General features: G+C 38.3%; 2 protein-coding genes across 2 annotated transcripts; one reads left to right on the top strand and one right to left on the bottom strand.

The window, feature by feature from the left end:
• The first annotated feature begins 16,562 nt into the window (after window positions 1–16,562).
• Window positions 16,563–91,435, top strand: LOC140239455 (potassium voltage-gated channel subfamily KQT member 1-like). Its single transcript, XM_072319291.1, has 11 exons — window positions 16,563–16,981; window positions 67,050–67,152; window positions 68,829–68,955; window positions 75,544–75,719; window positions 79,261–79,392; window positions 80,687–80,797; window positions 81,996–82,091; window positions 82,997–83,091; window positions 84,036–84,292; window positions 89,070–89,271; window positions 90,712–91,435. The coding sequence occupies exons 1-11, from the start codon at window positions 16,563–16,565 to the stop codon at window positions 91,433–91,435; spliced, it is 2,442 nt and encodes an 813-aa protein (XP_072175392.1).
• A 14,106-nt stretch (window positions 91,436–105,541) lies between these two features.
• On the bottom strand, window positions 105,542–119,727 carry LOC140239637 (G-protein coupled receptor GRL101-like). The gene is made up of 9 exons (XM_072319467.1): window positions 119,636–119,727; window positions 117,977–118,096; window positions 113,970–114,041; window positions 111,745–111,816; window positions 111,133–111,207; window positions 109,969–110,043; window positions 108,964–109,035; window positions 108,002–108,079; window positions 105,542–106,613 (listed from the first exon to the last, which is right to left on the bottom strand). The coding sequence occupies exons 1-9, from the start codon at window positions 119,725–119,727 to the stop codon at window positions 105,542–105,544; spliced, it is 1,728 nt and encodes a 575-aa protein (XP_072175568.1).
• Window positions 119,728–144,179: the final 24,452 nt, after the last annotated feature.

Here is a 144,179-nt window from a genome sequence, read left to right on the forward strand (position 1 = left end):
GAGCCGTTTCCACTTCCGGGTTTGTGCGATCGCGATCGCAATCAACAAGATATTTGATATCGATAGCAAAAAAAAAATAATAAAAAAACATGGGGTCGGCGGAATTTTTAGGGTCGGGCGGGTTACGCCAATGCAACAATTTTTTTTTTTTGGCCTTACCAAAACATCGTGCAGAGCTACTCCAAGATTTGTCCTGATAATGACAGAGATTTATATTTGACAGAAAACTTCAGGTTCCCACATAATTGTTTTGTAGCAGTGTGCTACAAACACGGTATCTTCTATAGTGTTTTTAGTCTTACCAATTTAGTGATTCACTTGATTTTCACAAAATTAAGGTCTCCTAAAAAAATTGATTCTTGTCACATACCAACACACACACACACACACACACACACACACACACACACATGCACACCAAAAGAAAAGTGTAGATTACTCCCAATGTGGAAAATCACTAACTTTTTTTTTTCCTGAAAAGGGAAAACACCTATTTCTCACTCTGTCATTGTCAGGTGGTTCCCAATCGCGAATTCCACCAATGGCAAAACTGTCTTACAAGTCTCAGTTCACAGAATGTGTTCGCTAAATATGTGTCATATACAGTGTATTTAGTCTTGACGGCACAGTCGCAAGATAACATTGCCGTATTTCTGAGTACTCTTAAATCAAGTCTTTTTATAAGTGCAGGTTCACTGTACATGTCTGAAATGCCCGTCAGCTGTTCCTGTGAAGAAATGTTCTTAGGAATACTTAACCCTTCCATATGAGGTACTGCATTCTCTATGCTAATCTCTATACATGTTACACAATACCAACCAGATTCTTTAGGTTGTAGGTTGATATATAGTCTGTTGTCTGAGAGTGACAGCTTTGTTGGTGAGCATGCAAGGGTAATTAGAAGGATGAATGCAGTGTCTGTGTAGTACCTCCCCAGCGCCTTGCCAATCACTTGAAATTCACTCCCCATGGTCCATTTAAACCGTACCCTCACTGCTTAATCACCCACATTTTTCTCTCTCTTTTTTTTTTGTCAGTTTGCATCATGCAAAGGGTCTGGTGTAACAAGACTAGGTAATCACCTGTTTCATTGAAGTACTTTACCTCAGGGCACCCTCCCACATACCCACGCCCACACATGCACACACACATACTCACTCACAGACACGCACAGACACACACACACAAACAATTTACACCACAGAAAGATAAGACAAAGTTATCGCGTTGCTCCCCTTGCGACTACCTTAATTAGCCGTACAATGCCATCGACGACGACAGCATCCAATCTCGGTGCGCTCCGTCTCCAAGACAGGTGGACTGCATCCTCTATCTCAATCCAGGCAGCCTCCTTGTCCCGTATTCATCAAATTTCGGTTTCATTAAGCGACTAAGCGCGACAAATTAGGTCATGCTCGCAACGTGATGGGACCCAATTTGTAACGGGAGTCTAATCACGCGGGAAAAGTGTTTGAAGAGATACGCGCAAAGTGATTGTGGAGATATGCACAACGTGATATCTACCAGCTAGGTACAGGGAAAAACGTGTACAAGATGCCAACTGCACTGCACTAGGCATTGAAAATTCTCTTTCGGGAGGCTCTCCAAATTAGAGATGAATAAATCCATGTCTTGAGTGAAGTCCATAGAATTGTAATCCCAGGAAAAACCCTTTCCCTTGACCTTTGAGAAGGAGTATTATCATTTAATCCAGTTCCATTCTTCATTCCGATATTGATTTGTTCTTTATCCAGTTGCATTCTTCATTCCGATATTGATTTGTTCTTTAAAGGGAGATTTAAAGGACAATTCCAAAATCCAAAGATTAATCTCAGTCTCCTTACCTTGTCAATAAGACAGGTGCAGTGCCCTTTTGATGTCTAAGAAGAGTTGAATTTCAAAGTTCTTTTGATATTTTCTTGATACAATTATTCTGTTGTGACATCATTAATTTTCACATCATGAGAGAGCAGTATGAGGAATCATTTAAGACTATTTAAATGAATTGCCCAATTCGACTTGGAATTTTCTTATTCCTATGCATTTTGCTTATTTTTCAGCATATATTTGTTTGGACAGTAGCATAGTTCTGTGTTTTTGTTGCTGTTTTGTGTACAAAAGTCCTGCCTTTACAATAATGTGTCTACAGGTCATTTTAAAAGAGAAGCAATCTTAGATTTGTCATACAATATACATCAAAGCAGTGCTTGGCATTTTCTCTTCAACTTTGCTCATTACATGTTCAGGGTATCCAAAATCTATAAAAGTTACATAGATTTGAAAAACAGAAAACATGACTATTTTGTTGTCTTATAATAAAGTGGCACAGAGGGGGTTTACAACATGGCACATAATGAGTTTAACCCTATTCCACTCTTCTGAGACGTTGCAGTGGAGGTGTTGCACAGACAGCTCTGGTGTATGAAAACAATTGCTTGGTTCCATCATTTTCCTCCCCCTTAACCCCCACCCCCCCCCCCCCACCCTCCTCCATGTTCCGGTCTGTTCGTTAGGCATCAGTTGACAGGCCCGTCTCCTTATTCAGATGGATCGGGGCCAGGCGTCAGGCGATGAAGAATTCACGCCAGAAGTCTTGTATCGAAAGACAGAGACAAAACGAAGACGGATTATCAACAACAACAACAAAAAAAAAAAAAAACAGAACTGAACACTACAGGCTAGACATGGGGGGGGGGGGAGGGCTCATGTAAAATGCATGGCACTCGAGGGCGCTAGCACAGCAGTGATGACGTTATCTCATCGCAGGCATCATTCTCTGTCTCTTGAATGGCCACAGCAGTCATTCACACCCCCAAAACCCTCCCTTAAGGGGATTTACATTCTCCGCCAACAGCCCCATTCTTTAAAGGTTAAGCAAAGTGTTTGTCTTTCGTCTTTGTTGGTTTTCTCCCCAATCTGTTGGGGGTTTTTTTCCCTGTAAGTGGTATTTTGCTTGGCTTGGCAGTTGTTACATTGCATAAAATGTCAGAACCTATAGCCGTGATTTCCTTTTGAACCTGGAATCCTCAAGTGGAGTTCAATCCGGTCATCTTAAAAGTAAATCAGGGCCACCATTCTGAGACTTTGCTACTCTCTTCTGCCACAAGTTGAATATCAAGGGTTGTTTTTTTTTTTCTTTTCTTTCTTTCTTTTTCATGAATATTGTTGTCAATGCTGTTTTTATTTTGTTGTTGTTGCAAATGCAAATGTCATTAGACCAATTGTCTATCTGCCGAAACCTCAAAGATTAGACAGTACCCCTTTGGGCACTGCCCACCTTGCTCTCTATCCAATCTATGTCCAACATATCGTCGCCGGTCACACGAACCGACGAATCACTCGATTTTGGGTCAAATTTTCGATTTTGAGATTTTCAATCATTTCGATAGTAGATATTCCATACTACATATTCTGAAATTCTCAGTGTGTAATTCGGTGTAATTTTTACGTAGTTATCACTTTTGTAGAAGTATGTAATTCCATTTGTGAAAATTATTTGTTTTCCCCATAGACGCGTGTGTTAAACAATCAGGCGATTCGACGGTTCGGTGACCGCGCGTACTAGTACGCGCGTACGCGTGGTCACCGCACCGACGAATCAGTGCGCATTGACCATGGAAAATGACAACGTTCTTTGCAGACCGAAAATACATGCATGCAGCTCTTTGATGATTTCCCGCTTATTTGTTAACAATACAATTCGATAAAAACTTCACAAGTTAGAGCAAGAGTTGAAGTCTGATGTACTACAAAAATAATTGGAAATTATAGACATGAAAGTGTAGCAACCATAAGTCAAAAATGGGTTAACTTCAAACGCGATTTTCTCGAATTGTCATTCTTACGCAAACCTGAGGGATACGTCGGTTCGTGTGACCGGCGACGATATGTTCAGGCTTCCCAAAGTCCACCGAACCGTAAAACAAACAAACAAACAAACAAAACAAAATATCTAGCCGATGCTGTTCTGTTTTCCCTTATTCCAGGTGGTTTTTTTATGCATAAAGTTACACTACCATACTGTTTATCAGCATATTTACTGTGTTCATCTCTACATATTCTATCATATTACATGAATTTATATGGATATGTATATTTTGATGACCCCCCCAAAAAAACAATATATATATATATATATATACATATATATATATATATATATATATATATATATATATATACATATATATATATATATATATATATATATATATATATATATATATATATATATATATATATATATATATATATATATATATATATATATATATATATATATATATATATATATATATATATATTCCAGTCCAAAACCTAGTGTGCAGCTGTTCAAAAAAATTTGTTGTGGCAACACATCTAGCATGAAATTTTGTTTACAGACACTGCATTGGTTTACTGACTATTCACATTGCCTCTGATGTGCTTAGTAGTAGAATTACACTCAAATTTTTATTTTCTTTTTTGTGGGGAAAAATAAGAGCAACAACAACAACAGCATCCATAATTTGGAAGTCTAATGGCAGACTCGGCAAAAATACAAATCCATCTCATATGGTGGAGGATATTGAATTAGTCGGATCCTAGAGATAAGATCTCGTGAAAGGTTGAGACATGTATGCACATTTTGGTATGCCTCTCTGGGGAGATTCCCTCCTATATATTGTTTCTTTATTTGTTTCTTTGCGTGTATATTTGGCTGTTTGTTTATGGCTGTAAAGCCATGAATACCTGGCTGCTCTGAGGTCTTTCACTGGCTGGCATAAAAAGGGATGATGAGGTGATATCTGTATCGGTGTCAAGTCTTTTCCCAGACTTGCTGTCGCTCTAAAGCCCTTTTCAGTACAGGTCACATGACCTTGGTAAGAATGCACTTCTCTTCTTGTATGTTTATAGATGTTCAATGCCATGTTGTTGTTTTTTTCTTTTTAACACATGCTTACCAGCATTTGCCATTTGTAGAGGTTGAATGACCTTGGTAAAGAACATTCTGCCCCTTTATATGTGTGTGTTGGTTGGTGGGTATATCTATATGTGTGTATGTTTGTTTGTAGATGGATGTTGAATTCCATAGGCCTATATTTCAGCAGATGAATGCTAACCCAATGTAACTTGATGTATCCAAGCCATCAGCATTGGAAAAAACAACAATCTTAAAACAAGCAGAGAAAGAGAGAAAGATGTATTCAAAAAAAAAATGAAGATGTTATTGCTCATTGTATAGAGCATTTACCAGTAGATGATACCTGTCAGCAATAATAAGGTATCTTGGAGACTCTCAAGAATGATAGAATAGTCCATTCAATGAGAAGATTCCCTCTTTGCCTCCAACAAATTCCTGTGGATGCACCCCATGTATAACTCTGCACCCCTCTAATGCCCCCACGTGTATATAAATCAGCACCGGTCAGATGTGATTCCACCTGCGCCACTGTTGATGGAGTAGATTTCAGGTTGTTTCAAGAACGGTGCACACGTATTACAGCCAGAGGGCACATGAGGAATCACCCTCCTGCTCTGTCATTCGCCGATGCATGCACTGGAGGTCAAGTAAGGTCATTTCCTGTGCTAGGACACCAATTCCAAAGACAGAAGTGCGAACGCTACATCATTTGGTGCATGCAAATATTGACCTCGTACAAACAAGTTGGTGATATCAGATAAAAGAGCATTTATACACAATCTGCCCACTTCACTTTTTTTTTCATCACTTTTTCACTGCTTTGACTGCTATTTTTCAAACATGTTCTTTTTCCATGCTTTGTTCCTTCTTGTCAGAAGGTTAAAGTAACCTACTAAAGTTAATAAAGCAAGAAAATCAGTGCACTGACCTCTCCCTTTCTACCCCTCCCATCCCCAGGAATTTTTAGGGAGGGAAGAGGTCTCTAATCTGTCGCATCATTTTTGTAATCTAGTATCGGAATGTGACTTTTGGATGAAAATGCTGTATGTTTTATCCAATCCTCAAGTGGATTAGTGCCATTAAAACATTGTGCAAGGATTTACAGTGCTTATGTACCTTTACTCAGTGGCATTCTGCAATTAATTAACTAAATTTAATCTTAAGCTTTGAGAAGCGTCGGATGTTCTGTTTAAAAAAAAGAAAAAGAAAACAAAAATACAGGTGATAGGGCGAGGGGACATAAACCCGTTGAAGGCATGTCCCGAGAATATTTGGGCAGGTGTCTATGGGAAATGCATGTTATAGCAAAATCAGTTCGTCCTCAACGGGTTAAGATGCCCTATCCAAAGACATATCTGTGCAAGGCAGGATTCTTTGAATATTGAAGATTCCAGATCCGTAGCCACAAGCAAAGTGTTTCTTTTTTTCTTTTGTTTGCATACCTGCAAAGGCTTGTGTTTGTCTCCCCGTATTAAAAGCACATCTTTCCGACTGGACAGACTCTCAAGCTTGTAATCAAAGATTGATTTGAATCTCAACTCCAGTCTGTTTGATCTCCTCCGTACCTTAAGGGATGGGATTACCGTAATGGCGGTTAACCAAAGGTCAAGTTCATCCGATTTGCTGCGACGTTCTCTCGTCTGCAGTGTGTGTCCACTCCCCTGGCGAGTATATAGTGAAAAAAAATGTGCGTCATCGCTCGTATCACGTAGGGGTGCTGAATGTGATATGAGCGGATTCATTAGGACCCCTCCCCACTTCAACAAAGTTCCTGAGCTTTCAATTTGCGAATCTTCCTCAATTTCTGTCCAGTTTCTTTCTTGGATTGCTTGTTGATGCAAGCCAAGCACTCGTCTGACGTCATGGCCAATAGGGCAATCATGGGCAATAGCATTTATGACATTTTCGCGGGAAAACTTTTTCCTGCATGATATCCTGTGAAATGGTAGAATACTTTGAAAACCATTTTTCTTGCTTTTATTTCTGACCAGAGAATATTTCTAAATCATAAGATCCTGTCTTCTTTTGTTATTTAAAGGGGATGGCTAGTAACTGATCAGTGGGAATGCTGGGAGATGATTGTTCCAATCCTTGTGGAATTCATTTAAGAGTACATTATATATATAATGTTGTAGGAAAATTATTTGCTTCAGAATAGTCTCATATTCAAATAATGTGCAGTTTGATGTTTCCAGGTTAGCATGCCTGTACAGTGATGGGGAATTAAACTGCACATTACTTGAATATGAGACCGTTCTGAAGCAAGTAATTTTCACACAACAATAGATATGTAATATACTCTTAAATGAATCCCACAAGAATGGAACAATTCATCCCCCAGCATTCCCACTGATTCCCACTGATCGGTTACTAGCCATCCCCTTTAAGGTCACAGCACCGATCTCAAGTGCTGGCATTAGAGTTGAAAGTATTAGTGAGTGTGCTGCATTTTGTTCCATATTTTTAGTTAACTCTAAAAATTAAGCTCACATTGCTTTGAGCTCAGAATGATTGTCTCTTTGCGGAATGTGAAATTAAGGTAATGATAATAAGTATGATAACAATAATGATGATGATGATGGTGGTGATGGTGATGGTGATGATGGTGGTGATGATGATGATGATGATGGTGATTGTGATGGTGATGATGATGATAATAATGCTGATAATTGCATTATGATAATTGCATTTCTATGGTCCTTGATATGAGTGTTTCTGAGCACACTGGTTCTATCTATACAAGAAAAATAGAAAACTCAATAACATATGGACAATGGAAAAGAATAACAGTAAAAAAGAAAAAAAATATGTATGTGATGCAATGATTATTAACTAACTGTATGTGCCTCAACAACAACAACAAAAAATACATCTGATAAAAAAGTGACTTTATTCTTTTTTGTAAAGATTGTTGATGTACATTTTGTGTATGCCTTTTTTTTTCAAATCAAAACCTATCATTTTTGCTGTGTGAAAATGGCATGATTCCTCGTTGATGAATGGTTTCTCCCAACACATTAATCAGCGGAAAGTCGATGTCAGTTCTGCACATTTTAGATGAATCTTTGGTTGGTGTGCGGGGGGAAAACATCTCATTTGAAAGTAGGTTGATATTCAATTTATCATCTGTGGACTATGAAAGCCGTTATCTCTGCCGTTGGCAGGCATCAAATTTGATTGAGACTGTGGGCAACCTAATTAATCTGCTTGGGAAGAGGAGCAGAAAGCTTTCCCCGCATGGATGTATTGAAAAGAGCAGAGAAAAATGCTGATTTTTCAGGACGTTTTATAGCAAATTGAATAAATTTGTCCAAGGTAGTTAATCCTAAAACATTGCTGCCTGTACATTGATATGCAGATATGGCCAAATTAAGAGGGTACAGTGTAAAAAGGGATTCAATCCACTCTTTTGACCTTTTTTTTTTCATAAGACACATGTGCTCTTTATACCAGCTCTATGCATTGGACTTTGCCCATAGATATGATGGTATTTCTTTCCCAAATACTGATGTGTTTTGGGGTTTTTTGAAGCAAATGGTCGTGTTTTACATCAAAAGACTGTCGTTTACCTTCTTGTGAGCTGCTGCAATTCATGTATGTCATAAGGTTCATTTGGTGCCAACGTTTTATGATAGGGTTGCTACATTTTCCTCCCCTTTTCTTATGGCTACCTTTGAAACTAAGTCTAAGTATGGTCACAACCGACTGGGCATGTTTTTGCATGTGCAGGTCCATAAGAGTTGTGGGGCTGTGAGAAATCTTCTGTGATACTTTGTGATTATAGCAGATGCACACCCATCTTATCCCCGACCTACATCCTTTGCACGGGCCCACATGGACCTTGTGCAACTTTCTCAATTGATATTTGATTTTTTTTTTGTCTGTCTTGTGCTCCTTGTAAACATGTTCAGAAATACTCTCCATGCTAATCAAATTATTTCTTTTTTATTCCTGCCTAATGCAAACTTGAATCATATGTGTCCCAGTTGTATAATTTACATTGTGATTGATTTGCCGGTCAGGGTTAGAGGTGTTTTCTATGCATTTTAGCTTTGCGGGATTTTGGGTGTGCATTAGATTAGTAGATTGAATGATTTGACTTTCAGCACAAGTTTGGGGAGGTATGAGGATAGATTAAAGGGATGGTATAGTTTCAGTTGAGAAAGTGATCTCAACTTTTATTAGGATTGCTTTGTTTTACTTTTTTTTTTTTGATATCTCAGCCATTTCAGAACCTATTTTTATCAAATAGATTTAAATTCTTCATAGAATTATATGCTCTTCAACATATAAAGTGGTTTCTAAATACCGGTATTGCGCAAAAAGTTAAAAGTTGAGTCCTCATCTCAACCCATACTATACCATCCCTTTAACCTTCAGTCACTTCCATACTGTTGCACTCTTCAAAATTATGTGTAACCTTGCATATAATCTCGTTTGTAACACAGCTATCATAAGGAATGTTGCTTGCACTTTACTGTAGGCGGGGGAGATGTCTTTGGGTGTCAGAATGAACATTCCGTAACTTTGAAATGAGATTAGAAGTGCCTGCCAGAAATATGAATACAGGTAAGGCTAATCACATCTGCAGTGAAGTAGGGCGGTGTTAGATGATATTTGCAAGGCATCTGTACCAAAAGCTATACTCTTAACCCATTTCTTGCGGGAACCTCATATATGGGAACCTGGTATACCAGTTCCCAAAATGTAGACATGAGTGTCTGTATTCATGGCCTAAATTCAAGTTTATTTGTGTTATAAAATGCTGACCAGGAAATGACCTTGATCCAAAGATGAGACTTTCTTCTATCAATATTTGTTCTTTTTCTGTATCAGAACTGCGTTTATTTTTGTCTACGTAACCTTTTCCAGTGTAGTAGTGTACTTGATTTGCTATAAAATTTGTAAGAAGACAGTACGAAACAATTGAGGCTGAGCTCACTAGATTTTAACTTTCGCTGACCCCAGTAGAGTGCCCTTGTAGCATATAACAAAAGACTTTGTGATCCTATCAGCGCACGCTCTATTCATAGTTTCTAATCAAATTGATATTTTGCATTGTTCGATGGCACATGCCGTTGACCGTGATAAGGGGATACACATAAAGCTTGACCGCTTTTGCACAGGTGGATTACCAAACCTTTCCGTTTTTTTGTTGACGGGCCAAAAAAAAAAAATCATTATGGAGCTTTAAAGGTTCTTGAAGAATTGCAGAAGGAATGGGTTAACATCACCAGAAAAAAAACAAAACACCCCAGAGTAAAGTTCTTTCCAACTTCATGTAACTTGTAAGGTTTGCTGCCATAATTTGCAGTGTGAACACCCCCCCCCCCCCCACACACACATAACAGAAAGCTCCTGATTTTTGTCATTTGACTTCCACTCACTATGCCTCACGTTCACATTGAACAAAAATGCAGATAGCTATAAAATGAGCTGTAATTCCTTCAACTTTGAACTGCAAGCAAATTGTGCGTGCACGTAATTGTTGGCAAAAACTCACATTTTTGCCTCCAGTGTCATGACATCATGATGATTTGTGTAGTGTGAAAGGAGGAGATAAAAACATCCCATTTTTCAATGCAGCTGTAAATTCCAGACAATGACAATAGGCGTTTTCACATCAGCCCAATGTTTCGAAATAACGCACTATTTTCTGACTTGGGAAATTAACCCGATCACGAAATAGCGCGCTATTTGATAATGTGAATACAAACTAGCGCGCTTATTGATTGAGAAAATTTCTCGAGTCCAACTCGGGAAATTTCCGAAATAGCAGAATAATTGATGTGAACTAGCGCGCTATTTGATAATGTTCAGGCTGATGTGAATAGAAAAAGAAATAGCGCGCTAATTTGCAATCGCAAAAAATATCTCGAGCTTGGACTTTTATCGGGCTGATGTGAAAATGCCTAGTGAGCCAAATGGGAATTAAATTTTGCAGTGTGAAAGGAGACCATGAGTTCTCTCCTTTTTTTTTTCTTCACATCATCTCTCCCTCTTTATCTCATTTTAGTTCAGTTCTACTTCATCTCTCTCATCTTTTTCTCTTCTCACTGTTTGTCCTGTATTCTGTGTAATCAAAATGATGAAAATCAATCAACACGGTGCGGGATCCTTTTGTCGTTTTGCAGATTCCACACCATCCGCAACTAGCCAAAGAGGTGATTACTTAAGATTGTTTGTAGGGAGGATTGAGTTTCAATGCATGCATGGTTGTCAATTCGGTACTTGAAGCTGTATGGGTGTCACAACAGCCGTATTTGTCCGGCTGAGAAGGCAAGAAAAGTTCAAGCATTTTTCGGGCCTCATTGCGAAATTACAGGTTGAAGTGACCGACACACCAGTTGATTTGGCTCGCTCTCTCTGACTATTTGCCTGAAGAATGTTCATGACATCTTTTTATAGTGCCTGGGGATTGTACTCTTCTCCAATATATTTATCATCCTCATTGTACACACATCATCAGCCCAAAGATTGCTTGTATTTTTTTTTTCCTTTCGTGATGTGTGCTCATTTTCTTGATATTTTCCCACTGAATACATCAGAAAAAAAATAAGAATGCCATTACTGTTAGAATGCAATAATATTGATAATATGAAAATATTTGTCATCTGCTGATAACAGTGTTTTATAATTCTTATTGTTTTGAGCAAATCAGCTTTGGGCAATTTGATGTTGGCATCCAGAAAAAATATCTGGCAGCTTAAAAAGAAATATCCGAAGTCAAAAACTGAAAAATAAAGAATCTGCAATTAAGCTCCTCCCCACCCACCACCCCAACAGGGGGTATGTTATTTGTAGAAGAATTTTGTTATGGCATAGGGTTAATAGAAGAGAGAGAGGGAGAGAGAGAGAGAAAGCTCTGATATGGGATAGTGGATGTTGCATAAAAAGACTTGCAAATAAAATTGTGAAATATAAGTATTCTGGCTTCAAAGTATTTCATTGCAATATTAGTCACTGCATTTGTCATTCTTTGTATCTTTTTACTTTATGTTGAATTTGTGAAACTTGCTTCAATGCAGAAATAAATCGAGCCAAACCAAACCAAACCAAACCATCCCAAACAAGGAACACATCAGAGTGCCATTGTCATGCATTATCACTTTTACACAGTCAGAGCTAAGCTTACTGTGGTCCCGATAGCAGTTCTGTAGTGGTAGAGATGTGGTTATGTGGTAGTGTACAAGGCACTCAATCTGACAGGTCATGGGTTCAAGGTCATGCATAGCTCATGATCTCTTAGTCAGCAGTCCGTCTTTTGTCTTCATGCTGCTGCAAAAGTGTCTTGAATAAAAGATATCAATTGAAAAAGGAATTGCATCGTATTGTGCTCTAATCTTGTAGCAAATGCATTAGAGGGTATTGCTTCAACTCATGTATGTAGGGTGAGTCTGTCAAACTCTTTAGCATGTAACTGCAGCTAAGGTCTTTCTTGCAAGGACAATCTGTATAATATACACTAAAGGAAAAAATGTAATCTTATACATAGTTGCATGGGTTAGGCAAATCATGTTCATATCGAGATCAATTTGTAGAGTTACTATTTATGCCTTTTATTCAGTGAGTCTAATTTTTCACGAATTGGGACTTCCCGACAATTTCATGAGTGGTTAAATTTGCATTTGTGAATTATTACAGTACTGAATGGAGAAACGTGTGTATGCATGTCGCATTCATATTGGGACCAGAGTTGATATTTTCGTGGTATTTTTTTTTTAATTCATGAATAGCACAGGACTCGCGAAATTTGCGAAAATAAAAACCTCACAGAATATTTGGCACATCAAAGTGCATGATACAGGGAACATGTGAAGCAGGCAAAGCAAGACACACAGTCAATCATATTTTTTTCTTTGCCGAAGCTGAAAAGCTTTTTGATTAACAGCTGTTTGTGCCAATAATAACTAAAGGTTCATACAACATATATTCATCTTGCTGTCTCTCTCTTATTCAAGTTGAATCCCAGTAAAGGCTTTCCCAATGATATGACATCTGGCCAAAATGGGTCAGGAATTTAGCAAATGACTCTATACCATGTGTGCTGCATTCTCATCTGCTATATATCATCTCACTAGGGGCCCCCATAATGTGACTGACATTGAATAACAGTGAAATTGGGTTATGAGGGAATTTATTCATTTTATCACCCCAGTCTGTGTTTTGAAAAGATTCTGTCTATAATTTTGATTACCCCAATATTATTTCCCCTGCCATTGCCTCGATCTCCTCTTTCTCTGTCTCTCCATCTCTCTCTCTCTTTCTTTTTCTCTCTCTCCCTCTCTCTTTCTTTCTCTAACTTTATACACTCTGCTCATTCTTTTATTTTATGTTTTCAGTTTCTCTATGATTCAATATCTCTCTTGTCTCTCAATATTTATCATGTGTATATACTGTATGTACAAATTTCCTTTCTTTTTTGTCTATTTATCTTTCTCTCTCTCTTTCTCTCTTAATGTACTCTGCTCACATTTTTCATTTCATATCTTCAATATATCTCTCCATCTCTTATTGATTGTCTCAATATCTATCATGTGTATATATTCCATGTAAATTCCCTTTCTTTTTTGTCTGTTTTTCTCTCTCTCTCTCTCTCTTTCTCTCTCTCTCTCTCTCTCTTTCTCTAACTTTATGTACTCTGCTAACTTTGATCATGAATCTCTATCTCACATATTGTCTCTCAATATTTATGTGTACATATGTATACTCACTTGCATTTTTTTCTCTCTCTTTCTTGTCTCTCTCTTTCTCTCTTTACTATCTGTACATAGAGTTTTCTCTTTATTTGATGTTGCTGTTATTTAGCATCATCTCTCCATTTTCCCTTTCTCTTTGCTACTTGGTTTCTGAATTTAGTATGCTCATATTTACTCTTTCTGTTTCTCTTTCTTTCTCTCTTGCCCTGGCCACCTTACCCTTGGTAGGCAGATATGATGTAGATGATGAAGATGAGACTGGTTGCCATGGCAACTTCCCCCTTCTAAGTCCTCCACACAGCCAGTGGAGGTTTTAGGAGCATCCTCAAGCACACTCCACACAAACTGCAAGCCTCTCAAAATGATTTGCTTGGGTGAAGATGGTTTAGGAGAGATTAGGTGAATTGCAGTAACTCACAAGGACTGGTCGCTGGCAAGAAAAGATTTTTTTTAAGAGGCATATTACAAATAGATGCACCTCCCACCAATAGCTGCAGCCCTAGTAGTACTCACTCTGTTTACATAAATGTGGATGTCTGTAGCAACTGATAGATGATGAGTTGATGCAAAACTCTCATAAGTCCCCGCATCATTTGCCACATTCTCGAGGGAGTGTTCCAGTGCATGTATTTAGCTTCAAATCGTTGTTGATAAAGCTCCGTAAAGAGTACTGTCATTTGTCTTTTTGTTTCAAAAAGCTGACAAAGTTTGAACTTTCTTACATTCTGGATCAATGTCTTCAAAGTCACATGGACTTTCTATTGCAGGTGTATTTTTTTTTCAGAGCTACAAACAAGAAGTAATTTTATAACTTTATCACTCAACCATCAACTAATTTTATGAAGTATCTAGATTTGCTGCAAATTTTCTGTCGCACTTGACCTAAAAGTTTGCTATGTTTTGCTTTTCAATGCAACACTTACAATTATATGTGTTTTATGTTCCTACATGAATGAAATTACCTTAGAGATCACTCAGGCCTATGTTTTAAAGTACCATGCTTTTGTGTAACGAAACTTAGTGCCATAACAAACAATGTTCCTTAGAGGGCCATCAGTACTAAAATTTCATAGAAAAAAATCATTTATTAGAGTTTTAAAGTTGCATTTAAAAATTCCAGGTTGAGCATCCGTCTGAAACTTGACATCAGGTATGCCGCTGGCTAGTCAAACCAAACGTGAGATCAGTTGATATCAATTTTTTTTTAAAGGGAGGGGGAAGGAAGGGGTAATCATTTACCCCATCTACCATCCTCCAGCTATTTGAGGTGCGCTGATGATCAAGGATTAGTTTTGTTGCCAACACTCCGGTGATACCTTCAAATTTTCTCACACTGCCCATAGCTCTCAAACAATGGCTAATTCAGGATATTCAACTTGAAAAAAAAAAGAGAGAGAAAAGATTACCCCCCCCCCCCCCACCCCTCAAGAAGTGAAAAGATGTATTTTACTGATATGTTGGCTCACCTTGGGGGTTAGACTGCTTTTTACTACAGGAGTGATACAATGAGTGTTTGGAGTGAGAGGGGTGCACAGAGGAGGTTGGTAGGAGTGGTATACTGTCATGCATCATTTTAGATCATGTGACATGCTTTTTCGTTTCTGTACATGAAAAAAATGCTTTAGAGGAGGCTCTGAAAATGCTCTGTTCCCTAATGAATTCTTGTCACTCACCACCATTGGATGTTTTGCAAGAATGCATCTTCGATTTGCAACTCTGAATGACAGTAGCATGATGCTGGTTGTAATTCATTTGTGTTTTGCCTTAGAGGTAAAAATCTGTCAATTCTATTATTAATCTGACAAGACTGCACATCAGTAGGTCATATCTGCATCATTTGTTTTGTCTAGTCTTTGATCTGTGCGCAACAGACAAAATATTTCATGAAATATGCTGTCCATTCCTCATGTGTTGTATTGTTTTGTTTCTTTTTCTCTCTCTGCAGAACCAAGATTGCTCGCAAATGGAGTTCATGCAAAGAGTGAGGTAATGCAATGAGCCATTGTACATAGCCAAGTCAGGAGATTATCACGTCATACCACACTCTTGCAGCACATCAGGTCGTAGAGACATACCAGATATATACTCTTCTTCCAAGAGGGGAATCAGATGAAATAAGCCCTGGAAATTGATGTAAACATTGGCACAGCGAGACAAAAGGATCCCCTGTACGTGGGAGGCAGAGCACTTGACGAGCAGTTGATGCGATTTCGGAGCCGACGGCAGGATAAGATATCAGCACCATTTTGGGGCGACGACGAGCGGGCCTCAAACGAGGAGGAGGATGATTTGATGTGCTGTCAAAACGGAGAGAGCGTCTGTGTGGTGCGCGAAGTCTTTAGCTGTGATGTGAAGGCTCCACCCTGCAGGAAATCACATCTGGGTAAAAAGCCATTGATCGTCAAGAGTGAATGATTGCAAGGCAGCATGTTTGTTAGACTATTTCATGCACGAGATATCACAAACTCGAAGCATATTTCCTTCTGTGACCATAGATAGAACAAGTATGTCCACACCATTTTTCTATCAGGGTGTTATCTAGAGCTACAATTTGTGGCAAAAAAGCCTCAAATCTTGAAGTAATGAATGAGATAAGAACAGAAAATTGAGATAACTATTGATTGATTTATAGTCAAAGTAATATCAAAGAAAGAAACAGAAACAGTACTTTCAAAAGTTTGTCAAACAGACAGAAAAAAGAAGATTTTTATGTCATGATTAGTGCAGAGAGGTATCTCAGTTGAAACAGAGCAAGACTAAAGTGAAGATTTTTTTGTGGGCCATAGATGGATTTTTCCATAGAGGAGCCAATCAAAAGACGAATAGCCTTCCTACCAGAGGTAACCAAGGAGTACATCAGTGTGTGGTAGGCGTCTCCTCTGGCTACTGCATGTTACTGATGTTGAGCGTTGTCAGCACCACCTGGCAACGGAGACCCCCCACCAGTGCAGCCGGCCACCATGTCCGCCGACAGCGGCGTCGATGAAACCGAGATGCAACCGCTCCATCCCGGCGGTGGCGGCAGCGATGCCCAACAGGACACCTACGACCCTCCGCCCAGCAGCAGGAAGCCCATCAAGAGCGCCCTCTCGAGCCGGTCCAACCGCACCCGGGTGGGCTTCCTCGGGGTGGAGGAGGACGATATCGACGAGGACGAGCACTCGGAGATGCGAAAAAAAGTGAAGCAGGAGTTTAACAAGATGAACGGACGCTCGGCCACCCATGCGCGGCTGGCACAGCAGCGAATGAGCCTGCTGGGCAAGCCGCTGAACTACAGGGTGTCAAAGCGGGATGCCAAGTTCCGGAAGGTTCAGACTCGAATTTACAACTTCCTCGAGAGACCCACGGGCTGGCTCGCTGTTTTGTATCATATTTCTGTGTGAGTATACCAACACCTTTAATACTTGCTTTTACATTCATAGAAGTCTGTTTGTATAATATATGTTCACTGTTTTGTATTGTATTTCTTTGGGGGTATGTACAATGTACCGACTGCAAACTTCCCTGTACACATTCTGAGCAGCCTTGTTTGAGTGATTGTGTTTCAGAGGGAGCTGATGTTTCTGTACCCCCATCTGCATATGTTTGAGAGAATTCGTAGAAAAAGGCTGGCTTGTCATTTATAACTGTTGCTCCTGCTTTAATAGCTAACATGGCAGTCCATTCAACCAGGGCCTTGATGCTTAAAGGTCAAGATCAAACATAAGTCTGAATACTCAATTCTGATTGGCTGATGCCCAACTTGTATTTGGTTTTCCGACTAATGCTTGATTGCATCTATTTATGCAACAAGGCCCTGATAGCTTTTGCAGTGAAAATAACTGTCGTGATCTCAGACATACGTTGTGATGAATATACACTGTACATCTAGAAGGTATGGATGGTACATCCAAGCGATACATTTAAAACACCAATTGGTGCTTGTGGGTGCTGCAATGCAGAGGTCGAAATGCAGTTTGCTGAGCAGAGATACTGCTCGTAGTGCACTGTCGTCTATTTAATCAAATATGCCTCTGATATGCAAAGGTTGTACACCATGGGCGATACTGAGCGATGTGTGCTACTATGTATCCTGCATATATATGTATCTGAACATTGATTTTAATCACCTTCAATAATAACCATGTGTGTGTCTGATCCCTGAGCAAGCTTACATGTGTTCTCACAAAGGTAATTGATATCCCATTGTTTCTGAGGAATGGTAAATATATACTAAATACTGGGAAAAGAGAGCTCTTAGAAAGGGAGTATGTTTAGATGGTAATTTCTATTTAAAGATACTTCTGCTGATGGCATGGTTTGAATCAGAAGAAAATGAGTCATTTACCAGGAGTTTCAATATGATAGGCTGAGATTACCTCATGAAATCTTGTATAGTGGTTTGGGATCTTATTTTCATGTGATAGGTTTAGTCAATGTTTATCAAAAGTAGCATTATTGTCTGTTTGCCCCATTTTAAAAACCTGATCCCCCCCCCCCCCCCCGACAAAAAATGCAACAACAAATGCTCAACATACTGCGCTGATCATCACAAATCCTCAACCTGATTTCAAGCTATCCCTCTTGGCAGAGACATCTGCTCCGATACAGAAATGCAGGTACATCAAAGATTCATAGACAGATAACACAAGCAAAACAACTGAGAGATGGCAGCAAGCCTGTGTATAAACTTAGCCTCTCCGTATTTTGAATTCAGGTGTGCCATCACCAACATTAAAATCAATAACAGCGATGGAAATGGATCCGATAGTCTAATTGTTGGCGGAAATGAGCCTCAATTTCAGGAGTAGGTGGGATGGGGAGAAAGATTGAAAAAAAAAAAGTCGGCGATCGGATCGATGAGGTGAGAGGAGAACCAGCCGGGAGGAACCGATTTCTTCTCTTAGCCTCATAACAGGAATTTTGCCGATTGAATTTTGAAAGCAATGGGATGTCAGTTGTTGGCAGATTTCTTTACCAAAAGGAGAACAAAAAGTGAGGGCTACAGCTTGCTCTGCACATTTTTTCATGCATCCTCATCAGTCAGCAGCAATTTTTAAATCTTTTTATATCAGATTTCATTTCATTTTCAAACTTGAGTAAGCAGCTGATCAATATCCGCTCAATTCTCCGTGAATGCTGCGAGATTAGATATTCCAGTCAGTTTCCCTCCATCCACTAATTGACAAAAAATGCTAATGGTTGCCATTCAAACAACATTGATTTGTTTCTCTTCTCTTTATGTACATGGATATCCACTTTGGAAATTAAGACGTTTGAGCAAAACATCAATGTAATTTCAATTCCCACTGTGTAGACAGGGGACAATATTTGCATGTAAGACTATTTTTCTGTTTGAGTCTAAAATCATCCGTAATGAGTATAATATTACTGTAATCTTAAGAGCTTACACACAAAGAAAGGCATCTTTGAGTATGTTCTTTTTAAAACTGTTCAGGCTACAAACACATGCCCCTTATCCAGCTAAACCAAACTGAAGAAAACCTTTGGACCATGATTGACCAGTCGAGATTCAAGAAGTGTGTTTAATAGAAATGTGTTTTCAGTCTTGTTGAAGACTAACGAAAATAACTCAGTGAGCCTGAAGCAAGTTGCTGGGAAAAAAAAATCACCAACATGATCTTTCATGACTGTGGAACACCCAATAGATGGATACAGAGAAATAGACAGCTGGTTTACATTTGTTTAAACCATCACGTTCCAGGGAAATCTTTGCTGGAATTCTCATCTTGTTATTAGATTGGCAACTGTGAATTTCACTGCATAGTTTATATAAGAGGATGTTTACACTGAAACAGATTCATTACATATATGCAAAAAAAAAAAAAAAAAAACAGAAAGAAACTTACATGTAGAGAGAGTAGTAGGACTTAAATTGTGTTGCCAACTTAAGGAGAAGTCATAGATTTAGCAATGAAGAGGCTTCTGGAGAGAATGCAATTGAAACAGAAAGTTATGTAATTTTATGAACAAAAATAGACTCTGATGTAAAATATTGTTTAACTCTACCTTATGCTACACTAACCAAGAATACTTTGAAATGAAGAAGATACAGCATCAAACCAAGCAAATGTTGTATCTGGGACTTGGTGGGTTGAGGAGTCGCTGGCATGGTTTTTTGTCCAGCCAGTATTCATGCCTGTGACCCAGATTGCATTAACATGGGTGGGGGGGGGGGGATTTAAAGTGAGACCTAAATGTCACACACACTTTTCAGCATTGAGAACAGACAACAACAACAGCATTTTTTTCTTTTAACTTGTTGAGGATGTGCTGATTTTGCTTCGACATGACCATTTCCCATAGACACCTGCCCGAGTTAACTGGTAACTTGTCTTCAACAGGTTAATGTCATCCACTTCAGCTTCCCAACAGATAGATGCACGTAAACATAACAAAAAGAGAGAAATATACAGAGAAATATAAAAGGAGATGAAAAAAAGAGATATATAATGGTGGGAAAGAAGAAGAAGGATAAAGTGGACACATATCATAACAGATATGTTAAAATCGAATAAAGAAAAAATTTAAAGAAGTGTCAGATGTAGGCAGGGTATGCTGGCAGTGAAAGTGGGGAAGAGGTGTGTTGCTACAAGAAAAAGAAAGTAGTGAGAAGTGTTCACATTATGTGCAAAGCTATTAGTGGGAGGGGCATGGCGGGCAGATGATAGTGACACTATGTCTAAGGTGAAAGCAAGAAACTCTAGGCTGTAGATGGCACGACAGTGGTGAGATGAGTTATGAGTGAAAGCGAGAAATTGAAAGGACTGGTATGATTAGGAGAGAAAAGTAAACTCCCTAGAAGATGGAGAGCTGTATTACTGTATACACCGAATATTTCGCGAGGTTGATATTTTCACGAATTTCACGAGTCCTGTGCTATTCGCAAAATTAAAGGTGAGCGAAAATAATGACTCTGATCCTATTAAGAATGTGATGCACACATGTACATTTCTCCGTTCAGTACAGTACTCCACGATTGCGAATTTAACTACTCGCAAAATCGTCAGGAATTCCTGATTCGCAAAAATTTAGACTCGCTAAATATATGGCGTATCGTCGCTGGGGCGACAAGACCTCGTATCTCAAAAATGTCAAATGTTCAGGAGAGCCAAAAAACATGGTGACCAAAGCACTATACTGAATGGGATAGCCATTCCTTTGACATGCCGTGGTGGCTTCATTTTTGGGGTAAGACAGCTGGGATTTGGACAGGACATCACTTAACCGATTATTTGACCACTAATGCAAAAAAGTCATTTTCATCAAAATTTGAGATACAAGGTCTTGTCACCCCAGCGACGGTGTACAGTATCGTGCATGTTATTACAGGACACTTTGTTTTTCACTACCACCAGATCTGTTTCAACTGAGTAATAAAATGTGCAGGTGATGCCAGGTCATGCAGGGTTGTGCAAGAAAACTTGCGAAATGTGGTGCAGGAAGGTCACAGATAAGGTCGTAGATGCACTGCCCTATGATCCATTAAATTTGAGACTTCCGCTGGCTCATGTTCATGTTGACATATATGTGTGATCATAACCAGTGGAGGATCCAGATGGGGGTAAACCTGGACACGCGTCCCTTCTTTATTTTTTGTTAAAACAAAAGAAATAAAAAGAAAAAAATTGGGGTGCATACAACCCACTTTAAATTTTGTAAAGGTGCCTCCCCTTTACAGAATTCCTGGATCTGCCTCTGATACCCCATTCATACTGAGAGTTCTCTTGCTTCAACTCTGGACCTGAGGCAAGATAGCCTGAGCTTAAGTTAGCGCACTCTTAGAGGTGGTTTGGGTCCACTTCATGTCTGAGCTATAGTTGGTACAAAAGGTATCTTGAATTCAGCATGATCTAAGTTCAGTAACCCAAACATGTGACAATGGGTTTTGCTTTCTAGTGCTTATGTTGATTGACCCTCGATGGACGCATTGTGTGGCACGCAATTCACATAGTCGAGAATGGCCATATAAAAACACCAAATAGCTAAAGTCATACTGCTACAGAAGTGGGCTAAAGTTGTGTGAAGTATAAAAGGAGTATTAGAGTGAAAAAGACGAGGGGTGGCTGGAGGTGGGTGAAAAAAATATCTACTTCCCAGCTTTCTCAGAGAGGAATGGTTGAGATGAATTGACACTTAAAGGCATAATTTACCATTTGCAGATGAAACAAAAACCCAGCATTAGAGCTTCAAAATAGTTCTAAAATGTGAGTTAGGGATAGAAACAACCAATGTGAAAATTTGAACCGGTATAATGGATGTTAAGTATTGTTAAATATACAAAATGTGAACAATAGTCATAATAAAAATGTTTCCAGACTAAACCGTCTACCATTTTGGTTTAATGAGAAAAATTGTGATATCTCCTTATATTTTAGGCTTCATTGCAAACATTTTATATGGTAGGATGTTTTGTGATACATCTGACCTACACATATGCATCAAAAGTTGATATCTTAAACATTCTTTAAATCACTGCTCCCAAAGGTAAACAGGACCTTTAACCCACCTCCTCCTGGGTTACTGTCATTTCTCATAGGATATATACATGGTCAAGCCACTTCCTGTAAGCAACGGGTTAAAGAACGGAGAAAGAGGGACAAGGTATTACTTCCCATTGACATGTCCAAGTATTCGATCGAAGCACTTGTTTTCTGAGCAGGTGCCAGTATACTAGAGGGTAACCCCTTTCAAGAAAGGTCATCCTGTTTGGGTATTTCTCCCCTCCCCCATCTCTCTCTCTCTCTCTCCCTTTTTTTTTTTTGGGGGGGGGGGCGTAAGGGGATGAAAGGGATGCCACACTGCACCCTTGGTATTGTCAGAGTGGCGCACCTGTCATGGGCGGGAAGGTCAAAGGGTATCTTGTCAAAAATTGGTGCGACTCATCCCTGTTGATGGAGTAGGTGCTAAGTGCTATCTAACTGCTGTCTCGGTTTGTGGCCTCGAAACATGAGCACTTGACTTGGCCGCTGAGTCTTCAGCCAGTCGATATTGTGCTCCTCTTCTGGTGCCAGATTTAAGTGGAGTCGTAATATGGACAATTAGCAGTATCCTACTCCAGCAGATATATTCAAACTGTGTGGGCACATGAGTGGGTAGGCATACCAGAGGAAAATAGGATAAAAGTTTTGACTATATTTTTTTCTAAGTATGCTTATCACAGAAGTTTGTATGTGGGACTAAGTAATATTGATGCATGAAGCAAAGTATTTTCATCTCACAATATTATTCCTAATATAGATATAGTATATCTTGTGGACATTACATGCATGGCATACTTTTCCTTTCTCATGATTATGAATAAATTTCAGGTTTTAAATTCTCAATTTTTGCTCATTTTCCAATCCATGTGCAGATTTTAATCAATTTTCCAATCCATGTGCAGATTTTAATTAATGATCCAAATGTCATCTTAGCTCTTAAATTGGTTCTACCTGAACACATAAATGGGTCACATGCTCTTTAACTCTTTATGTGCCACGTTCGCACGTCCGACTCAGTCAACGGCGTGCCAACTTCGCATATTCTGCTCAAATCCACAAACCCGCCCAATCCGATCGATATTTCGCCAAATGCCGTGGCACAATGTAAGCATTTTTTGCACTTCTGTTCCTCTCAAATATAGCTTGCATTTCATGTGGGATTGACTATCAAGAGTTGTTCTCTACTGAATTTGAGAGTGAATTCTCAGTTTCTGTCATTGTTTTGTGTGCAAAAGTTATTGTAGCTACTGGTCATGTGAAAGAAAAACAATCATAGATTTGTCATACAATAATACATCAAAGCAAAGCTTGGCATTTTCTCTGCAACTTACGTGTACTCACTATTTATCCAGCTCAGTGGAAATCTATAGAAATTACATAGACTTTAAAAACGAATCTTTTCTCAAAGAATGACTTCGTTAGTGTCTCAGAATAATGTGGCACACGGGGTTTCTACCATGGCACATAAAGAGTTAACAGGCAAATATGCATCAAAGAAGTTTCAAGTCTTCCTTTGGCTGCAACTTCCAAAGCCACCAACTAGCTAGCATTCATACCACATTTAACATGTCATGTCTTTATCTCAGAAAAAAAAAAAAAAACGTGATCTGCAATGACAAATATGGAACTTCTGAAAGTCATATATTACATGTATGCTTTATGTGGGAAAATTTACCAATTTCAGAACTAAAATATATTTGATAATATGGTGCCTCATTTAGGGCTTTGCTTTCAAATTTGGCAGCCTCGCTATTCCATCATTTTGTTCTCATTCTGACGATTTTGTTCCTTTTTTCTTGCTTCCTTGAAGAAGTGCCACTTTCAATTGCCTCTTGTTCAGCACGACACACTTCTGACGTGACACATTTAGGGGAAAAAAATCAAAACAAAACAAAAAGATGGAGTGTTGAATGTGGGATGATTTTCCTTCAGAATTTAAACAACATTTCACTTTCCAGGGTATGAGAAAACAAATCTGCACGTTTCTAAATTGTGAAATTACGATGATCAATACTCTTAAAAACCTTGGAGCCTCTCCGCAGGCGGAATGCTCAAATTGCTGCATCTGTCTTCTATCTGTCAAGTCGGTTATTTCTCCTGGCATATATACGTGTTGGAGATTAATCAGAGCCTGTATACAGCGGAGAGTATGCATCTAACCTAGTTTTCCAAGAGCGAAATTTCAGTTTGTTCGTTTGTTTTCCTTCTTTTTTTTTTTTTGAGTAGTGCGGTTTTTGTTAGAGAATGTAAACTGTGTCGAGGCATGGCTGGCACATATTGTATTGCATGTGACCCTGTGGACAGTAGGCAGCACGATGGCCGCAATGTACGAAGGAAAGGAGAGAGTATATATGCACATGGAATATGGTTTTAATGAGATATTGCATAAGTGAGCCCACTTTCTCCTCTTCTTTCTTATCATCCCCACCCCACCCCCATCTCTTCCCGACACTCCAATATTTTCTCGTAGTTGAATAAATACTTTGCATAGCCACAAAATATATAGGACAAGTACTTTGCCGAGAACTCTGCGAGAAGATGCTGGGTTCACGTATGCCACATCCTTTGTGCGCGGAGGCGGGAACCATGGCGATGACCCAGTACCCAAGGGAGATCAAGTGATTTATTGGAAGACTAGACAAACTCGAGAGACGGTAATTCCCACGTCCCCACCACTCTCGAAGGAAGATATTTCCGCCGATATGAGTTTAGAGATGTTTATTTAGCCATCAACGTATTTGTCATGGAGTCTTACGATAGTGGGAATACGCGGAGACGCGGCGATAGTGCATCCGCCATTCTTGCCCGGCTGCTAAGTACGTGCCTCGGGGGTGGGAAAATGGGGGCTGGCTGGGAGGAGGGGGGGATGGGACAAGCTGCTTTTGTAACAGCCAGCTTGTCAAAGGTAAACCAATCAGAGCATGACAGTGTTTGTACAACCGTGGGCATATTTATGCGGGAGTCACAAATGAAATGGTGTAAACAAACAGCCAGAAGGACGGAGCTGTCCCTGATAACCTAACCTAGCCAGCAGAGATGCTGAAGTCTATCCCGAGAGGCTTGATTCAAAGGGCATTAAAGGCGCCATGGCAACCCTTTTTCTTAATTCTCTTTCTGAGGTGTCGCATAGCATGCGAAGATGGCTTTTTTTTATTCGTTGAATGCAAGAATGGGATCAAAAGTCAGCCATGTCTAAAGAATAATTCTATTTTTCAAAATTATCAACTCATATTTATAGTACAAACGTGGTATCTTGGCTCCCAAGCAAATTTTGTGAGTTTTGCTTTGTTTTTGTTGTTGGGTTTTTTTTTTTTGTAACAAGCTGGCTGTTACAAAAGCAAATGTTGTGAGCTTTTGTAACAACCTGTCTCTGACAAAAACAGCTTGTCCCATCCCCCATCTCAAATACCATTTATCTTTACTTCACTTTATCAATTCCTTCTTCAATCAAGCCCCTCTGCCCACCACTATCCAATCATGATGTTTGGCAAAAATAGCATCACCACCACAAGTACATCACTTTGCAGTTCACTTGGTAGAAAGCGTGGCCCAACTTTGTGGCAGTACTTTGTGCCAATTGGAGGAGCTGGTAGGATTAACAGTGGAGACAGTGTACAGGAGGAAATCATTCTTTCGTTCATTCATTTCTTGGTGCTTCTAGTTAGGAATCCCTGTACAGCAAAATCTGGACCGATACTGTGTTCATATCTTAGGGAGATAATGAATACTCATGCAAGTTATGGCATCTACTGAAATTGGCAAAATGACTGATGGATATGAGATGCATGTATAAGTAACAAAATGTGTCCAAGTTTGCTTCTTTTTTTTGGGGGGGGGGGGGTCCCTCTCTCAATTTGGAGCCACAGGAACAGTTTGGAAAGTATGCCCAGTTGCCCTTAAAATACTTTACTCCCATCTCCACAGAAACAAAGTCTCGGGGAAGTGTGATCATATATTTCATGAACAGAGTATCTGCCATTAAAAGTGTCTTAACCTGGGCAAAGATTTCATCTTTGCACTAAAAAAGAAAGGGCACTGGCTCGAGCTGTCATGTCCAATGCGCTCAGGAGTTCTTAACAGATAAAATGGGCTTTTTGAAGTGTGTTTGAGTTCATCCAGATGGATTCCTGTACACATGTTACCTTAGTCATGGTGGATATTACATTGCCAAGATTTCATTGAAGATCACAAGCCAACTGTCATACTTAAAAAAAAAAGAAAAAAAAGAATTAACATGTGGCATAATTGTACTGGTAAATCATTCAGAGGTTTCTTGATTATGTCTTCATATCTAATGAAGATGACAAAATGTTAATCCCCAATTCGGATCTAACTTCTGCTATCTTTGCATGTGTTCTTCTAATTCTTTGTGCCAGAAAACGTGTGTGTTACTTTAATCACTATTTTTCACATGGTTTTTATTTTTGTACTTTTGATGACTTTAACAACTCACAAATATATTAACTCTGATCCCAACAGGAAAGCAACATGCACATCTACATTTCTCGTTTCATGACTTAACTCCACAATCACAAGTTTAACCAACTGCAAAATTGTTGGAAAGTCCCAATTCACAAAACATGAGACTCAATTACCAGAATATGCTGAAATAACAGTAACATTGATTTACAATTAAGTAATGAACCTGCATTCATTGTAATTCATTGTGATTTTTCAGTCCATTAACCTTGATGCAAAAAAAAGTCCAGTATTTGAAAAATAAAAATTGCCTTGAGAACCATATGCAGTCTTGATAGTGATTGCCAGACATTATTTGACCTTGCTATTCAATTGCTTCCTGATAATGCAAAGTCACAAAAAATGAAATCAACAGCCAATGTTGTTTCATCCAAAGTAGATTGCTAAAGGTTAAGAAATTAATTGTATGTATTCAATACATTATAAGCATCTATGAAATGTATAAATAGGATTAAACCACATCAAGTCCAATGTACCATGAATTGGAGCAACAGTCATAATGTGGTCTTTTTTCAAGAAAGTTTTTAGTCCCTAACATCATTTATAAACTAAATCAAAATGTACATCACAATCATTCATAATCTCACTTGCAATAAAATACTGCTCTTTCTCTCTCCCTTCTATCTCTATCTCTTGGCCATTCTTCAAAAGAAAAATAAATGAAACCACAATCCTACGTTTGTTTAAAGATACTTGTTTTTGTTCGTAAATCATATTGAATCCAATTACCCAACCAAACTAATTCCCCAATATCTGTCAGTGTGTCTGTGCTGTTCTATGCTGATCGCAGAGTCACATGTCACTTGTGACCTTATTGCAGCAAAGCGTGAGATTTATGTCGGTGATTAACATTCTCCCAGAGGGGGGTCATTTAGGCCCGGATAGAATGCCACCCCTGTACCGTCTGACCAATGCGTTAAACAGTTTGGATGCACTCTTGATTTATGGCACAGAGGAACAGGGAATACACTGGAAACAAATGGAAGTGTGTGGCAAAAGGGCGGAGGAGAACATCCAAGGGTCAGATCTTGAGAGAATAAATTAAGATGGAGAGGGAAAAAAAACCCCTCTGTTTTCTTTGCAGTGCACAACTCATTCCAGCACTGTGGATTAGTGGCTAGGTTTCTGGAACCCCAAATGGCACATCCTAGGTTTAAATCACGCCTTCGATGACATCCTCTGGCCTGACCCCTCTTTAGGTCCCTCTTAACCTAGGTGGTGTACATGCACACCAAACAATGCAGGTGCAATATATATTGGCAAGGTTCTTTTGGAGAATGGTTACAGTTTGTTATTCCAGTGGTTCGCTAATCTAAAAGTGAAATTAGGTTTGTTTTTGAGGAAGGTTCATTAACGCACACCTTTTTAATGTTTGGATTAACAAATTTCATGTCATTTTTTGATAAATGAATCTTCGAAATAACTTTTTTTTCCCAAAACAAGAATAGTGTTTTTTGGAGAATTGCTCTAGTTGATTTCATTGGGCATGCTTGATATGTGCAATTCTCCTATTTTTATGCCTCCGCCACGAAGTGTCGCCGGAGGCATTATGTTTTCGGGTTGTCCGTCTGTCCTTCCGTTTGTCCTTCTGTCAGTGATCAATTTTCTGGACAGCGTATCTAAAAAAACCGTTAGAGATATCCTAGTGAAACTTGGCATGTATATGTATGAGTGGGTGAAATTGTGCCTATCAACTTTTTGGCACACATGCTCAAGGTCAAAGGTCAAGGTCAAATACTCAAAATTTCACTATTTCCCCCATATTTATGCAATGCCTGAAGGTATTTTCTTGAAACTTAGTGTATACATGAACTACCAACTAGAGATTCTCCAGAGAGGGTTTCGGTTGTGAGGTTAAAGGTCAAAGGTCAAGTGAAGATGTTAAATTTTTACTTATTTCTCCATATCTCACAATGGGTTCAAGGTATCTTCATGGAACTTAGTACATATGCATGTACTGACTGGCGGTGATTATCTAGGGAATTTAGGGGTCATGGGTCAAAGGTCACGGGGTTAAAAGACAGGGTCAACTCTCAAAATTTCACTATTTCCCTGTTATCTATGCAAATGCCTGCAGGATTTTCCTTGAAACTTAGTGTATGCATGTGTTACTCAATAGAGATTCTCTTGAAAGTTTCTTGCTAGAAGGTCAAAGGTCAAATGAAAGTGCTAAATTTCACTTCTTCCTTAAACTTATAAAAGGGTCAAAAGTCAAGTAAAAATCCTCAAATCCCCAAATACCTGCACTCTTAGACAATATAGCCATTCATCCAGTTCAACATGGTTCATGGAAAGGGAACATGCAACACATTTGTGACAAACCTGTCATTTTAATATTTGGTTAATTGTATGTGAAACTGTCATCACACATTGTCAAGACATTGTACTATAGACCTATTAGGAGAACCATGCATTATGGCGGAGGCATACCAGTTGCCATAGCAACAATTCTAGTTTTAAAATCTAAAATAACATAAACCTGCATCAATATCTACATCTTCAAACATGTGAAGAGAGGATGTGTTTGTACTTGTGGAATATGTTTTTCTGCATCAGTATGTTTTCTGATTGCAGATATTTGTAGCCCAAAGCAATTTGTGATGCTCACTTATCTCTATTATGTTGTTAGAGAGGATAACAAACTAGCAACAGCAACAGCCATATATTGCTTTCAGCATTACAATCTCTGGTATCTAACATTAGTAACAAAGAACTGCCTGCAACCTTTGCTCAGCTCAGAAATATTGCTGATGCCTGGGAGTGGTTAAGCCAAAGTAATGACACCTGTAAAATCAGTTATGATGGTGTTGTAAATGTGACAGTGCTCAGTAATCACACTTTACAGGAAATGATATATGACGACTGGGAAGATAATATATGAAGTCTAGACTTCCAAACCATAAAAAAAAACACACTTTATATGGATAGTGATATCTTCAGAAATGCTGTGCAAGGAATGCCCTTATGGGAAATTAAATCCAAAGATGAACCTCTCATCAGAGCGTTGTATTGATTGGTTGATATTGATTAACCCATTGGCCACAGAAACCTGGTGGTTCCTACACAAAGTAAATGAGGCTCTCCAGACCTGGTAGGGAACAGGTTAATTGATTTGCCCCTGGGATCAAATCTATCTGTCTCTTTTTCTCTTTCTCTTCCTTTCTTTCTATTTCTTTATTCTCTCTATTTCTCTCTTTATCTATTTATCTCTCTCTCTTTCTCTTTGTATAATATATACACATATACATGAACATATTTGTGTCATTTTCATGTGACTGGATATGAAGAGTTTGTTTGCAAAAACCGATAAGTCCATTTTTGAAGATTTTGAAATACGGTCTCTGTCATAAAGTACAAAATAATACCTTTTAAATGATATATTGGTCACTACATATAAAGGTATATTTTTGAAGTTATGGTCAAAAGAAGCAGAAATTTTCTTATTATTCCCCTTATTTTTCTTGACATTTAATCGCAAATATCTCCATTTGACAAATATGGACTTATCGGTTTTTGCAAACAAACTCTTCATATATCTACCCAAGCAAGGTAAATGATACCATGGTACCACTGAAGAATATATGGCATTTTTAGTCACAAATTTCTTTGCCTTTTCTCATATTTCAGTCATTGTCAGATGTGGCAGGGTCTCACGAACGTACATGGAATCACCATAGCCTGTACGAAGACTAATACAGATTACCTGCCACTACATTTGATGTATGGTTTGTGAAAGGTGTCACAAATACTAGAAGTCACTCACACATAAAACAGATACAAATTTATGAAGACATTTGTATTAAGTTTCAGAGCAGAGCATCACATACACAAGGTTTTGCTGTAAATTCAAAGCACAATACAAGTCAAGCTAATGACTGTTGTAACTTCAATATCAAGCATTTAAAATTATGGGGTTGGAAGACACACAAAAAGGCTTATGGTCTATGAAGCATGCAATCTTAAATTATATTTTAAACTGTTTACAAGCAACAATACATAGAGCCAAACTTTTAAAGATTGACTGCCATGTTCTATATGTTTGTAATCATTTATTGTACATCTCAGCTGGATATTGTATGTCACTTTATTATATTTGATGGGTTTATTTTATTGAAAAATATGAAAACAAACTGGAATTGAAATATGTTCCTTATCTTAAAGGGATGGTACAGTATTGGTGGAGATGAGAATTGACCTTTAAACTTTTTGCGAGATACCAAGAAAACACTTATGATATAGTACAGAGCATACCATTTTAAGAGGAATTCAAAGTTAATTTGATGAAAATCAGGTTTGGAATGACTGAAAGATCCAGAAACAAAGTAAAACAAAGAGATCGTAATAAAGTGTGGGTCCCACACTTTATTAGAATCGCTCTTTTTTGGATATCTCAGCCATTTCAAAACCAATTTTCATCAAATAAGCGTTGAATTCCTCACAGAATTACATGCTCATTCATATTTCATAAGAGCTTTCTCATTATCTCAGCAAAAAAAAAAAAAAAAATGTTAGAAACCTGAAATTACATCTCAACCAAAACTATACAATCCCTTTAACATCAACATAGCCAATCATGAAAAAATAAAGACTTAATGAGAATAAAAAGAAAAAAAGGACAAATGGAGATGAGAGATGCTCAAGTTTCTTCTAACGTATAGAAGAAAATAAGAACAGTCTTCATCTTCTTCTTTCCATTGAAAATAGTGCACTTACCTTCAACGAGTATTTGACAATGATCTAACTTGAAAGAGTACAATATTTAACAATGTTTTAGTGTTCTGGCTCCAAGCCAATATCATCCTGTCTCCTGTTTTTGTTTGTTTTTTTATTGTTTGATTTAAGGCAAAGCCTTCCATGTCTGTGTGGCTTTAACATTCTCTGTCGACTGCTATCAGAATTCCAGTAGTTTATTGCAGTTGATAATCTTTCTTTTTTTTTACGAGTAAGACAGACGTACCAATTAGGGGTTATAAATGTGTCAGAATGTTTGGCTTGGGGATGGGTTCCTTGGAACTGTCATGGACAAATGATGTGTAATTATCAGTACTTCAAGGGAAATCAATCTTCCTTTGAATTAGGTTGCAGAAGGAGTGGTTAGCCTAATGGAGACTCTAAATAATGTTATAGCTTTGTTTTGCTTTTTTTTTTTTTTTTTACTTTCTTCCTAAAGGACTTGTGCGTGCTTGGGTGCCAACATCTATCATAGTAAATTATGTGTAGGTTTTCACTTTTTCAAGTATATTTATGATACCTGTTTCAGTCAGTGAAAGAGATATAGTAAATTCGTAAAATATTTAGTCTCATTCTATGTAAATGTAGTAGTGTGGACATGCAAGGAAAAAAAAGTAATGTTTTTCTCCATGTCAATGTGTGTCCATGAATTTATATGATTTAATATGTGATGTATAAGCACATCACGTAGAGATAACCAATGTCTGTGGAGAACATTTGAAGAGTTTGTTTGCAAAAACCGATAAGTCCATATTTGCCAAATGGAGATATTTGCGATTAAAGTTCAAGAAAAATAAAGAGAATAATAAGAAAAAAATTGCTTCTTTTGACCATAACTTCAAAAATATACCTTTATATGTAGTGACCAATATATCATTTAAAAGGTATTATTTTGTACTTTTTGACAGAGATCGTACTTCAAAATCTTCAAAAATGGACTTATCGGTTTTTGCAAACAAACCCTTCATTTATTCTGCTTTAAAGGTCCAACTAATATCATTATGCTCAATAGGCCTTCCGTCTGGCAGTTCAGTATGTTGAACATGAAGGCACATTCAGTAAGATCATCATTCATGAAATTAAATTTCGGTGTCTGATTACTTTCACTGTACTTGGCTTGACATTTTATTTTTTCTCTATTTTGTATAAATTTGTTTGTTTTGTTTTTAAGGGTGTGTGCCAGGTAATAGCCACTCTAAAATGCATTGTTTGTGCCCTGGTAGCAATTGTTATGCATAAGATGTCAATCCTACGATGTTGAACATGAAACATGCTGCTCGACAAACTTGCACTTGTATAGAAAATCAGGGGGAATGTGTACTTGTATGATATGTGATACAAATGACATAAAACATGGTGCTTGCTGAACTTGATCTATGGATCCAAACTCAGTACAAATGATGCACAAATACGCCATACAAGTCTGCAGTGGTTTTATGTGTGTGTTGTTAAGTTCCCTGGCATTTCAGTTTACATTTTTATCTGTAGATTTTATGACTGCAATGTTACTCTGTGTCACATAGTGGAACAGACTATGTATAACGGACATAATGCATCACCCATATAGGCAGAATGGTGTAGTTAATGTAAATGGGATTTCAGCCCATAAAGTGGCAGGAATAACTCCATATTCAGGCATTCTGACAGGAGAGAACAATGCGTGGGCAAAGTGCAAGATCGTAGCATGCCACCGATCCACTCATTTATCAAGCATCCTAATGGGACGTTTTAAGGTGGGGATGCCGCCAGCAAAACGGGTTGATTGACAGTTTGGGGACAACATCGCACCTAATGCTATACATGGGACTGTGGAGACGGGTGGCCTGCCCGAGTGATAATATTCGACGCTGCAGTGATTCTCTTGGGGGCAAACATACCCACACATAATATGGTCATGTCTGTACTGGTTAAGTCAACATTAAGCCCAGTGAGTGTTTGAATGTTAAGATGGGATAGGAGTAGAGAGAGAAAGGTGTTGGGATAAATAGACATTTGAGATAATCTGTAATCCCTTAGTATAAAGATGTTATTTTTACATACAGATATTTTTGCAAAATAGAAAGGAAAAAAATATATATCCTCGCTAGGGTGACAAGACCTTGTATCTACAAAATGTCAAATGTTCAGGAGAGCAAAAAAAAACAAAAACATGGCAGCCAAAGCACTGTATCAAATGAGAGAGGCTTTCTAATGACATGCCATGGTGGCTTCATTTTTGGGGTAAGACAGCTGGGATTTGGACAGGACATCACTTGAGTGATTACCTGACCATTAATCCAAAAAAAGTCATTTTCACCATAATTTCAGATACGAGGTCTTGTTGCCCCAGCAACGATATATATTATCTCCTGATTCCTGATACAGTGCACTCCCGTTATAACGAACACAGTTATAATGAAATTCCTGTTACAACTAAGTAAAAATTAGGTCCGCAAGATTAACTACTATATAAGATGCATTTCTATTGTTTATTATACCCCCGCCAAACGAAGTTTGAAGGGGGTATATAGGAATCAGCAGACGGTCGGGCGGTCGGGCGGTCGGTCGGGCGGTCGGTCGGGCGGTCGGTCCGTTGCAAATCTTGCGTCGCGAACTACTTCCTCAGTTTTCAACCGATTCCCATAAAACTTGGCACAGATGTGTGCCTTGGGTTGTAGATGTGCAAGACGTATTTTTTGACAGTACCCAAAAGTACGTTGCCATGGTAACGGCATATTATGAGCAAAAATGGGTACAAATCTTGCGTCGCGAACTCCTCCCATAGTTTATTAATTTTTCTGAAATTAGGTACAGATGTTCATCTGAATATGTTAATGTGCAAGACACATATTTCCGCAGTGGCAAAAAGTGCGTTGCGATGGTAACGGCATGTTATTGGTAAAATATAGGGCAAAATGCTTCATGGCAAAACTGCTTCATCAGTGTTCTTCCAATTCTCATGGAATTCATATTGAATGTTTGTCTTAGGATATAGGTCAGCATGACACATTTCTTGACAGTGACAAAAAGTATGTTGCCATGGTAACAGCTCACATATTATGAGCCAAAATGATGGAAAATTTTGTGTTGCAAACTACTTCCTCAGTTTTTGCCCAATTTCCATGAAACTTGGTACAGATGTGTGCCTTTGGTTGTAGATGTGCAAGACGCATTTTTTGACAGTACCCGAAAGTACGTTGCCATGGTAACGGCATATTAATGGCAGAAGATCAAGGAAAGATCTTGCGGATTTAACTACTTCCTCAGTTTTTTGACCAAAGCTTATGAAATGTTGTTTGGCGGGGGTATAACCAGTCGCTGTAGCGACATTTCTTTTGTTTTGTTATTTAAAAAAATCAATATAATGAAAGAAGAACTGCCAGTACTGAGGACTTCATTATGATGGTAGTCCACTGTATTTCATCTACTCAATTTGGTCAAGCCCAAAGTTATGAGATTTTCCTGCAGGCACACCCACTCAATGTAGGTGTTGAAATCATGACTGAAATATGCACCATATCTAAACTGTTAAAAAGAAAAAAAAATTAAGCTGTAAAATTGTCAAAGTTCCCTACCACAGATCGGGGGGGGGGGGGGGTGGGGGGCATCCCCTTCCCATTCCATACCATCCCCTCCCTCCCCCCCCCCCCCCACCTCCATCACTTTGCTCTCTCACGGTGCACTCCAAGCTCTCCCTCAATGTAATTGGCAGCCCTGAATTTTCCTCGTGGGGGAAGTCTGGGTATATCCGACAAGAAGTTAACCGAATCAAAGTACAGTGCGAGACATTTACCCGCTTGTCATGAAGTGTCACCGACTAATCACGGTTTGATTGACATTATTTAACATGGAAATTCACCAAACCAGCCCCGTTGCATATGCATGTGTGCTGATTCCCGAAAGGTTACGCAGCACTTGGAAGATGAAGTGGGAAGTAACAAGTTCTAGAATTTCGCTGTTTGCCTCTCTTTTACTCTTGATTGACATTATTAAACATGGTATTCCGTGAACCACCTCTTCTGAATAATTGTGCCGAAACTTTAGAGGGTAATATAGAAGTATGCTGCAAGAACCGACAAAATGGGGAATTTCCCCATTAATCGTAAAATGTGCTTTGGGGTGTTTCATATTTTACGTAAACCTGACTTTATGTATAATGCATGAAGAACAAATCCTATCTTTCTTACTCATTTTGGTTCATTCTGGGTACTGGCAAAGAATATGGTGTCAGCATATGGCAAAGAATAATCTCTAAGCTTTAAAATGATATATAACTTCTTCAAATTAGACCATCTCAAGCCATTCAAAATGTGATTGAAAGAGAGAAGGTTAGAAGGTGAAGTTTCATAGAAAAGGAAGAAAAAGAAAGAATTTGAAGATTTGTGTCACTCAAGGGTGCTGTGTAGTAGGATCAGTGAAAACACACTTTCCAGTGAAATGAGCAGCACATCATGCCTGTCCAAAAAATATGCCAGTTCAGAAAAACTCCTATTATCTTGGTTATGGTTTTGTTTTAACCCATTAATTTAAATCGCCAAATTTTGACAGTAGGTAGAAAAAATATTACTCTCCCAGGTAAGACAAACTTTAAAAATATGAGTTGGTTAACCCAAATGGCATATTTTGGTACATTACAGAGAATCCTAATCTGTTGACTATAAATGTGGTAGGTGTTCAACACCAACCAGCATTTTGTGACAGGAATAATGTCAAATGTGTGAGCAAGGAACAGCAGTCTTTTGGCTTGCCCATGTCGCATCTCAGCCAAGCTGAGAGAGAAATCTGAGGATTATTGAACTCAATTTGTGAAAATGAGGAGGCAAAATTAACGCATATCCCAGAGCTAGATTCTATGGAGCAGATCTGTCTCAAGACTTTGAAGGTTTTACCCCTATTATTACTAGCTACAACTCTACTGCGTGAGGTGGCAATAGTATTAGGAAGAGATAGTTCTGAAGGGGTTAAATTGCTAGCTACTGTCTTTGGGACGTTAGCATCAATTCAATAAGTCAGCGAAGCATTCTCACCTACTTGCATTTTGCAAGTATCGTGGTGGCTATACGATCTTTAATTTGGCAGAGCAACTGCGGTGATGTATGGAAGAGATCTGCTTGAAAAACTGGGCAGAGGTTCGGATTGAGGGTCATGACCCCATGCACGCTGTGCGATGATGCCCGGCACGCCACCTCGCGTGCAATCAGAGCATGTCAACCTCGGCGCTTGGCTACGTAGCAGCCGAAAGCGATTCAACATATGTGATTGAAGTACAGACTGTGTCTCCAGGATCACAACCTGCTCAGTAACTTCACATTGAATGGAGTTGGTCGAAGTTTCAAAGGCATACAATGCAAACTGGCCTGGTATCTCTCTAAATTTATATACCATCTGAGTACTGTTTAAAATGTAACTAATATGCGTCTCTTTTGAAAGACAGCGATTATCCTGTGTCTCTTCTTCCCGTCACCACTTAATACCACCTGTTGTTATGTAGTGTCATAGTAAGTCTCATTATGAATTGCAGAAAGAATGGAAGAGAATATGGAATATAGCTTCCTTTTCACTGAAGCTTTCTCTATCTTCCAAAAACAGTTATAGAGATACATATTGATGGGTTTGTCAAATCAAGTTTAAGCTGTTGAGTGTGGTTCTTTTTTGGTGCTCTATCGGTGTTACACCACAAGAACCAATGCAAAGACCCTCTATCCCCTCCCCCCCCCCAAAAAAAAAAAGAAAAAAAAGAAGAAGTTGACTGTCATTGTACAAATTTTGTTTCGCAGTGGGTAAAATTGCTGTTTCGCAGTGGGTAAAATTGCAATTTCCTTTGTTGGTTCATAAGTCACCATGTAATGGAATATATCACAATTCCAGGGAAATTTGATTTAATCTGATTTAACTTCATTTAATTCATTTTCATTTTCACCAAATAGATTTAAATATCCAAAACATATCATGCAGATGAAAATATTGTGCATATTCCTTATAGATTATGACATTTGAATTAAAAAGAAATACTCCAAACGTTTTTAGTTATTAAACAAACATTTTTGGGTTTATCATTTATTTGATTTTCATCAAATAAGCTTTGAATCCCTCTTAAAATGGTATGCTCCATACTATATCACAAGTGTTTTCTTGGTATCTCGCAAAAAGTTAGAAGCCCAATTCTCATCTCCACCAATACTGTACCATCCCTTTAAGTGCCATTTTCAAACATTCTGAAAGTAACTCCATCATCAGATAGAGCAAAATGATTCCTTGTCACTGATATTTCACTTGTTGCATAAAAAGAAATAGTTTTGAAGTCATGAAAAAAAAAATCCCATTTTCTCTTGTTATTTTCTTCTCTCTTTTTTCGCCAATTTATTTGCACATACGTCATCTTGACAAGAATGCAGTTGACTCGTTTTGCGATCATTTGTCTTGTCTTGTTTTTTGGTCTCTCTTGTACGCCCTGCCCAGACAAGTCAAGCGCGACAGAATACATATATCATATCTTTGGCCAGAGTTGTCTTCTCCAAACAATTCCCTTATTATCCGTTCTCAAGGCCCGCTTATCGGAAGGAACATATCATATCGGCATCTCTCGGCCAGGACAATAATACGGATGCCTGGCATTTCTCTCTCTCTCTCTGTACACTCATGAAGACCAGTATCCACTCGAATATATTTGTCTTACTTTTCGGGCGGAATGTTTTTCCCTGAATGCAGTGAAATTTGCCAACCTTCTCAAGATAGCTTTCTGGTGCTCAGGCAAAATGTCGACATCAGTAAATCTCTGTTTTGTTTTCCATCTTCTTATTCTTCTTTTTTTAAATAATTTTAAATGGCTTCACAGTGCTCAGGTGAAATGGCATTTGTAAATCTTGTTTTTCTTTCTTCCTGTTTTGGAAAAAAAGAGAAGATAAGCTTCGGTTTCACTGAAGTCACTCAAGATGAAAGACAGGTATCGAGGAGACGCTATGATATTAATGTCTTTAAGGCTTGAAGATATTGATGGGACTATCAATAGGCTGTTATTCAAGTCCCACGAGACGTTGCACCAGCATCCCCCCGTAGTATTAGATTTAATCTTGGAGTCCACTCAGCACTACCTGGGTATGAGGGAGGGATACGATCAAATCACTTTCCATCATGAAGATATTTTTTTCTCCTTAAATTACGCATCAGTTTAGTTTAGGGATATCAGAAGGGCCTACTCATATACTCAGACATTCGACATGAAACTTGAAACTGTTTGAAGCTGATGTATAGGGCAGCAAAGTAGGTAGATGAGTGCTGTACTTTTAGTTTTGCAATGATCAGCTTTTGCATGCATGCCATTGTTGATTCAGGGATTTCTCCTTGCAAAGAACAGAGAAAGAGACAGACAGATAGATAGACAGACAGACAGACACTATAACTGCTATTCTAATTCTCATAGAAAAATTGTATCTATGTAAGACTTTGGAGATGCATTATTTTAATTCTCTTTTTTAGTAGATGTACTTGATGATATCAAACCCTTAAGGTCACTTTTGCCATAATGGATTAAATGAATTTCAAATATATGTTATCTTAAATGGATGAGGATTCTGCATCCCAAAAAGCAACAGTTATGGTGTAAATACATTGGACAGTAGACAAACAACATGCCTGTCTGGATCAAAAATCATATGTCAGTGTGTGTCCTTGTGTGCATATTTATGAGTGTAGGTTTCAATAATATATTATTTCAGGTCATTTGGTAGCCATATTATGAAAATGTCAGAATTTTGCTGGCCTCTGCGGCTTTGGATTTCATACTGTTAAAAGTATGCTGCTGATGCTGTGCAATTATATCCAATTCTGAAAATTGATGTCGCTTCGATGCGGCCTCAACTCCAATGATGGGTATTTGCTTCTTCTTGGGAGCTTAATGTGGGCTGTCACTCGCTATACTTCCCAGATTTTCTGCAATACTTTGTCTGTGCACTGCAATTATTATCAAATAGCCCTGCTCATCTGGCTGTAAAGGTCAATCCGCTGCCCTGGCAACGAGAAATTGATGCATGCCTTGGAATTTCCGCTTATTTTCGTGTGGTGCCTGAGGCACCTTCAGGTCAACTGGAGATAGTAAATGATATCACTCATATATTGAAGTGGGTTTCCATCGGAAAGATGCCTTATTCCTTTACTCACTGAGTTCCATGCCAAAACAACATTGTCTTCCGTGAAAAAAATTGGAGTTTATTATGAACATATCCACAAAAAAAAAATGAGAGGAAAATTATACAAGTACAGTATGTAGTGCCTGTAAACTATAGTGCTGCTAAAATTCTCATAACACCTGTTTTGTTTTATGCAGAATTTCATCTGGGCAGAAATTTAAGCAGAAATCTTAACTAGTGTCGCAGCACAGTACTAGATGGTTTTAGTGGCCAACTCTAATATCATGTGTGTGTATGCATATGTACACATATTATGTATAAAAATGTCATAAAGTTTGTTGTTTGTAATGATTGTTTGAAATTTCAAGCCCTGTTCCTTTAAAGTCAGATGATCAGAGAAAATTACAACCCTGCAATAAACTTGATGTGAGAAAAACAAGGTATTTAGTTTTGAAGTTCCCTGTAAAAAGGCAAATATTAATGCAACAGACAACGGCAGACGTGTCAGAAAACATCAGTACAGTACCTCAGCTGATTTGCTTGTACGATTATGATTGATGTCACCACTTAAGAAAAAAACAAACATTGTGTTGAGCATTCTATAAACCAGAAATTATCAAACAAGTTTACAGGTCTTTTTCTTTTTGCTTTATTAAAGTAAACTTGGCAGAGCTACCAAGTCTCACACATTCTACGTGAGACTCGCGCATTTAGGGTCCGTCTCACGATCTCACGCATAGCACCCATTTTTCTCACGCATCAGGACTATAGTTCAAAGGATTAAAGTGATAGTTGCGATTGAAGATATATTTCCCTTTTTTCTTTCAAAATAAGTAAAAAATAGTCACTTAAGTATGCACCAGATCGCACCATTAAGAGCTAAAAATTGAAAAAGCTCCCTCCCACACCCTCGCTCGCACGCGCGTGCACACTGCGCGCGCCAAGACGCCGAGTCATAAAAACCTCACTCATAAACATTTTTTGAACTTGGCATCTCTGACTTGGATATATGTGATTAAACCTTCATTCTAGTTTCTGTGATAACTGTTTTTGCTTCGTCTTCATCATCTTCTTTTTCTTCATCTTCTTCTTCTCCTTCTTTTCTTTCTTCCTCCACTCCTTCTTCTTCTTCTTCTTCTTCATCTTTTTCATCTCCTTCTTCTCCATCTTTTCCTCCTCCTTCTAAGAAGCGGTGACTGTAATTACAGCCCGTCTGAGTGGAAAAGGCAGCTCCAACTGAGCCCGCATTGTTCCCTAATTGGAACCGCCCGCCGCTCACCGATTCCCGACATTCCGAAGTTCATTAGCGGTGGCAGGGGAGGGGAGACAGGGGGCCTGCTTCAGCCGATTTTAGCTCGCTTCTCCCTCGTATTGATGAATCTGAAGCCACTCTGTCCCTCTGGGATAGGTGTTTATCAATTCTGCAAGGGTTTGACAGGTTTCTAATGACCCGAGGGTCTTCGCCATGAGATTTTGCATGAAGGAATCCACCTGTCCTCCGAAAATTCCCCAACCTTTGAAATATGAGCGTCAAATTTCATGCCGCTATCTTCAGTTCTGTGCTTGATTGCCTCGAGCGAGTCGACCAAAGAACTTTTAAGGAGAAATGTCAGTGATGTGTGGGATGTGTTACATCATCCAGCAAACAATATGAGGCCTTCACAAACTTGTGAAAGAGAACATAACTCTTTATGTGCCACGTACGTATGCCCAACTCGGTCGATGGCGCGCCAAGTTCGCATATATTTTGCACAAGCCTGCCCAAACCAATCGTTAAAGTGCCAAATGCCACAGTATAACGAATGCCTCACTCATTATTTTGTTCCTCTTTCATTTAACTCGCATTGTGTGGTGATTGAATAGTGTTCTCTCTTGGCTGAGTAAATTCTTTGTTTCTGTCACTGTTTTGCGTGCAAAAGTGATGCCTGGAATGCTGCCACTTGTCATTGGAAGAAAAAAAAAATGAAATTTGACATTTGAAATGAAATTTATTTACTAAACAATAACATAATAAACATTGTCAGTATAATCAAAATAGTCAATACTTTAAAGACACTGTTAGTAGAAAAGAAAGAACTGGCAAAAGCATGCAGGCTAATTGAGGCCATTCCTTTCAACAATATATCATTTAATGTATCTGTGATATTTACAAAAGCAAAGTTGTATGTACATATTTAGAGGTTTTCAAAATAATCATGTAGATTTGTCATAAACTTTACATCAAAGCAACATCTGGATTTTTCTGTACAACTGTCCTCATTGCATGTCCAGCAAAACAAAAATCTATTAAAAGTTAATGGAGATGAAAAACAGAATGTTTCAACAACAAAAAAAAACTGGAAATAGCGTGCAGGCTAGTTGAGGCCATTCCTTTCAACAATATATTATTTAATGTATCTGCGATATTTACAGAAGCAAGGTTGTATCTACATATTTACAGGTTTTCAAATTAATCATGTAGATTTGTCATAAGCTTTACATCAAAGCAACATCTGGATTTTTCTGTACAAATGTCCTCATTGCATGTCTAGCAAAACAAAAATCTATAAAAAGTTAATGGAGATGAAAAACAGAATGTTTCCAAAAAAAAAAAAAAACTGGAAATAGCGTGCAGGCTAGTTGAGGCCATTCCTTTCAACAATATATCATTTAATGTATCTGTGATATTTACAAAAGCAAAGTTGTATCTACATATTTACAGGTTTTCAAAGTAATGATGTAGATTTGTCATAAACTTTACATCAAAGCAACATCTGGATTTTTCTGTACAACTGTCCTCATTGCATGTCCAGCAAAACAAAAATCTATAAAAAGTTAATGGAGATGAAAAACAGAATGTTTCAACAACAAAAAAAAAAACTGGAAATAGCGTGCAGGCTAGTTGAGGCCATTCCTTTCAACAATATATTATTTAATGTATCTGCGATATTTACAGAAGCAAGGTTGTATCTACATATTTACAGGTTTTCAAATTAATCATGTAGATTTGTCATAAGCTTTACATCAAAGCAACATCTGGATTTTTCTGTACAAATGTCCTTATTGCATGTCCAGCAAAACAAAAATCTATAAAAAGTTAATGGAGATGAAAAACAGAATGTTTCCAAAAAAAAAAAAAAAAAACTGGAAATAGCGTGCAGGCTAGTTGAGGCTATTCCTTTCAACAATATATTATTTAATGTATCTGCAATATTTACAGAAGCAAGGTTGTATCTACATATTTACAGGTTTTCAAATTAATCATGTAGATTTGTCATAAGCTTTACATCAAAGCAACATCTGGATTTTTCTGTACAATTGTCCTCATTGCATGTCCAGCAAAACAAAAATCTATAAAAAGTTAATGGAGATGAAAAACAGAATGTTTTCCCAAACCATGCCTGTCCCAGAGCATGTCTGCATTGCAGTCTATGGCTGCGTTTATCTAAAAATTTTCTGAGGCAGAATCACGATCCTAAACGCGTTTTAGGCATTTTCAGGGGTTACATAAACGCAACCGTGTTTTCAAACGCGTTTAGGAACGCCGTTTTGAAACGCCTTTCAAAGGGCGTTTTGAAACGCGTTTGAGACCACGATCGCTGTTCTGTGAGTAGATAAATGCAATGCCGGTTTGAAACGCATTTATATCTCAAGGTCAAATCCCAGCTGTTTCCGGTTGTACTCTCTACCCATTATTTGTGTGTGACTGAGGAGGCATGTTTGGTGGTTGCAGTTGACCTTCATTTCCTGGGTCAAACGGCGCAAAGCAGCTGCGCAGTGACACCACTGGAATCGCGATTGTATGATGGTTAGATAAACGCGGCTCCTCGAGAATGCGTTTCAAACCACGTTTATAAACACTGTTCCAAACGCGTTTGGAAATGTGATTCTCTCTCTCAAGTTAGATAAACGCAGCCTTAGAATAATCCGGCGCACAGGGGGTTTATGCCCTGGCGCCTAAAGAGTTAAACACCTTCAGTGAGTGTCTCAGCAACAGCAGGATTTTGACACAGAATGTGATGACTGGTAATGTGTGCAAGTGTTGGAAAATAACTGAAAGTGTTTTAAAACATGCTGCCCACATCTCGGAAATGTAACCTGTTCTCAGTTTACAAAAACTCACCAACCACATACATGCAAACAGAATTTAAAGAAGTGCATGAAACCACAATCAGCCGATTGTGGTTTTTTTTTTTATTTCTCTGATGCAAAGGAGTGGTTCTAGAAAGGCAGTATGCAGGTGTTTTTTTTCACTAAAATATGGTTCACATATTGATCTCGGTGAATTGCCCAAGGCTTAAATGGCACTTATATGAAACATTCTCAACATCATAATATTTTACTGGCATGAAATAGAGAGAGGGAGAGCGTGCTTCCAAGAAAAGCTGTAATTGTTAAAGTATCTTTTTTTTCCCCTCTCAGTCCTAAAAATGCTAGAAATTTGAATGGTTCCCACCAATCAAAGTAGGACATGTTTTGCATGCCTCACCTGACTGTCTGCTCTGATGATTTGATATCTATTTGCAAACAGAGAAGATAGTTTTTGGCTCTCTCGATGTTCCTGGGATAAAATCTGGATAACGATGCAAAAAAACTGATACTAGCAGTGCAAATGAAGAGTTTGTTTGCAAAAACCGATAAGTCCATATTTGCCAAATGGAGATATTTGCGATTAAAGGTCAAGAAAAATAAAGAGAATAATAAGAAAATTGTTGCTTCTTTTGACCATAACTTCAAGAATATACCTTTGTATGTAGTGCCCGATATATCATTTAAAAGGTATTATTTTGTACTTTATGACAGAGATCGTACTTCAAAATCTTCAAAAATGGACTTATCGGTTTTTGCAAACAAACTCTTCAAATGCTTAGGGAGACAGTTGGTATTTCAAAAGTAAAACATAATTCCCATATGCCTGCACAAACTGTCAATTTGTGCTGTAGAATGGGCACATATGCATAAGAAATGAGTTTAATAATGCTGTGATAACACAATGTCAGTTGGGGTAGCAAAGAAAATGCAAAATAGTAGTCAAAAAGATATGCCAAGAGGAGTGCAATCCAAGAATGTATCTGATCATGGTTGCTACATGTATGTACTGTTTTATAAATGATTATTGATGTTCAACAAATCGGGCCATTGCAGTATCCATTGATCTTCCATACAAGAGTGAATTGCATAATCCTGGCCCTACTGTGTGGGCACAATCGATCATCAGGTAAAGTTGCACCAACCTGTTACTGAACGGGGAGGGCTCTTCAAATGTAAAAGTCATGTACCAAAGAAACAGTATGAAGGAAACCAGACAATCAGTGTAGAGATAATTGGTTTTGAAATATTTATGAAGATAATAGTCATCCAGCAGACAGGAAATTAGAAAACAAATTAAATAATCATATTGTACATTAAAGCATTATAGTAATGTGCTTCAAAGTATCTCACCCATTTTGAAATTCAAAATATTCCTATATATTTGAACTTTGACTGCTAGAAATGAAGAGATTGATGAGCAATCAAACTCACAAATTTTGTGATTAATATGAAGTTTTTTGAGTTCTTGGTCAAGTTACTATTTTTGTAGGTATGCTTAGCTCTGCAGCCTGTGACTTCATCATAGATTTGTTGTGGCAAGTCACAGGCCATGGGTCAAATCACCCGCCCTCGCTGGGTTGAACACAAACGATCCATGACTAATAGAGATGCACAGGTTACCAGACAGTTAATGTGTTTTTAATGTCAACGCTTCCCAACATCGTCTCTGAATGCGCTTCACCGTGGTTAATGGGAAGAATACAACAAGTTTGTCTGATGCGGTATTATGGCTGATTAGAAAATTAGGTTAATTAGCTCTGTGTGTAGCTATCAATAGGAGCTGCACGAAAGGATACTTGAATATATTGTGAGAAAGGATTTGGGGGGAAGTGGGTGAAAGGGAACCCAATTTTCCGTGCCTTGAAACTAAGCATCTTTTGCTTTAGTAAAGTGGAATGGAAATGTAACAGGACCATTGCAAAAACTTCTTACACCAGCTGTGAACCCTTATGGAAAGGGCAAAATGTACTGCTTGACTGCTTTCGCTTATGCGGATTACCAAGTAACTGACTGTTCTTTGTCAGCGGGCAAAAAGAATCTCATTTAGGGCATTGAGGGTACTTGGAGAATTACAGAAGGAACGAGCTAGGAAAATAGAATTTTACCGTGATGCATGTCAGGCCATTTTTTGTTTTAATTTTTCATTTCTTAAAGTATCCCAGTGGGAGACATGTTCTCAGACACGTACAAGTGTGCTGCAGATTGCAAACGTCATGCGGTGACCTGAAAATATCTGAGGTTTTGATTCATGCGTCATAGTCATGAACATTTATGAGAAAAGATTTAATGTTTCACATCCTTGTTAAAATGTTGATATTTCAACAATGAAATAAAATTTTTTTGTGTGTGTGTGTTGTATAGGGAGGCATTCAATCTAAGTCTCATTGTAGGCGTGTGTGAGACCTCTAACAAAATATCTCTGTTATGTCTCCGTGCAAATTCCAGGTGCTCAGTAGGGAAAGTCTAAATCCATTTATAAAGCTCCAGTTTCGTATCCATTAATATGTCCTCTTAAACTGATAAATGGAGTGCCATCTTGCTCATGCTTTGAAGACAGAAAGAGATCGTTCATAATTGCGAGGATGAATGTCAGAGGTTTTTCGTTCAGTGTACCATGTACCAGTAATGTTGCCAGGGGAAACACACATGTAAAAGTCAATACAAGAACCCGAGGAATTTGATTTACTGACAACAGCCTTCGCAGAACTGTAACTCACATTAATTTCACGGGTCAGAAAAGAGTGGATGCCTGCTCGTCAGGCAGGTTGGCTGCCATTTGAATTATGCGTGTAACATGATTGATATTCGATCCCTCTATGAAGTCCACAAGCACAGAGACAAAGTCTGATATTTCTGTGAGGCTGTTTCCTGATGCCTGTTGAAATGGTCTGCTGTTGCCATGGGAACATGCTAGCACATGTCATGTGTCTATCCGAAATGCCAGCGGTGTTCATGACTGCTCAGAAGTCTTGTAGTAATTCATCAAATGGCAAAGGCAATGTTCAAGGCAAAAAGATACAGAATTCTAGTTCAATTTGTGTTTTAAACTCTTCATCTTGAGATTGTATTGCCTGCTTTGATGTGAGCGATGTTCTGGTAACTCCATCTCTTTTATCTGTCTGTCCAACAAGACTTTTGTCAAGAGTGTTTCTGCTTGTACATGTATGTATGCATGTAGTTACCATCGCATTCCAGTTCTCTTATTTTTCATCACAAATCATGTGAACATATCTGCCCCATCTGTGGTTAGAGATTCTCTTTTGTTCTGACCTATCTCTCTCTCTCTATCTCTATCTATTACATATCTATCTCTATCTCTCTATATATTTATCTCTTCCTCTATCTCTCTCCCTCTCTCTATTGAATATATATTATGTATATCTAGTTTTCTCTCTCACTTTCTCCTTTTCTATCTCTTATATATATATGTAAGTATATCTGTGTATATAATATATATATTTCTCTCTTTCTCTCTCTCCTTATATATTTCTCTCTCATCCTTCCTCCCTCCATCTTGTTATCTCATCCTCTTCCCTTTACTCATGTTATCTGGTCTTCTTGATTCCAGCATCCTCTGGCTCAGCTTCGAGACATAATCCACTTAGGAAATGTACAAATGGGTGATTGAAAGGCTAGCTCCTGCCTTGTGAGCAACGGGATTGAAGAGACAGACAAAGAAGGAAAAATGCCCGGTGCCGTGTTTTTCGTCTAAAATTGCGCCCACCTGGGAGTGTCGCGGGGTAGTCTGTCGGTTATCTGGTTTCCTGGTGATTCTCAATTTGAATATATCTTTGTGGTCTGGCGATGTCGTGATGTGCAAGGGAACATTGTATGCTGACACAAAATAGTGTCCAATGCTTGAGTGTATTCGGGTTTCTCTTTCGCCTCATCAGAATTGCGTCTTTATGTTTCTTGCGGACTCCGCAGGTGAATTTTTATGTTTATTACTTTCCTGCCTCTTTATGACAGCTTTGGTTTATTGTGGTAGTTTTGTTTGATCTTGCCTTTGCCATTTCATTTGGGAAGGGCTTCACTGATTTTATGGTAACAGAAAAACATACCAGGCTCATTGACATTTAATAGCAAATTAAGTTTGTGTGTCTTAAGGAGAGGCTCTCCTTGTGATGTAAAGATGTTGCTGCTTTGCTGGATGAGGCATCTTTTTCCGCCTCCATCACTCTATGCACCGCTTCGGGCTGCTGTCTGTGATGCGTGTTTTGAGAAGTGATGTTCAGGCCAGCTCACAGGAAATGGAAATCTATTCAGTAATTATCAGTAATGGCTCCGAGGAGTCAAGCATTTGAAGAAGATGACTTACAAGCAGCCTGCGAGCATTTTTCAGTAAATCTATGTTACATCACCTTGGGGCAAAAAGTGATATCTTAATTCTCAGCCGCAGACTGTCATAACTCATTTTTGTCAGTTTGGCATTACTAATGTGCTTCTCTTTTTCCCCCTTTATCAATCCAACGCTGTTTGTGATCCAGCAATTTGAAGGTGACCATTTTCTGCATCAAAACAGCAAGAGCCTTTACCACAAAAAGCAAAAGCTCAAACTTGTAGACACATCTGAGACGCTTATTTACTGAAAGTCAGCTGAAAGTTCAGTTAAGCTATCTTCCACTGATTCCCAACTTCACACAAACTGTATGCATTAGCCAGAAGGTTCTTGGAAGCAATCTGTTCAGGGCTCGACCTTAACTTTTTTTCTAGGAAGCCAGCCGGGCTCCTCAGGGACCTTTTTAGGGAGCCAAATTGAGTTTTAGAGAGCCACGTTTCCCTCAGTCACAATCAGCAGTAGAGGTCTATTACATGTACATGTATTAACCTGGTGGAGAAGATTTCGTTTAGATATAACATGCATTTCTCCAGACACAAGCCGGAGATACCAGGTTCTTAGTATCTAACGGGTTTTAGCACAGTCACAGTGTGTGTGTGTGTGTGTGTGCCTGTGCCTGCCGTGCACCTGCGTGTGTGTGTGTGTAGGTGTTTTGTGTGGTCCCTCTCCCATTCCCTTGTGTAATTTCTTACCCCGGTCTGTTCATAATTATTGTCTTTCTTTATCGGTTCTTCTTTTTTTAGCTGCAAGGTGTGGGTTAGAAACAATTATGTAACGCCACATGTTGATTGATCAGCAGAGCTGCCAACCTTTGGAAGCACAAATCCGTACTCAGCAGCTCCAAAATCCGTATTTTCCACCAGAATCTGTATTTTTTCCATCTCCCTCTTTTTTGCCATTTTGAATTAAACTTGTCGACTTATAAGGCCTACAAGCTCTTAAACATAACATTACGACATATGCCGAAGTATCGAGCTGGTCACTAGCACGATAAAGAGTCCACACTACGCAATGTTCAGCGTTGATTGATTGCTTTCTCTCAATGCATGTGTACAAGACTACAAGTGCATGTATGTACCTCCAGAAACTTGCTGGGCTGGTTATGGAAGCTTCCACTATCTAGCAGGGAAGGGGAATGCTTTCATCTTCTCAAGAAAGCTTCTGTGTGAGTGAATGCAAAACTCTGTTCGGTGTTTCCAACTATTGTTTACTATAAAACATAATCATGCGCTGTTTTCAGGCTTTTTAATTTTACTGGATTTTAAACATCAGTATTTTCCGAAAGTACCGGTATTCCAATTTCTTTTACCCTGACTGGAATCGGAAAGTCTGCTATAACGATGATCGCAAAATGCCGCGCTGTGTGTGGTTGCGCCAATGTGCAAACACGTGGTTGTACTTTCAAGTTTAAAGGAATGCGCCATGTGCTCCTGCCTATAAGAGGTTACTGCAAGTTCGATGGATCGAATGTGCCATAGTAGCTGAGCTGATGGCTTGTTTACGGTAGGTATTTAACATGCAGTTTACATTCGATACGAAGAAGTCATTACGTCTTTCACGAGGAAAAACATACAAAACAAACAAAAAAAAAAAAAAAAACACACCTACGAACGAATGTTGATAGCCAAAACTTTGAAAAGTAATAAGCAGTTATGTTGAGCATGAACTGAAACTAATTGTCATGATTTTGCTGTCTAACCATGTGATGACTGCATCTCATTGGACCTACTTCATAGTGAATTTGTCTGGGCATACTAGACCTTTTAAGTATTTCTGTGATTGCCTTTTTAATTGACTGATTAATCGATCCTTTTTTATTGTTCAGGGAACATAAGATATTCGATTAAGTACACCATATTCGACTGATGTTTCCTGCTATGCGCCAAAAGAAAGGCTATAAAATTGTAGAATCACGGTATCTTTGCAATGATTCCTTTAATTCAACTGAGCTGGTTCTTCTCGAGATCGATATTTTCAGGATATTTACACGCTGTTTATTCCAGTGCGCGCATTCTTTCGTCTGGCACGCACCTGGGTGTGGCACCTGCTTTTGTGGAAATTTCCACAAGGGGAGAGGGGTACAGGGCCAGTGGGTGTCAAGTTTCTTCGAGCCGAAGAGACTGTGTGCACGTATTCAGTATTTCACAATCTCTTCGCTCTCATTTATTGTAATTCATGACATGCTTTCTCCTTATTCTGTACTGATATTGAACATTTAGATTTAACTTTACGAAGGTTGGTAGATCGTGTGGATCTTTTTGTTGTGGTGTATGTAATTTCTTTTTTTTTATCATTCTTTGGAGGGGAAAGAAGAGTAAGGGGGAAGAAGAATAAGAGGGAAAGTGAAATAAAACGAACGGCACGTACGCTCAGCATTTGCAGTAAGCCGTCTTTTTATACCAGTGTAGTTTTCATCATCACCATCAGACATCACTCAGATCATTTTAGCCTTTTCCTATCAACATTAAGAAACACGCACAGTCCCTCGAGATAAAAACCGAGGAAAATAAATAACAAATACAAAGTATCAACACCTCCCAACAACACAAATATTTAGAAAAGACAACACACGTCGCTTCGATTCGAAAAAGTATTGCAGCAAAGCGGAGAAATCGCTGTTACGAAAATAACAGTGCGAGACACTTGAAAGAATTGTTTAAATATTTCAAAGTATAAAGGGAACGGATAAAGTGATATAAAATGGAAGAAATCGTAGCAAACGAGGTGTGAGAAACGACAGAAATAGAACGATAAGTTTTACTAGTAGGATTAGGCCCTAGCAAGTTTGCAGCACCGAAAGCTACGCGAAAATTAATACACATTGGAAACTCTGTATTGCGACGAGATCCTTGGGATCGTCAATAAACGATACAAAACAAAGGAAATTAATTCATTTTGACCGGAAAATAGTTTGTTATAAGTATTCTGTTATATGAGATCTCCTTTAATAGGCCTAGAAATACATCGAGTTTCCACGATACTCGGGGAAAGAAAGTTCGAACGCTTTTCACCTGCACATTTACTGCAGTGCTCATCAATACACGAACAGAAACTCACCTCTTCCTTGCAGAAAAATGATGCAATAACGTTACAAAACACACACACAACATTCTAAAAATCATTTCGTACTTGGGAGGCAAGGGAAAAGCGGAAGAAGTAGAGAAAAAGAAGCAGACATTGCACAACGGAGTGCTTCTACCCCGACTCAAAACGAAATAGGGTACTGTAGTGGCAGCTGGCTACAGTGTGTGATAGCTAAGCTACTATACTCAAACTCCCCAGCCGGCCACACATGGGGATACCACGGCGATCGATGTAAACATCCACGGTCCGTAGGAGACAGGGATTCAGGCGCGCGAAGTTCCATTCGGCGTACACAGTACGCAAGCAGCGAATTGCATGTGCGCACACTACTAGTATTCTATAATAGAAGATAGGTATACACACACGTCGGGTACACACAGACACACACACATGCGGGCAACGTGGGCCGGCTGGAGAATGAAATGTTCAGTGTGTAGTCTATATTGCAATTGCGGGGATAATAACTTCGAGCGTCAGGGCTCGCTGCGCGCGCCGGGGCCGCTCGCGCTCGCCAATAGTGTGATTGTGTACATAAACTATGATTCTGTCTTGAAACGTGAGGCTATACGGCAAAAAAACTTAAGGAGCCAGCCGGGCTTTTTTCATACATTTCTGGGGAGCCCGTAGCGATTCTGGGGAGCCAATGGTCCCCGGGCTCCCGCTAAGGTCGAGCCCTGCTGTTAATCAAAGCTCACATGTCTCTTTTCCACTGAATGTCTACCACTCTTAATATCTGGTATTTTGCACACAATACTTCATAAGTTTCCCATGCTTCAGTGATAAATCCTCCCAATTGCAGAATTGAATCGAAATTTTTGTAAAAATGATTATTGAATTTATGAAATAAAAATCTATTCCATTTGAAGTTGACTTTCATAATTAGACTTAAAAAATGAACAGTCCTATTTTCATTAAATCACACACCAAAAATGTAAGGATCTTTAACCCTTTGCCTGGCAGGAGTTTGGTGTGCCATCCATAACCCTACTGGGAAACGTCACCTATGGGAATCAGGGGATTAATGTTGCACCTGTCTTTCCAGAACAGCTAGATGGGTAGCAGACAAAATGGATTATAAGGTGATGATGTCATAGCGTTATAAGTTTCCCATATGCGTGCACACTAGATCTCCCCTTCTGACTCCAATTTAAAGGTGAGGAAATCATTTTCCAGACATAGATCATGAATGCAGTGTTGCAGTGACTTATAACAGTGAAGACATCGTAGAGAAAGTTGGATCTGAACTGCTGAATTACTGACAGAAGCAACAAAGTTGTAATCATTTCATAGAACACACTGACAGGAGTTTTGATGCAGTGACATAATCGATTGTCTAATTTGCATTGTCATGTCATTGTCATCATCATTTTGCTGATATCAACTCTTCCCAAAGTTGTTTGAACCTCAAGAGTTTCACTGATTTCTGTCTATTTGTCTCATTTTAATGAAACTTTTTTTCTTCTGAACAGCTAGACCTTTCCTTTTATAGTGGATTTGAATATCAATTGAATACCTTAACAAAAAATTGTTTAAGTTGTGTTGCAGCCAAAAGTGTTTAACTTATTTTGTTCAAGCATCATTGATCTCTATCTTGAGCCGTGAGCACATTTGGAATCCTCTGACTTAATATTCAAGATGGAGGTTAAACACTCTCCAACTCTAAGTTGTAGATGGTGGCCCACTACGACAACTTTCTCCAGACAGCACACATGCCTGGATCACTGCGATATGAGTGTTTATCCTTGGTAAGCAAGTAGATGATGCACAGCCATAAAGAACAAGTCCAATCCATCCATATTATCTGTGTTTGCTGCGATATCATGGCGACAAATATGCATGACTAACGCATATTGATTCGACATTCCGTTTGTTTGCATCCCTCGGTTGACGTCAGAATCTCCGGAGGCGGGAGGGAGAGAGTCGCAAATGTTGTGGTGTCGGTGAGAGATGATGCCCCTCGTGTGTGTGTGGGGCTGACATCATCGGCCGTGTATTAATGTTCACGTTGTAATGTCAACCGGCCGTCGATGCGACGTGCCCAAAGTTCGACAATCACCTGCAGAGCAGCGGGGGAAAGTTTTTTATCACCGTTGTTTTGCCAGATTGCTCATCATGGTTTTGTTTGTGTTCATGATGGATATCGCCCCTCTGAGAGAGGGTCTGGGACATTTGGCAAATGCAGGGTTCATCATCCTCGCCTTTTTCAGAGAAAATAGGAAATACATCATCATTTATTCCCATCTGGCCACCCTGTATTACCTTATTAAATTCCTCATTGCACGTCTACACAGAAAACATTTGGTTATGGCAAAGTGTAATGTACGTTTCCTGATTTACCATTCATTCGGGAGCAGAAGGGACGTAACTTTGAAGAACCTTACTCTTGTCGTACAGCCTCCTGCTTCCCATCTAACGTTACCGTCGGTTGCTAGGCAACATCTGCTCCTCCACCAAACAGCAGTGTAGCATTTCACAGATGTCGTGTCTTTGTCTTTCTTATGAAATAGAAACAAATAATAACTCTCAAAAGTGTACTTGCATCATCAAAATATGTTACGTAGACAGAACACACATGTTTACATTCCTGATGATGTAATAATGCCAGGGATGATGTAATAATGCCAGGTTTGTGGCATCATCATTGTAATTATGTATTGGGAGAAGAAGTGATGTAAAAATGTACCTGTCCCGTACCCTGGAAATCAAATTTATGTACAGCTAGAATACAAGATAAAAGAGAAAATGGCATAATTCACCCAAGATATGGCCCCTGAAAGTATACATATTTCGATAACTCAGATTATATCTCTATAAACCGGAAGCGCTGGTACTGATGCTATACGTATACCTTTTTACAAAATATTCAGATTCTATGTTAATCGGTCAGCGAGTTATTGATCAAAGTACATTTGCGCATGTGTGTGCTCTGCATTATATATCTCTATCATTGAAGACGTATTTGGGGAGAAAAAAATAAATACGGACAGCATGATTATTTGATTAAAAGAATCAGGTGATTGTATAGTCTATTTCAAGTTGTTGTTTTTTTTGCATACTCTTTAAAATTTACATTAAATATTTTGCAGAGGGACTGTCTCAAGTATATTCTGCAGATAGGAGGCATGATTAATACCCACGGTATTGGTACCCTTTAATAATGTTGCACTCTTCTACAGAATCATAGGAATCAATAATTCTTTTGGCACACAACAGCTGAGACTCATCCGGAGCGTGCTTGGGCTCAGAAGATGACAGGGGAGTTTTCAAAGTTCCATTAATCAATGCTTCTTTTTTGCTTACATGGAAAGAAATGGCATGAGGTGCATTCACATTGGAAGAGTTCTCATTCACAAAATGTCATGGTAATTCTGGCCAGAAAGTACACCTCTCTGAAGTAAGCATTGCACTTATGGGTATTTTCTACAGCCAGAGAAGGCAGAGAGTGTGTTAGATCACATGAGAAATACTACACTGTGCGAAGGGTGGAATATCATGACGGGATTCAAATGTTGTAGCATAATTTGTGCAAAATATGAATTACCACCCTATAAGTATCAGGTTATTTTCATATTCAAGTTCAAATCTATTTCCGTTTTTCGAAGTATCATAATATAAATCTCACTTACTTTCTTTAGTGACAGAAGTAATGCATGTGAATTGAACAGAGTAATCAATTTTGCAAGGTATTTGCATTTACTTTACAAAATACCATGCAAAATACTGTAGTATTTCTAAGCATGTGTGAATGGGCCAAGCATATACTTAGCCAGCATTGATTCAAAAGGTGTTAATTATATGCCATATACTCACTGTTGGTGCTAGTTGGCCAATATTTGATTGAACATATTATTGATTTGTCCCCCCCCCCCCCTCGCAACAACAACAGTAACAACAGTAACCACAGTTAATGCAAGTAACAACAGTTAATTACATGCCGCATTTATATACTCACTGTTGGTGCTAGTTGGCCAATATCTGATTGAACATATTATTGACTTGGCCCCCCCCCCCCTTGCAACAACAACAGTAATAGCAACAGCAAGAATGCAAACTGCATCAGCCTGATCTGGTTCATCATGTTGGTAATGCTGTGGAGGGGGGGGGGAGGGGAGGAGGTGGAGGGTGGAATTTGGAATTTGGTACAGAGAGTCCTTGACAGTGATTGTCTCTGGAAAAAAAAAATGGATGGATGGGGGACAAAGAATTCTGGGTGAAGTAGCCACGAGAGACAGAACTCTCCGGTGGTTTGAGAAGAATGCTGATGGGTTCTCGGCTCTCGGTTGCATACCTCAGTTACTTCGCAGCCAGGCGCTTGAGTCCTCGTTGCCATTATCATTCATGTCTTTTTCATGAAAGATGCATGTTGGGATAAATCTTTAACCTTGACATTAATTGCACTATGTCTAAAGTATAATGTGGGACTGGGGGAAGGGGTGAGGCAAAGATTCTTTGTATGCATTACTCTGGAATAAAAATCTGTATTCCAGTGTTGAATAGAGTTTGTTTTTATCGTCTTCATTTTAAGTTGTGTTCTGGAACACTTGGATCCATCACCACCCTGAATAGGCCAGGAGTTTGGTGTATGGTAAATATGACAATAAATTGCATAGACTATTCTTCCATTTATTTATGTGATTTGTTTGTAAGGCTACAAGCAGAATGGTGTCCCATTTCTGCTTATAAACCAGCTTTTGTTTGTTTGAATTTTGGTTCTAATCTTCCATTAGTGCAAGTGAAAGTGACCGGAGGATATTCAAAACATTACATAACATGCTGTGAAAGGGTCTAATCAAAGAGTAAAGTCCAAGCTGTATAATGTGTGTGCACGTGTTTGTGCATGTTCGATTTTTTTTTTTTTTTTTTTTACAGAGACATTTTACGTGTTCAGATAGAGCATGTAGGTCCATGGATAGAGTGAGACTTCTGATTGAGTCACGCTGCAGTGTGGAATGTTGAAGCCTGTAGGATTCGTTACCGCAGGTGTTGACGTTCGACGACTTGGGAGGAAAAAAAGTGTAGACTGCATCCTCGAATATTTGTGACCCTGCTGTGTTGGGTCCTGAGGGGTGTATGTTTTAGTTGTTGTTGTTTTTTTCTCTCTCTCATTCATACGTCCACTTTCACTCTCCCTTTCTGTGTTTTTTTTTTTTTTTTTACCTCTATCAAAGTGGGTAAGAAATAATAGGGGAACGGTGTAAGCCTGGCTGATCGTATTGGCTGTAGCCCCATAGACAGATTATATTGCATGTCAATTCTGTAGTCAGTCAGTTGGCATACTTGTACTACGTCTGCACTTTCTACCTTCGAAAAATTCCCCGCATCCCTTCTGCAAGCTTCTCCCGAAGAAAAGATTTCCCGCGGTAGAGAACAGGGATGCCTCTGTCTTACATTTGCAAGACCGGATGACATCCATCCATGTATGTACCGGGGTACTTGTACCTCCTGTTTGACGTGTGTAGGTACGTATCAATTCCGACATTCCCCCATTTGTCTGTTCATTGTACCTACTGCCAAAGTTCATGATAGTACCTCAAGGATTGTGGAACAGCATCCGTAGTTGTCCGTCAGTGGGAACGTCAGTCTAAAATCATCCCAGTGGCATCCGCATGTAGAGAGGTTCTTGCAGACACAGTCAATGATAGTGCAACATTCTTATGCCTTCCATCCTTCGTGACTAAAATCTCTGCAAGCATTTTTTTCTTCATATCTTCGTAAAAATGTGCCATCTCAGCTGACTCATCCCATCCTTGTGTTTCAAAAAGGCCAAGATCTAGAGTACCCTCCAGAAAAGAAAATTGCAGTTTTTATGAGAAGAAATAGGCTGCAATATCAAACTCCAAGCAGACATTTCACTACACTGCGAGATCTCTACCCATGATTATGTTACATGGGTGGCCTTCTGGGCAATATCAAAGTATATGTCGCTGGGGAAAGGCAATATTTCCAGATATAACCATGAGATACAAGCCAGGCAATGTTCTGAATGTTATTATTCATGTCGTAGCTTCTAGTGGTAATGAAATGTCATCACTCCGCACATCAAGAAATATACGGAGTGGCTGATAAGGAAGATGAAATCGCATTCCTCGCGTGCAACGAGTGCATGCCGCTAATGATGATAATATTTTTCTTATATTGCCCGTTCCTTCCTTTATGAACTCCTTTGAGATGGGGCATAAAGATCAGATGATCCCTACTCGTTAGATAAGTTCTCTGTCCCCCCTGAAGATGTAGCTACTTTCCAAACAATGTCTGCCATCTCATCAAGACATACCGCGCGGCCGTTTGTCATCTCGATATAATATCTCTCATCTCCAAACAGCCCTGTTTGCATAGTTGGCTCGTTTCTATCTGGAGAATTATGAAATTCCCCTTTACGCTTGGAGCCCATTTGAGGAGATATCTGGCTAGCCTAAGCATTCTTCAAGCGAGATATGATTTGTGTGTGTCTGCCAAAATACTTTAACCCGGGCAGCAAGCACATATCTCTGAAGATGAACACTTGCAACTAAAGGAAACAGTAAAATGCAACAAGAGTTACATAGATGGAGGAAAAAGAGAAAGAGTAGGATTAAAAGGGAGAGGAAAAAGAAAACATGGTAGGAAACTTGGAAGGGGAAGATGATTAAAGAAGAAGTAAAATGTATAAACACTCACAGAAAAGGGGGAAAAAGAGGAGGAAACTGTGGAAGAGAAGATGAAAGCAAGGAGCAAATTTCAAATAGAGAAATGAGCAAAGAAGTGAAATGTGTTACGTGTCTATAAAGAGGAAGAGGAGAAAGGGGAAAGAAGAAGAATGTGAAGAATAAAGACTTAGAAAGAAGAATGTAGAAAAGGAGGGACAGATTGAGGACAAATATGAAGAAAGGGAAGAGGGGAGGCATAAAGAAGGAATGACAAGGAGGAGGAAGAGGTAGAAAAGATGAGGAGGAAAAGGAAGAATAGAAAGAAGGTAGATAAAGAAGAGGAGAAACCCGTATGCAATCTCATTTATACCTGTAAGCGTACATATGACCCTCTTGCTCTCACACAACCCATATTTTCCCTGGCATAGCTGAGCATTGTCCTAATGACATTCGGAGCCGGTGAGATAAACGTGAATGGAATGGGAGAGATTGAGAAGGGAGGGGAATTCTGTCCCGGCTCAGGAATGTCTCAGTGAGGGTTGGTGGGTTTCGTCTAGTGGGCTGGGAAGCATTCTATTACCTCTCACAAAATCCCTGTGGATGATGAGTTCCAGAGTGACAAGAATCGATGCACTAGGGAGCTGAGTAAGTCATCAGCCAGAGTCTGCAACATCCCCTCTCCCACTCCTACACTAGTTCCACCCTAAAAGCCAAATGATAAAGGTATGAATCCCTTGCAGTATGAGAATTCATCAACTTTTTTTTCCAGGTGATGTGACATTTCGATTGAAATAATGTCCCATATTTAGCTGTCCTCCTTCGGCAAATGATTCTGGATGCGCTGTATCATTTTCCCCCTACATGAAAATACCAAGCTAAAGTTCAACCAGACAATGCTTTTGAGAAAATCCCTCCATTTCCCAGAACCAAGAGTCTGGTGGTCTGAGGACAGTAATTTAGATTTGATGAAAGCTTGCATAGAAAAGTCCAAATTCTTTGACACAGAGAGATATCCGTTGTTGCCTGTGGGTTTTCAAAGGTCCCTGGAACCTTTGATCCCTTTCCATATTTAACCCTCTCCTCTGTGTTTCTAATCTTGCTCAATGGCATATCATATTTCTGACTAACATAGCTTTCTAGTCACACTCTGGCCTCATTTTTTAGCTCAAGAGTGCCACGGATATCTGACCCTTGATATTTATCTGCGCCAGTCACATGTCCCAGTTTTATTTGTCCAGGTATGGAACGTTTGTATCATGTTTCGCTGCATACAAAATATGGATGATACTGTCACGTTTTGTTATGCTAAGTGTACTTGAGATGAGTGGAAGAGATAAAGTGGAATAATGAAGACAAAAAAAAAAAATGAAACTAATCCTTACTCTTTAACAGCTTAAATTGTGAGTGGAATGTTTTGATGTGTTGTAACAGACAATGGATGCAGGGTTTATTCATATATCTTTATCTGTACGTTGTGTTTTGTGATAACAGAAGTAAGTCCATTATGACTTGTGCATCATAGCCAATATTTCACAAACCCAGCCATTTCACTAAATTGATGAAAAGAAAAAAAAAATTGCTTGATGCATCAGACTTAAACATTTTTAGCATACACTTGCATCTGTATGCAGAAAATTACTTTGAGAGGGCCTAGTTACTCCATATTCCCCTCTCCTGTCAATTTTCAGATCTATGAATTTCTGTATTTTTTTTTGTCAATAACTCGTTTTCATTTAGGATATTTATGATTATCTATAGATAATTTGCAATTCATCTAAGATTTATCTCTGACAACCTTCACTTACAGTTAAATTCAAAGGTAAATGGTTTTGTCTCATTGCAAAAAGAAAAAAAAGAAAAGAAATCTCTGTGTTCTTTATTGGTCTTCTTTTTGTTTTTTGTGGGGGTGGGACCTTGGTGTCCTTTCCCTTTAATATATTGACCTGCATGCATAATAATGGGGTATTCTCCATTTTTTATGAGGATGAAATCATTTCTGACAATGTCACCTCTTGTTTGACAAATAATTGATAGTTTGCCGTCGTCTTTGTCTGTAATAGGTGAACAAAATCATCAAGTTTTCGTACTTGCTGTGTGCCCTCGCACTCTGTAATAATTTACTAGTTAATTCCCCCTGTTAAATTCAATTATGCATAGTCACAGACAACGCGCTGCAAGGGATTATGCTCCATCACCAGCCACATACATTTTGATGAAGAATGAGGTAATAGTGGAATCACCATGTATGTGATAGTAGAGGGACTGAGATTTAGACCGAGGGCTTTGATCTCTAGTGATCAGAAATGAAAGCAGGCCGGCCAAAAAAGTGATGCATTCGTAGCCAAGCAAAGGCGAGGAAGGATTAGATTGCTCTTTTAGGAATAGAGGGAAACTGTGCAATGTGATTCAAAATGGTGCGAGTTTGATGCATGAGATCATTGTTAGGTAGGCCCCTATTCCGAGTAAATCAGAACAATGCTTAACTTTTTTTGCGCTGTATTCACTACATATGACGACCCCTAGCATGCTCTCCTACACATTGAACAGGGATTACACAGTATGTATGCCACATGATTTGCAAATATAATATTACACCTACCAAACTTGAAACATTTATGTCTCCAGACGCATGGCTTAACTTGCCAAGATCTTCTTATTTTTTCAGCATACAGGCATCCCTCCAAACTTGACCTAGTTGTAAAGTATTGCATGCCATGTTTTTCGCAAGGTCTTTGTTTTCGTGAATTTAGTAAAGTCAGGTACCATTTGCAAATTAAAAAATGCACAAAATAATATTTACTCTGATCCCTTACATGAGTGCGACATGTGCAAATACATTTCTTTGTTCACAACTGTGCTCCACGATTGCAATTTGGGTTTAACTTCTGCAGCCTCTACATTCACATCTACTGCTGATAGGAGTGATGTTTCTGATTATATAACACCTAAATAAATCTTTGTCCTTTGATCGGTCGTTTGATATTGATTGCTTGCCCATCTTACTATTATGTAAACATTTGTGCTATTGTGGCTCCATTTACCATGCAATCTTGGATCCATGCGATTTGCTCTATTGCACACATGCTTAGAGCCTGGCAAACTACAGGTGTACGTATGTAAAATGCTTGTTTTTGTAGTGTACATGCATTCAAGCATATTAGCAGATAGCGTGCTAGCATCTAGCCCTCAGCAATCTCTAGCTCTTAGATCTCACACATTCTCCCTTGTTTCTATGTTCATAAAACATCAAATGACAAGGATCTATTTTTAGGCTTATATAAAGCATAAATGAATGTTTATTAATGCAATGGACAGAATATTTCATGAGGTAAAAGATGACATTAATGATCCATTCAACTTGGCTCATTGAATGGATCATTTCATCTTTCACCTCATGATATATTCGGTCCGTTGCACTCATAAACCCTCATTATTTGTATGAGATGTCACACGGCAGCATCAAATTGCAAAATAGTGGGATAAATCTTTGGGAATAGTCACGTTTTGCATTTCATAGTAGGGATAACTTTTCTATGGCCCTGAAGTCTCTTCTAAACCTATAGATTCCAAAACCTCCTTGATTATTCAGTGCAGGACGCTGCACGCTGGAAGATGGCACTGTTAGCAGTCAAGGACAAACAGTGGACATGCTGGGAATGATGATGCAATCGATGGTTCCCCTATAGAGATGGGATGGGTGGTGGGTCGTCTGATTCATTCGGTGCGACGTCATCAAGCCATTTATGTCCAAACATGACGCAAGCGGCGTACCTGTGTTAACCTTGACTGGACGGCTTCGGAATCTTAACTTTGCCAATTTTTGCCTTACTCTATTCAGAAGGAACTCTGCCTTCGGCAGCGCTCAGTACCAAATCTCATGGGGGAAGTGCTTCCTCTCGTGCAATCTCTGCTAAAAGTGTCCCTCCCCCACCCCACCCCCACCTTCCTTTTTCTTCTGTCCCCTCCAAGCTGCGGTCTTCTAGCACCCCTGACCCCTCCCCATTCCCCACCACCATCCGCAAACCAAATCCAAATTTTCATTTCTCTCACCCCCTCACAGTTGTTACCCTGTCACTCCCTCCCGGGCATGTTTCCTATTTTCTTAGGGTTTTTTTTTCTTCCCCTAGCAGTGTTTCTCATCATGCCAGGCAATACTTGTTTTGAAGAAGCTGCCACGGCTGGTAATGGAAAAATGCTGTTTTAGCGTATGGAGCGTTGTTTGTCTTTGAAAGTACTTCACTGGCTACTCTCTCAATATAATCTCCTCTCTCCATCGTTCTATCTTTCTCTATCTATCTATCTATCTATCTATCTATCTATCTAGTCATCTGTCTGATCTATCTATCAAGCTATCTATCTCCATCTATCTATCTATCTCTATCTATGTATCTCTCTATCTATCTAGTCATCTGTCTGATCTATCTATCAATCTATCTATCTCTATCTATCTATCTATCTGTCTGTCTATCTATCTGTCTATCTGTCTAGCCATCTATCTATCTATCTATCTATCTGTCTGTCTATCTATCTGTCTATCTATCTAGCCATCTATCTATCTATCTATCTATCTGTCTGTCTATCTATCTGTCTATCTATCTAGCCATCTATCTAGTCATCTGTCTATCTGTCTATCTATCTATCTCTATCTATCTATCTATCTATCTATCTATCTATCTGTCTATCTATCTAGCCATCTATCTATCTGTCTGTCTATCTATCTGTCTATCTATCTAGCCATCTATCTATCTATCTATCTAGTCATCTGTCTATCTATCTATCTATCTATCTCTATCTATCTATCTATCTGTCTATCTATCTATCTATTCATTTGTCTGATCTATATAGTCATTTGTCTGATCTATCTATCAAGCTATCTATCTCCATCTATCTATCTATCTCTATCTATGTATCTCTCTATCTATCTAGTCATCTGTCTGATCTATCTATCAATCTATCTATCTCTATCTATCTCGGTCGTGATTTGGCAAAAAGGTGTATGTCTGCTGTTTTACAGCGACTACAAAGCCGAGAAAATCGACTTTAAAGTTTTGGCAGTTTCCTTGACCGTAGAAGCCACCTAAACTGTGCAACGCTCAGGGATTTAATTCCATGATTTAGTATACACTTCAAATTTCATTTCCTGATTATTTTCTTGCGTCTAACTTTAAAGAATACTTCAGAATTAGCACTTTTAGCATGTTTAGAGACATACACCTTTTTGCCAAATCACGTTTACAGGGACTGCGACCCACGCTATTTTGGCAAAAAGGTGTATCTTCACATACACCGTAAGAAATCATGCATTTAACTTGGCAAAAAGGTGTATGTATAGAGATACACCTTTTTGCCAAATCACGTTTACAGGGACTGCGACCCACGCTATTTTGGCAAAAAGGTGTATCTTCACATACACCGTAAGAAATCATGCATTTAACTTGGCAAAAAGGTGTATGCATAGAGATACACCTTTTTGCCAAATCACGTTTACAGGGACTGCAGCCCACGCTATTTTGGCAAAAAGGTGTATCTTCTCATGCACCGTGAGAAATCGTGCATTTAAGTTGGCAAAAAGGTGTATGTATACAGATACACCTTTTTGCCAAATTAAACGATAACAAAATATACCAGAGATTTTGTAGGGACAAGGGTGTATGTGAGACCTTTTCTAATCAAATGTTAACTCTTGACAATCTTTACTTCATTATTACAAAAAGATTTAAAAAATAACAATAAAGAAAAATATCAGGATGTACAACTTGTTCATCAAACGTAGAAAAATGTGCGCAAATTACAACTCACGTTAGAGTCTGAATATTAACAAAACATGGTCTCACGGATATGCATGGTTAAGGATTACAGCTGAAGATTTTTTCTTCTTCCTTCTCCTCCCTTTTTTTCAAAAACTTCTACTTCCAATGAGATGATTCATTATATTTTTAGCTTTGTGCCCCTTTTTTCGACAAAAGGTTCGTTTGTTTTCTCTACTGAATGCTTTAGCAAACAAAAAGGCACTGCCAGTTGTTTGTACATCATGTATCTGTTCTTAAAAACGCAGTTATCATGCTGCTCCCAATTTTTGCAATAAAATCAATAAATGTGAAAATTCAGGTAGGATCATTTCACTGTTTGCATCCACTGAGCACTTTGAGCAGTACATCCAAGTATCATTTCCAAAGACAGGGACACATCTTTCTCTAGACCTTTGTGTGTAACTGCCACTAAATGTCTGTTAGGTAACAGCCCCATACGCATAGCGTAATGGGTAGCCGATCTTACAGTCACACAGCACACAATTACACTATGTACAGGCTTCTACATGCACTGCACAGCACGGACAGTGCAGGGATCACTGTCATTTTGAAGCGTAGAGAACTCTCATCCCACAGCCACACTGAAAAGCTGTCATTTCAACAGAAATGCTAGATTTTACGAATCTGCGCATCTAATGGCATAGAAGTGGCCATAGAAGTCTAGGACAAACGTTAGATCTGAACTTCTAGATATTAGGTTCTATCTACTCACCGACTAGCAACAAGGAGAAACTTCTGCGGTGCAACGGGCTGCCAGTTTGAGTCAGGAGCATGGCCCGCCACCGCACCGACCGGTGAAACGGTACACATACATGCCAGCAGCACGTATAACAGAGTATATAATATACACAGAGTATAAAAGATACACCTTTCTGCCTTATCATACTTATCAAACTATAATTCATGATTCATTCGGCAGATGGATGTATCTAAAGATACACCTATCTGCCAAATTTTTAAGCTCTCCCCAGCGTGCACGGTTAGAGGTGTATCTAGAGATACACCCTTTTGCCAAATCATGTAGTTCTCTATCCTGGTACGTCATTGTACGTCAAGGGTGTATGTAAAGATACACCCTTTTGCCTAATCAAAAGCAGGAAAATTGATAAAATAATACAGAGATAGCCCCAAGTATCTCGGAAACAAAGGATCGATGACTTCCGAAAGTTGGTCACATGAAAATTTCGGCATCGAAAACCCCCCAAATGGTAAAAACCAAAAACATGATATTTTTCAGACATACACCTTTTTGCCAAATCACGACCGATCTATCTATCTATCTGTCTGTCTATCTATCTGTCTATCTAGCCATCTATCCATCTATCTATCTGTCTGTCTGTCTATCTATCTGTCTATCTATCTAGCCATCTATCTATCTATCTATCTCTATCTATCTATATATATATCTATCTACTATCTATCTATCTATCTATCTCTATTTATCTATCTATCTATCTATCTATATATCTATCTATCTAGTCATCTATCTATCTATCTATCTAGTCATCTGTCTATCTATCTATCTATCTATCTATCTATCTATCTCTATCTTTCTGTTTGTCTCTATCTATCTGTCAATCTATTTTTCTCTTTCTCCCACAAACTGTCTATGATACTGTAAAAGTGGATATTTTCACACGAGTAATATTTCACGCTCTACCACGTAAGATTAATTTCGCTTGTTTTCAATTCCACCGCCGAATCAAGACATTATGTAGTGGTACATGTAACAAGCAAAAATATTCACAGCTTTTTATTTGAATTTTGTTCAAGTTTCCGGTTGCACAAATTGCAAAAAAAAAAAAAAAAAATCCACACTGCGAAAATATTCAGTTTTACAGTGTCTATCTATCTATCTATCTTGCCTGCTCACAGACTTTGATTTTAGTGCATCTGTACATCTCGATAGATATGATTCTCCTCCTTCTCGTTTCACCTCTATCCCTATCTCTCCTTCTATCTCTCTCTGTCTGTCTGTCTTTCTCTCTCTCTTTCTGTCTCTTTAGACCAAACCTGCACTGATATTTATTCCTCTATTTTCTTTACAGACATTGCCTAGTGATCTCACGTGACGTGTGCATACAATGTGCTGCCCAATGTGTGCATTTAAAAGTTGGTACTGTAAAATTGTCTTTTTATAGTTTTCTTTTTAGTTTTTTTTTTTTGTTGTTGTATGCTCCAGGTTTTTTGTATTTGACTCCGGCAGTATGACTAAGTGGTTGCCAATCATTCCCAATTCCTGTCTCTTTCCAGGAGAACTGAGCTAAAAAGAGAACATTTCACCAAAGAGCTGACCAAGCTAGATCATCAAATAGGTGAAAAACAAAACAAAAAGAATAAAGAATAGGTGCTCACCACTGAATCAATAGCTGTGGTCACACTGGCAAAAGGTCGGGAAGTTTATAATTGTGGAGTTTAAGATTTGCGATCTTGAAGATCGCAAAGTTTTGCCAGTGTAACCGAAACTTCTCACAGAACTTCCTGCAAAACTTCCCTCCCTAACTGGGGACATTTCCTGGACCCCCCACCAATCCTTAGGCAGTTTAAAAGCTAGCGATGGAAACTTCACAAAGTTTGTTTCATGACCAGTCACCACCTGTTTGCAGCATCAATCGATGGTTTTCTTGTGTTTTTCCTGTGTGCATTACTGTATCACAATCATTGGCGACCACAGCGCACTCTTTCCTCTTTCTTGTGCATGTGCATCAGTGACATAAACTTCAAGAACTTTACCGATCAAGAATCTGTGGCTACCAGTGTGGACAGATGACCAAAGATAGCGAAGACCTCTCAATCGTAAATTTCCTGATCTTTTGCCGGTGGGACCCCAGCTATTGACACTTCCAGACACAGGCAGTGAAAGAATTTATTTTTAGGGGACAAAAGAAGAAAAGAAAGCAGAATCCCTTAAAGTTTACCCTGCTTCACACATGCCATTGTGTAAATGCACAGAGTGTTGATGAGGTATGACGCACAGGTGTATATATATGAATGCAATGTAGAAAGAAGTGTGTGGGGGCAGCAACCCCTTGCGGGCGATGGTTGAATGATGTGTGCAGATGCAGCCACACTTGTGAGATGATGACACCTTTGCCTCATCCAATTTGCGCATGCGACATGACCACCAGCATCCTTGTTTGGAAGAAACGTGTGAAAGTCTTTGATTTTTTTTTTTTTTATGGGGAGGAAGATCCATATCTTTGATCAATTCTGTTCATTCTCTCAACCCGTTCCATACATGAAGCTGGTGGCCTTTATATTAAGTCTATGGGCATTTCAGAATTCCATATTGAACGGGTTAGAAGAATATACCAGTCTATCTGTTTCATTATACTGCATTTCCATGAAAGTCAACTTTCATGGGATGTGGCATTTTTCACAAGGGCTTGTCGTCAATTATTATTCATACATTTATGTTTAGAAATTGATTGAAGTACACAGTAGAAATTTGGTAATAAGTACTTTAGCCAATTGTTAAAAGCTTTTATCCATATGGACTGTATGATGTCCACTATTGATCTATTTTTCTTTCATATTTTCCATGTTCATTGTTGTCTATGAAATGGAATGTGTATCAGTTCAGAGAAAAACTCCATGTCAACACACCTAGCTACAATAAACTACATGCTTGTTTGTTTGTTTGTTTTGGGGTGTTTGTGTATCCCTGTACTATTTATAATATTTCCCTTGTCTTTTTCTCTTATTTCTTTATCTTTCAGATTTCTTTTATTGTTCACGTGCCTTGCTATCAGCGTAGTAGCAACTGTCGACGATGAAGATTCATATATTTACAAGACGTGTAACCACTTGGTTTTTGTACTGGTAAGCCACTTTTTTTGCAAACCATTATTACTGGAGAGAGGTTTAGATAAAAAGGTCATATTAGCCCATTGAGGATGGGCTGATTTTGGGCAATTCCACACACACAAAAAAATGTTACTTTTCCTAAAATCATAAATCTGCAATGATAAATAAATGTATATGAGCTACAGGGACGAATTTAGTATCAAATGCTAGAATTTGTCAAGTTCTTTCATTTGAGTGGTATTTTGATACAACTGAAGTACATTCAGCCATTTTTTTTTAAAGAAAGATCATTCTGGGGCAGTATTTTGGACATTTTTGTTAAAAAACACACAATCTTTAACTCTCATCATTCCATATTCATCAACACTTCAGAATTTATTTTAAGGTAGTTTATGGTTAAGAATGGACAAAACACTAATATTAACCTTGTCTTAGATAAAAACTGTGTTGAAGTATGAATATCCTTACTTTAAAAAGTAGACAAATTTGTAATATCCATAACACTAAAAGTGTGATGTCCGTAATGCTACATTTGTGAACATGTAAAGTAAGTGCTAAATCTGTTGTACTTAATTATTAATCTACAACTTAAACAGGACCTGAGCTCTCATTTCAGAAGAAAAGTTCTTTCATTTTATGCTCCAATTCATAAATTTTTCAATGTATCCACATGGAGGTATATAATTGTGTCCAAACAATGTAATGTCTGTAATGACAAGCAAACTCCACGATCGCGAACTTAACCACTCACGAAATTGTCAGGAAGTCCCAATTCACTGAAATTTACACTTGCGAAATATAATGTCATATAGAGTATGTCATCAGCATTGGATTAAAGCAGGTTGCCAATGGCTGTGGCCATGTCAAAGCTAAGAAAATGCACTAAATGGGGAGACTTTGGCAACAGTATAGGATATTTGATATCTTGACTACCTTCTTCATTTAATTTCAAGTTTTATGAGTTCCTTCAAATTTCAAATATCAAACTCGTCAGATTTTCCCTTGCTTGTTGTCATGGTGTTTTTGGAATATTGATCAGTTGTGTATGGTGAGTCTCCGAACAATCCAGAGCCAGTGTCTCCTCAAGATTGTATCCCCCTGATTGTCTACTTTCTCATCTTGCTACAGCAGGTTCTTCTGGTTTGTTAATGTAATCTAGTCTAATTTGATGCAAAATGTAATGATTTAGATTTTGAAATGTGATTCATATAATACAGTTTGCATATATTGTTATTACATCTTTATCACTTCCCTTCTCATGACAACATGTTATTACTACAAGGTTCCACAATTATTTCATACTCTTCTCAGTTTACTTTGTTTTGCTTATGTAACCTTATTCTTTGTTACCAAGGAAAGTGAAATGTCTATGTTCTTTTCAAAAAATGAAAACAAAATTGAATTGAATTGAATTGAATTGAATTGAATTGAATTGAATTGAATTGAATTGAATTGAATTGAATTGAATTGAATTGAATTGAATTGAATTGAACTGAATTGAAATGAATTGAATACACAGTGAAAGCTTAAATCAGATTGTAAGCATTGCTAGGCAATTTGACCCTAGGATGACACGATAACAGGTCATATGATACATATGCCCCTCTTTGTGCCCACTGCCTCGCCCTTCCCTGCCCCTCCCCTCGCCCCCCCCCCCCCCCCCCTTTACACCCTATCCCACCCTTCTGCAGGAAATTGTTGCTGTACTAATCCTAAGCACAGAATGCACACTGCGGGTCTGGTCTGCCGGCTGCCGGAGCCGCTACCAGGGTCACTATGGCAGACTCAGGTTCATCAGGCGACCCCTTTGTATACTCGGTAAGGTCAGAGTTCAAAGGTCAATAACATCATTACTGCTGTACATTACATATGTCAGTTCATATCTGGAGTTGATTAGGTAATGATCTGTGAAAATTCCATGAAATTATGTACACTTTGCAGTTTTTGTTTGGGGTTTTTTTCCTTGCCAATTTTTGTGTCATGATGTTATGAGACTAGTAATGATAATCTTAAGTGAAAGAAACATATGAAGAGTTTGTTTGCAAAAACCAATAAGTCCATTTTTGAAGATTTTGAAGTACGATCTCTGTCATAAAGTACAAAATAATACCTTTTAAATGATACATTGGTCACTACTTATAAAGGTACATTTTTGAAGTTATGGTCAAAAGAAGCAAAGATTTTCTTATGATTCTCTTTATTTTTCTTGACCTTTCATTGCAAATATCTCCGTTTGGCAAATATGGACTTATCGGTTTTTGCAAACGAACTCTTCATATTATTCAAAGGGGTGACGGTTCAGGTGTGAGTTTCTTCACTTTGCCTCAGAATATAATCGTAGAATATCTTTACTTTCTTAAAAAGGTCAGCTGGGAACGATTATGAAAACAACTAAAAAGTGAATCGAAGAAAGCAGTTTCTTGCGGAAGAACTTTTACAAAAACTTTCACCTATAAAGTCATGATGAAGACTTTAAAAGAACTACTATTTAGACAGATTTAAGCCACTGGAGGAATGACTGTGCATTGCATGTCCTTTCAGTACCTTATATGCCAATTATTGTAATTGGCGACTAGTCAGTAATGAAGGCACAGGTTCCACAAAGGGACTAGATTGACAGACACCCATATAGTATAATATACAAGCTGCCTCTCAACCCAGTTGAAGGAGAAAAAGACAACAACCCAGAAACATCCACATAAAAAAGGGTAATAAAGATAGTGATGAATACATTCCACGTTGGCATGTGAAGTACACAGTGGAACAGTGCAAATCAGATTGAATCTTCTGACAGGCTAAAGTACCCAGAGAACTCATGGACAAGAGTTCATTTCCTGCCCTGTCTATACCAGAACTCCACCGGTAGTAGCTCTCACAGGGGTAGGATGAAGAGCGAAGGGGCGCAAGAGAGAGAGAGAAATGAGAACAAGAGATAAAAGAAGATGAAGATGAAAATGTGGAAGGAAATGACATAGGCAAGCCTTTAAAGAATGCAATAAGAACCATTCAATGTGGAGTCCTGGAATGGATGTGAGATAGAGGCTATGAAAGCTGTCACATGGGGAGGGGAATATAGGATTTTTTTTCCTTTCCGTGGCAAAGATTGAAATTGATGTTGAGATAAAGGGTGCGGAAGAAATCGAGGCAAGACGTGATACCAGAGGCATTCCGACTGGAAGCAATCTGTTGGTCATGCTCATGTTATGAGGTCACAAATCACATTTTTATCGACAATCTAGACCCGACACAGGGCTTGGGGTGGTATTGTTCATAAACAGCCGCCACCACACTGAGCTTACATACAGACGGAGAGACAGACGCAAACAGAGAAATAGACAGAATAAGGGACAGACAAACAAGGAAACCGATTGAAAGGCAGAGACACAGACAAACTAATAGACATACAGGCACAACAGACAGAGGCAGACAGACACAGAAATAGATAGACATACAAACATACAAGTTGAAAGACAGACAAAATGAAAGACAGACGAACTAAGAGAAATACGAACATAGGAACAGATAAACACACAAACATGGAGACAGATAGACATGCAAACATACAACCATACAAATTTAGGGATATAAAAACTTACAGACATATAAACAGACAGACGAACACAGAACAGAGGCAGACACAAAAACATTCAACCATACATATTGAGAGATAACCAGACAAACTGAAAGACATACATGGAAAGAGATGAATGCACGTAGAGACAGATTTACACTGAAGACAGACATACAGGTAGATAAACAGACACCCAGACAGACTGAGGAACAGAGAAACAGAGACAACGCAATGAACTATTAGACAAATAAACTGACAGACAGACACTGGCTGTCAATGTGTCCTCCTTTACATTCATGTACCCATGTATAGGTTATCTTCATTTCCAGTCTTCTTCGGAATGAAGGATTTCCAAATTAGTCACAGATATGTTTGTCATATATCACAGTTTATGTTATTGTAGCATGGATGTGATAATCATAACATATGAAGGGTTTGTTTGCAAAAACCGACAAGTCCACTTTTGAAGATTTTGAGGTACGATCTCTGTCATAAAGTACAAAATAATACCTTTTAAATGATATATTGGTCACTACATATAAAGGTATATTTTTGAAGTTATGGTCAAAAGAAGCAAAAATTTTCTTATTATTCTCTTTATTTTTCTTGACCTTTAATCGCAAATATCTCCATTTGGCAAATATGGACTTATCGGTTTTTTGCAAACAAACTCTTCGTATGTTTATAATGTATCATATTGTATTCAATGTGCAAATAAAAGCTGCATTTTTGCACAGTCCTTGAATGTTTTTTTGACCAATCATCCAAGATATTGTTTTGAGACACAATGAGCTCACTTTCTGTGTGAAGCATCAGGCGATGCACCACTTTGCTGTCTTTCCTGTCGAAATCTTACTGGCAAATCTCTCACCAGTAAATACTGTTGTGTTTTAGGAGGAAGCTGAAAGACAGAGAAAGAGAGAGAGAGAGAGAGGCAGAGATAGATGAAGAAAGAGAAAAATGAGAGAGAGGGAGAGAACTAGAGAATTGATAAAAATAAATAAATAATTCAGGTGGTTCACTTCTGCTGCCGTGTATCCTGAGCTAGAAAATTTCTCCTGGGAACACGCTGGCAGATGTGGAGAAGGCTTAAGATCCTCGTCCGGGGGAAAGGATTCTCGCAGGTGGTGTGGAAGGAGATGGAGGGGTTGCCATGGTGACAGCTCCATCAGAGTTGTTGCCAGCAAGAGTGAAACAGTGGAACCAAGGTTGTTGATCCAAGTTGCAGTTTTTGTTTTTCTTTTTGTCTCATTTTTCTTTTCTTGTCTTTTCTTCTCTTTCTTTCTTTCTTATTTTTTGGTGGTTGTTGTTATGGATATTTTCAAAGCTTGAAGGGCTCCCCCAGGAGTTGAGTCGAAGTGAAGTGGAGGCTGCATCTCACGGGATAGAAGATGGGCAAATGCATACATTAACCCAATCACAGCCACCGGCGAGACTGCTGTGTACATGAACAGTTAATATTCACAGTCACTGATGCTGGGAGGGTTATTCTTCTGCATCCTCTTTGTTTATTTTTCTTTCTTTATTTAGAAATAAAAAGCCAGATGTGTCTGGATCAAGATACTTTTTTTTTCCCTTTCTTGCATTTGCATTTTTACCTACGTGTCGTGCAGACATATGGTATTTCTGTATGAACAGAGAAAAATTAAGCAAAGGATGTATCCCATCAGTATGTGTCCACAAAAAAAAAAAGTCTATAAATGCATGTCTATTGTTAGAAACTGGGTTGGTGTCATGTTGTTTGTGTGGTATTCTCCAGAATGTCAATTTTGGCATTTTTAGAAATATATTTGCAAGTAAGTATGCATGAGGGAAAGTCCCAGTGATTCTAAAGGGAGTCGTAATGGGTTGGTTCTTTTCCCCGTGTACGGTGATCATGCAAAAATTATTGTCACGCGCAGCGGATTAGATGGAGCGGAACATTTGTACTGCTTCGGCTGAATTTCAACAAATTGAGTGGAATAGGGGGGGCAGAAGCGGAAAGATCATTTACAAGACTTTCGATGAAAAGAAGACAGCTTACATGTAGTTAAGGGTGAGGGGCCGTGGCAATTTAGAGAATTTAACAGCAGCTTTGATGGAGCTCTCGGGAGCGATAAATTGTCTCGCCGCTGTGGAGTAATCAGCGAGCATTCTGCGCTTTAGTCATGCGCAGTGTGTCAGTGGGCTGCTGAGGCCCAACAGATATCATCAGAGCATTGAAGAAAGGGGCAAGATATATGGAATCTATGACGTCACGCAGACTGGTGGATTACAGGGAGTATAGGGAGAATAACTGTTTGAAGTGTCAAGTATCATTCCACTTTTAAAGGGTGTGTACAGTTCTGGTCGAGGTGAGGATTTAGCTTTTAACGTTTTGTGAGATATTCAGAAACCACTCTATGAGATGTCAAAGAGCATGCAGTTCTAAGGGGTATCAAAAGTTTATTCTATGAAAATGGGTTTTGAAATGGCTGAGATATCCAAAAACAACTAGAAACAAAGAGATCCTAATAAAGTTGTGGCATGTCGCCTTTTATCATTAGCACTTTTTTGGATATCTCAGCAATTTGAAAACCAATTTTCATCAAATAAATGTTGAATCCTTTTTAAAATAACATGCTCTTTCATATTTCATAAGAGGCTTTTCATTATCTCACTTAGGAATGTTCAAAACATGAATCCCCACCTCAACCAGTACTGTACAGCCCCTTTAAAATACAGCCCTACATTCAATTCAATTCAATTTAATGGTTTATTTATTTTCATATAAAAAAAAATACATGATACAAAGCGGCACATGTGTTGATTTGACTTTCACCCAGCTGGGAAGGACAGCGATCGCTGAACACAATATAAAATATATACACAAATGGTATTATAACAAGAAAAGAACAATGCACACTTTGTCATGGCAACAAAAAAGAAGAAGTAATCATAACTATGCAAAAGAGTGTTTCACTAAAAGGCCAAGCTTGTAGGACATGGAATGCTGAAATGAAAACAATAGCAACACCAGTACACCAATAAAATTGATTTATATGAAGTTCATCTTTGTACCATTGTACATTTAATCATTGATATATACATAATGCTGATGATACAAGCATTAAAGTCAATCACACTATTAAATTGAATTTTAGTAGGAGATTCTACCTTTAGTAAGTTTGCCAGAGACTATGCAGATCATCATAGCATGTGTGTGTGTGTGTGTGTGTGTAAGGGCGGAGGAAGGAGGAATAGGGAGGAAGATAAAGGAGGAAAGGAGAGTGTGTATGTCTGTTTGTCTGTCTGTCTGTCTGTCTGTCTGTCTGTAACCTGTCTAGGAATAGTCCAACTGGACTTAAACTTCTCATATGTCACTGAGGGATATTCACTGTTTTGTTCTGTATTATGTTAAATGTACCTTTTAGGCCCGTTCATCTATTCTGGTATCATACATAATACATTGTAGGTTAATATCTACTGCAGATCAGAAAGCTTGGTGCATGCTATCATTTACACTATGTAATTGATTGAACTCACGACCACAACTTTCGAAGTAAGCTGGGTGGGGGGGGGGGGGGAAATCAGTTACATGAATGCATTGCAGAGGTTCCGATGGGACTAGCAAGCTGTTATCTCTATGTAACATTGGAAGAAACTACCTTCTATTATTCATGTCATGACTTATCACTGTCTAGGTTCAATACAAGCAAGTATAAATGTCCAGTACATTTGTATGCAGTGAGCATTGAGTTGCTTTCAGTGTTACAAATTGCTCTGATGAAAGTTTGATTAGAAAATTAGGTTGGTATCCATGAGCAATTGCTTGCTGATTGGTAAATTGACATTTGAGAGTTTCCTCGCATTTGGGCTTTTTTATCTTTCTTTGTGAAACATCAGAAGCACAGTAGGCCTACTAACCGATACTAGTCACATGCTTGATAACAGTTTTTTCTTTCCAATTCCAAGTTAAAAAAGAGGGACTATGCCTTTGTGATTCTGAAGCTTTTTTTTTTTTTTGGAATATATTCATAAAGGAATCATGCTATTCGTTGTAAGTTGTTATCAATCATGCCACTGATTGCATTTCAATTTTCAATTCAAAACAAGTAAATGTCCAATATATTTGTATGCATTGAGCATTGAGGGAAATTTGCTATTACAAATTGCTTTGATGAAATTTTGATTAGAAAATAAGACTGGTATACAGGAGCAATTGCTGGCTGATTCTATATCCTCTTTTCTGAAATCAGAAAAACAGTATTAACTGACACTAGTCATTATGCTTAATCACTCTTTTTTTCCAAGTCCAGATAAAAAAAAGTGACTTTACCTTTGTGATTCTGATTTGTTAGGAATATTTTCATGAAAGAGTCATGCTATTTGTTCAAAGTTGTTGTTAAAGGCATAATTTACCATTTGCAGATGAAACAAAAAAAAAACTCAGCATTAGTGCTTTGAAAAAGTTCTAAAATGTAAGTAAGGATGGAAACGACCATTGTAGAAATTTGAATCTGTATAATCGATGTTAAGTATTGTTACATACTCAAAATATGAACAATAGTTATAATAAAAATGTTTCCAGACTACACTGTCTAAAGTTATGATTTATTAAAAGAAAATATTGATATCTCCTTATATTTTGGGCTTTATTGCAAAAATTGTATATGGTAGGCTGTTTTGTGATGCAACAGACCTACACATATGCATCAAATGTGATATCTTGAAAAATTTTAAAATCACTGCTCCCAAAGGTAAACTGGACCTTTAATCACACCACTGATTGCATTTCAATTTTTCGTCATGTGCAACATTCATTTTTTTTTCTTTTCTTTTCCTTCTGTCTCCTCATTGTGGGTGTGGCACAACAGACATTGTTGTAGTTATAGCGTCAGTGTTAATAATCGTCATAGGCAGCAGCAACGGCAAATTCCTAGAGCCAGCATTCCGAGGTCTTCGCTTCATTCAGATCCTGCGAATGGTGAGGGTCGATCGCCGCGGCAACACGTGGAAACTTCTCGGCTCAGTTGTGTGGGCCCACAGACAGGTGAGATACTGTAAGATGAGGAATGTTTGCGTGCATTTTAATTTCGTGAATTTCACGAGAGCCGAGATTCGCGAAATTTAAATGCGCGCTAAAGTTCTTGTCTACACTATATGCATTAGCCCATTGAGGATGGACTGATTTTGCTACAACACGCATTTCCCATGTAAGACACCTGCCCGAGTATACTCGGGACTCGTCCTCAATGGGTTAAATGTCAGAGGCAACTCGCGAAAATTTCATGCTGCGAATAAGGCCGTCTGCTTCCATTCACGAAAATTTCATGCCGCAAAAATATTGTGTTCTCCAGTAAACAGAAAAGAAAAAAAGAAGAGGGGGGAAATTTCATCCAATCAATTTTTTCATGCTGGGCAAATATCAGTTAACCCTTTGATGGCTAGCCCCGAGTATACTCAAGTAGGTGTCTATTGGAGATGTGCATTATAGCAAAATCAGCTCATGTACAGTGGGTTAACTTCAGATGAATATGGAATTGCAGTGGACAGTATTGTAATTGGCTTCCCAAGTCTTCATGTTTTATCATTTATTTTTCCACTAGTTTGGCAGATCACAAAATTCACAAAAAATTGACACCTGTAAATATTTCATATTACAGCAAGTGACTCATCAACAACAACAACAAAAAGGCTGATGAAGTCACTGTACATCTATTTTTTCTCTCTCTCTCATTTGAGTATGGATTGATTCCCAGGGGGGTGTTTCACAAAGCCGTTCTTAAAGTTAAGAAGGACTTAAGTGCGACTGGTGATCAGTTCTTGCGTGCTATACTTATCAGAATCTCAATAATTCAGCACAAGAACTGATCACCAGTCACACTTAAGTCCTTCTTAACTTTAAGAACGGCTTTGTGAAACACCCCCCTGGATTCTATGCCTTATATTGACATGGTATTTGTTTTTGTTTTCTTTTAATCCAAAATACTGTAAACACAGGAACAGTAGTAGCATAGCAAATAGATTGGTGACTTTGTAAGTAATAATCATAATGTAAAGGATGGCAAAAACAAAACAGGAAAGTGTCATCATAAGCAGAGCCTAGAATGGGGCGCCATTTTATTCATTAACTTTAGCAAACTTTAACTTGTTTATTTACAATAGTGTATTGCACATATGAAGAGTTTAATTGCAAAAAACAATACATCCATTTTACTCTAATGTGAGTTATTTGAGATTGAAGCTGCCAAAAAACAAAAAACAAAAATAACTAAAATGTACATGTGTGATGATTTTAAAAATATTTTCAAAAGCATTTCTTCAACTGTTATGTAACAAGTGCAGTATTATTGAAAAGATTTAATTTTTCTCTATTTGATGAATTACCTTTGATGAATTACCTATAATTATGTGCCTATGAATTCGGGAACCTACAGTTTTACAAGCGTTAAAGCTTTTATGTAGGCCCCATCATATTTCTGATACTTACTTGTGACATCTTCATATGATATGACCATATCAATTATGTACATTTGTGTCAAGTATGTTTTTTTTTCTTCTTCTTCTTCTTCAATCAAAAGACATGATTGTATATATTTTGTATTCTTGTTTTATTGTCAATAGTTTTGTAATCTCATCATTGAGAAAGTGGAAATATGAAATAAATTTGAACTGAACTGAACCTTACTAAAAAAGACTTAAAATGATATTTCGAAGGGAAAGGTGGCATATTGTGAGATGATAATTTCTGCAGGTAGGTGTTAAGGTGTGTAATTAAGATGAAGTCGGTGTGCTATTGATGCTATGCGAGATTGTATTATATATGTGCAATTGTGGTAGTACAATTGAATGTAAATTGATAAGGCAGAAGCATTAATTAGGAGAAAATTCAAGCAAGGATGCCTCCCGGTATAATAAGGACCATTCTCAGAGAGCAGGGGTGTAAGCTTGCCCCTGGTATAATGTTAGCCAATCTCAGAGTGCAGGGGTGTACAACCGCCCCGTGGTATAATGGGAACCATTTTCAGAAAGCAGGCCCAGGGGTGTATAAGTTCACCCCCTGGTATAATGAGGACCATTCTCAGAGAGTTGGGTTAATGTTGCATGTTGTGACATGTCTTCTGGCTGCTCAACAAATTTTGTTAATGGCAGTGTCAGTTTTGAGGTGAGATAGATGGCAGAAGGGAGATACATTTAAGAGCGGATGCTGGCTTGATGTTGGGCTTAGGATGTGGGATGCGGGATGCTGAGAGTGAGAGATAACAGGGTGTGAAGAAAAGATAAAGAAAAAAAGATAATGAAGAAAAGATTAAAAAAGTAGTTGGAAGTGGAAGACGTAAAAAAAAAAGATAAAGAAGAAAAGATAAAGAAAAAAAGATAATGAAGAAAAGATTAAAAAAGTAGTTGGAAGTGGAAGACGTAAAAAAAAAAGATAAAGAAGAAAAGATATAAAAATAGGTGGAAGTAGAAGATGTGAGAAAGAAAAGGAGAGGATGATTAGAAGGATAGATGTCGGGACTGGAGGAACAATGAAAAATAGAGATGGTAAAAGGCATCAAAGGCTGGTACTGTAAAACCAGAAATGTTTCGCATACATTTTAGTTTTGCAAATTTTATAAGAGCCAAGATTTGCAAAATTACAAAGCCCTCAAAAGTTCTTGTCTGCACTTAGTTCATTGAATGCCAGTGACAATTCAGGAAAATTTCATGCACCGAAAAATTTGTTACAGTTTCACGCAGAGAATTATGATGTTTCACAGAAAAAGGTGTGTTGAATTGAGAAAAGTTTGTTAAGGGGTACAAAACATTGGAGGAGGTGAAGGAGTGATGTCCATGGCATCTTGGCAAGCAGCAATTCTTCTCTGTCCTCTACGAATATACTGCAGTGGAATGGGAAAAAGAAAGTAGCTCAAAATCTGGGTTAAGATGTCTCCCTTGCCGTATCGGGGCAATTACCCCCAGAGGGCAATTACCCCCTGGCTAAATACTGGTTAGTGGTACGGTTAGAGTAAACATTAGAGTTAGGGTTAGGTTTAGGGTTAGGAGTTTGGGTTAGGGTTAGGATTAGGTTCAGGATTAGGATTAGGGCCAGGGGAATGGTCCGGGGTAATTGCCCAGGTGGTAATTGCCCTAGACCCCTCTCTTGCATGTGGATTAATCATGATATTGCTCTTAAATCTCTCTGAGGTTTGGATGTTTGTTTGTTTTTTTTTGCCCAGTGCCACATCTGCGGACTTGCTTCCTTCGCTGATTGGCACAGATCACTTGAAACTAACCACCAGTAAGATCAGAATTGTGTAATTATCCAAAATCCATTTTGTTCCTGTGGGACTATGGTCTATTGGAGCCAAAGTGGTGTGCTGAAACTCATTTTGTAATGAAGTTTTGAGGGACTTACATGAACACGAGTATGAAAGATGTAGTACTGTTCATGAACACATAAAGTTCCTAGGGCAGGCCATGCAATAAAGGAATATAACTTCATTCTTGTTCCTCTTCCCTGCATGCTGTACCTCCTTGCACCCATTACCAGCTTGGTATTACTGGAATAATTCATTTTTGCCACATGTGATATCTGTTTGCTTCCACAGGAGTTGTTGACGACGTGGTACATCGGATTCCTCGCCCTCATATCCGTGTCTTTCTTGGTCTTCACGTTGGAGAACAAAGCGGAGAATGATGGTGACTACAAGACACTGCCAGACGCCATGTGGTATGGCTTGGTGAGTTTAACGATCCCAGCCCCCTTTTAGTCAAGGCTTGGTGGGCAACCCCAACTCTCCCCATGCCATGTTCTCTCTCTTCGTTACCTCTCCCCCCCCCCCCTCTCTCTATCTATCTGTCTATCTATCTTCTATCCGTCCGTATTTCAGTTTAGATAGCTATCTGTTCAGTTATCTCCATCAGCATTAACGATCTCAGCCCGTGAGCAACCCCAACTCTCCCCATCCCATGTCCTCTCTCTTCGTTACACGTACCTCTCCCCCCCCCCCCTATCTATCTGTCTATCTCTCTTTTCTCCATCAGTATGCCAATTTACATAGCTTTCTATTCAGTTATCTCCATCAGCATTATATATAATATACATCCAGCTATCAACCTCTAATAGTCTTTTCAATTTATGTGTATTTCTCCCTCCCCCTATGCCCCTCCCCTTTCTCTCTGTGATATATACTTGCGTGCGCATTATGTGTGTATCTTTTTCTTTGTCACTTTGTCAATTTTCACTATCCATCCAGCCGTCTATTTCATATTTCTTTCCTTTCTGCTTGAATATTCCCTCTCTTTATGGAAGTTTAAGAGCCCCCCTTCACCCCATTACTCAATTCATTTCAATTCATTAATATTCATACTTCTTATTTATGAGTATTACATCAGAAATAGTAGTGCAAGTTTTTTCACCTTGTCAACAATGTGCAAAAACAAACAATATACATGGTAATAACACAGCAATTGTAATGATAACTGGTCGAAATGGAAATGGGGTTGAACAAAGAGAAGTATGACGAGACCTACATGAAGGCAAGCTTGTTTGGCTGAGTTTCACTAGAGTTTGCCCTTCATGTCCCACCATACATGTGTGGTGGTATGAACAGCCTCTGGACCGACCAGTCTGGTAATGTGCACCATGGTACAACGGAAGTACCGTGGATGATGCAGCGAACAAGGTGCTGGCTTCAGAAATGGGAGGTCATGGGTTCAAGCCCCATGTGATGCATGCATTTACAGTCTATGGTTACAGTCCTTGGTTCAAACCCCATGTGGTGTATGCATTCACAGTCATGACTGTAAATCCACCAAGTCCCAACTGTACCTTGGTGTAAATGTATGGAAAAACTAACAAGCAAATATTTTCAAGGCTTTATTTGGTAATTATGATGAAAGAACACTAGGAAGATCAGCACCCGAACTGAAGAGGTCATTCTTGTATAAGGCAGTGAATATCGAGCCCAGATCTTCTGCATCATGTAGTCATTGTGTCTACCAGTATGTTCTTTTCTCATCCTCACGTTACAGGTAACCCTGACCACAGTCGGCTACGGAGACAAAACACCGGACTCCTGGTCAGGGAAACTCGCTGCCGCTGTCTTCGCCATCATTGGCATTTCTTTCTTTGCCCTTCCTGCAGTAAGTTTCTTTATTTTTTTTTTTTTCAATCTAGAGAGAACCGTAACCAGTGGCAGCTAGCATTGAAAGTCATGCATCAAATGTTGAGTAAAGAATTGTAACCATTACAAGGAAGCTTTCAATTTTTGTAAGTCAGGTAAAACTCAGACTGCAAGGAAGTAGGTATGATGTGATCACATTGTAGATATTATCTAACCCTAGCATAGTTTTCCCCCTCACCCTGCACCAGTCAAGTAGAAGCCTCTGATATCTGTAAACTCTTTTCTGTCCCATGTGACACTTGAAAATCAATTATTCAGAGGGAACTTACTTTAGATCAGTTATGGCTATGTATGATAAACCTGTAACTTGTATGTGCTGTACGTTGTCAATTTGGGAACCTGACATTGAATGGATTCTTCAGATTAAAATTTCTAAAATGTAAGCTACAGGGTTTTGTCTGGTTTTATTCATTTTACCTCACTCAGCACTTTTATAATTTTTTTCACTTCATTTCAAATATTGCATGAATTTTCTTTCAAATACAGTGATAACAAGAAATCATTGTAATACACAGTGAATATGAATATACATTTTTACTTTGAAAGTGGAAAGAAAAAAGTTCATATCTATATTGATATATGTGATCAAAATTGTTGTGTTATTGGAAAAGAATTTGAGGCCAATGAAAGGGATAAGTTTTATAGAGATGTGGTTTGAGGTATTTTCAGAGGTACCATCTTACAGCTCCACATACATCTATCTCAAATGGAGCCAGCAATGCATGGGAGACACCATGGATTCGTGGATATATGACCACATGTTCTCCATTGCAAGGTACATGGTTCAAGTCCCCTTCAAAGGCAGTTCTGTCCTCGGGCAAGACACTTCCTTCTTATTGCCTACATATAAGCCATCAGAGGAGACTTTAACTGTCAGTCCTGTGGAAGCTTGCTCAGGAAGATCAAGTACTTCCCCCATAGTCACCACTTCAAATAGATTCTCGACAATAACAAAGAAAGCAAACAAAAAAAAAAGTTTAAACATCTCTAAAAGTGGCTCGCATTGCCTGTGTTCAGTGGCATAGAATATTGCCAGGTAATACCATAAATACACTGTAACAGCAGAGGGCAACATAACAACAACAACAACAAAAGCACCTGGCTGCATGGCAAGAAATGTGCATAATTATTCACAATGTTGACCTTTCACCCCCTAGGGTATCCTTGGTTCCGGTTTTGCTCTGCAAGTCCAGCAGCAGCAACGCCAGAAGCACTTTGCCCGCAGGCGCCACCCAGCTGCACAACTGATACAGGTGAGTTATAAATGGTGACCCTTGACCTCATGATGACCTCATGTAACATTTGACCAAATGATTTTTCTTCACATTCCTATTGCTCCATTGTGATTGCAAACAATAGATAAGTTTGTGTGGTTGCACATTTTTAATGTTGTTTAATAAGAAGGATTCTAATATTGGATATAGACCTTTACACTTATAGTAATTAAAATGCATCTGGCAATTCCTTTGTCAAGCGTTTATATCAACATTTGTATAATTCTCTCAAATAAAGCCTTCTGATTGAATACAAGTTAAACTACTGTAAAAGTGGATATTTTAACGTGACTAATTTTTCGCGCTTGGCCGGGGAAGGAGAGTTTTTGTGTGGTTTTAATTCTGCGGAATTGAGACTTCAACTACTTGAGCATATGGCACGCAAATATATTCGCGCGCTTTATTTTCGCGCTAGCTTCTGGTGGCGCGAAATGCGCAGAAATTTCCACTTTTGCAGTAAGTCAAAACTGGTTTAAAAATCCAGCAGTCCTTCATGAATGCCATTATGGTACAGTTAGTTATTGTGAAGATTACATAATCGCTGTTTGTTGACGCATTTTATTGTAAGTTTCAGGACAAAATGCTCATTGAGGAATAAGGTATACTAAGGGGTTCATTTCCCAATTCATTTCTTTCACTTTCTCTATCTCTTTCTCTCTCTCTCTCTCTCTCTTTCTCTCTCTCTCTCTCTCTCTCTCTCTCTCTCTCTCTCTCTCTCTCTCTCTCTCTCTCTCTCTCTCTCTTATATATATATATATATATATATATATATATATATATATATATCACACACACTCACACACACACACACACACACACACACACACTTGATGTGAATTCTGTTCCTGATTCAACAAAACATTTCTCTTTCTCCCCCGAAATAGTGTCTGTGGCGATGCTACGCAGCTGACCCCAACTCAAGCTCGACGGCAACGTGGAAACCTCACATCAAACCTGTACACAGTCCTACCACAGGAAGGTAAGAAGGGGTCACTGATGGTGGTCACAACCTGGCCAGCCTTCTCTCCAAGGGGGCAGGATTGATAGCATCAAGTGTGCCATATGTGGAACATTTCACAGTGTGGACTTTTTCTGATATCTAGTACCTCACTGAAATAAAGTGACAATACTCTATCAAATTACATGTATTTAGATGTAATATGTACAAGAAATATAGGATATGAAGAGTTTGTTTGCAAAAACCAATAAGTCCATTTTTGAAGATTTTGAAGTACGATCTCTGTCATAAAGTACAAAATAATACCTTTTAAATGGTACTTTGGTCACTATATATAAAGGTACATTTTTGAAGTTATGGTCAAAAGAAGCAAAAATTTTCTTATTATTCTCTTTATTTTTCTTGACCTTTAATCACAAATATCTCCATTTGGCAAATATGGAATTATCGGTTTTTGCAAACAAACTCTTCATATGTATGATAAGATATGTGAAAGAAATATCTGCATCCTTGAAACTTCAAACAAGTTAATATTCATATTCTTATATAGATGTAATTAAAAACCAAATATCTGTTTGACGTGATGATACCAATATTAACATTAAGCAGTACAGCATTAAATACAGCATAGTGTTTTAGCAAACTCAAGCTGATAGTTTCAGTAGGATAGTGGAAGTGATGATGTCACAGACTTTTGTTTTACAGCTTAGTGCTGGTTTAAAAAAAAAAAAAAAAAAAATCCTGCAATGACTCAATACTTCGGACAGTGGGTTGGAACCAGGTTACCAGATTACAACTATTTTTCACAGATATTTGGACTATATGAGGTTGTTTTGGAGCAGTTTCCATGTTGATGAATGGCTATGATGTCACACTTCATGCTGTAGACTATTATTTCATGTCAACTGATATTCCTCCTTCCCCATCCATTGCCACCACTGGCTGCTTCGAATCCCGAACCGCAGTTTCAGGTCAAACAACTTCATCTCGCGGCTGTCCATGAAGCGCAGCAACAACGCCAACAGCCCCATGATGCACCGCACCAGCGAGCGGCTGAAGAAGAGCTCCGAGCGCGACATCGACGACCCGGACCACGACGAGAAGAAGACGATGCTGAGCGTGCGGCTGAGCAACGGCAGCCACACGGGGACCTTTGGTGAGCAGGACTCGATGCGATCCACTCGCAGTTTCCGCCACTCTCATCATCACCATCATGGCAAAGGTGCTAACACTTTCTCTCTTCTCTCGTCATTTCATCTTCCATTCTCAAATCTGCATCAGCATGTTTTTGGGGGGTCTTTTAAAGTAGATGAGGTTGGGGTTTTTTTGAGGGGTTGGGGGTGGGAGGTGAAACTGGTTTTTGTGGTTGTGTTTGTTTGGAAACATTATATGTCCAAACAAACAGAGAGAAACACTGGGTGAGGGAAAAAAAATTAATCCTGTTTGTGCCAGTAGGTCAAAAGTGCACAAATTTCACACACATACCTGTTGACAGGAGGTTAGTGTGCCATGTAAAGGGTAAAAGATATCAATTTCATACAAAGGTCTTGCATTTGGTGAATCCATGTATGGGCCTTTATTTCCCACTATGTGGTATGTTTCTGCTAATCTGGATTGCAGGTATTATCTCCAGTAGTGGCTAATGATCTCATTTGTGTGTTTGATTGATTGATAGGTGGGGGTGCAATTTTGAAATACAGTATTTGAAGTACATTAGGCACAGTTTCTCACATCACCTATGCTTATCGTAGCTGGTATGACCTTCATGATGTGCAAGGTGCATCAATGATAATGAATCGCTACTTCCTTTCACCTGTTGCTGGAGAAGTGAAAGTTGACTGTTGCTTGTTTTTATTTTCCTAGTAAACCCTGATGGTAAATTAGCATGTGACCACCCTCTACAAAAAGAAGATAAACAGTGATGTGCTTGTTGGCAGGTGCATTGATGCCGCATCCCCTTGCTGGAGAATGCAGGATGAACGCATGGTCATGTTCCTTCCTTCAGATCCTGTCCATTGTGGATGATCCTTTCTCCTCCCAGAAACCCAACTTGATTTGAAGTCATGGTGCCCCCTGGATCTATATAATTTGTGCAAGTTGATATGACCCATCACCCACAAAACCTGACAAACAGTCATCAAACTCCAACTCCATTTTCCTGACTTTAATCCTCAGATACCATTGATGATTTTCTGAAATTAATTCCAAAAAGTGCCACGCGAACAGTAGAACATTTACCCATCAGATAAATGTAGGTACAATTTTACCAATGGGTTTAGGGTTTAGATGTAGTCAAATGATAGTATGCACGCATGTCAACTAAATTGGTCATCAATTCAAACATGATTAACTTGATTCTTAGATACCAAAAAGTCTATATTTTAAAAGGATCCTAGAATAGTATTAAAGATTCAGCAAAGAGACACCTAGGTTGTCTCTTTCAAATCTATGGAATACATAATATATGATAAGCTGAAGGGAAGCAGCCAACGAGGATTTCTAATGTTCCTTAAAGTCTGGCCGACCCAGTGAAGTGATGTGTTTCATAACCTTTGCATCTCATTCATTTTGAAAAAGCTTTGGACATGTACATTCTATTGCAAATTCAATTGCAATTGGCAATGATAATAGCACGTGAAGCTGGTGAATAAAAAAAAAAAGATAATTCTTTACCAGACTATTTCTTGAAACCAGTGTTGGGTTAAAGTCCCAGAAATTATAACAGTCTCTGGGGATTTCCCCTTAAAGAGCAAGGGCATTTGTCATTGTCCTGAAATGTATTGAAGTAGTTATATGAAATGTACATGTATGTTAAAATCAAGAGAGCTGTTTTCTACATTGGTGCAGATTTGATTTTTTCCACTCCTGACTCATCAGTACATTCGTCACATGATGGTAACATCTTATGAAGTCAGTCTTTTCATCGAACTATTTCTTCTCTATCTATACCAATCATCTATTCCACTGGTCATCAAATGGCATACTAACAACTTAACAAACCGAATACTGTATAATATGCATTAATTGCATGCTCTTTTCTATCTGAAATGACTCCTTTTCAATGCATGTACATGCATGAAACTTATTTTACATGATACAAATTAGTTCTCTGTCGATGTAAGGAGGGTTGTGGGTCAAAGGTCAGTATGTTCCTTGAAGTTATCTGTATGATAGTGCTACATCCATGTATATTAGTAACAGCGGGTGTACACAAGCTCTCTTGGTTGATCCCTTGGACAAATTTCATATACCGATAGCCAGGGCTCCACACTAATGGTGGCCCGGTGGCCCAGGGCCACCAAAAATGAAAGTCGGGCCACCAAATTTCAAAAAAGGGCAAATTTGGTGGCCCGCCTAGGGCCACAAATTTTTTTTTTTTGAAGTATGTCAATAAATTTGTAACTTTTTGCACCGGAAATTAGCAGTTAAATTTGGTTAAAGAATGGATGAAAAGGACTGAATGAGTGCCTGAGAGTGAGTGTTGCAAGTTTGTTGAGGTTTATTTATGAGTAGATATGTCCAACTTCCAATTCTTACTATGATAAAACTTAAATATTTGACTCATAAAAAAACCAGGAATTGTTTTTTATTGTTTTTTGGGGGCCACCAAATTTTTCTATCGGGCCACCCAAAATTTGAAATTGATGATTTTGGTGGCCCCATCGGGCCACCAAAAAAAAAGTTAGTGTGGAGCCCTGCGATAGCTGATGAAGTGTCTTCTACTGTATATGCCATATATTTCATAGGGTGTAATATTTTGAGGATTAAGAATTGAAAGACATTTTGCAAGTGATTAAATCTGCAACCAAGAACCACATTGAAAGATTGAATGAGGAATATCATCACTTTTCAAGGAAAAAATAGCAATTTCTGGCCTTTGAGATGATTACACTGCACATTTGAATTGTGGGAGGTGATATCTTTTGGGAGTAATATTCATTCCACGAGTATTGGTGGACTGTAAAAATCTGCGAAAATAAAAACACTGTGAAGTATACTGCATATACAGTAATTAGAAGTACTCATTTCCAACCTAACATCTCTGCACATCAAATGCCTCATCAAGTTTCTCTTTTGAATGGATGCAGTCCAAGTGAAGTGATATGATTGGATATATGCATGCTCATATTTGTAGTTGATCTCAGAGCACATATAACTTGTAGTATATTATAGAGGATATATTATGATTGCATGTATATAACACTTCTTTTTATCTCAGTAGTGTATATCCAGATACAGGTTTTTCTAGCTGATGCATCAAAATTTGTGCATGAACTTTGTACATCTATATGGTTGATAAATGTTTATGGTCTTATCAGCTCTTTCCATTTTCATAGTGTGTCATTTGAAAGCTAAAAGCCGTTGCAAATTGCAAATCAAAATTAATATAATAAATTCTGTGTTAACATATTCGCCTTTTTGAGCCTACAAAATATATCCAAAATGAAAACAAAAATTTCTTCTTCCATTTTGCAAGTAGTCCATCTAATATGGCTTGGTGGTGGTGTTTTGTTTACCTTGTTATTGTAATTGCTTTCCCAAAACAGCCACATAAGAGGGTATAACAACCTGCATTGTTTTTGCAAGAAGGTTATTGTGATATGCTCCTGTATATTTGCATTATCTTGATGCAAAGACTTGGCAAAATAAGTACTGAATGCATGCATGCATATGCTACAAACTGCATGTAGCTGGCACCTGTTCTGTACTAAGCTTACATGGGTGAAAAATAAAATGCATCTGTGAATTCATTCCACTATAAATCACACATTTTGAAAAGGAGAATTCTGGGAGAAAATTTTGCATTGTTCCAGTTGAATCATCTTTAAAAATAGCAATCTTTTTAGCCAGGCATTGACTATAAGACTCTTTTTGAGTGTTGGTCGTAACTGACTCTTTTTGAGTGTTGGTCGTAACTGACAAAAGGAGATTTTGTGGAAGAAAAAAAACAGTTTCTTCAATCTCTTTCTCATACTCCACAGCTGTATTTGCAGTTATAGTGTCCTTTTGCGACTCTTCATGTTTGTAATAGGCTGATACTGTTAGTTCTATTGTATTCTGTATCCATTTTTGGATACTATAACTTTTTCTTGTGCATTCCTTGTATGTCTCCCTCTTGTGGTGATGGTTAGGTAACTGTGGAGAATCTTTTCATGAATTAAACTTCATTTCCAATGCCTCATACTCTGAACAAACTTATCCCCTTCTTCTAGAAGTGGTTAGAATCATTCCTACAACTGTGGTGTGTGCTTTGTGCATTTACGAGTTGTTCTTTTTCCAATATATTCAAGTTAGGTGTGGACTAATGTGAGTACAGTACCTTTTTTTGGTGGAGGTATACATTATGAAATGAAGACAATTTATTAGATTGAAGTGGTTAAAAAATGAGATCCCATGCCTACTAAGCCACCAATTTCTGTGGTTCGATATGTTGTTGTGAGGCTTTATTTCCTTAAAATGCAATCATATCACAGCAATGCATGATGTATTTTCCTGATATGCCTTGCATATGTCATGGGAAGCAGAATATTCCATGCGTAAAGAATGATGAGCGTTGCATTAATACAATCAATAATCAAGTTTCCTTTTGAGTTTATATTTCATTGTAATATAGCTACATTCAATAAGTCTGAAAGATTAACCAAACTGTTCATGCTACCACTTGTAGTCTTCATAGGTGTGATTCAGGAGTTTTATTTTTTTTTATTTTTTTATTTTTTTTTGGGGGGGGGGTTGTGGGGGCTATTAGAGTTCTGTCACATATTTGCTAGTTCCCAAGTAGCTATGATAACGAGACTTAAATTTGCAGTAGACTGGCCCTAGACAGAATTTTCTCAGAATGTTTCAGCAGATTACACAGCTGTAGAAAAAATGTTAGGAGACACTCTCAAAGTTTGTACTGATAAGTTGTTGACATTGTTAAAGATGTGTAGCAGGTAAACGAAAGCTCCTTGTTGTCACTTTTTATATTTATTCCGACATATGTTTGATTATCTTAGATGAGGTTGAGGAACCAGTTCGCGTCACCAAACTCACCGAGGCTCACAAGAACGCGATTAGGGCCGTGCGCAAGATCAAATACTTTGTGGCGCGGCGGAAATTCAAAGAGGCATTCCGGCCGTACGATGTGAAGGACGTCATTGAGCAATACTCGTCGGGCCACGCGGACATGCTTGCCCGAATCAAGAATCTACAATCAAGGTGAGGAGATGAAAGAGACTAAATTAAAGCAATCATTTTGCCTGTATTCCTGTAAAATTGTTCTGATTTCTGCGTCTTTCTGAATCATGTATGCTAAAGTCACTGCTCAACAGTTTGCTTAGTTTGATAACCAGAGTGCTCCTCAAAATGATTGCTAGCTGCTCCATAAGAACTGAAAAGTCTGTGAATGACTTGACTTTGTACCTTTTCTTGTAGATAGAATAATCAGAATAAGTGAAGAGTTTGTTTGCAAAAACCGATAAGTCCATTTTTGAAGATTTTGAAGTACGGTCTCTGTCATAAAGTACAAAATAATACCTTTTAAATGACATATTGGTCACTACATGTAAAGGTACATTTTTGAAGTTATGGTCAAAAGAAGCAAAAAATGTTGTATTATTCTCTTTATTTTTCTTGACCTTTAATCGCAAATATCTCCATTTGACAAATATGGACTTATCGGTTTTTGCAAACAAACTCTTCAAGTTGTTAAGTCAATAATTTAATACCATGGTGACATTTATTCCTGGCTATACTTTATAGTGATGGCATGATTTTTCACAATTCTTTTTTCCAGACTTCAGTGTCTTTTCTCTTCTGCTGGACTATCACTTTTCATCATAATTCATAAAATATTATGTGCACCCTCAAAAAAAGAATAGAAAACAAAACAAAAGATCAAGTAAATTTGGCTCAAGCTGTGTCATAAAGCAAGCAGAAGAAAGTTAAATGAATGTGGGTTATTTCCCTAGGTACTGCTGGTCTCTTTCATTCATCTACAGATGAAAACATCAACAATCTCTCAACTGCCGGCCACAACCATGATAAGGAATATGGGAATAAGTTGGCAATTCTTTTCAGCCATAAAACACATGCAATATATTTCTACTCATTTTCCAGCTCTCTACTTTGATCTATTGTTGAGTGCATATGAAGAGTTTGTTTGCAAAAACCAATAAGTCCATTTTTGAAGATTTTGAGGTACGGTCTCTGTCATAAAGTGCAAAATAATACCTTTTAAATGATATATTGGTCACTACATATAAAAGCACATTTGTGAAGTTATGGCCGAAAGAAGCACATTTTTTCTTTTTATTCTCTTTATTTTTCTTGACCTTTATTCGCAAATATCTCCATTTGGCAAGTATGGACTTATCGGTTTTTGCAAACAAACTCTTCATATTATCTTGAAAATAATTGTGTATGATGTTTTACACTGTAAATGCTCTGAGTATATCATGTAGTGTACAACTTGTGATACTAGGAGTGAAACATACTCCAAGCGGACCTAGAACGATGAGTGGTTAATGATAACTTTATATTTTGAGTGTAAAGAATCAACTGTCAAAATTGAGAGGCTGCAAGTTCAAAAATGAATGATTATAATCACACTGTTTCATTCAAATGAATTTCCATTGTGTATGATGTCTGTGCATGCAGGTTAGACCAGATCCTGGGCAAATCAGGCATGGAGAGGCGGAAAGGTCGCGGCGCCGGCGACCTGGAACTCTTTGACCCCAATATCAGTTTGCTGTCCAGGGTGGTGAAGGTGGAGCGGCGAGTGACTCTCATTGACCGCAAGCTGGACATGCTGATTGAGCTGTACCGGGACGAGAGGCACGCCAAGACTGCCTCCGAGGGGGGCAAGGAAGAGGAGGACCACTCTCAGGAGTCTGACCCGGCCCCGAGGGGGTTCATGAGACGGCGAGGGTGGGGCTCGTACCACCAGCGTCCCAGAGAACCTCCACCCCCGCGGGCGGAGTCGTCGGACACCTCGTCGGCGACGTCACCGGCCGACCCCACGTCCACATCGCCGACCGCCATCCAGAAGCTGTCATCGTCCTCGTCGCAGCCAAGCCTGGTCGAGGACGACAAGCAGGTGCTCGGGATTAAGACGTCGCACTCGCAGAGCGACATCCAGGGCAGCGACGCCGGCTCCGTCCACTCCCACGACCGCATGAGCGACTCGACCCTGCGGGCGGAGGGCAGCCCGCAGTCCAGTGAGCGGGACCTCGAGAGCGACGTTTGCAACCCGGCAACCAGCGACCCAGACATTCCAATACCCAGCATGCCTCCACGATCGCCTGATACTGTCTCGTATAGTAGCAGTCGTCTCTCGAGCGCCGGAAGCTCTTCGGCGCTCGACAGCGAGACAAGAATCTAAATTTATTGGGAGGATCTTTCTCCCATCTTTTTTTTTTCCTCACATATTTTTGCGGGTTTTTGAGCAGAGGGTGTTCATGTAGTGAGAATGGGTGTGAGTTAATCATATTGTCAGAGCATATGATATGCATAAATGAGGCTGCAGGTGTATCTAAATGTGCGTGCATTTATTGATGTATGTATGTATGAGTGAATGCAAGTCAGAAGGACTGTACATTAATCCCTGTGGTACAGGATTAATACACATAATTGAAACCCTATGTGCCCCACCCCAGGAGGGCTATGCCTGTATTGCAAAGAGAGATTATATCTCAGCCCTGGCATGCGAAGCACCAACAATTTGCAGCTTACAATACAATGTATGTGCAGTTAACACGGCAACGTATGGACGGCAACCAGGTCAAGTGCAATCGTGTGATTATGGTGGCTATATTAGCTGCCACTGTTAAAACTTCCAGTGATTTTGTGTCTCGTGGAGAAAAGCGCCCAAACTTGGTGTGTGTGTGTGTGTGTGTGTGTGTGTGTGTGTGTGTGTGTGTGTGAAAGTGTGTGAAACACTGTGGCAGAGATACCATTAAGTAATTGGTGAGAACAAAAGAGCAATCTTCTTCGGAATGTCTGCATCGCACTGCAAGTCAGAGTGACAGAATTGAGCATGCTCTCCTTGTGTGGGGAATCAATGCAGTCTAATCATTGCATGTTCATTTCTGACTCACTATTTCATTTTTTCTTGCAGAATATGGCAGTATTAACGTAATATTAGAAGATTATCTAAAGGTTAGCAAGGAGTAAAATTTTATGAATATTTTGCTGGTAACATATTTAATCCTGTTGGGCAGTTTGATTTATATTGTGTGGTGTTTTTTCATCATTGAATACATCAATTTACAGTATAAAATGTAGTGGACAAGCAATTGCTGTACCCAATGTATAATAAGCGGCATTTACATTGTATAAAGGGGGCCAAAAGATGAGTAGCAAGTATTCATACAAAATATTTTCTTTGATATGTTATGACACAAAATTATTTTGATCTTACCTGTTGTAATATTCTGGTAGAATCATGCACTTTATGACCTGATTTATTCCATGTTTTCTTCACATTTTTTTTCTCTGCAGATGATATAGTATGTGCGATTCTACAGAACTAATAACTCAAAACCGTTTCTTCTGCAATGTTTGACATCTTTGTAATTTAAACTGGTAGAACTTCTTAAAGTTGCATTCCTTTTGCAAGCTCTTTCAACATCTGGCAAATTTTGACAGTTAATGGCCAGGAGAGAGCATGTTACGTATACTTATCCCAACCTCAAAGAAACATGCCATCAGTGGCTTCCCCCTACATTATGGAGAACGCTCACCTCTATCGGAATCTCGTACAAAAAGAAAACGAGACGTGGGAAAAAGCGGAAAGCAGCAACACCCATTACTTAATCTTCTGTCATACATGTATATCTCAGTGAACTCATCAAGCCATATCATCCTGGTCGTAATCTGCACTCAAAATAAAAAAATCTCCACTCTGAAATAAGTGTCAAATCTAAGACATTTGGTGATAGGGCTTTTCGAAAAATGGAACCCTCATTATAGAATAATCTCCCTCTCAGTGTTAGATGTGTTACAGATGTTGATAAATTCAAATCTGTGTTAAAAACTCACCTTTTTGATAATTGTTGACTACATGTTTGAATAGAGAAATATGTGATAGATTTTGTTTTCATTAATTTTGTACATGCATAGAGACTATCTTATGGTATTATTCATTCTAAGAACTGACTATTATCATTATTATTATTATTATTATTATTATTATGACAGAAATCTATGCAGAACTGCATCCCCACATGCATATCGAGCAAACCTATCAGTATAAACTTACAAGCTGCAGTCACACTGGCAGCACTTTGCGATGTTTACAAAGTTCTCAAAGTTTTGCCATTGTAACGGCAAACTTTCCAAACACCTCTTGCAGAACTTCTCATGAAACTTCCCACTAAAAAGTGGGGATTCCGAAGTTTTCCGAACACTGGCCCCACAAATCTTGATGAAATGTGTGCAGTGTGGATGTATGCGACTGAAATTTCGTGAAGTTTCTCACATTACCAGCCTGTTTGCAGTGCCTCCAAAGCACATGCTCATTGAGGTGTACATGTGTGCATTCTTTGTGCAACAATCATTAGCTGTCAGACGGTGTGCACTTTTCTCTTTCTTGTACATGCACACCAGTGACCCTGACTTCAAGAACTGAAGCTTTGAGAAGTTTGGCTGCCAGTGTGAACGGACAAGTAAACTTCGCAAAGAGTAACATTCTCAAAGTTAAACTTTGGGAAATTTTACCGGTGCGACTGTGGCTATACAAAAGCTGTAGTTGTTTTTTCACAATAAGCATTCACTGCCTCTATAGTGGGCCACATACAAGAAGTCATTGTTCGATTTCATTTGATTCAATTGAGTTCAATCAACTGCTTATGGAAGTTCTGTCCTTTTTCTCTCAATGCTCCAGGCATCTTTCAAACAGTCTCGTATTATGCAGCATCAGGTTCAGGAAAACAAACAAACTACTAAAGTAACAAATACAGTAAATAAACCATTAAATAAACTGCACTTACACATGAAAGCACAAATTATTCCAAACTGCCACCACTTGTCCATCTGAAATAAGAAAACATGAGCAATACTGCGGAATAGTATTTTCTTGCACTGCATCTGTGTGATATTGTCTATTGCTATCACCACCTGTTGAATATCATATTTGGGGAATGGATGGCTGTATTAATTTTTGTTTCTTAGAATATTTTCCCCACAAAACAAGAACATCTCCGGCCAGTATCAGTAATGAATTTATTGAAGTATGATGTTGCATGTTTTACAACTGTTTGTCTCACCTCACCATTTGTGATGTAAGGTATGTGCTTCTTAGTATGACATCTCAAAAGAAGTTTGCTAAAGCTGTCATCCCCCTCAGCCAAATCATGAGCCGAACTGTGATCAGACCACTGACTACAGTGGATCGGACTTCTTCGGGCTCGGGGAAGTGGGTCACAATGTAAGCGCTAAAGAGGAGTCGATAGCGTAGGTCTCTATAGGAAACTTGCGCCGTGCACCCGTGTACTCATTTGACGAAACCACCGGGACCATGTACCTTTAAAAGGATGGTACAGTTTAGGTTGAGATGGAAGGTTTCCAATGTTTCTTGATGACTTTTTGTGATATTGAGAAACCTCTTATGACATGTAAAAAAAGTATATAGTTCTGAGAGGAATTCAAAGTTTATTCGATGAAAAAGGGTTTTTGAAATGGCTGAGATATCTAAAACAAAGTGATCCTAATTAAAGGCGGGATCCACATGTTATTAGGATCTCTTTGCTTTACTTTGTTTTTGGATATCTCAGCCATTTCACAACTGATTTTCATCAAATAAACTTTGAGTTCCTCTTCTAGTATTGTATGCTCTTTCACATCTCATCAAGTGGTTTCTAAATATCTCGCAAAAAGTTAAAAGCTGAATCTTCACCTCAACCAATACTATACTCTCCCTTTGACAGAAGGGGAGTCAGCCAGAACTTAATCTACAGTACGTACTTTGGGGCAGTTATTTTGGTATCAATTGTAAAGATTACTCTACTGAAATTGACCATCGAAGGTATTTCATAACAAAAGTATTGCAACAACAACAAAAAATTACAAGGACAGTTGGCAAAATGTCTGAAGAAATAAACGATTGCATTTGCAGGGTATTTCGGTACAGGTGATTTTTGGTAACATTGCAACGACAAGATAAATGATCATTTTGACGATGTTGGTCTTGTTAAAGCCATGTAAGAAAATAGTAGTTGTATTGGCATTGTGACTTGACACAATTCAGTTTAGTGTTGATGCTGATTGACCAATGTCATAAGAGTGCAATATATCATAGAAATAGTGAATGGTCATGAATGCCATGGTACGAGATTTTGCCTGGGGTGAAAGATTGAGATGCTGTATTCAAGAAGGCAAAGCGGAGTTGAATAGTGCACCTCATCTTTCACCGAGTGCCAAATCTTGTTCCATTGCATGAGTAATGACCATACACTGTTTGTTTTATACAACACTTCAGATGTCAACAGATATCCATGCGTCTCTACAGATTCTTGAATTTAGTGCAGAAATGGCCACCATTTTTTCGTGAAAGGCGAATGAGCAGCACAGACACAAGTCAGTAGTGCGTGTTGAAACCGATCAGTTGAAGCTGTTGACAGTAAAATGAGTGACTGTTGTAACTGTAACTGTTGAGTGCACGTGGCAAAGGTGTGTTTATTGTGATATCAGAGCGGTGCAATGAAACAAAAACTTTGAGTTGATCAGAAGTTTAATAAAGGAGTCAATGGAAGTTGGTCCTTCTGTAATTTGTTACGTGAAAATGTTTTCCCATAGGAGAAAATTACAAAAATGTTCTCCCATGGGCGAACATAACGAATGTTCCTCCATCACGTGACTGTGTTTAACCAATCACAAAGCGGTATTTGACTAACCCATTTGATATTAGGTGAATATCTGGATGTCCTTTCTTGAGCTGGACTCTATGTTTGAGCCAGTAAAATGGATGTGTCGAGACTCACCAGCTTATTCATGCAAGTACTTTTTTAAAGCCACTGAAAGCTACTCTGTGTCTACACTTGGTCATAATGCACATCCTGCACAGTGGGCTGCTGGGATGTACACGGAACCACGTGGAACTCATGAAACTCATTACAAAAAGAGCAACAGGAAATGATTAGAAAGAAAGAAATAAAGGTGTGAAATCATGATGACTATGACAGAGAGGGGAAAAAAGTATTTCTTGTGATGCATACAACTTTGATCTCACATTTTCACAAGTTCCATATAAAGCTTATTAATAACTCTTCTTCAACCAATTCATATGTCTTAGTTTTTTGTTATCTTGTAGGATATTTTTTTTTTAATGCCAAGGTCCAAGACTTTTCCAAGATATGAAGTGCTTGTGAAAATGATTCCATGCAAAAATTCTACTTCACGTACACTTTTATCTTAACCCATCATCTCTTTTGTGTAGTTCCTATTAGGGAATATAAGGAATGTATATGTTTTTGTCCTTTTTTTGTCAATATCCTTATGATTGCTCATTGTAGGAATCTGTTTGCTCTCTTAACATTTTCACAATTTTAATCTTGTCGGTTCTGTTTCTCTGATGCCAATATTCAATTGTCATTAAAGGGTTCATCCTGTGCATTGTGAGATGATATGGAAAAGATAATGATAGATTGTCGTGAAATTTTGAAGTGGTAGAAGAAGGGGCATATATATATATTCACTCTTTGAGAACTTATGTATGGAAGCAGTTTGGTACAACAATCATGTGTTGATGTTGTTTTGGCTGCTAACATTGCAGCATTTAACAGTGTGTGAAAGTCTGCACTACTCTGTCTGCTTTCATTGACAAAATTGGCAAATGAAGAAGATATTGATATGATATGGACTGACCGTGAGGGGGATACAACATTTATTGCCTGAACTAGAATTGTATTGCCCTCTTCTTCGACTCCGGGCAATGGGATTCCAGTGAGGGCAATTAATGTTGTATTCCCTGAAAGTAGCCAGTCCATGTCATTGTTATGATATTACCTATTTCAGACATTTTGAGCAGTAATAGAAATAATCACAATCCAAACTTTTCACAACTTCCAAATAAGAAATTTCCACTCGGCGCCAGCTTGAGCTCAACACACAGTCACACGTACCCTTTTATAAACACAGCAGAAGGCAGCTGCAGCAATCGACCTCTTTTTTTACGAGTTAACATATGGGACTTTGCCCTCTGTCGCAAAACTCTCATCTTCAGCAAATTTTCAAGTGCCCGGATGCTATTCCCCTCTTTCTAAATCCCATAGGTATTTGTGAAAGAGGAGGATATAAGAAATATACCCCTCTCTTCCTTGCCAGCACTTAATATAAAGGAAAAACAATTTTGTAGAACTGCAGCTCATATTTCTGATATGTGTAATAATTTAAAATATTTGAAAGAGACCAAAAAAAAGAAGACTTTGCCTGGAGAAGAGATGTAAGGTGAAAACGTGGTTAAATCAGAAAAGTTTTCTCTAGAATTTATGGGGGAAAAAAATGCATATAACAGATATCATCAGTCAATTTTCACCAACTTCCAAGGTGCATATAATTGCAGGTGAGACAAATGGTGTAATTGATGCAGTGGTATCATTTCATTGATATTTGTGTGTGTTTAAGATGTGTTTATCATCGGTGTACATTGTCATTCAACTCACAAAAGTAGAGCAAATATCCTGTATTTTTTATACACTGAAATATGCACAGTGTATGTCCAGGACCCCATTTCATAAAAGATGTTAGGATTCCAAGTATTGCTGGAATGGCAACTTCCTATAGCAACAGCCAATCAGGAAGCTGGATTCTTGTGGTTACCATGACAATTGCCACTCCAGCAAGAGTTGCTATCACATCAGCTCCTTATAAAATGGGGCCCTGGTGTCTGTGTGTGTGTGTGTGGTGGGGGGGGGGGGGAGTGTGTTGGGAGCATGTAGATGTGTGTGTATGTGCATGTGTGACTGTGTGGGTGTTGAGTGTGTGCAGATCAAGCAGTCACAGCAAGGTATAATAAATGAGAAGATCCAGTAAAAGATGAATGGTAAGGAATATTTAAGGAAAAATTGTGATTTCAAGCACACAAAGATGCAACGTGTGTATCAGGCCCATATGAAAATGTCCTCGATATCAGCAACTGCCATTACGGTATACTGTGGGTGGGAGAAATCTGGGGGGCATTTCATGAAGGAACTTGTCAGATAGAATGTCCGACAAGTCAATTATATCCGACAAGTTTTGAGAAATTCTTTAGTCTGATTGGCTGATTTCTCTGAACTTGTCGGATATAGTTGACTTGTCAGATATTTTATCCGACAAGTTCCTTCATGAAATGCCCCCCAGAATATGAAATCACTTAGTGAATATTGCCGACGAACGAACCTCAGAAATAGATAAGAGTACCACATGCATATCTTTTTTTCTTTTTTTTTTTCTTGTCACAGAACCTCCTCCTCCCCCGGTAACATTGGGTTCTCTTCCATTTTGAAAATCAATGGTGATATTCCCAGAAGAAAAGAAAATGAGATAATGATTATAGTAATTTCAGTGAGCAACTTTAAAAATAGAGAAAAGATGGTGCTTTCATTAGGGTAGGGTTTTTTTTTCTGTTTTCCGTCATGTTAGATATCCCTGTCATAGAATTTGTCTTGTGGCTGGCACAGTTCTTTAAGATTTGCCAAATAAGCCCCGCTGGTGTTGTAAGCATTTCATTATTGCAGGGGAAGTCTGCCCCCTCTCTCTCGGAAGCAAAACACAAAAAATGTGCCACTGCGAAACCGCCGACTGACTTTTCAGCGAGCGCCCTAGGCATGTATGCACACGATGCAATCTTTACCTGGAATCAACTATGCCAACATAATTTTTTCTCATTTAGTTTTCTTTTTGCTGTCGTAGACATTCACCAGCTTCAAGCAATTCTTCAAGCCATCTTTGGGAATGTGATATGTAGAGATTACACACACACAAGCACACAAACAAATATAATGATAATAAAACGAATGGTATTTTGTAATCTATCCAGAGCTCAAAGCAAACAAAAAAAACAACAACAGCAAATCCAAGAATATCAGGATTAACTTTGATGCTGAAAGAGTCGTCTATATTTAATTGACTTCCTCCCAAAAGATCAGAATAATGTTAATTGTGCAACAAAATGCTAATGGCAATAATATTGATATAATGCAGAAGAGAACCAAAGCCAAACACTAGAATCAGCTTAACTTTTGAGTAAGTGGAGACATGTATAGGTTTAGCAGATATTCATAGGCATACCAAAACTTAGCAGATTCTTGCAACAGTGTTGACATCTTCTTGGAATTGTTACTTTTTTGTTTAATAGCCTGGATGACTGTAAGACATGAAATAACATAGACATGTCCTTCATTGATTTTTGCACTTCTTTAACTTGTAACTTTTTCAGGATCCTCTTTTTTTTTTCTCCAAATCAGATTGCCAGTCAATCTTTTTTTTTAAATTATTAGTTTTACTCTTGCATTGCTTCAGATATACTTTCTTTGACCTGTGTCATGTGCATGCTTTCATACACATACGGACATCTATTGAATATCAAAATATGATTTTTTTTTTATTATTATTCCTTGTGATTGGAAACATTTCTATTTGAAAGAATGTCTGTTGATATCATAAAGTATTAAACGCACTCATACACCTGGTGGTGCAGTGGGTGTCAAGGTGTGCGCAAAACTGACAGTAATGTACAGGAATGAAACGTATTTGATATATATCTTGGAATGTGTGGTAGGCTGGCATTAAATTAGGAGGGGGACTAAAAAGCCCCTCCCTTTGATGTAAAGCATAGGGGAGCTGGGGTATCTGACAAGGGCAGTCTGGGTGAAAATATATTGTTGGAAAATCCTGCACACACAGGAATTTTGAGAGCAATAGTTGTCTGCAATCTTTTGTCTCGGCACAATGCGGCTTGTATCTCTTTAAATTTGTACTCAGCTGCAAATTCAAATCTGTACAGGGCATGTATAAGTATTTGTATGCAACTTGCCTTTTTATACCTATTGCATATATTGTGAATGAATGAAGGGTATATATATATATATATATATATATATATATATATATATATATATATACCATTCTATTCAAATCCTGTTGCAAGTGGCATTAGTGCTTTCATTGTCTGCTGATGAAAAAAAAAAAAACCCTCTCACAACTGCCAAGTGACATATTTGTAAATTTGCCAATGTGAACATGTGGATATGGAATATTCTGCATCCATATTTTTCACTTGTCATATCTTGTGTGAATATACCAAACTTGATATGATGCCACTGTTTTCGAGTTTTCTGCTTCGAAAGAACTGCAGCAGAGATCTGAGATACGGTGGAACATGCAAAGTCTATCTTTCATTGTGTGTTGTCCGGAGGGTGTTTCACATATGAAAATTTAGCTGTGGGGCTATGTGTGAATGGGGCTAGGAGTGCATCAATAATAATAATTTTTATGAGTGGTTGAAGTTACCAAAATGGGGAAATATGATTTCCAAATTGCACCCCACCCCCTCAAAAAAAAAAAAATAGATGTTTTTCCTAGAAGAAATACATAATGTTTTTAAAATAAGATATCATCGCTGGGGTGACAAGACCTTGTATCTGCAGTTTTGGTGAAAATGACTTTTTTAGATTAATGGTCAAATAATGGGTTAAGTGATGTCCTGTCCAAATCCCAACTGTCTTACTCCAAAAATGAAGCCACCACGGCATGTCAAAGGAGGGGCACTCCCATTCGCCACAGTGCTTTGGCCACCATGTTTTTTGGCTCTCCTGAACATTTGACATTTTGTAGATACGAGGTCTTGTCGCCCCAGCGACGATATGTAATGTTGGATTTTGGCAAAGGTTGAATGTGAAATTAACACAAAACTGCCCACTTTGAATTGTATCTCTATTGAATTGGTATCTTGGTTATAGATATTTTTTGAGAAGAAATGTGTAATGTCTCAAAGTAAAACCCATACAGCTTTAAAGGAAATCGTCATGTAAGGAACTGGATGTAATGATTGCTATGCAGCTGTTACTTTATGAGAGGAAGAACAGAATGCAGCTTTAAACATGTTTTGTCTATTAATAATTCTTATAGGGGGGAGGTGAGGGATTACATGCAGGCACATTGTACGTGCTTGTTTTAAAGGAGCTACGGACAGGAGAACCAAAATTTTCAAAATTGCTCAACTTGCATTATGACTGCAAGATGTCGCTAGGATATGGAGGCTGATGTGTGTTAGAGCTGACACAGTGTATGTAGCCTGTGAATGTGTGTCCAAAATTATATCCACTGGTATATTATATATAGATGATTATAGAGGTGATATGGACTGGACTGTACTGTATCATGTTTACAAAGCACGTTGTATACATCTCTGCCTTGTACATAGCCTTCTTTGTATACAAATGTGACAAAAACAATAAAAACATATTTGCCAAATATATTTACGTAATCTACTACAGGGCTTAACTAGATTATCGAAGTTAAAGCAATCATTATGAATTATTATGAAATGTATAATTCCTTCATTTTTTAGTTCAGTGGTATATGTATGTATGTATATACATCCTAAATACACTGCTATATGAATTTTCTTACAAAGAATGTAGTGGATAGATCTATAAAGGCGTTTGGAAGGAAGGTGGTTAAGATATTATTGAAAATGAATTATATTTTATGCCATGTGTTCTGTGAATGCTCAGAAGAAGAAGAAGAAAAAACAAGTCTGGTCAAAATGACAGTATTTCCTATGCAGTTTTCCTGTGAATAAAATACTTGAAAATTCCTCAAGAAAAAAAAAATTGTCCCTTGTTGTTCATACTACAAAGCAGAGCAGTCTTGAGGTGCAAATGCTAGAAAATGATAGTTTTCCATCGTGTGAATGCTGGACACTAGTCCACTGCCAGGACTGTCTTCGCATACGGTGTGTAGGCCTACTAGCAAGATCAGACACGGAAGTACCATCGTTTAGGGCGTGTAGTATAACGAGAGACAGGGATTTGTTGCACGGTTTGTTGACTCGCGATGCTTGGAAATGAGGGCGCATGAGAGAGTGAGAGAGGAAAAAAAAAAAGAGTCCCGTATCGGGACTAGCTGGACACTTGCATGGCCATCACTTTTTTTTTTTTTTTTTTTGAGGGGGGTAGATTTCCCGATGTGACATCATTGCAGGTAGTAGAGTGAATAACGATTTCATGTCTCACTGCATTAGTCACATGATTGCATAGTGACTAATCACGGCACACTGTTTATGTAGACCATCAATGGCCCATACATAGTGTATGTATATATATATATATATATATATATATATATATATATATATATATATATATATATATCCCTAGTTGGCACCTTAGGGAGACAACTGGTCATTAAGGAGACAATTTTCGTGTCTCCATTGCGTAAACTGCCATTGAACATGTAATAATAAATTTGCATATAAAACAAATGGAAATGTCTTCCAAATGACCCATCTAGGAGTATATTATATATATATATATATATATATATATATATATATATATATATATATATATACATATATATATATAATGTGTGTGTGACCATGCATCACAACACCAACAAAAAGTTGCACCACTTGATTTCACACGAGGACTCAAAAACAAGGCGAAACCGGTCAACCAAGTCAATTTTTAGTTTCTCATATTTTCTTAAAGAGCTTTTCTTCTTCTAGATTATACTTAAGTTTGGAATCATAAAGTGAAAGGGAAAGTGTGTTTTCGGCAGTTTTTCCAAAACTCTTTCTTTGTAAAGTCTCGAGACCAGGTATGTCTTAGAGGCCCCTTTTCATTTCTCGAAAATCCTTTGCTCACTTCACTTTCATCTCTAATAACTTTTGACAGGATAATGCTACTGCCTTGAAATTGGCATTAACCATGGACGGGATGTGTTAATAAAACATGCCTAATTTTAGCTTGATTTGAGCTTAATCTGATAATCCCTTCGTTGTTGTTGCTCCGGTGATTTACATCCTGTATTTTGTCCTATTCATCGCACAGCTTGCTGGCTTTGGTAAAGATTAAGTGCTTGAATAGACCCTGTACTTTAGAGCCTCTTTTCTCAGTTCACACTTTTCCAGAGTGTGTTCTTTCTTACCAATAGATAGGTTAGGAGAGTCCATTTGAATTGAGTTATGAATCATTTTAAAGCTTAGAGTCTGCACTTTCAGAATCGGCCCTTGCAGACTGTACCTAAAAATCCATGTCTGGCGACTTTTTGCTGGTTTTGTGACGCAGGGTCACATAAATCATGATAATGAAAATGGTTAGTGCTTTGTAGTTCCTAATACATTCAAAGTCTCATCAAACGTGTATACCATTCGAGATACAAAACCACTTGTTTTTATAAGCATAATTATTTCGTGTACAACTGTGTTTATAGCGTTGCTCATGTCTGCCTTTATCCGCAGAGATAAAATTTCTATATAGTGTGAAGGAAGAGGCATTTGAAGGAATAGACATTTCATGTTGGTTTCAGAGTCGCTATGATCAACACACACACAAACACATAAATACACAATCGCTCACATATCTACTTTAACACCCCCTCCCCCTCCCCCTAAAAAAAAAAAAAAAAAAAAAAAAAGTTGCGTCGAATAAAACATTCACAATATTAAAATTGAAAAGACAACATACGTGGGGAGTGATAAAAATCTTTATTATGCTACAGAGGCTAAAGACACCTGTAGACGGACTATAACAGTTTCAGAGTCGCTGTGTGATCAACACACACAAACAAATATACACAATCGTTCACATAATATTTTATCTACTTTAACACCCAAAAAAAAAGTTTCATCGAATAAAACATTAACAATATTGAAATTTAAGAGGCGTAGTTTAATGTGATGAGTGACAAAAACCTCTACTACACAACATAGGTAAAAGACACCTGAAGACTGACTTTACTAAAGTGACATCATTCAACATTATAATTAATATCAAAGCTGTCTAGTTTCTTCCCTAATCACGTGAACGTGCAACTGACCCCCCGCATGACACGATCCTCGTTGTAAGCCTTTTAACAAGGCCTCGAAGCTTATTATTGAGGTGGATGAATTAACGCCCGACACAGTACAGACCAAAAGCTGATGGGCGGCAGTTAGTTTCAGTCCAGACTGATTCTTGTCAAGAGGCAAGCATGAAGTAGGCAACTCGGTGAACGCACTGTGTGTTGATGTTTAATCCCTTGCAACCCGTGTGCCAGGGATTTTGTACTCTGTGTACAACGCTATGAGGTATTTCTGTACCAATCGGCGCTAAGAGCACACAAATGGTAACTGAAGAAGATGAATTCTTTCAACGCATTATCTGACGTCGCGGCGCCCTCTGACGGAAAGTGCATGAAAATGTGTTACTAACATACATACATAATAGTGTACGGACATAAAAACGAGTGTATTGACCATTGTGCAAGATTTTGTCCTCACATTTGATAACACTTTGGATATCAACAACAAACCTGGAACACTGTAGAAAAGTATCTAAGAAACCATTGCATTATCATCGTTAGCACCAACACTGCTACTATTATTGATAATCATTGTTAACTATACTGACACAAATACAACTAATAAGATATGTTTTACCACCTGAAAAGTGCATCCATGTCATTGAATTCAGGACTAACATACCACATTAAAGCAAGTAAAGATGTATGGGCAATGAGTGGACGAGTTAATCTTACGTGCTGTGCGGCAGACGAGCGATGACTTACACCAACATCAGGAGGGCATTTCATGAAGCATTTTGTCCGACAAATTTGCTCTCAGCCAATCAGATTCAAGGATTTCCATAGCTTGTAACAGTTTGTCAGAAAAATATCCGACCAAAACTCTTCATGAAATGCCCCCCCCCCCCCCCAGATTTCCTTTCCTGATAATCGATTGCATCAGCTAGGACATGATCGCCTAGCCGCCATATAAGAAATAGCGCCCCCACGGGGACTGGGTGACGTGTCTGACGCATATTTTTGCTTCTTCAGTATATCATCATGTCTTCTTCCTAATAAACATTAGGCAGAACAAAATAACATTGTCAGCTGAATAAAGTAAATTCGAACAAGCTTTTTATTCAGTCATTCAAAGAATTCGCCATCTTTGTTTTAACAATAAGAGAACAAAGAAGAGGAGAAAGAGAAAGGAGAGAGAAAAGTGAAGAGACAGAATTACTTTAAAAAAAAAAAAACTTAAAAGACCATAGCTGCCAAATAATATTATCGCCATAGTGCAGAGCAGAGCAATAACAAGTGAAAGCCACAATTTGATACAATCTTTTCCTAACCCTACTAGATTACTGACTATTTTACAAGTAGGCCTACTTTGCCTACGCTTTCATCCTTAACCCTGAACATTGCTGCAGGGGCGAATCCAGGAATTCCGTAAAGGAGAGGGGACTTTACAAAATTGAAGGGGGCGCTCCCCTCTGGATCCGCCACTGTAAAGTGATAAAGGTTACTTATTCTCCTTGTTAGAGATCATGTGAATGATGGTGTAGATGTACGGGTTGAGGGACGAGTTGATGGGCAGCACGAAGACGACGAGCCAGGCGTAGACGTCGGGCGTCACAGTGATGCCGGAGGTTTGCACCAGCATCCCGAGGACGATGATGGGCATCCAGCAGAAGAAATCGGTGCCGACGATCAGGAACATCCGGATTGCCATCTTCACCTCCCCGGCCGACTTGTTGGTGCGCTTGCCGACCTCGGTGCGCACGAAGCGCACTTTGATGAAGATGAGCATGTAGGAGAGGGCGATCAGGCAGAAGCTGAAGAAGTTGATGCCGAGGAAGAGGACGATGGAGAAACGCCAGGTGGAGATCGAGGACGTGGTCGCGATCTGGTAGAGGGCCAGATTGTACGAGTTGAGGGCTCGGTCGTCCGGCTGCAGCTCGGGGTTGGTGGACTTGCGGATGAAGGGCAGACCGACGCAGACGTCGCTGAGGTTGTAGGAGTCGGGATCGAAGATGGTGAGGAGGATGCTGGCGGCGCCTATCAACAGAGCGAGGAACCAGATGAAACTGACGACGATGCGGCAACTCATCGGTCCGAGGCGCTTGGTGCTGAAGGGAAACATGATGCAGATGAAGCGGTCGATGCTGATCAGGGTGAGGAGAAACACAGAGGTCTCGCTGCTGACAACTGACATGAAACCCAAAACTTGGCAGGGGGTGCTAGACCGCCACTCCTGCGCTCGCCCCTCCCAGAAGTACGACTCCCCGATGTATATATCCATGATGGCTAGGAGCAGCATATACAGGCCCATGAGCAAATCTGATGCGGCCAGATTTGTGATGAGAATCGACTGTACGCGAGCGACATCGCTGGATACCTCCGTCCGAATCCGCTTGATGATCACCAGGCTGTTGCCTACCAACGCGCTGATGGCGAGGATGAAGATGAAGATCTTGATGGCGGTGTTTTGGAGGAAAGTTCGACGACACGTGAAGAGCGGATGAGGCGGTATCTCCACGATGCATTCGGCGTGGTCCGGAGCCACGCAGCACAGCCGTGGATCGTTAGTATACCTATTACAGGCAGACAACGTAACATAATCAATAGTCTCAACATTTCAAAAGAGTTTCCTGTTACTATACTGTATGTGAGAACAGTGATTAACATTATCATACAAATCATGATTATGTGTATATACATAGAATTAATAAGTATATTAAAAAAAAAACCAACTTAGTGACTGCTGAAAAAAAAAAAACCTCGCTCCTCCTGAAGATCTGTATTTTACTCTAACCTATGCTTGAATTCCCCCTCACACACACACACACACACACACACACACACACACACACACACACACACACACAGTCACACACAATTAATGTGCACTCATATACAGACTTTCTATTTCTCCACTTTTTTTACCGCATTAGTTTCACTAGCTTGAAACTAACTTTTCAGCAAAAAAAAGCAACAACAACAACATCAACAGCAACTCCCTTCTCGACCTTCCACCTATACCTCATATTCTTCCATTTGTTTCTCTGATAATTACTTGATACTACGTTAAAAAAATCTACATATGCGTGGTAACGAAAGTTTGCGAATGTTAGGTATCGTCATGGTTCACATGCAGTTGCAATCACATTCACAAACAGTTTTCATTGTCGCAAACAATTTCTTTACATTTCTTTGTCGCAAAGAAATTTTGAACATGTTTGAAATTGCTTTACGACATGAACATTATTTTACGAACTTGGTTGCAACCGTTTATGATCCCTGACGAAACAAGGATCACCTCTCTTGTTCGAAAAAAAAAAACAGTGTTCACTCAGTAAGATACCTCTTAAATAAGAAATCCATCCCAAAAATAAATAAATTTCAAAAGAAAGAGAAAAATATTCCCTACAGAATGATGCAAATAAGGAAGATAATTTGAAATTTCACATTTTTTCGGAAAACATTTCTTGGCCAGTCCTTATGAATATTCAAATGAGAAAGTCGATAATATCATACCCTCACAATTTTTCATGTATGTTTTAGATGAAATTCGGAAAATCTGTTATTTTTAGCTTCTACAAGTCAAAGCATGTTTCTATGCCAAGAAATATTATTTGTTCTTTTTTATTTTGAGTGGTTTTTTTAAGACAAATCTTATATTTATACAGCTGAAATACGAGATTTTTATGATTTCTAAAATGAAATGAATAAGAAATTGTGAGAGCATGACATCGTCAACTTGGTGATTTGAATATTCATTAGGATTGGTTTAGAAATATTTTACCAAAAAAAAAAGTGAAATATCAAAATGTTAAATCTTTCTTATTTCTTATCCGATTTTTGTGATTTTTGTATCGTCCTATAGGGAATATTTTTTCTATTTGTTTTGAAGTTTATTCATTTTTGGGGTGGGTTTCTCCTTTAAAACTTCAGAGATCCGACAGTTAGAGGGCAAACTTACATAGCTTTCAGACTATCAAGCCCATCAAACACCCCTGGGTAAAGTTGCGTGGGCGTGGTCGCCACTGATGACAGAATTCTAGAACAAAGGATCCAAACATAAAATCAAAGAAAATGAAATGAAACAAACAAAAAAAAATCCAAGTAGAAAAGATCATAATACCAACAAAAAAAAAAATCCTTTACAAATTCTTGGAAGAATAAGAATTTTGAAATGCTGACATCATCCAGGGGCGGATCTGAGGAATATCGTAAAGGGGAGACGCCTTTGCAAAGTTAAGGGGTTGCACGCACCCCCCCCCCCCCCCTTTTCTTTTTACTTCTTTTGTTTTAACCAAAAATAAAGAGGGGGCGCCCTCTCTGGATCCGCCATTGTCATCACATCTTTTCGTTGGTCTATTATGATTTATAATTTTTACAAAAATTGCTATCATCCTGCTCGTCTAATATTCAATATTCATTAAAATAATATACTATATTCATTTAAGTCAAACTGAGTGGAGTATTGGAGTCGCATTTTAAATCATGTGGATGAAATGACTCCGTGCAACTTTCTAGCAATCTTGTTTCATGATTTGATGATTTTGATAAAATAGAGATAATGGTACAAACAAAACAAAATGACGTCCATCTTAGAATACAGGATGGGTCATAATCACACAAAAATAATCAAACATTGGCGTGTTATATCCATGTCAAATGTTTACAGATAATGGGGTTTAGAATACTAACTACTCTTATTCATATTGCAACTTGCTGCTTCGAATCACGCAATGAAGCAATTCAAGGTTTCCATTTCCTCACCACAAACGAAAGCAAAGACACAGGTGATAACTAGTGACCATGTTAAACTTCAGCCATTCGGCTGCGAAGTTTGATGATCAATAAAGCATTCATTCATTCATTCAAGAAGAAATTCGACAATCGTATCCCTGAAAATGAAACGTTTTTGATACAACTTACAGGTCTTCTAGCTGTGTCATGTTGGAGAAAGTTCCCGGTTCAAATTTGTGAACAGTGCTGTTCTGGAGGTTGCTGCAAACATACAAGGAAAAACAAACAAACAAACAAACAAAGACAGAATCATCAGACGATCTCATCTTTTCAAAAATATCTAAAATGATTTTCTTATCTTCCTTCCAAATAACACAACCTTAAGACTAGCCAATCGCCAGCTTTTTTGACCATTTTGCTTCCAAGAAAATCGCAATATCTTATGGACATAATACACCCAGCTCAAGACTAGTGTGAGGAGAGGTGCTCAATGCTTCCCGCAGCACACAATGATGTGTCTATCGAGTTTTATTTTAATATACACACTCGGTTCAGTTATAGTTAGAGTGGACTATGCCCCCCCCCCAAAAAAAAAAAAAATCAAGAAATAAGAACAACGACGTTTCATATTACTTAGAATCGTTTCTTCAAAATTTGAAATACCCAATCGGTAGGCTACAAGTATTGTATTTCTCTAATGTTTTCACAGTTAAAAGGTGTTGCCCTTTTCTGTCGTTTCGTTTTGTTTGTTTGATGACCTGGGGTCATCAAGCCATGCTTTCATAAAGAATCCCTCGCCATTTCAGTCATTTTATCAAAATTACTTATAGTGATTCCTGTTCTTGTGCGCATTAAGTTAACATTATGTTTTCTTTATATATTAAGTTTATACAATATGTTTCCTTATATAATATGTTAAATTTATTTGTAGCATATGTATATAAATTTTGGAAAACATGCCGACTTTTTGTTAGATTGTATTAACGACGGAATGCAGAAATAAAATTGAACTGAGCTGAAAGTGAGAACGAAAACTTAAAACGAAAAACAACTCGTCGATCAAGAGATTATAGGGTATATGGCTTGAGGGGGGCGGGGGGGGGGGGGCTCGTGTCAAGGAGCTCGATATGACGTATTGATCCAGTTTGGGCTGGAGAAATCATCCTGAATACTCGGTATTCATGCTCAACTTACAGCCGCAATAGCTTCTTGGCGATCCCAGCGAACATTTCTGGTCTTAGGGCGGTGAGGTTGGTGCGAGTCAGAACCCTGTTAAAGAAACGGGGGAGTATAGAATAAGAATGTGTTCGACTATTACAACGAATATCGAAACAGAATCAGGACAATAATAGTATACCCCCCCCCCCCCCCCATTCTAAAAACTGGCTAGATCAGTGGAAGCGACTGACGTAAATGTCCTGGGGGTAATTATCCTAGAACCTGTACGTGCTTAAGGAAACTACTGCTTGAAATTTTGTTGAAGCGAAGTAGAAATTCGATCAGATCCCAAAATGATTACACCGTGATTACGACGGAACAACGATTATTTTCCTTCCTTTTTTTTTTTTTTTTTTTTTTTTTTTTTTTGCACTGCGTGAAACCCGAAGTGTTTGCTTATTTATCAGATAAGTGATGCTCACAACGAGCCTACCGCATTTCGTGGTAGCCAACTATCTTTTGGCCATCGGATAAGGCTCTTTGATGAACACTACTATTGAGGCCTACAGGTCTGTCGTTCATTGGAACGCCCTAGGCAGTGGCCCTGCTGAGAAACCTGCTTAACGTAAAGAGCTGAGCTGACCAGAAAATACATCTTAAAGACAATCACATGATAGCGGGATGTACCATTTAAAGGCCAAGGACCGACATAGGGTGGAAATGAAAATCAGTTAAAAGGAAGAGAAAGTATCTTGAGATAACACAATAAAAAGCACGAAAGCCGCTCTAGAATGAATCGTAAGGAATCTTTAAGCATAAATCATGTAGGCCTACATTATTCAATCAGAATGAAACATGACTGTCCGTTTACACCAAGTACGGTACGGGCAACGGGCCGGGTTTCTGATATGGTACGCCAAAAGGAACCATGTCTGGTTCTGTATCACTTCCCCACTAATAAATTTGTTACAAAATTAATCTTCTACTGTTGATTTTGTCGCTCTTAATTTTGACATGATAATAAAATTTTGGGTGATGTTGTACCGAATTACGGATTTTTATTTTTGCTTAAACAGAATCCGACATGTTTCCTTTTGGCGCACAATAGCAAAAACCCAGTCCCGTGACCCGTTCTGGATTTGGTGTAAACGCAGCTTAATAAACATCATCGACAACAACTCCAACTGAAAGATCACTTACAGGCGCTCTAGAGAGTTACCGAGGTCAGCGAATTCTCCATCCCTGAAGTCTGTTACCGGATTCCATTCAAAGTCTCTAGTCAACGTGAAACAAACCAACAACAACACAAAATGATGAGAAGACGCCCTCATTGATGACCGAGTACTTCAGAATCAATTACGAGGATGCCCATATTTCTCCTACATTGTAGCGGCATTGTCTTTTCGAGAGGTTTATCCGTATAAAAGCACCACTATCCACATTCGTGCGATTGCGTGATTTGCGTAACGTTGCGCAATATCATATTATTTATCCTAGGTTGTTATAGCTGATGAATGGAACTTGAAGGGTTGAATCCATAGTAGGCATATATAAATTTGAAAAGACAGACGCTTTTCCAGAAACATGCAATTTTCACGCAGTCGTTGTAATTTCAACGCCCTCCCTTAATGAGTGGCCATTTCTTTTTTTTTTTTTTTTTAGAGACAGAACTTTTGCTCCATTATTAGAAGAGACAATTGCAAAATCTGAAGATAAAGCGAAGAAAAGAGAGATTCTGAGAATGAAACGAAGATCGAGAAAAGACGAATTGACGGTTCTTTGTTAGGCATGCACATTGTATGATTGTCTTACATAAAGTAAAGGCTCCTGAGATCTGTGAAAGTGCCTTCGTCGATCCTGAATATGTCATTATTTTCTAGCCACCTGTGTTGGATAGAATAAAGACAAAAAGCAGAGCTGAAGTACAAGTGATTAATTTTAAGGTGGTTACGCAGCCACACACACACACACACACACACACACACACACACACACACAAAAATCATTGTAGATATTGCTGTCATCATTATTTTCATCTTAAAAGTACAGTGGGCGGTGATATGGCTCAGTTGGTATAGCAGGGGGCATTTCATGAAGGAACTTGTCGGATAGAATATCTGACAAGTCAATTATATCCGACAAGTTTTGAGAAATTCTTTAGTCTGATTGGCTGATTTCTCTGAACTTGTCGGATATAATTGACTTGTCGGACATTTTATCCGACAAGTTCCTTCATGAAATGCCCCCCCCCCCCCAAGATCCAGAGGAACCCGGGTTCGATTCCCAAGCCCATCTGAGCAATGATGAGTCTAAACACACCGTCGTGACTCTAGCAAGGGACAAAACACTCTGTCCCTCGGATATCCATATCGGGCTTAAAGGGATCGTATAGTTTTGGTTGAGATCTAATTTCAGGTTTCTACATTTTTTGGTGAGATAATGAGAAACCTCCTATGAAATATGAAAGAGCACGTAGTTCCATGAAGAATTCAACGTTTATTTGATGAAAACTGGTTTTGAAATGGCTGAGATATCCAAAACAGAACGATTCTAGTAAAGTGTGGGACCCACATTTTATTACGGTCACTTTGTTTTACTTTGTTTTGGATGTTTCAGACATTCAAAACCCGATTTTCATCAAATAAACTTTGAATTCCTCTTAAAATGGTATGCTCTGTACTATTTCTTAAGTGTTTTCTTGGTATCTTGCAAAAAAGTTAAAAGCCCAATTCTCATCTCCACCAATATTGTACCATCCCTTTAAAATGGAGGTCCCGTGTGCGAGAGAGTCCTAAGTCATGCACGTAAAAGTTCCCGCTTCATTCATCGCAAAGAGCAGGGTGCTTACTTAACCCGGTGAAGTGGTCCGCCTCACATCCAACTAGATCACACGTAGACCAGCTAATTCAGTTAAAGGGGCATTCCAGACGATTTCCATAATTTCACGTCATGTAGTACATACATGTATATCAACAGCTCCATGTATAGATTTGTGGAATTTATTGTGGTTCTTGAAGCAGAGAAATCATATTTTGAAAAACCTTAAACAAATTACACTGAACAAGGATGATAACATAGTAGGCTCACATATTTCTGAAATGTAGCACTGTAATTCCATTACAATACCGCTTGCTTGCGAGTTCACCTGTGTATAATCCATGCATGCCTTCTTCTTTTGTGCTGCTTCCATGAAATCCAACTCATGGGTTTTTATGGTGACCCTGCCATGTCATCATCCTTGTTCATTGCAATTTCTTATCAATTTCAAAAATATTCTCATTCTTCATCCCAATTATCATAAATTCTGAAACTTTGTCCTCAGTATGATTAATTTATAATTGTTCAAATGTAAAAATCTGAAAATCATCCGTAAGTCTCCTTTGAATATGAGCTATCCGGTCATTACTTTTTTTTTTCTCAGATGGTTAATGAAACAAACAAACAAACAAACGAACGAACGAGCAGTTGTTCCAACGATTTTTTTTTCTACCATGTGCATGTTTACGAAATCAACGCACGATCACATGACATAGATATGCGTTTGCCATTGGTTGCTTTCTTGAACCTGCCTCATGAATAGTCATAACAGGAGAGAACAGTGACAGCATTATAATCACTTGGTAGTGATGCTGTAGGCTACATTGGTTAGATAAGAATTAAAACCAGCTCGGTAAGAACTTTTTAGTAGTGGTCGATCGTGATTAACCCCTCTACAAACACACCATGACGATCTTGGTAACTTGTCACGCTTTCTTTTCAAATACGAGAGTTCGTTATTTGTTTCAGTAGATGCAAAAAACACGTGCAATCTTCGTACGGTGAAAAAGTCTCCCCTTCGGAATCTGTGAGCGGAGTTCGTGCTGAACCCCTCCCCCTCAAAAATTTCAGGAATAAAATGTAACATGTTTTATGCCTTTGTATCAAACAATAAAGGCCTTTCGCAGATACTTATGAATCATGAATACTTGTGTCCATGGAAACAGAGAGAATCCGAGGAAAATTGAAGCCATAAATCAAGGAAGCTTTAGCTCACTTACAATAACTGAAGGTAGTAGAGCCCTCGGAACGTTCCATTCAGCAAATAGGTGAGGCCGTTATTGGATAATCTCCTGCAGTAGATCGGAGAAAAACAAAACGGTGAGCGTTATACATGTTCATACTCATAATATACAGCCTCATTTTTTTTTTCACGATGCAGTTATTATTGTATGTGTATCGTCACATTTCTGGTACGGTCTCATAAACTTAGATCACAAATGAGTATAAATAAATCTTGCCATTAGGCACGTGGTATTTTTTTTTCTTAGCCTGCTACTGGTCCATACTTAGCATTTTCATGAATATTCTGCTATTATACACTAGCAGATTGATCATGCCCTAATATTGTACAATGCTTTGAAAGCGAGGTGAGTTCGATAGCATGCATTCCTTGTGCAGGTATATTCTCCTTTTAATAAGCTTATTGTTATCTTTGTATGATACTATGATGTACTTATGATACACTTAAAGAGGGCTCTGTCCGCTATTTTCTTTTGGCCCAATCTGACGAAATTTCTGGGTTACGTAATAATGAGATAAAAATCAATTAAATAGATAAAGAAATTGGTTGATGAAGAATTCTTGTGTAACTTATACCATAGTCTTAGAATGTAGTACAATATAATCATCAATAGTTGTGTAATGAATTCGCTTATTCATTGAGCATCGATCAATTAGTTATGTGCACATGCTCAAGTTATATGTGTGTTTGTTTATAATAATAATAATAATGATAATAATAATAATAATATCAGTAGCAATGATAACAACAACAATAACATTAATACAAATATTAATAATAATGATGATAATAATGATAATAATAACAATAATAGTAATAATAAGGACTTATTCATCCAGGGTAGTCTCTTCCCTGTTGCCACTGCTCTACCATAGAGGGCCCTGCCATTATTATTACCCTAGCGTTGCCAGGTACCCGTTTATAAACTTGGATCGAGAGGGACATCGTGGGTAAAAAAAAATAAATAAATAAATAAAAAATCTTGTCCAAGGACGTAAGCACTGGGCGGGATTCGACTTTGGGTCCTCTAGGAGTCTACAGGAGTTTTATCCACTATGCCACAATATTTATCATAATCTTTATAAAAGACTGGATGTTGTACTTACAGCATTCTTAGACGCGCCATCCCGTCGAGGTGTCCAGCCTCCAGATGCGTAATTTGACACCCTGTGAGCTCCCTATTATCGGGAAAACAAACCATAATGCATTGACTCCGTTCAAACCCGTCATAGCGGCCGCCTGTACAGAACGCCCTTTACTGTAAGTGCTCACGAAGGGACTGCAGTCTACAAGCCGTACAGTTCCTTCCATTCCCACGACTTTTCCTTGATACAGTTTATTTACAGTTAAACTATCATGACTGGATTCTCTTAAACTATGTTTTCTTTATCATAAAATAAAAATGTGCTGCATTGATTTCGTATGTTTGCTTGTTTGTTTATTTATTTTGTTTATTTATGGAAAACTTAAATCATACGTGAATAATCAAATATTTCAAAATTGATGGATTGCCGACTTTAGATTCATTATTACAATTATTCTGTTCCTCCATGGGCTCCAATGCACAAAGATATTGAAAATTATAATACACTATTTTTGAAACATACACATAAATGATATATATCCCTCATAACTGAAAAAAAACCCTTAAAAACAATGAAAATAAATGAATTCATTGAATATATATCACCCACCCCCGAACACACAAACCCCTTATCCTTTACTCTTACATTATTACCTGAAACAATTACATAACCAAGCTAGTCTGTCAAACCACACTACATTACTTATCAGACATGCACTATACTATACCATACATAGTATACGATGTACATCATATCAGAATTCACTAACCCTACTGCATACAAATTATCAGAACAACCCTTGCAGAACAAATGTATGTCGCAAGCAAACGATACCCTCATCGATATCACATCCGCGGCGACACGAACAACTAAATACGCCCCAAGCACCCCATAATACCCCCCATACTACTCCCCAGCTTACTTGAACATACCCTCAGGGGAAAAAAACACAACAACCGATTCAAATGTTTTATTGTACTTTGTACTTTTGTTGGAAAATGACAGAAAATTGAAATGAAATAAAATTGAAATAAACGGTCATCTTTCAAACACACACACACACACACACACACATCACATCACATTACATACAAAATGCAAAAAATTTTCGTGTATAGTTCCATGAAAAAAAAATACATATATATATATATATATATATATATATATATATATATATATATATATATATATATATACATATATATATATATATATGTATATATGTATATATATTATTGTATATATATATATATATATAAACCCACTGTGAATTTGTAATTCTCGGCATCTATCTGTCTAACGTCATCAGCGGTTATCTGGTTTAACATAATGAACCTAAGATAAGACAGTCACTTACCTCCCCCCCCCCTCCAAAAAAAAGTGAAAAGAAATAGGAATAATAATGTAAAAATAGATAAACAAATAAGAAATATATTAATAACTCGTCATATTAACTAACGCCATGAGCAAATCACGAGAAACAAATTGCATAAGTCAGAAATAAAATGCGATTGCCGAAAAGCATGTTTTGTTATGTTTTGTTTTTTTCCTCCAGCCATCGGCTCTATTTTCGAATTCTTACTGAATGCTTCGAAGTTCATTCTTTCTCTTTGGGTATTCCTTCTTCCCCCTTTACGCGCGCGAAGTTATGGAGCTGTTGGGCGTGGATGAAGACGGAGATAATATAGCGCCGTTTACGGAAACACGGTGAGATGATACGACCTCACCAAGTCAAAAAAAAAAAGATTAACTGTTAAAACGTTTACTTACAAGCCGTGAACTTCTCCCAAGTGCTGGAAAGCCCTTGGTTTTAAGTTTGGCAGAGGCGTCATTCGCAGGTTCCTGTATAGGGAAGTTTAAAGGCCGTATACTTAGAATCAAAATAGCATATTCAAATCATCAGTAATTCTTGGGTCGAGTTGTTTTTTCATCGCAACTGCTTGACAATTTGCAGTCCGCTGGCTTTCTTAAACGCCGATTATTCGGCTACTCGAACTCTACTCAAACACTAAGTGATCGATGTTTGGAGTACGTGGATGAAAGGCAATTTGTCAGTCAGTTGCAATAGAATAGGGAATGTCATATCATAGCATATAATATCATATTATATATCATAATATAAAATATCAAACCATGAATATTTGTGAGCAGGCTTTAGAGGACGTTATAATCAGTGTAAAGCACAATCATCCAGGTTTGATAGTGACATTATTTTCCAGGAGCGTACAAGGTGTCCTAAAAAATGAGGTCAGGGCTCGAATCGTCCACCCCCTCTCCCACCACCAACTCCACAGTAGACGTCTGCTGTTCATGTCAGCCCCCCCCCCAAAAAAAAAAGAGAGTATATATTACATACATTATTTTACTAGCCTCACGTAATATCACATTTTGTTAAGCGTGCCACTATAGCACAAGATCATTTTATTGTTTTATGACCAGTAGATGACTGCATAACTCCTGAAATAACAACGAATGGACCATTTAACGTTGTTTGATTTTCTCACCTGCCCCAAATCCAACTTTGATAAGAACCATAATTATACAACAATCTTAGGCGTGTTTTGATTACATGTACCTAATCAGGTCTAGATACAAATGGAATTTTTTGAAATTAGAAGGAGCCACTGCAGAAGAGAACCAAGTCTTAGATAACGTGTTCCAACGATACAATTACGAGCAGATGACATAATACATAGCTTGAATTAATTAAGAGCAACAGTTTCGTTTCAGTATTTCAATTGTTCTTTACTGGTAGGCCTAACCCTCGCCGCGGCTTTGTGACACGCCCAGGCTCTCTCAGCCTATTGGCCTATTCAACAGGTGCCAGTGTCTCACAGTATGTTAGTTCCTGTAGAAAGGGATGCAAAGTCCTCTTCGCGCCAATTAGATATCTCCGTACAGTTCGCCCACAGCGGCAACCACGGCGGATCCTGCTGATGACACGGTTCGCTGATCGGGCAGTGAATGAAGACAAACGGGGAAGCTCCGCACTGGCAGCCCCTTGGACACCGCTCCGTGCCTGGTAGTAGAAGCAAGGATTTTTGTGTGACTAATGTTTTATGCCTGCTGTTTCAAATCTGTTAACACTTTATCGTGATCGAGAAATTTTTACCAGCTATACTGTTGTCTGAAATAAATAATTAGTAATCATAATCCATGAATACACATGCATATTCCTTGTTTTCCGTCATCATGTACAGAAAATGTCAATTGTGCTTTTTAAATGTCACATATTATTCACTAAAGACTAAACTGTAGCTGAAGTGAGTGGATGTGTTGCCAGAGATTAAGTAAACGAGAACCTCGTTCGCGCCCTGAGATGTACCAGTGGACACGTCGACTAGGAAAGGCTGGAAAAAATACGTAATCAAAAAAAAAAAAATGAAAATAAAATGAATAGTCAACAGATGTTTGAAGTGTCAACGAGTAATGTTTTTGATATCCTCGGGCAAAAAACCAAAATGTATTATACTTTTTTTTAAAAGAAACGAAGGTTTCAGAACCAAATATGACCATTACTTGGCAATGTAAATTTGACCTGCCGTATACATTTGATTGGGTGTCAGTATTTGAGTTTAAACTGTTGAAACTGAAACTCAACAATATAAAACAATTTAATTTTAAAGTGATAAATAATATTGTACCTTTCAATGATAATTTACTGAAATGGAAAATAACAACAAATGCACAGTGTAAATTCTGTATTAAAAATGAATCCTTTATGCATAATTTGTTGTATTGTCCGAGAATAAGAAACATCTGGGCAAGGATCAATGACCTAAAGGCCGTGTCACACTAGCCTTGCGTGCTACTTCCGAAGAACATTTTTGCTATCCGGAGGTCCCCGCAGATGACCCGCACATGACAGTACCTAGCATGTATCTCATAAGTAGTTACCCGGAGATGCGCACGCTGACTCTATTTACCCGCTGCCAAAAAAGGCCATGTCACACCAGCTAAGCGGGCTTATTGCGTATGGGGATTTTTCAGCACGCAGAATAATTTCTGCGGCTGGACAAGGTTTAGGGCGAGTTTGGCGTGGGTATTACATGATAAACGCGTGATACCTAAGTCCTTCTTGCGTGTATTCCGTTGAACTGCATGTTAGGCGCGTGTGTCACGTGATAGCTTCGTGATAGCTTCTTTTATGTCAGTTACGGGCGACATACGGGCTCTGCGAAGTACCTCCGCCACAACTGCGTGTTATCTGCGTACTAGTCGCCTGCAAGGTGAGTGCTAGCCTGAACAATAGGCTGGCTCGAGTGGATGGGCAAACAATCATTTGTCAACTAGCTTTCAAGAAGTGAAGATGCCCCGTAGACGGAAAGTGCACAAGGGCAGATCGAGAACGTCCAGTGGATGGACAGCCACAAAACCCGGAAGATTAACAGCAAATGCATCAAATTGCTGCTGAAGTCCATTCGGCGGATGAAGTCCTGTCCGAAAGGGACCAGGTAGTCCTCGACGCCACAGAGGACAGAGGACAAAGAAGAGAATGAGTCCACGAATGGCACGCACTCCCTTCACATAGGCATAGATCAGCGGGCAACTTACCTACTTCAAGTGGGTCAAATGCCTGTGAATTGCGGCGGCTAAGGCCCTCCTGCGGGTGTTCTGCGTGGAACTCTTCGGGTAATCCTCACGACTCATCCGGAAATACATGTAGTTTTGGTCATGCTCAAAACTTTGCTGCGGGAAAATTGGACTAGAGTGCGCACCTTCGGGTAGCCTTTTGTCAAGGTCCTCTCGCTGTAATGGGCGAGCGAAGCGAGCCCAGCCGAGCGCGCCAGCGCGCCTCGCGCAACCCCACTCAGCTGGGCTCTCTTCACCATACAGCGAGAGGGCCTTGACAAAAGGCTAACCTTCGGGCAACTAAGGACGAGATAAGTGCTAGGTACTGTCAAGTTCGGGCCAACTGCGGAGAGCACCGGGTAGCAAATTTGTTTCCCCGCAAGTCAAGCCGCAAAACTTCCCCAGATACGGTATGACAAGGCTTTGAGCATGCTCAAAACTTGTTCCGGAAGAGTCACGGGAGTTGCCCGTAGGGGTACGCGCAGAACACAAGTAGGAAACCCTTACCGGTAGCACCTCACAGGCAACTCCAAAGCACGTACTTCGCAATCCCCGTAAGTCGCTCGTAACAGAAAATGGATCGGTTTCAAAGCTCTCACGCGAGTCACACGGAACGCACGCAAGTAGAAGCTAAGTAGCACGCGTCTAGTAAGTAAGAAACAAGTGCGAAAATTGCAAACATTCTTGTCCACCCGCGGAAAATCTTCTACGTGCTTTAAACTACCTCCTCGCCACAATCCCGCGTAGCTTGCCCGGACAGGTGTGACACCGCCTTTATCTTTGAATGTTCAAGAAAAAATATTATCATAGATGAAAAAATCATAGTATTTGGGTATGAAAGTTGTAAGAAGGATTATTTCCTTATCAACGCAATAGTTAACTTCGTGGAATAAACAATCTATAAGGTATATCTCATGGAAGAATACAGAAATCAGCGATTTTCTGCATCATTTATTGTAAAAGAAATCAAATATGAGTTTATGTTATGTTTCTGTTATATTGTAATGATATTTTCCCAAAAAAAAGAAGTATTCGAGTAAACTATGATAAAATCCATTACATACAAAATTTTCATATGATATAAATTGAACTGTGATTGCAATTGTTTTATGCTTGTATTGACTTTTGCATGATTCTGAACAATTGATTTAAATAAATTCCTCAGTTTGAGGACAAAAAAAAAATAAATTTTGCAATAAAGCCTGAAATATAAGGACATATCGCTCATTGTTTTCACTAAACCATAACTGAAGACGGTTTAGTCTAGAAACAGATTTATTATAACTATTGTTAAAATTTTGTACATTTTACAATTCTTAACATTAATTATACTGATAAACTTTTTTTCACAATGGATATTTTCTATCCCTAACTCACATTTCAGAACTATTTTGAAGCACTAAAGCTAAAGGTTTTTGTTTTATCTGCAACTGTTAAACAATGCCTTTAATGGTTTCATCACAAGCAATGAGAAATTACTTCTCTTTATCTGCCGTAAAGAATAAACATTCTTATCGTCATGTGCTATGGGGAAAAACAAGGAAAGGCTGGAAAACACAAATAAACGAACAAAACATTCTCAAGAGTATTTCAGCTCCCCTCTTCCAGTTTAAGGAGATGACGATGCGTGCTAAGATTTGTTAAGAACAATTATGTAAAACGAGAATGCCATTATACAGATGAGAACGCCATTCTATTATACAGGACGATGGGTAAAACCAGGGGCCCGTGTCATAGAACTTGTCATCAGTGACAAGTTGTCATAGATGTGACAAGCTACTGAAATCCTTGCATCTGATTGGCTGAGAGCAAATTTGTCATAGAAATGTGGCAGTTGTCACTGATGACAAGTTTTATGAAACGGGCCCCAGGATGGACGCGTTCTCGATTCTGATGGTTATTGACACGTGAGACGGCATCATCACGATGACGTCATAATGTATAGTAGTCAACAACAGCAACGTTTACTTCGACGGTCTTCAAGAGTAAATTGTGTTTATGCCCGCCGGTTATCAAACGAATTAAGCCGCTTTGCATTATTGTCGCAGGGAACTAATACTTTCGAAATGGACTTGTAATACCAGTGTGTCACTCATACTTGCAACTGAAGCTGCATGTAGGTGTAAAAGGGTCAGTTACAGCAGTCACTTCCAAGACTTAAATATGCTTTTCGGGAACTAACCTCACTTATCCAGAATCCATTATAAAAGAAAGAAACCCGTCCTGAATTCTAATATGCAGAGAAATAAATCCTAAAAGTAAGAATGAGAATTAGATAGCTACAGATTTAAAGGGCATCTGAGAGGGGAGGCGGAAATATTCACGCCTTAAACGGGCGGCTACTGGCTCTGGTGAAAGGACAAGTCAACCTTCACTATACATGGATTGAGTGAATGCAGCAATATTAGTAGAACACATCGGTGAAAGTTTGTGGAAAATTAGCAAATCCTTTCAAAAGTTTCTTGAACGGAAAGTTGAATTTTCAAAGTATCTGCGCCGTCACTGCTGTATGAGAAGACTACTACAGTGCATGATGTCACATGCGTAGAACGATGTAAGGGAAATAATTATGCAGAGAATTTCACAAAATTTGATTTTTTTTTTTTGGGGGGGTGCACATTTCCTCAACTTGTCAATGGCATATATTTAGGGTAATAATCACCCCCTTGCCCCCTGAAACAGACAAGTCAAGCGTTCTTTTGTTATGCAAGAAAAGTGAAAACATGTTGAATATTCTTTTAATCTTCTCTGTATCGTTTTACACATGTGACATCACAAGCTGTAATAGTCTTCTCATCAAGCAGTGACAAAGCAGAAATTCATAACTTTTGAACGGATGTGATGATGTGTTATCCTATTTGTTAAATATTGCTGCATTCACTCAATCGACATGTCTTCGAAGATGGACTTGTCCTTTAATTCTGCTTTGAGTTAGGGCAAGTTTATTGAAAAGCGTGAGCAGCAGAGAATGAAAGTGACAATCAAATCCTCCCTAAATCCTTTCTAAAAGGAGAAACGGTCGGGTATTACCGCAGTCTGCTTCGTCGTCTCGTAGGGGGCAGTCGAACCAACCGTCGCAACGCGCATGCGACTTGACGCAAATGTCCGTCCCTCCGCACTGGAAATCATTTTCCTCGCACTCTTCACACACAAAGGAAAACAATCAAAGAAAACAAACAAAAAGAGAATCAAGAGAAAATCTTTGAAGGTTAATGAAATATCAAGGAGACATGGTAGTCGAAGCAGAAGACCTATTCTCATTATCTCCACAAAAAGTAATATTAAACAAAAATCAAAAAATATGCCCAAAGACGCACGTCTTGTAAATCACCTCTACCGAAATTGAGTGTCGGTTTAGGAGAGAGAAATTTACTCTGCTTTAGTTCTTCAGATGCTTGTATTGCCCTTTCAGGAGATTGCAAAATCAAATTGTTGAATGGCGTTATTGAAAGCCTTTCCTCCTGCATTGTGGAGAAATTATACGTGAAAAAGACAAAACGGCATTTGATTTATTGTGGTGTGTGTTGTCGGTTTGCATGTTTACACTTTTTTCATGTATTTTTTTCACCCTGTTCCGTATGAGAGCCTCTGAAATGTTCGAAGGGTTCATATTTCATTGAGGAAGCGCCTTCGGATACAATAACCAATTATTATCATCCTATTTAACCCTAATCCCACCGGGTTTTTTGAGGGACTTGAAACCACGGGGGGGGGGGCTTTTCGCCCCCCCCCCCCCTTCAGATCTCGGTCGTGGATCGCGCGATCCTCGCGAAAATTTGCACTAACGTAGAGGCCAATGTAATCTACAAGACTGTATAGATAGATTTTGCAATTTTTAATTTGTGTATTTTATATTAATTAATTTACGCTAATTTATGCAAAAATGTTTTTTGCCTATAGATAAAAAGAAAAGCTCCAAGAATTCCAATTTTTGGTGAACATACTCTTTTAAATATTCCTCAGCAATAATATTGAAGCAAAAATTCGGCTTCATAATTATTTCTTATGTATTTTATTGTTTATTGAAATTCTTATGTATTTCTTTGTTTTTTACTTTTTGCTTTTGTTGTTTTTTTCGTCAAAATTTGTCGCAGAAACTTTTTAAAGCATAATCAGGCTAAAATAAATCATTATCAACCATTGAAAGTAAAAATATTTATTTTCATATGAATTGATTGCAAAAACACAATTTACATTGGATTTGTACACAAAATCATGTTTTTGAGCAATTTTTGGGTCGACGAATTTTTTTCAAAGGGGCATGGCTTCAAAACGGTATGCCCGGGAGCAACAAATTTGGTCTCAAAAGTTGCGCGATACTTGAAAAAAAAAAGTCATAAAATGTCGCGGCGAGAGCATCACGCGTTGCGGTATAATCACGCGAAACGTGGGGGGGGCCAAAATGCCCCCCCCCCCCCGTGGGAATAGGGTTAAAGTAAGGGTAGCCTTTTTAGTGTAATTACAGCTGCACTGTACTAGAGACCAGAGGGCATTGTCGTTATTATACATTTCAGAATTGATTGGTAGATAATTATTTCTCCAACTTGGTCAGATAGGACATTTTAGGTGAAATCATATCTTGTCCAAAGATTAACTCTCTGTGTGACGACTGACTCAGAAAACCCCATAGCTTTGTACACACTGTCCAAAATCCCTGGTACAGAAAGTGTTAAGCACTTGAACTCGCACTTTCACTGTACACTTCTCTGTACTGTACACTTCTCTGTACAATAATAGTATGCATTGTTTGTGTCACTTAAGAAAGTGAGATTTATGTTTGTATATTGTGGAAAAAACGAATCAATATGAACTTGAACTTGAACTTGAACATGAACTTTCAACCTACGTTTGATTGTCATGAGCCTTTTCTTTTTCCACAATACTACACTGTCTCACACATTTCTATTTCCAACAAAGCAGAATGCCCCTCATAGTCAGAACGCCCTGCAGACTGGCCTATAATACTTCCACTATATCATGGCTTCTGTTCCCAACGCGTATACTGGCCTTTTGCAAAGATACTAAGCAAATAATCAACGTTGGTGAAGTTGATGGGATAAACCATCACTTCCGAGGCGATCTGGATGTAGCTATCTTTCCGAAGCGCAGCTGAGGAAAGATAGCGTACACATTCAGATCGCCGAGGAAGTGATAGTTTTGTCTCATTGCCTGAAACTAAAAGTTAATTATTTGCTTTATGTTCCACATCTAGGGTCCTAGATATTCTCATTTTATTCCACATCTAAAACCGTTTTAGCTGTCTTAGGGTTCATCAGGGCTTAAGCTACGTATACATAGTTTTGCATACTTTAGACGTATGCGCGTAGATGACAAAACAAAGAATTTGCTCCGCGCCCCGCGTGTGGAACCGAATTGAAAAGTGCGTTTCACTGTGGTCTATCACTTGACCCAGGTCAAATGATGATAGACCACAGTGCAACCATAGAGCTGTATTTGATAGAGCTCTATGAGTGCAACACACTTTTATTTCGCGCGTGCTCCAATTATTGTAAGTTATATCACGCGTTTAGACTGTGTGGACTAAGAGATCATCGAAACAAAATGACTATCATCATAGAGTGTAACAAACTCTTATTCTCAGGTGATGTGATGGGCAAAACTACACTTTATCACGTGATTTGCTCTTGACCAATTCTATAACAAGATTCTTAGTACATTGTATGTGGAATATAATTCGCAATATATCGAGGACACGCACAAAGAGAGGAGTAGACTCGTACACACAAGCGTGCGGGCGGCGAGCTGCGAGCGTAGCGATCCGATTGCTTTGTGCGCGCGATTCCACTGCTCGCTGTGTGCGAGTCTTTCGCGAGCTGCTACGCGTATATCCAAATTCCACTGAGGCACTCACCGCGAGCGCCGTCACAACCGATCTCGTCGGAGAAATCGTGGCAATCGATCACCTGATCGCAGCGGGCCACCTGTCGAATGTGCTGCAGTCCCGACGCGCACCTGAAATCGGGAATCCCGTCACGAATAAAGTTGATGTCAGTCCCATTTTCATTCCAGTCAACTGCAAAGACAATTTTTAAAGGCATCAGTATCACAATATATATATATATATATACAATATAATAATACCAACACAGATAAACACACACGTATAGATGAGTTGTATAATGATTATTCATCGTTATTTTCATAATAAAATTGATGTCTCATTTATATTCGACATTAATTGAACCTTAAGGGTAAATTACATAAGTATCACCTATGCAGGGTTTTCGAAAACTCTCCAGGCGCAATCCATTCTGAAGCTGAAAGAAATCTTAAGACATTCGTTAGACCGACATGATGAGAAGCCTGACGTTGATTACTTTACAGTAAATAGTACTTGCTTGTGTTGAGTTGTACCCATTTCCCTAGACAATCATCTACGGCCCTGGCATCGGGTATTATTATGGTTACTAAATCTCCACAATGTGTACGTTGAAAACTCTGTGTGCGAGCATAATAAAGTATCATACCGCGCAGTTACAGCGATTCTCACACGGCCATGATTACAATACACAACAGGCCGTCATTAACCCCTCTCTTTTATCATAACAGAGTTGACAATAAACAGACAATTAAGGAGGACGTGATGATCAGGTTTACGCAATGTCATCGTTGGTGTTATCTATTTAAAAAAAGAAAACAAAAAAGCATTGCCTAATATCTCATGACAATACCTCTGCTAGCAGTTCATACATCGTGAATGAAGATAGCATGACATAAGTATCAAGCTTCCACAACATCAAGGGCATTTACTAAAGGTTATTGTGACTGACGTAACTTCCGAATATCTTACAACTGCCTCTACTAGTAATTCATATCTCGCGAATAATAGTGCCTGCCCTGCCGGTGTGTAAGGCTCAGTTGGACTCGAATTCTGCTTATATGGGAAATGGGCTGATTATGAGTTAGTGTGATTACTTCTCGGGAAATGTGAAGAACGCGCGTCACCGTATGCATATGCGATGCTGCTGTTAAGTGGATTAAAAAAGTCATGACAGACATTGTTAGTTTTTTTCCAAGTCTCGCAGAGTTGAATGACCTTGAGTCGAGGCAATAGATTAAGATAAAAAGGTCTTCGCCAAAATAAAAAAGGCCATTAATAGCATTTCGGCTTCCAGAGTAGTGATGTCGTGATATTTCGGCGATGACGCTGTTCATTGTTCCATTACAATAATCTTGTAGTGGCTGCACGATAAAATAAAAGCACTAATAATCTTAATCATGTTCTGTGTCGATGATGCATTGCTTGGTAAAGAAACCACTACCGTGTTGTCGTAGAAAAAAAAAATTAGATTGTATAGTTTTATTCGAGGTGGAGATTCAGATTTTAACCTTTTTGCGAGATAATCAGAAACCGGTCTTGAAATATCAAAGGGCATATAATTCTAAGCGGATTTAAACTATTGTTTGATTTAAAAAAAAAAAAAAAAAAATCCCTTCCCCCCCCCCAAAAAAAAAAAAAAAATGAAACAAAGTGGTCTCAATAAAAGGTGGGACCCACCTTTTATTAGGACCCCTTTGTCATGCTTTGATTTTGGATATCTCGGTAATTTCAAAATTGATTTTCACTCAAATAAACTTTCATTCCTCTTAGAATTGTATGCTCTTTGATAGTTCACATATTAAAGGTATTAGCCCACATTTGTAAACCTGCAGCAATTGGTCTCATAGTTAGCATGGAGTTTGGGTATGATTGCAGTAACACCTGTGCAAAATTTCGCTCCAATTAGTCCATTACTTTCATAAAAAATAAATGAAAATGCACCGTATGCATGCGTATAAAAACGCTCGCTATAGCTCCGGTCCACGCACGTACTACATGCATGCGATACATGTGTAAGTTAATGTGCGCGGCTAGACCGCGCTCGTAATTCGATTTTGGGTCGGGTTGACCCGGTTTGAAAATTGATTTTAAAACGATGATTTTCTCTCTTTTATCGAATGGTATAGACAAAGAGCAACAGGTGAGGTATGTTACTGTTATAACTTGTACTTGAAGTCATATTGGACCTGTTTTATGCAGTTTTGATTTTCGTGGGTTTGCAAATGTGGGCTAGTACCTTTAAGTATATAGGCCTATCTCGCAAAAAGTTAGAATCCGAACCCCCATCTCAACCAAAACTGTACCATCCCTTTGAACGATGTGTATAGGGAGGGGCAAAGGTTTTCACTAACGTTCATACTGGCACTAAATGTCAAGTAAACCCAATGCCTACCGTGCTACCTGGGCCCCGTCTTATAAAGACTTGTGATTGATTCAAATAAATCGCATCTTTACGATTGAATGCAAATCCATCTTATGAAAAGTTATGATTGAAATTAAGACGGAGAACTACAATCAATCAGTCACAGGTTGCGATTGATTGCAGCTTTCAAGAGATTTGTGATTGATTGATTTCTATCACAAGTTTTATAAGACAGGGCCCTGAGCCTGCGAGCTGGTGCGAGCTGTATGGGGCGGCAAGTGTCGCATGGCCTATGTCGTTACGAAATCAGTCATTTTGTTTGTTTGTTTGTTTGTTTTCTTTTATTTCTGCATTCAATCAGATGCAATTTGAATACAAACTTCAAAAAGTACAAAGAACAAAGAATAACAGGTGCAGTGAAATAAATCGATAACAGTAAATAGATACACATAGGTGATTGCATTGAGCAATGTAGATACACAGAAACATAAAATAAGATATATAGTATTTTTTTTTTCAGTAAACAACAGAGATCAATGAATGCAGGAGACCACTATCATAAGCGATTAAGCTTGAAATGGATGGAGGCCTCATAAAATGACTATCCAACGACATAACTCTCTTGGAGGAAGGTGATCAGGTGAGTGCAGTGCAGTTGCAGGTGAGAGTGCAAGATGCAGTTGAAGGAAGAAGATAGAGATTGACAATAAGATGACAATCATTTACTATAAATATTTGTTAGCTTAATTGGTTTGGAGAATATAATTGTATCAAATATCGTTTTAGTGAGGCTTTCAAAGAATAAATACTTGAACAGGACTTTATATTATCCGGGAGATTATTCCAAATGTCCGGACCCGAATGTCTTATAGATTTATGTGTCACTAATAATTTGGGATTCAAAAGGTGGAAATTTCTACATATACGAGTAGGGTACGAATGGACAGAAGTATTAAACCTAAACATGTTATTAAACGATGATGGAAGTTGATCATGTATATATTTAAACATAATTACTGCTACTTGAATAATATTCAAATCAAAAACCTTCAATGTTTTAAGCTCATGAAAAAAAAAAGAATCAGTATGAGCCAGAAAATGCGATCCTGTACAAATACGTATAACTTTTTCTTTTTGTAATTTGAATATAGAATCTATTTTGGTAGAGCCGCAAGTACCCCATACAACATTGTAATAACTTATATATGGGAGAATTAAGGAACTATATAATAGAAATAAAGTTGAACGAGGAAGAAAGAACTTCAACTTGGAAATTATCCCTATATTTCTAGAAATACACGTTGTAACATAATGCAAATGCTTATTCCAAGTCAAACTTTCATCTATATACACTCCCAGAAATTTTGAATTCGTTTTCTTTTCTAATGGGATATCATCAATGTTAATATGTATCAGCGTATCTTCATTATGAGAATGAAGTTTGAAATAAATGAAATGAGTCTTTTTTATATTCAAAGAAAGTTCATTAGACTTAAGCCAATTTGATACGTTACTAATTTCAATATTTAAAGTATCATTTAAAATCTTAAGATCTGTATGAGAATAAAATATATTGGTATCATCAGCAAATAGAACAAAAGAGAGAAGAGAGGATGTATTAATGATATCATTGACATAAAGAAGGAATAATAATGGGCCCAGAATTGAGCCTTGAGGAACACCACATTTAATTAAAAGGGGGTCAGATTCACAACCATTAAAAGTAACATATTGTCTTCTATTAGTTAGATAATCTTTAAGCCATAAAAGTGCTTGTCCTCGAATACCATAATGACTAAGTTTGGAGAGTAGAATAGAATGGTCAAGAGTATCGAATGCCTTACTCAAATCACAAAATATACCTACAACATGTTCTTTGTTTGCAAAAGCACTCGTAATTTTATCATAAATTTGTATTAATGCTAAAATCAGTTGAATAATTTTTTCTGAAACCATATTGATTGGGAATAAGTAAATCATACTTATTAATAAATTTAAGAAGTCTATTACAAACAATTTTTTCTAAAATTTTGGATATACTAGGCAACAAAGAAATGGGACGATAACTACTAATTTCATGAGGATCATCTTTTTTATGGACAGGATTAACTTTCGCTATTTTCAGCAGATCAGGAAAGATACCTTGTGATAAAGAAAGATTAAATATATGGCTTAACGGTTCTGCGAGTGGATAAATTATTTCTTTCAATAACATCATACTTATTTTATCAAAACCACAAGATTTAGAACAATTTAAAGATTTAGTGATACTAATGATTTCACTGGGACTCGTTGGATTAAAATAAATAGACTTTTGATTTTGGTCAAAAAGATAATCTGTAAAATGAGCAGAAGTATTGCTAATTTTAGTAGCAAAGTTCCGGACCGATGTTAACAAAAAATGACTTAAATGAGTTAGCATACATATTGGGATCATTTATTTTGATGCCGTTTAATGTGATATCATCCGTTGGCGGAGAATCAGGCTTTTTACCTAGGACCTCTTTAATGATTTTCCATGTTGCATTAGTATTCGAGGAAACCTTTTTCATTCTATCAGAAAAATATAATCTACGGGATAAACGAATCAATTTTGTCAACTTGTTTCGATAAACTTTGTACATATTCAAATTAAATTCAGTTTGGTTACGAATATGTAACTTATACAAAAAATTACGAGTGTTTATGGATTTCAAAATACCTTTTGTAATCCAAGGTTTTTTTTTTTGGTTTACTTCGGATACTTTTTATTCTACATAAAGGAATATTATTTTCATAATAATACAACAATTTATCATTAAAACATTCATATGCCAAATTAACATTATTAATACTATAAATATCTGTCCATTCCTCTGAAAATAAATTCTGTTTCAACAATTCCACATTACGCTTTGACTCTTTATAATACCATATTTTATCACGTAATTTATTGCGACCCAATTTACATTCACAAATTGAGAATATTGGTAAATGATTAGAAACTTCAGAACATAATATACCCCCGTAATTGTATTATTATACACATTCGAAAATATATTATCAATCTGAGTTGATGACTGCGGATTTATCCTGGTGGGTTTATTGATAATCGACATACAACCATATGAATCATAAAATTAAAGGAATTATTGTTATCGGATGTGGGGGAAAAGTTGATGTTGAAATCACCAAAAATAAAAACATGTTTACTTTCATTACCTATCTTATGGAGATATAAATCCAATTCATCACAAAATAATTCACAATTCAGATCAGGGGTCGATAAATTAAACCTATAATAACATTTTTAGAAATTGGGTTATCAATTTCAATGAATAACGTTTCTGCATATCGTAACGTGATCTCAGAACGGATTTTGAACTGTAAATTTTGCGCAATGTAAAACGCAACACCGCCACCCCTTTTTCCTTGACGATCAGCCCTAACTAATTTATGATTGGGTAAATTAAAGATATCTGGGGAGTTTTTATGTAACCAAGTTTCACTTATTCCAATAACAGAAAATTCAAAATTGTTTAAAGAGTGCAAAAGATTTTCCAAATATTCAAAATTTTTATTCAAACTCCTAGAGTTTATATGAAGAAGTGAAATATTATCTGGACTATACGGTATAGTATCATTGAATTCAAGGGGTGTGTAATATTTACTGTCGCGCATAGGCATAACGTCAGCAAAAATATCGGGAATATTCACCAGTGACGCCATTTTGTAATACAGAAATGTAAATTACCGGAGATTTGAGAGACAACAACTGCATAGGTGCTAATGTGCATTTTGCAAGTACATACTACTGTGCAGGTGTGTGTACAAAGTGCAAATGTGTGTGGGGTTTCAATATACAATACAAAATTTGATACAATTAGACCCATCTTGGTCACATTTACAATAATTACTCAATTACAACAGATCACCAGGGGATAGCCGGACCACTCAGTATAAAGGTGTTGTGTTTTAAAACACGTACAAATAGAGAACTAAAGGACCGTGACACTTGCCCAGTTGAAGTTCAGGGAGACTTTCCAGTATACGGGGGGGGGGGGGGGAGGGGAGGGAGGGGGGAGCTTGGTAAAGGGGAGTGAAGGTACATTTCTTGCAACATCTGTATTGGCTATTGAATGTGAGACTTTTAACCATGCTCCACTAACACAAGTATCAGAGAAAAAAAAATACAGTACAAATACTAAATGGAAATCAGGGTGTTAACAGCAACCCGTTCAACATGCGTCAAACGCAGGTGTTATTTGCAGTGGCTTGATTACCATTGGAGATCAGTCGGCCGTGGCGCGAAAAAGCAGCCACGCCTCGTGTCGATACACAGCATGCGAACGATTATACAGTCATGGAAACTGCTTACTGTACACGTATAATAAGGACGTCTTGTCAATGGGATTTGAGTTTCAACAGGTGATTTGTAGGACAAAGGGATTTCGTCGGACAGTTCACAGTATAAGGATAAATATCTGTCAAAGCAGTGTGGGATGTGCTGTACTAAAAAAAAAATAATTATAATAAAAAACATCGGAGTTCAATACCAAAAAGAGTGGAAGGTATAAAAGAACCATTTACCATTATAAATTAAAACAGATTACTAACTTTCTTTAAAAATTTAAAGTTATGGCTTCAAAAATATTTTGAAACTACGAAGTGAAATATGTGGGTAGAAATGTCTGGCTTCAATCAATAAGTGAAAACATAAGGTACTAACTGTCACTACACTGTGGAGGATGAGCAGGTGGAGGATGAGCATAACCTTGCAAAATTGAACCGTGTATCCCTAAAATGATGACCGAAAAAGGCTTTCTTTTTTTCCCGTTAAACTTTTTATAATAACCGCCATCAATATATATATATATATATATATATATATATATATATAATGTATATAATAGGGAATAAAAATGGCTGTAACAAGCCATGGTTCTATCATTCAATACACTCAGCGTTGGGAGTCACAGTGGATCAACGAGGAGGTCGGATAGCAGAGGCGTGGAGGGGAAACCTCGCCCTGACATTGGTTTACGCACATGACGCGTAATTAGCAACATATAGTAGTGGGGTTACAAGGCAAAATTGAGTTCTATGGTTAAATATCACAAAAGGAAAAATGCATGGAAGCTTAGTTGACAATTGGTTGACTTCAGATGTTCTTGCTCAATAACAATAAGTTGTAAGAAAAAGGAAAATTGTCAACCAAAGAGCTCCGGATGGGAATGTGCTTTGACATTCCCAGCCCCAGTGATGGTGGACTTGGCAATTGAAGGCAACCCATTTTCAGTCAGAGATTACGTAACTTTTTTTTTGTAACAAGTTAATGACAACATTCGGTTAGTCTTAACGATCATAATTATCACTGAAGTGTCGTGTGCAAAACCTACCGCCTTCGGATAGCAATGTGATGTCGAGCGCGAAACCCATCATGCCTACAATATTGTCGCTGCAGAAATGTACGGAAACAACGCCACCTGGGAGAGTAAGTGACGTCACGTTAGAACCAGCCAATGAGAACACGGAAGTGCCGGCATCATCGGAAGAGGGTTCGTACGTGACAGTCAAAGAGTCAAAATTTCGTTCAATTTCAACATTGTATATGTTTACCAGCGCCTGTAGAAGAGTAGAAAAAAACAAACAAGTAAAACAAGAAGCAGAATATATTAAGTCAATACCATTCAAAGCACACATACATTTTTAATCACCTACTTTTGATGTGATCAAGATCATACCAGCACCAATAGCAACGATGAATAGCTCGGTGCTAGATGTTTCTCTATTTACTTTGTATTCGAAATCCTTTCAAATCTGTCTCTCAAATAATTCACTAGCAACATCTAATGCAGTATTGATTAAGATACTAGTAATTATGAGGATAATAATGACAATAGTAATCATAATCACGATATGAATAAAATATTATGTAAAACCAAGCATACACTGTAAGTGGATTTTAAGCGAGACTATCACAATGTCTTACATTCTTTAAAATATCACTTAATTGAGGTTTTGTTTGGGGGTGTTTTTGTATTGTTGAGTTAAGAGCTGGATAGTTTTGATTGTTTTGTTTGTAAATAACGTGTTTTACTTGCTCAAATATAATTATGGAAGTCCAAATTCATGTGGGGCATAAAATTTTACTTTATCATTTCACTCACAAGGAGAGAAGAGTATTTACTTCCCGCTAAGACACGGATCGTCAAATTTCAGCACACTAATCGTGCTAATTGCAGAAGAGTCGCTCATGTTCCTGATGTTTATCTGTTTGTTTTTTCCTGTGCAGAGTAAATAAGTAATCCTTGAAGAGTTTAATCATCTACTTACATTAAACGGAAACAAAAAGGAATACAAATACAAAAGAGATACAGGTAGACTTTATCTAGACATATAAAACAAGTAAAAAGAAATGGTAAAAATGGTAAAAAAAATAGAAGTAGAAATATAAAGAGATATCTAGAAATGTAAGACTGAATAAAAGGAGAAATGGAACAAATTTCAGAAATGTGAAAAAGGAAACACAAATGGAAAACAAAATAAAACTTGTCATGGCAATGAAATTATAAAGAGAACTTCCACCAAAAAAAGAAAAAGAAAAAAAACCTGGAGAGAAATAATGATTCCATTAAAATCTTACCAAATTTCCGTACGGTATGTCAAACCGCCACTCACGATACTCATTATTCGGGTAGTTGTCGGGAAAATTCGGAGAAACGATAGTAATCAAATGAGAGCCATGTCGGACCACGTCCAGAGCGTGGAATCCTTCAGGGGAAGAGAAGAGGGGGTGTTTCATGAAGTCGAACTTAATCTATGATTGACTAGAAATCATGATAAGCCTCTGGTTTCCCTATTCAATTTCATTAGCCTAATCGCTACTCACTTCAAGTTATCGTTAATGTTTACAGAATAATGTCATTGTTACTTTTTTTTCATCTTCTATTATCAATGACTACATAAGATAGTCTCCAAATCCTTCGTCTTCATTAGAAAGTTGGGCATCATTGAAGACACACACACTATGCCATAAGTTTTAGTCAAACTTAAATTTGAAGTTCGAAATACCCCCGATATGTGTTACGAAAAAACTTGAAGCTATTGAAACAAGCCTAAATGATCCTCTTTACGCATATCCCATTCGCTTCCTCAAACTTTTGTTCTCGGAGATGATTGCACGTATGATTACCCCTGAGTAAAATGGTTCGTTAATAGTTCGTTCACATATTTAGTATTTATGCCACAAACAAAATTCGTCCACCACATCAGCATTGCTCTCTGTTCCGTTGACTAAACTCATATATACCGTTTCCCTAAATCTTTATTTGATTTCACTCAAATGATTCACAAAGTCGTCATGAAGTCAATTATTACAACTTAATTTTCGGGGTCATCCCACGAGACCGACACCCTATCGAGTCAAACATCCCACGAGTTTAACGTTAAAAAAAGGCCATGAGTCATACAGCCCACGAGTCAAACAGTCCATGAGTCCGACACTTTAGGTAAAAACGGCCCACGAGTTCGACATCACAACATTACAGGGGTTAACACATAAGCTGCATGTATGACTCGATGGCTGGATGGCTGTATGATTGGAGGGTGTCGGTCTCGTGACTTGCACCCGAATTTTCTACGATATAAATTCATAACAAAAATTTAAGAAAAATACCAGGAAACATACACTCTTGTACGCGAATGATTCAATATGAAACACATACACACACGTAGTAGATATATATAAACTTACAGATATATTTAGGCCCTATATATGATTTGATTTCCTTGTCATAGTCCAACAAAATTAATATAACCTATTGTAGAACTAAATCGAAATCATACATAATTGACTTCGTGATTTTTCGTTTAGAATCCAAAAAGTATTGATGGGCCTTAACTTGTTACCGGAATGAATGAGCGCCGCTTGAGTATTTAAATGTAAACACCGTTGCGTCTCTCTTTGGCTGAAAAACTTCGATATTACCTGATCTCATTGTGGAAATAAAAGTATGCCGTATATGATAGTTTTGGACTCATCTCATTCGCTCAAATGATGCTTCGAAGCTACTTTTGAAAAGGGTTGTTCATTCAATGCCGTCGTTGACTTGAACGTACGTGAAGATAAGCGCATATTTGAGGACACTATACATGCTATACTCGACTAAGACATGGACACTCATCAATACCATCGTTTTTATTGGAGGTGCTGTTTACCACTGGGAGCAGTGATTTGAAAAATGTTCGAGATATCACATTTGATGCATACGTATAAATCAGTTGCATCACAAAACATCCTACCATACAAAAATTTCGAATTAAAGCCTAAAACGTAAGGAAATATCACAATTTGTCCCAATAAACCATAACTGTAGATGGTTTAGTCTAGAAACATTTTTATCATAACTATTGTTCACATTTTGTATATTTAACAATGCTCTTTTTTTTTTTACATTCGTTGTTTCTATCCCTAACTCACCTATTTTGAAGCACTAGAGCTGGGTTTTTGTTTCATCTGCAAATGGTGAATTATGCCTTTAAGTAGGAGAGCTATTGCGAGTACAGTTAGCTTATATTCTGCAATGGCAATTCACATGAAATGATATATTTTTGTTCTTTACCGCTTAAGCCTGTTACGAAGAGAATCAACAGCAGCCGACCAGCCATCTGTTTTAGGGAGTTATTTGCCAGACTTGTTACGCCACTGGAAAAGATGAAGAAGAAGTGAAGAAAGGGGAAATAGCCCACTTGAAATAGCAAGCTTTATCCCTGGATAGGAATCAAGCTTTCTAGCTTTCAAAAATGCAAAAAAAAAAGCAACAACAATGACAGAACATTTTTTTGAAAGGGATGATAAGGGCGGTGAGTTGGCTCAGTCGGTAGCGCGTCTGCCTCACGATCACGCGGCCCGGGTTCGAACCCGAGTCTGGACTGAGCAATGTTGTGTGTAATCATACCGTCCCCTCTAGCAAGAGGCAAAACACTCTGTCCCTCGGATAAGACATAAAATGGAGGTCCCGTGTGTGAGAGAGTCACAGCTCATGCACGTAAAAGATCCCGCTTCATTCATTCATCGCAAAGAGCAGGGTGTCTAACCCGGTGAAGTGGTCGTACCCCACATCCAACTGGACCCCATGGAAGACCAGCTTAGTGTAGCTGAATATGGGCTATCCAGCCATCTTCACAGATGGAAAATGAACAACAACAACAACAACAACAATACAGTATTGGTGGAGATGAGAATTGAGGGCCGCTTTTAACTTTTTGCGAGATACCAAAAAAACACTTATGATATAGTACAGAGTATATCATTCTAAGAGGAATTCAAAGTTTATTTGATGAAAATCGGGTTTGGAATGACTGAAACATCCAAAAACAAAGTAAAACAAAGCGATCGTTATAATAAAGTGTGGGTCCCACACTTTATTAGAATCGCTCTTTTTTGGATATCTCAGCCATTTCAAAACCAATTTTCATCAAATAAACATTGAATTCCTCATAGAATTACATGCTCTTTCATATTTCATAAGAGGTTTCTCATTATCTCACCAAAAAATGTTAGGAACATGTAGGTCTCAACCAAAACTGTACGATCCCTTTAATGTGAATGAGATTTTTTGAAGATTGAAATCATTCCTACACGCATCTAAGGCATTGACGAGTGTAGCAGACAATCGGGATCTTGAGACCCAATTTCGACCAAGCAAAATTGTCAATGAGAAAACACATTCAGAAATAAAAACAAATCAAATCAAAACTCCAAGAGAAGCATGATTATTGAGGTGTTTAGGTTAGGAATGTGATCATCCACATTTTCAAGTGGAAAATTTACATAATCAAAATAGAAGTTGCCTTACCATCAGTCTAGCCGATACCTAAATTAGCAGGGATGCAGAAACCACACTTGCTTAGCCTACCTAAATTAGCACAAAGTTGTGCTATATTTTGATTTGATTTTGATTTGATTTGATTTGATTTGATGTCTGAATTTCTTTGTCATACATAAATGAAATACAAAGTCGACTGAACGAACTAATTGAGCGCAGTATAATTTGAATCTGACAGCTAAAACAGATAAATGATTAACTCAAATATCCAGCACTTTTTTTCTAACAGAATGCAAAATGAAAACAAACATGGATTACTTTATGCATATATGCAAACATAGGATCCCGTGTATATGTCGTTCAAAGACAAATTAAGCAACTCTGGATGTAACAGAAATACAGGAGACCATCATCATACGCAAACGCTTGACGAGGACAATGGCCTCAGAAATGACTCTCAGAATGATTGTCTCATTTTCATGTGTAGCTCTGCGTCTTGTTGAAACTGGAAAGGAAATCTGATCAGTAATTGGTCGAGAAATAGAGTGGCGTAATTTGAAAACGCCCATTGATCTTAAATAGACATGATGAAGAATTGACGAGGCGTTCAAAACAACAGCAACAACGACAACAAGAACAACAAAAGATCAACATAATCAAGAAGAGCAGCGTACTGAGGGTGGGTTTAAGAATGGGTTGCCCGAAGGAGGCTGATAAATAAGCATAAGAGATACACAAGATTTTTTTTTAAACAAAAGAAAGGAAACATTTAGCACTGTCGAGGCGTAAGGCGAGCAAAAATCCCAGGAGAAAACGAGAACTTTAATATATTACAGTGACCTTTTAAATCCTCAATTTTAGCGGACAAACTGCTTTATCATATTTCCTGCATTTGACGGAAACGACTCCCGAATGCATAATAAAAGAAACGTAAATTTCAACTAAAGTGAATTTTAATTCTTTTGTGTCTTATGATATCATAGACCGAAGTATACATTTTCATGATGTGGATTTCGAACTATGCAGAAATAATGTTTCAGTTGCCTCGTGATTACAGACTCAGAAGTTTTGATTCCAGAGATGGAACTATCAGTTTCTGTTTTTATTAAAATCATTAATTTAACTTTGGGGAAGAGTTTTCTTCAATTGTGAGATCGCAATACTGCTGATTTACGTAGTTTTTTTTTTTTTTTTTTTGACAAACATGTAGGGGAAAAGGTGGTGTTAGGGTCGCTGCCCGGAAAGCAGTAGCTGGCAGGTTCGATTCCAGCCGATTCCCATTTTCCCCGACAGGTTAGTTACACTTAATAATCTCTTGCTTTCAACCAGATTTATATATCTTATTTCTTTTGAAACAATATCATGATTTCCCCCGATCAGCGAATAGAAGAATCCTACAGTTTGTCGGTTTTTGTTTTGTTTTGTTTTGTTTTGTTTTTGTGTTTGTTTGTTTTTTGATAACTGAAGTCAGCTGCTCTCAACAATGGCTTGATCTTACATCGAACATCAATAGGACGAAAGATATTGTATCTTATCCACCGCACACAATGGCAATATTATGTAAATACGCAGTAATAATTCAAGAATATTATGAATGTAATGAACATATATATATATATATATATATATATATATGTCGTTATATATATATATATATATATATATATATATATATATATATATATGTCGTTATATATATATATATATATATATATATATATATATATATATATATAACGACATATATATTATATACATATATACATACATACATTATATCATCTTTGGGTTTTTTTTTTTTTTAATGGGAGGACGCCGGAATATCTGAAAACATACCAACAGTATAACCAGTTATTCAAATTCATGAATAACTGGTCGATGTAGGGCAATTTGTCAATCAGTTGCAGTATAACCAGTTATATATCAATAATATGCAATTAGATTCGCATATAATTATCTCATATTTACTGCCTCTACAATGTTCCATTGCAATCATAACTTAGTTTGCGGCCTGACGAAGTGATGATTTGGCAGCCGTTCTTTCATGCATATGAGATGTTCCTACGTTAATAATCTCACTTTGGAATCAGATTTGTTGGATTCAGCCAGTTTGAATGCAATTCTAAGGTTTGCTCTGAATAGCTTAAGTATTCACCTTTTTCTTCAAAAATTCACAGGACTATGATGTGTTCTCGTTATCCCGAAGATTCGTTAATCTGAAAATTAAATAAGTTTCGTTATTCCGAAAGATTATTAATCCAGTAATTAAACGAGGTTCGTCATTCCCAACGTTCGTTATTCTAGAACACACTAATTCCCACACCTAGGTGTCGGTTAATCAGAACATTTGCGACGTTTTCTGAAGCTTCAACATTTCGAAGGATCATTATCCGAAAATGAAATAAGGTTCATGAATATAAGATTCATTAGTACGCACCTTTATTTCATTTTGGGGGTATTAACGAGAATAATTTCCTTTTCGAACCTTCGGAATAACAAACCCCATTTCATTTTCGCGTGAATGAACCTTCGGAATGTCGAACCTTCGGAAAAACGCCACTTGTTATTGTTCGGATTAATGAACATCATGGTATAAGGAATATGTGTGTGTTTCGGAATAACAAACCTTGGGCATGACGAACATCATCCACGTGTTCAACTAGTTTTTCGGCCACTTTACGACGATTGTAAGTGATCATATAGGACAAATAAAGGTTGAGGATACACATAAAATAGATAATGATTTACTCCAAGAAAATAAAAAGTGACATCATCACGCAAAGGAACATTCCAAATTAAAACACTGTGGTGTTTAATACCTATACAACGGAATCATTGATGCATCAGCCATGTTCTAAGGTCAAAGACACTGGCAGTATTTCGACTGCTTGAAGACATAAAACCTCTTTCCACGCCATCATATGTAAAATATTAAAAAAAGGTCGGCGTATGAAACTTTGCTTGGATTTTAGCTTCTCGCTATAAAATTCCAGTATTCAAATCCAACCATACTAGAACTTCAAAAACGTTGTGTTGGTCACTGCAAGACCATCGCAAAAATAATTCTTCAATTTTTACACCTCCTTTAACAGTCCCGGGGAGATACTGTAATGTTGGAAATAAATATCACATCTTTCAAGTACCCACTATCTCACTAAATGCGAAAGATTTCAATCCCTACCTGATTTAGGGGACCAACACAGGATCTCAGCAACTTGAAGTGACGGCGCGCATGGATAGCAAACGGAGATGAAGATCAGGAGGTGGTCGATTTCAGCTACGGAGATGACGAATCCAAGATGCGGGCGCGAACTGCTGATGCGCATGTCATCCGAGAGCCAACCCGGAGCGAGACGTAGGATGACAAACCCCGATTGGAAACCGCAGGAATCGAGGAGCGAGTTTTTATATCAATGTGATGCCCCTCTTCAAAAAAAAAAAAAAAAAAAAAAAAAAGTGTTCTTCCGCATTACGTCAGAGGTCATGTGATTCACTTTTTCGTCGAAGAATCAAATCAAGTCATCACATTCAAGTTTGATATAACAATCCTTTTTGCTCCTGCGCTATAATGGAAATGGATGTGTGTAGACTAATGACGGCCATTGTTGTAATGTATGTCTCTCCGGCTTTGTTTGTCCGTCGTTCTGTCTCTCTTTCTCTCACTCTCTCACTCGCTTTATAGTTAGAGTGCGCATGAGCCCGTCATTTAAGCCAGTTCGGAGTTAGCATATGGGAACATTGGTAAGAATGACCTTTCTTTTTTTTTTCTCTGTCGGTTAGGGGAACTTCGCTCGTTTTCAGAGCGACATATTTGCATATGAAAGCTTTACGCAACAATTCATGGGGGGGGGGTTGGGATTCATCAGTCCTGTTCAAACAAAGGACGATCTTGCGTGGACCAGATGACCAGAATGATCCGTCAATAATGTTGGGAAAGGGTCCATTCCATTATTTTACACTGAATATATCAACAATCTCGTTCTATTCTTTGTATTATAGCCCTCTCCCTCTTTATCTTTCTTCTCTTTTTCACACACACACACACACACACGCATACACACAAAAACACACACGTCTTGTCTATCACCGAAACATTTCTGACTTTGTAACTTATTACTGCAAACGAGATTTATGAGCTAGATGACATTGGCCTCCTATAATTATGACCTTTTTGTTTGTCATCGTTTATTATCCGCTATTACTTGTGTACGGTCAAGTTCACACAAGTGAATGCAAGGCGGTCTGGGTGAATTGAATTAGATAAATCTTCCAAAGATTTATTCAGAGTTTACTTCGCAATCGGCTTCCAACCGGAATAATCCTTCTTGCTTAGGCATGTTAGGACATTACAGTTAAATCGACCATAGCAATTCAAGATCAGATGGGATCGCTTCAACAAGAGGAAAGGTAGATTTCATACAGATATAATACCTGGACAGGGTTTCACGCTATGAGAACTAACGTCGGGACCCAACTCATCTGCGGCGTGGCGGGGAGGTGATGCTCTATATCTAGGCGCTGTCACGTGAAGAACGCATCGGTGAACGGGGTCGTCGACGAATCAGCGGGCGACGCTATACCAGGTCGGCTTGCAGCTCCGTAATGGTACTTTACAACACTATTAATATCGGCACATCCTCGGGCAAGGAATCTCACCCTACAACGTCAAAATTGACACAGGTATAAAACTCGAAATTTAATATGTCTGTCAGTTCTTTGTAATCAAATATAACAACAGAGCTTGTTTTAACTTCTAAGGCGGCACCAAGAGCTGACATAATATCATAAGACAATTCGATTATATCATAATGAGAGTTATATTTATTGATAATCATATTTCCACCTTCACCTGCTATCATTGCCATTCTCATTTTCATAATCATTATTAATCATTATCAGTGTAATCAGTGTTTTGTAATGATCAACGCTGTGACGTGGTAATTGATTGGCTGTCATTCTTTTCTTATTTTTAAACAAATTAATACAGGATCTTATTTTACACGAAAACTCCCAACACAGGGGAAAGAAACACAGCAACAGCAACAACACGCTCGAGCAGAAAGCAAGGAAGAAACTTGCTCCACTGCCTATTCTGCTTTGAATTGCATGCGGTCTGTAGTTTGTTTGTGTTTGTTTGTTTGTTTGTTTGTTTCTGTTTTTGTTTGTTTGTTTGTTTGTTTGTTTGTTTGTTTGTTTGTTTGTTGTTCTTTTTTTGTGTGTATACTGTACCTTGGCATAGTGGATAAGACTCCCGACTCCCAACTGGAGGACCCGAGTTCGAATCCAGCCGAGTGCTAAGCGTCCTTAGACAAGATGTTTTTGCCCGTAATTTTCGTCTCGACCCAGGTGTATAACTGGGTACCTGGCAACGCTAGGGTAATAATGATGGCAGAGCTCTCTGGTAGAACAGTGTCAACACTAAAGAGGTTACCCTGGATAATGAAGACAATATTATTATCATTGTCTTGAAAAAGGGCTCATTTGGTATTATCCCGATCTTTGATTACAGAGACTGCAAGCGTCCTGAGGAGAGATATAAACTAAACACTTATCTTCAGCAGAGCAGAAATGAGTTCTATTGACTCTGATAGGTTTTCTATATCTTCGTGAAGTGGTTCCTAAGTATGTATTTGTAAAAGCAGGATAGGAATTGATTCTGGCTGATTTTTTGATGTTGTCCTCTAAGGATAAAAAATAAAACTCTTCGATGGTTTTCGAAGCCCCCTTGCAGCAATATTAAATTCCTCGCTTAACAATGAGAATTATACGAGTGCTTTTTCTTCTGAAAAGCAATATGATTATCCGCAAACATATGAAAAGTTCATTTGTTATGAAGTCTTGATAAGATTGTGCGCAGAAAACAAACACACACACACACAGACATACGATAAGCTGAGAGGTAATTACATATACACCTTTTGTAGTTTCAAGTGATTCTTTCTCCTTTCCTGCAATGAATGAACAGGTGACTATATCGAGTCAGACATACAAAGAGTGCTTTTGTCCCAAAATGTTATCATATAATGATTTTTGCTCGACAGCAATGAGCTGCGCTAAAACGTCCTTCAGCCTGATTCTTCATTTCATTCCCTCAATGCGCTATAATACTTAGTGACAGAATTATGTTTTCACATTTCCGTTTGACGATTTTAACTACCCGGAGGTCCGATGACCCGCACATGACAGTACATGTACCTAGCACGTTTCTCACCCGTAGTCGCCCGGAGGTACGCGCGCATATCCTTTTTACCCGCAACCATGTTTAGGCCCTGTCACACCTTTCCGGGCTAGCTACGCGGGCTTGTTGCGTGTGGGGATTTTCCAGCATACCGGACAATTTCTGCAGGCGGACAAGGATTTGCGCGAGTTGTGCATGTGTCTTACTTGCTGGACGCGTTCTACTTAAGTTCTACTTGCGGGTACTCTGTGTGACCTGCGTGACAGGCGCGTTGGGGCTGACAACTCAGTGAAGGAATTCTTCTGAAGGAATTGCAGAAGTCCCACAGATTGTCATTAT

The sequence above is a fragment of the Diadema setosum genome, chromosome 16 (genome assembly GCF_964275005.1).
Source record: "Diadema setosum chromosome 16, eeDiaSeto1, whole genome shotgun sequence".
Classification (NCBI taxonomy): domain Eukaryota; kingdom Metazoa; phylum Echinodermata; class Echinoidea; order Diadematoida; family Diadematidae; genus Diadema; species Diadema setosum.

What these genes read in the sequence shown, in the direction of transcription:
- LOC140239637 (XM_072319467.1), bottom strand. Translation starts at nt 119,727, where the DNA reads ATGAGTCGTGAGGATTACCCGAAGAGTTCCACGCAGAACACCCGCAGG. An exon ending in AGGCATTTGACCCACTTGAA is followed by an intron (nt 118,097 to 119,635) that starts GTAGGTAAGTTG and finishes TTCTACTACCAG; the next exon opens with GCACGGAGCGGTGTCCAAGG. An exon ending in ATGACACAGCTAGAAGACCT is followed by an intron (nt 108,080 to 108,963) that starts GTAAGTTGTATC and finishes CCTTTGTTCTAG; the next exon opens with AATTCTGTCATCAGTGGCGA.
- LOC140239455 (XM_072319291.1), top strand. Translation starts at nt 16,563, where the DNA reads ATGTCCGCCGACAGCGGCGTCGATGAAACCGAGATGCAACCGCTCCAT. An exon ending in ACCACTTGGTTTTTGTACTG is followed by an intron (nt 67,153 to 68,828) that starts GTAAGCCACTTT and finishes ACCCTTCTGCAG; the next exon opens with GAAATTGTTGCTGTACTAAT. An exon ending in TTGTGTGGGCCCACAGACAG is followed by an intron (nt 75,720 to 79,260) that starts GTGAGATACTGT and finishes TTGCTTCCACAG; the next exon opens with GAGTTGTTGACGACGTGGTA.